General features: G+C 43.1%; 1 protein-coding gene, 1 long non-coding RNA gene and 1 pseudogene across 2 annotated transcripts; 2 read left to right on the top strand and 1 right to left on the bottom strand.

The window, feature by feature from the left end:
- Positions 1–17,028: 17,028 nt before the first annotated feature.
- On the top strand, positions 17,029–17,445 carry LOC118559676 (annotated as a pseudogene).
- A 48,963-nt stretch (positions 17,446–66,408) lies between these two features.
- On the bottom strand, positions 66,409–129,704 carry LOC105921853 (zona pellucida like domain containing 1). Its single transcript, XM_012857699.3, has 11 exons — positions 129,346–129,704; positions 128,796–128,909; positions 128,293–128,513; positions 127,837–128,018; positions 125,147–125,219; positions 124,556–124,653; positions 79,129–79,209; positions 78,870–79,041; positions 73,764–73,866; positions 70,334–70,363; positions 66,409–66,857 (listed from the first exon to the last, which is right to left on the bottom strand). The coding sequence occupies exons 2-11, from the start codon at positions 128,899–128,901 to the stop codon at positions 66,682–66,684; spliced, it is 1,242 nt and encodes a 413-aa protein (XP_012713153.1). The 5' UTR covers positions 128,902–128,909; positions 129,346–129,704; the 3' UTR covers positions 66,409–66,681.
- Positions 129,705–136,085: 6,381 nt separating this feature from the next.
- Positions 136,086–137,527, top strand: LOC118559677. The gene is made up of 2 exons (XR_004928959.1): positions 136,086–136,459; positions 136,532–137,527. It is a non-coding gene; the product is annotated as an uncharacterized LOC118559677 (long non-coding RNA).
- Positions 137,528–141,625: the final 4,098 nt, after the last annotated feature.

Here is a 141,625-nt window from a genome sequence, read left to right as displayed (position 1 = left end):
GGCTAACCGTAGCATGTTGCTAACGGAAATAGCTTTAGAAGGTCCTACCAACTGCTGCTTAGCCAGAGTTCTTCTGCCCGTTTACAGACAGGAGAGGGATGCCTGCAGCTGTCAGTGAGTCTCCATGACAACGCCCTAGCAAGAGGCTCCTAGGAGGTCATTGACAAACATGGCACCTTTCAACGGCCGTGCGCGGGGCTGTGAAGACCGTAGGAAGCTGAAATTCGCAGTGTGGCTTCCTGTTGCTATTTTGACGTACGGTTCGACCAGTGGCAGGCGCCTTGCTAAATTTCTTCAGAATTTTTTAGTTTATTCTTTATTTTTATTCCTTCACGATTAATGGGCCCGAACCTTAGCGTGCACCCCACAATATAGGATCAAACCTGTGGCTCGATCACGAGATGTGTGCTACTACTTTATTGGGATTTCGAGTTTCCCCGGGCGCAACAAAATTAGCGAAAAACCAACCCCAAAAAACCCATAATAATCAATGGAGTCGGGTAGAAAGAGAAAGCCTCAAAAACGGCCTCAAAATTACCATTTTCAATGCTGTACTGGTCGCACATGCTTTCACCTATGCAAACACCGTGTAACTTCCAGTTTGTAGTATATATCTGTGAACTACTCAGAAGTGAAAACGGGATGTGGACACTTTTATCGTCTCTCACACTTACTACTCAAAGCTCATGTCCAAAAAATCAGCGAAATCATCGTTACAATGAAAGTCATGAGGAAGGAATCTCCAACCGCTAGAGTGGCCCACTCTAGCTTTTTAAAGATTTCAAAAACCCGAACAACTTGACCTACTCGCTCAATTTTCACTCTACGTAGACGAATTATACATCAAAACGTAGGTATTTTTGTCAGGATTCCGGAAATGTAACCCTCATTGGTGTGGCATTTATAGATTTTTCGCAAATCACCTCAGAGCGACACAAACCCGAAACCTCCCCCATTCATTTCCTATGGAGCGGTTTTGAAAAATGACGTCTAAAAATCCAAAACATCACATGTTTTCGCATCGTCGCTACTTCTAAACCGTTTTATGTACAGACATGAGACTTTCACACATGAATGTCCCAACCCTTTCTGGCACTCAAGAAAAATGAATTTTGTGGATAACTGTTACGGTTTTTCCACAGAACAATTTGTTCGGGGAGTAGCGGAATGTGCAAAATCCTGAAATCGCTTTGGAGCTGCATTTTCCCACATCATCCACTTTGTTTACATCGTCGCTGTGCCTACTACACCGATTTTTGTAAAAATATGAAATGAGCTACATGGTCATCAAACGCCTGCTGATACTCACAGTGAAAGAATTATTTTGATATCTCTTATACTTTTTTAGCCAGAGCGATTTGTTCGGGATCATTTTCAGAGGATTTCTGAAATTTCATAAAAATGTCCTTTAGATCATAATTTTTTACGCCTTTATTAAACTTTTTCCAGCAAAAACCGATAGCAAGTCTTCTTCCCCTATCCTTTACGAAATAAACACAGAAAAAATTACGTCTCTACCATTTACGGTTCCGGAGAAATCGTGCGTTGTTCGAGGCAAAGTTCTCCATTATAATCCAATAGGCAGACTTGGACACCAAGTGTCTGCACTTTTTTAGACTGGCCCGCTGCAGCTGTGTCAGTGAGTTTCCATGACGACGGAACTCTGAGGGCCAGAGGAAAAAGCTCCATTGAGATACAATGGCAACTTTCATCGCTCACTGCAGCGGCTGTGATTAATGTAGAAATCTGAAATTCGCACAGTCACTTCCTCTTAACATTTTAAAATTTTCATGTGACTTTCAGTCATGTGTCAGTTTTCTGTGCCATTTTGGATTTCACATGCTTTCCTATTGGGCCTTTGCTTCTAACAGGACCTGGCATGATGCCCAGACACGACCCAATTGGCCAATACAGCACCACCCACATGTGAGAAATGGTGCTACACGTCATTTTGGTCAAATGTTGAGTTCTGGGCCCAGATGTGGTTAGGCTGAGTTGCTAAAGTTGGCCAATATGACCCATGAACTTTGGTCACGTTTGGTGACATTAAGTATTGGCACCCCTATTTGAGGCACTTCCCAGTACAGGATTTGGACCAAACTGACAGAGTACAATCACCCGGTGATACTGAACACAACCATGTTAGCGGCTAACAGTTAGCATGTTGCTAACCGGAAGTAGCTCTAGGAAGGTCTCACCAACTTTTGCTTCACAGAGTCTGTTCTTACTTTAGAGAGAAAGCTCCACAAGAAATTTGGGCTACGTGGCATAAAGCATCTCCAAGCTATGAGGTGTCAAACATCCAATGTTTTTCAATGGGGAACCAAAGCCCTTTTATGGTCCCAATACTGCATGCCCATATATGGCGCTACAGTATAGCTCAGATGGAAAGTGCAGGCCTTGCATGCAAGAGGTCGTGGGTTCGAAACCCGGCGTAGGTGACTAAGATTTTTGTGTTATAATCCTCACAGTGTGTATATAAAAACATGTGTGCTGATCCCATGAAGTATTTTTTTGTACCACCCGCCATTTTGAGTTACCATGGCAACATTATAAATGACGTATTTTCTCCCTATTTGAGGCTCATCCCAGTACAGGATTTGGACCAAACTAACAGAGTACACTAACCCAGTGATACCAAACACAACCATGTTAGCGGCTAACGGTTAGCATGTTGCTAACCGGAAGTAGCTCTAGGAAGCCTGTACAAACTTCTGCTTGACAGATTTGGTGAATTTTAGCATTTTCTCCCTTTTTAGGCACTTCTCAGTACAGGATTTCAACCAAACTAACAGAGTAACATCACCCGGTGATACTGAACACAGCCATGCTAGCGGCTAACCGTTAGCATGTTGCTAACGGAAATAGCTTTAGGAAGGTCCTACCAACTGCTGCTTAGCCAGAGTTCTTCTGCCTTTACAGACAGAGAGAGGGCTGCAGCTGTCAGTGAGTCTCCATGACAACGCTGCTAGCAAGAGGCTCCTAGGAGGTCCATTGACTTAACATGGCACCTTTCAACGGCCGTTGCGGGGGCTGTGAAGACCGTAGGAAGCTGAAATTCGCAGTGTGGCTTCCTGTTGCTATTTCTGACGGTACGGTACGCACCAAGTGGCAGGCGCCTTGCTAAATTTCTTCAGAAATTTTTCTTGTATTCTTTATTTTTCTTCCTTCACGATTAATACGGCCCAAAACTTAGCGTGCACCCCCACAATATAGGCATCAAAACCTGTGGCTCGATCTCGAGATGTGTGCTACTACTTTGATTGGGATTTCGAGTTACCATGGCAACAAAATTAGCGAAAAACCAACCCCCAAAAAACCCATGATAATCAATGGAGTCGGGTAGAAAGAAAGCCTCAAAAAAGCCTCAAAATGATCATTTTCAAAGCTGTACTGTGTCGCCATGCTTTCACCTACTAACACCGTTTAACTTCCAGTTTGTAGATATATCTGTGACCTACTCAGAAGTGAAAACGGGATGTGGATATCTTTTATCGTCTCTTCACAGTTACTCCTCAAAGCTCATGTCCAAAAATCAGCGAAATCATCGTTTACAATGAAAGTCAATGACGGAATTCTCCAACTGCTAGAGTGGGCCACTCTAGCTTTTTTAAACATTTCAAAACTCCGAACAACTTGACCTTACTCGCTCAATTTTCACTCTATGTAGACAAATTATACATCAAAACGTAGGATATTTTTGTCAGGATTCGGGAAATGTAACCCTCATTGGTGTGGCATTTATAGATTTTTCGCAAATCACCTCAGAGCGACACAAACCCGAAACCTCCCCCATTCATTTCCTATGGAGCGGTTTTGAAAAATGACGTCTAAAAATCCAAAACATCACATGTTTTCGCATCAGTCGCTACTCCTAAACCGTTTTATGTACAGACATTGAGACTTTCACACAGTGAATGTCCCAACCCTTCTGGCACTCACAAAAAAGGAATTTTGTGGATAACTGTTACGGTTTTTCCACAGGAACAATTTGTTCGGGAGTAGCAAATGTGCAAAATCCTGAAATCGCTTTGGAGCTGCATTTTCCCACATCATCCACTTTTTTACATCGTCGCTGTGCCTACACCGATTTTATTAAAAATATGAAAATGAGCTACAAGTTCATCAAAAGCCTGCTGATACTCACAGTGAAAGAATTATTTTGATATCTCTTATGCTTTTTTAGCCAGAGCGATTTGTTCGGGATCATTTTCAGAGGATTTCTGAAATTTCATAAAAATGTCCTTTAGATCATAATTTTTTACGCCTTTATTAAACTTTTTCCAGCAAAAACCGATAGCAAGTCTTCTTCCCCTATCCTTTACGAAATAAACACAGAAAAAATTACGTCTCTACCATTTACGGTTCCGGAGAAAATCGTGCGTTGTTCGAGGCAAAGTTCTCCATTATAATCCAATAGGCAGACTTGGTCACCAAGTGTCTGCACTTTTTTAGACTGGCCCGCTGCAGCTGTGTCAGTGAGTTTCCATGACGACGGAACTCTGAGGGCCAGAGGGAGACGTTCACCATTGAGATAGAATGGCAACTTTCGACGCTCCGCTGCAGCGGCTGTGATTAATGTAGGAAATCTGAAATTCGCACACTCACTTCCTCTTAGCATTTTACAATTTTCATGTGACTTTCAGCCATGTGTCAGTTTTCTGTCCCATTTGGGTTTCACATGCTTTCCTATTGGGCCTTTGCTTCCAACAGGACCTGGCATGATAACCAGACACGACCCAGTTGGCCAATACAGCACCACCCACATGTGGGAAATGGCAGCTACTGACACCATTTTGGTCAAATGTTGAGTTCTAGGCCCAGATGTGGTGAGGCTGAGTTGCTAAAGGAGGCCAATCTGACCAATGAACTTTGGTCACGTTTGGTGACATTAAGTATTGGCACCCTATCTGAGGCTCATTCCCAGTACAGGATTTGGACCAAACTGACAGAGTACAATCACCTGGTGATACTGAACACACATGTTTAGCGGCTAACAGTTAGCATGTTGCTAACTGGAAGTAGCTCTAGGAAGGTCTCACCAACTTCTGCTTCACAGAGTCTGTTCTTCCTTTAGAGAGAAAGCTCCACAAGAAATTTGGGCTACGTCGCATAAAGCATCTCCAAGCTATGAGGTGTCAAACATCCAATGTTTTTCAATGGGGGACCAAACCCCTTATGGTCCCAATACTTCATGCCCATATATGGCGCTACAATATAGCTCAGATGGAAAGTGCAGGCTTTGCATGCAAGAGGTTGTGGGTTCGAAACCCGGCATAGGTGACAAAGATTTTTGTGTTATAATCCTGACAGTGTGTATATTAAAACATGTGTGCTGATCCCATGAAGTATTTTTTGTACCACCCGCCATTTTGAGTTACCATGGCAACATTATAAATGACGTATTTTCTCCCTATTTGAGGCTCATCCCAGTACAGGATTTGGACCAAACTAACAGAGTACACTAACCCAGTGATACCAAACACAACCATGTTAGCGGCTAACGGTTAGCATGTTGCTAACCGGAAGTAGCTCTAGGAAGCCTGTACAAACTTCTGCTTGACAGATTTGGTGAATTTTAGGATTTTCTCCCTTTTTAGGCACTTCTCAGTACAGGATTTCAACCAAACTAACAGAGTAACATCACCCGGTGATACTGAACACAGCCATGCTAGCGGCTAACCGTTAGCATGTTGCTAACCGGAAATAGCTTTAGGAAGGTCCTACCAACAGCTGCTTAGCCAGAGTTCTTCTGCCTTTACAGACAGAGAGGGCTGCAGCTGTCAGGGAGTCTCCATGACAACGCTGCTAGCAAGAGGCTCCTAGGAGGTCCATTGACTTAACATGGCACCTTTCAACGGCCGCTGCGAGGGCTGTAAAGACCGTAGGAACCTGAAATTCGCAGTGTTACTTCCATTTGCTATTTCTGACGGTACGGTACGCACCAAGTGGCAGGCGCCTTGCTAAATTTCTTCAGAAATTTTTCTAGTTAGGCGCCTGCCATAGCATTTGCAATGAGGAGGCAGTGCTGTGCGAAGCACAGCACTGCCTCCAATGCAAATGCATGGAGGCACCTATTACTATGCACCTCTAAACGGACTCTTTATTAGGCGCCTGCCATAGCATTTGCAATGAGGAGGCAGTGCTGTGCGAAGCACAGCACTGCCTCCCATGCAAATGCATGGAGGCACCTATTACTATTCACCTCTAAACGGCTTATTTATTATTCTTTATTATTATTCCGTCACGGCTAATGCGGCCCGAACTGTAGCGTGCACCCCCACAATGTAGGTATCAAAACATGCGGCTCGATTACGAAATGTGTGCTACTACTTTTATTGGGGTTTCGAGTTACCATGGCGACAAAATTAGCGAAAACCCCCCCAAAAAAACCCCATAGGAATGAATGGAGTCGGGTAGAAAGAAAGCCTCAAAAAGGCCTCCAAATGACCAATTTCAACGCTGTACTGTGTCGCCATGCTTTCACCTACGAACACCGTTTAACTTCCAGTTTGTAGATATATCTGTGACCTACTCAGAAGTGAAAACGGGATGTGGATATCTTTTATCGTCTCTTCACAGTTACTCCTCAAAGCTCATGTCCAAAAATCAGCAAAATCATCGTTTACAATGAAAGTCAATGACGGAATTCTCCAACCGCTAGAGTGGCCCACTCTAGCTTTTTTAAAGATTTCAAAACTCCGAACAACTTGACCTTACTCGCTCAATTTTCCCTCTATGTAGACAAATTATACATTAAAACGTAGGTATTTTTGTCAGGATTCGGGAAATGTAACCCTCATTTGTGTGGCATTTATAGATTTTTCGCAAATCACCTCAGACCGACACAAACCCGAAACCTCCTCCATTCATTTCCTATGGAGCGGTTTTGAAAAATGACGTCTAAAAATCCAAAACATCCCATGTTTTCGCATCGTCGCTACTCCTAAACCGTTTTATGTACAGACATGAGACTTTCACACATGAATGTCCCGACCCTTCTGGCACTCACAAAAAAGGAATTTTATGGATAACTGTTACGGTTTTTCCGCAGGAACAATTTGTTCGGGAGTAGCGAATGTGCAAATTCCTAAAAACGCTTTGGAGCTGCATTTTCCCACATCATCCACCTTTTTACATCGTCGCTGTGCCTACACCGATTCTTGTACAAACATAAGAATGAGCTTAATGGTCCTCAAAAGCCTGCTGATACTCATGGTGAAAGAATTATTTTGATATCTCTTATACTTTTTGAGTTACAGCGATTTGTTCGGGACCCTTTTCAGAGGATTTCTGAAAATCCATAAAAACCGCCTTTAGATCATTATTTTTTACGCCTTTATTAAACTTTTTCCAGCAAAAAACGATAGCTTTTCTTCTTCCCCTATCCGTTACGAACTAAACACAGAAAAAATTACGTCTCTACCATTTATAGATCAGGAGATATGAAGCGTTGTTTGGGGCAAAGTTCTCCATTATAATCCAATGGGACTTACTGTGACCAAAGTGTCTGCCGTGTGTAGACAAGCCGCTGCAGGTGTGTCAGTGAGTTTCCATGACGACGGAACTCTGAGGGCCAGAGGGGGACGCTCCATTGAGATACAATGGCAACTTTCATCGCTCACTGCAGTGGCTGTGATTAATGTAGAAATCTGAAATTCGCACAGTCACTTCCTCTTAACATTTTAAAATTTTCATGTGACCTTCAGTCATGTGTCAGTTTTTTGTCCCATTTTGGATTTTACATGCTTTCCTACTGGGCCTTTGCTTCCAACAGGACCTGGCATGATAACCAGACACGACTCAATTGGCCAATACAGCACCACCCACATGTGGGAAATGGCACTACACACCATTTTGGTCAAATGTTGTGTTCTGGGCCCAGATGTGGTGAGGCTGAGTTTCTAAAGGAGGCCAACCTGTCCCATGAACTTTTGTCATGTTTGGTGACATTAAGTATTGGCACCCCTATTTGAGGCACTTCCCAGTACAGGATTTGGACCAAACTGAGAGAGTACAATCACCTGGTGATACTGAACACAATGTTGTTAGCGGCTAACAGTTAGCATGTTGCTAACCGGAAGTAGCTCTAGGACGGTCTCACCAACTTCTGCTTCACAGAAACTGTTCTTACTTTAGAGAGAAAGCTCCACAAGAAATTTGGGCTACGTCGCATAAAGCATCTCCAAGCTATGAGGTGTCAAACATCCAATGCTTTTCAATGGGGGACCAAACCCCTTATTGTCTCAATAATGCATGCCCATATATGGTGCTCCAGTATAGCTCAGATGGAAAGTGCAGGCTTTGCATGCAAGAGGTCGTGGGATCGAAACCCGGCGTGGGAGACTAAGAGTTTTGCATTATAATCCCCACAGTGTGTATATTAAAACATGTGTGCTGATCCCATGAAGTATTTTTTTGTACCACCCGCCATTTTGAGTTACCATGGCAACGTTATAAAAAACGTTTTTTTTCTCCCTATTTGAGGCTCATCCCAGTACAGGATTTGAATCAAACTAACAGAGTACACTCACCCAGTGATACCAAACACAGCCATGTTAGCGGCTAACGTTTAGCATGTTGCTAACCGGAAGTAGCTCTAGGAAGCCTGTACAAACTTCTGCTTGACAGATTTGGTGAATTTTAGGATTTTCTCCCTTTTTAGGCACTTCTCAGTACAGGATTTCAACCAAACTAACAGAGTAACATCACCCGCTGATACTGAACACAGCCATGCTAGCGGCTAACCGTTAGCATGTTGCTAACCGGAAATAGCTTTAGGAAGGTCCTACCAACTGCTGCTTAGCCAGGGTTCTTCTGCCTTTACAGACAGAGAGGGCTGCAGCTGTCAGTGAGTCTCCATGACAACGCTGCTAGCAAGAGGCTCCTAGGAGGTCCATTGACTTAACATGGCACCTTTCAACGGCTGCTGCGAGGGCTGTGAAGACCGTAGGAAGCTGAAATTCGCAGTGTTACTTCCTGTTAGTATTTTTGATGGTACGGTACGCACCAAGAGGCAGGCGCCTTGCTAAATTTCTTCAGAAATTTTTCTAGTTATTCTTTATTTTTCTTCCTTCACGATTAATGCGGCCCAAAACATAGCGTGCACCCCCACAATATAGGCATCAAAACCTGTGGCTCGATCTCGAGATGTGTGCTACTACTTTTATTGGGATTTCGAGTTACCATGGCAACAAAATTAGCGAAAAACCAACCCCCAAAAAACCCATAATAATCAATGGAGTCGGGTAGAAAGAAAGCCTCAAAAAAGCCTCAAAATTACCATTTTCAAAGCTGTACTGTGTCGCCATGCTTTCACCTATGAACACCATTTAACTTCCAGTTTGTAGATATATCTGTGACCTACTCAGAAGTGAAAACGGGATGTGGATATCTTTTATCGTCTCTTCACAGTTACTCCTCAAATCTCATGTCCAAAAATCAGGGAAATCATCGTTTATAATGAAAGTCAATGACGGAATTCTCCAACCGCTAGAGTGGCCCACTCTAGCTTTTTTAAAGATTTCAAAACTCCGAACAACTTGACCTTACTCGCTCAATTTTCACTCTACGTAGACAAATTATACATCAAAACGTAGGTATTTTTGTCAGGATTCGGGAAATGTAACCCTCATTGGTGTGGCATTTATAGATTTTTCGCAAATCACCTCAGACCGACACAAACCCGAAACCTCCCCCATTCATTTCCTATGGAGCGGTTTTGAAAAATGACGTCTAAAAATCCAAAACATCACATGTTTTCGCATCGTCGCTACTCCTAAACCGTTTTATGTACAGACATGAGACTTTCACACATGAATGTCCCAACCCTTCTGGCACTCAAGAAAAATGAATTTTGTGGATAACTGTTACGGTTTTTCCACAGGAACAATTTGTTCGGGAGTAGCGAATGTGCAAAATCCTGGAATTGCTTTGGAGCTGCATTTTCCCACATCATCCACTTTTTTACATCGTCGCTGTGCCTACACCGATTTTTGTAAAAATATGAAAATGAGCTACATGGTCATCAAAAGCCTGCTGATACTCACAGTGAAAGAATTATTTTGATATCTCTTATACTTTTTTAGCCAGAGCGATTTGTTCGGGATCATTTTCAGAGGATTTCTGAAATTTCATAAAAATGTCCTTTAGATCATAATTTTTCACGCCTTTATTAAACTTTTTCCAGCAAAAACCGATAGCAAGTCTTCTTCCCCTATCCTTTACGAAATAAACACAGAAAAAATTACGTCTCTACCATTTACGGTTCCGGAGAAATCGTGCGTTGTTCGAGGCAAAGTTCTCCATTATAATCCAATAGGCAGACTTGGTCACCAAGTGTCTGCACTTTTTTAGACTGGCCCGCTGCAGCTGTGTCAGTGAGTTTCCATGACGACGGAACTCTGAGGGCCAGTGGGAGACGTTCCATTGAGATAGAATGGCAACTTTCGACGCCAGCTGCAGCGGCTGTGATTAATGTAGAAATCTGAAATTCGCACAGTCACTTCCTCTTAACATTTTAAAATTTTCATGTGACTTTCAGTCATGTGTCAGTTTACTGTCCCATTTTGGATTTTACATGCTTTCCTATTGGGTCTTTGCTTCTAACAGGACCTGGCATGATGCCTAGACACGACCCACTTGGCCAATACAGCACCACCCACCTGTGGGAAATGGCACTACACACCATTTTGGTCAAATGTTGAGTTCTGGGCCCAGATGTGGTGAGGCTGAGTTGCTAAAGGAGGCCAATCTGACCAATGAACTTTGGTCACGTTTGGTGACATTAAGTATTGGCACCCCTATTTGAGGCACTTCCCAGTACAGGATTTGGACCAAACTGACAGAGTACAATCACCCGGTGATACTGAACACAACCATGTTAGCGGCTAACTGTTAGCATGTTGCTAACCGGAAGTAGCTCTAGGAAGCCTGTACAAACTTCTGCTTGACAGATTTGGTGAATTTTAGCATTTTCTCCCTTTTTAGGCACTTCTCAGTACAGGATTTCAACCAAACTAACAGAGTAACATCACCCGGTGATACTGAACACAGCCATGCTAGCGGCTAACCGTTAGCATGTTGCTAACCAGAAGTAGCTTTAGGAAGGTCCTATCAACTTCTGCTTAGCCAGAGTTCTTCTGCCTTTACAGACATTGAGGGCTGCAGCTGTCAGTGAGTCTCCATGACAACGCTGCTAGCAAGAGGCTCCTAGGGGGTCCATTGACTTAACATGGCACATTTCAATGGCCGCTGCGAGGGCCGTGAAGACCGTAGGAAGCTGAAATTCGCAGTGTTATTCCTGTTGCTATTTCTGACGGTACGGTACGCACCAAGTGGCAGGCGCCTTGCTAAATTTCTTCAGAAATTTTTCTAGTTAGGCGCCTGCCATAGCATTTGCAATGAGGAGGCAGTGCTGTGCGAAGCACAGCACTGCCTCCAATGCAAATGCATGGAGGCACCTATTACTATGCACCTCTAAACGGCTTATTTATTATTAGGCGCCTGCCATAGCATTTGCAATGAGGAGGCAGTGCTGTGCGAAGCACAGCACTGCCTCCCATGCAAATGCATGGAGGCACCTATTACTATTCACCTCTAAACGGACTCTTTATTATTCTTTATTTTTCTTCCTTCACGATTAATACGGCCCAAAACTTAGCGTGCACCCCCAAAATATAGGCATCAAAACCTGTGGCTCGATCTCGAGATGTGTGCTACTACTTTGATTGGGATTTCGAGTTACCATGGCAACAAAATTAGCGAAAAACCAACCCCCAAAAAACCCATGATAATCAATGGAGTCGGGTAGAAAGAAAGCCTCAAAAAAGCCTCAAAATGACCATTTTCAAAGCTGTACTGTGTCGCCATGCTTTCACCTATGAACACCGTTTAACTTCCAGTTTGTAGATATATCTGTGACCTACTCAGAAGTGAAAACGGGATGTGGATATCTTTTATCGTCTCTTCACAGTTACTCCTCAAAGCTCATGTCCAAAAATCAGCGAAATCATCGTTTACAATGAAAGTCAATGACGGAATTCTCCAACTGCTAGAGTGGGCCCACTCTAGCTTTTTTAAAGATTTCAAAACTCCGAACAACTTGAGCCTTACTCGCTCAATTTTCACTCTACGTAGACAAATTATACATCAAAACGTAGGTATTTTTGTCAGGATTCGGGAAATGTAACCCTCATTGGTGTGGCATTTATAGATTTTTCGCAAATCACCTCAGAGCGACACAAACCCGAAACCTCCCCCATTCATTTCCTATGGAGCGGTTTTGAAAAATGACGTCTAAAAATCCTAAAACATCACATGTTTTCGCATCGTCGCTACTCCTAAACCGTTTTATGTACAGACATGAGACTTTCACACATGAATGTCCCAACCCTTCTGGCACTCACAAAAAAGGAATTTTGTGGATAACTGTTACGGTTTTTCCACAGGAACAATTTGTTCGGGAGTAGCGAATGTGCAAAATCCTGAAATCGCTTTGGAGCTGCATTTTCCCAAATCATCCACTTTTTTACATCGTCGCTGTGCCTACACCGATTTTTGTAAAAATATGAAAATGAGCTACATGGTCATCAAAAGCCTGCTGATACTCACAGTGAAAGAATTATTTTGATATCTCTTATACTTTTTTAGCCAGAGCGATTTGTTCGGGATCATTTTCAGAGGATTTCTGAAATTTCATAAAAATGTCCTTTAGATCATAATTTTTTACGCCTTTATTAAACTTTTTCCAGCAAAAACCGATAGCAAGTCTTCTTCCCCTATCCTTTACGAAATAAACACAGAAAAAATTACGTCTCTACCATTTACTGGTTCCGGAGAAATCGTGCGTTGTTCGAGGCAAAGTTCTCCATTATAATCCAATAGGCAGACTATGTGACACCAAGTGTCTGCACTTTTAGACTGGCCCGCTGCAGCTGTGTGAGTGAGTTTCCATGACGAACGGAACTCTGAGGGCCAGTGGGAGACGCTTCCATTGAGATAGAATGGCAACTTTCGACGCCAGCTGCAGCGGCTGTGATTAATGTAGAAATCTGAAATTCGCACAGTCACTTCCTCTTAACATTTTAAAATTTTCATGTGACTTTCAGCCATGTGTCAGTTTACTGTCCCATTTTGGATTTTACATGCTTTCCTATTGGGTCTTTGCTTCCAACAGGACCTGGCATGATGCCTAGACACGACCCACTTGGCCAATACAGCACCACCCACCTGTGGGAAATGGCACTACACACCATTTTGGTCAAATGTTGAGTTCTGGGCCCAGATGTGGTGAGGCTGAGTTGCTAAAGGAGGCCAATCTGACCAATGAACTTTGGTCACGTTTGGTGACATTAAGTATTGGCACCCCTATTTGAGGCACTTCCCAGTACAGGATTTGGACCAAACTGACAGAGTACAATCACCTGGTGATACTGAACACAACCATGTTAGCGGCTAACTGTTAGCATGTTGCTAACCGGAAGTAGCTCTAGAAAGGTCTCACCAACTTTTGCTTCACAGAGTCTGTTCTTACTTTAGAGAGAAAGCTCCACAACAAATTTGGGCTACGTGGCATAAAGCATCTCCAAGCTATCAGGTGTCAAACATCCAATGCTTTTCAATGGGGGACCAAACCCCTTATGGTCCCAATACTGCATGCCCATATATGGCGCTACAGTATAGCTCAGATGGAAAGTGCAGGCTTTGCATGCAAGAGGTCGTGGGATCGAAACCCGGCGTGGCAGACTAAGATTTTTGTATTATAATCCCCACAGTGTGTATATTAAAACATATGTGCTGATCCCATGAAGTTTTTTTTTGTACCACCCGCCATTTTGAGTTACCATGGCAACGTTACAAACAACGTTTTTTCTCCCTATTTGAGGCTCATCCCAGTACAGGATTTGGACCAAACTAACAGAGTACACTCACCCAGTGATACCAAATACAACCATGTTAGCGGCTAACGGTTAGCATGTTGCTAACCGGAAGTAGCTTTAGGAAGGTCCTACCAACTGCTGCTTAGCCAGAGTTCTTCTGCCTTTACAGACAGAGAGAGGGCTGCAGCTGTCAGTGAGTCTCCATGACAACGCTGCTAGCAAGAGGCTCCTAGGAGGTCCATTGACTTAACATGGCACCTTTCAACGGCCGTTTCGGGGGCTGTGAAGACCGTAGGAAGCTGAAATTCGCAGTGTGGCTTCCTGTTGCTATTTCTGACGGTACGGTACGCACCAAGTGGCAGGCGCCTTGCTAAATTTCTTCAGAAATTTTTCTAGTTATTATTAATATTCTTTATTTTTCTTCCTTCACGATTAATGCGGCCCGAACCGTAGCGTGCACCCCAACAATATATACATCAAAACGTCCGGCTCGGTCTCGAGATGTGTGCTACTACGTTTATTGTGGTTTTGAGTTACCATGGCAACAAAATTAGCGAAAAACCACCCCCAAAACAACCCCATAGGAATGAATGGAGTCGGGGAGAAAGAAAGCCTCAAAAAACCCTCAAATGACCAGTTTTCAACGCTGTACTGTAGTCGTCATGCTTTCACCTACGAAACACCGTTTAACTTCCAGTTTGTAGATATATCTGTGACCTACTCAGAAGTGAAAACTGGATGTGGATATCTTTTATCGTCTCTTCACAGTTACTCCTCAAAGCTCATGTCCGAAAATCAGCGAAATCATCGTTTACAATGAAAGTCAATGACGGAATTCTCCAACCGCTAGAGTGGCCCACTCTAGCTTTTTTAAAGATTTCAAAACTCTGAACAACTTGACCTTTCTCGCTCAAATTTCACTCTACGTAGACAAATTATACATCAAAACGTAGATATTTTTGTCAGGATTCGGGAAATGTAACCCTCATTGGTGTGGCATTTATAGATTTTTCGCAAATCACCTCAGAGCGACACAAACCCGAATCCTCCCCCATTCATTTCCTATGGAGCGCCTTTGAAAAATGACGTCTAAAAATCCAAAACATCACATGTTTTCGCATCGTCGCTACTCCTAAACCGTTTTATGTACAGGCATGAGACTTTTACACATGAATGTCCCAACCCTTCTGGCACTCACAAAAAAGGAATTTTGTGGATAACTGTTACGGTTTTTCCGCAGGAACAATTTGTTCGGGAGTAGCGAATGTGCAAAATCCTAAAAACGCTTTGGAGCTGCATTTTCCCACATCAACCACTTTTTTACATCGTCGCTGTGTCTACACCGATTTTTGTACAAACATAAAAATTACCTTCAGGGTCCTCAAAAGCCTGCTGATACTCATGGTGAAAGAATTATTTTGATATCTCTTATACTTTTTGAGTTACAGCGATTTGTTCGGGACCCTTTTTAGAGGATTTCTGAAAATCCATAAAAATCCAATTTAGATCATAATTTTTTACGCCTTTATTAAAATTTTTCCAGCAAGAAACGATAACTTTTCTTCTTCCCCTATCCGTTACGATTTAAATGCAGAAAAAAATTACGTCTCTACCATTTATGGATCAGGAGATATGAAGCGTTGTTCGGGGCAAAGTTCTCCATTATAATCCAATGGGACTTTTTGTGACCAAAGTGCCTGCACTTCTGTAGACGGCCGCTGCAGCTGTGTCAGTGAGTTTCCATGACGACGGAACTCTGAGGGCCAGAGGGAGACGCTCCATTGAGATACAATGGCAACTTTCATCGCTCACTGCAGTGGCTGTGATTAATGTAGAAATCTGAAATTCGCACAGTCACTTCCTCTTAACATTTTAAAATTTTCATGTGACTTTCAGCCATGTGTCAGTTTTCTGTCCCATTTGGGATTTCACATGCTTTCCTATTGGGCCTTTGCGTCCAACAGGACCTGGTATGATGCCCAGACACGACCCAATTGGCCAATACAGCACCACCCACATGGGGATTCGGGAAATGTAATCCTCATTGGTGTGGCATTTATAGTTTTTTCGCAAATCACCTCAGACCGACACAAACCCGAAACCTCCAAATGACGTCTAAAAATCCAAAACATCACATGTTTTCACATCGTCGCTACTCCTAAACCGTTTTATGTACAGACATGAGACTTTCACACATGAATGTCCCAACCCTTCTGGCACTCACAAAAAAGGAATTTTGTGGATAACTGTTACGGTTTTACCGTCTCTACGTCTCTTTACGTCTCTACCATTTACGGATCAGGAGATATGAAGCGTTGTTCGAGGCAAAGTTCTCCATTATAATCCAATAAGCAGTCTCTGACACAAAGTGTCTGCACTTCTGTAGACAGGCCCGCTGCAGGTGTGTCAGTGAGTTTTCATGACGACGGAACTCTGAGGGCCAGAGGGAGAGGCTCCATTGAGATAGAATGGCAACTTTCGACGCTCACTGCAGTTGCTGTGATCAATGTAGAAATCTGAAATTCACACAGTGACTTTCATTCATGAAAGTGACTGAACACAACCATGTTAGCGGCTAAGGGTTAGCATTTTGCTAACTCGAAGTAGCTCTAGGAAGGTCTCACCAACTTCTGCTTCACAGAGTTTGTACTTCCTTTAGACAAAAAGCTCCACAAAAAAATCGGGCTATACAGCACCACCCACCCGTGGGAAATGGTGCTACACACCATTTTGGTCAAATGTTGAGTTCTGGGCCCAGATTTGGTCAGGCTTAGTTGCTAAAGGAGGCCAATCTGACCCATGGCCTTTGGTGAGCTTTGGTGACATTAAGTATTTTCCATGCTGCTTGGATGCAGACCTTCTCCTGTCGGCTAGTTTTGACGAAGACAAATCCTTTTCACACTCAGAAGATTTGATTTAAAATCCCCAAGTGATAAAAGCCTATGACCTAGGAACTCGGAAGCTTTGGCTTTGAAGGTTACGCGCACAACCAGGCAGGCGCCTTCTTCAACTTCTTCAGAAGTTTAACGATTCTAGTTACAGGATAAAATGCCTTCTAGGTGCGTAGTTGGTGGCTGTAGTGTCGCCTATAGGCCTAGTGCATCTAGATTGTTTTTTTTCTTCTGTTAAAGGCTTGAAGTTACCTAACATGTCTGGGCGCGGAAAGACTGGAGGCAAAGCCAGAGCTAAGGCCAAGACTCGCTCTTCCAGAGCAGGTCTGCAGTTCCCAATGGGCCGTGTGCACAGGCTGCTGAGGTAAGGCAACTATGCTGAACGCAAAAAAAACCCCAAAAAACTATGCTGGACGCGTCGGTCCTGGAGCCCCAGTCTACCTGGCCGCTATGCTGGAGTACCTGACCGCTGAGATCCTGGAACTGGCTGGAAATGCTGCCCACAACAACAAGAAGACCAGGATCATCCCCCGTCACCTGCAGCTGGCTATCCGCAACGACGAGGAGCTCAACAAGCTGCTCAGAGAGTCACTATCGCTCAGGAAGGCGTTCTGCCCAACATCCAGGCTGTGCTGCTGCCCAAGAAGACAGAGATGCCCGCCAAGGCCAAGTAAACCTTCTTGGAAGCCACAAACCCTAACTCTAATTGGTCGTTAGCGAGAAAGTCGTAGTGTTAGCAGTGCTATTGCCGGATGCACGGTACTCGTTCTGTGTGTGACGTCACCTACCGGATCAGCCAATTGAGGAATGTTTGGGCTCTTTTGCATATACAGCGAAATTACTTCCAAATGGCGCACATAATTCACATATAATATACAGTTCTGTACTCTGGTGAGTATTTGAATGGATCTGCGTTAAAATACATTTTACGTGAGACTTAGACTTTAATATTAAGAACCAGAACTAGAACTCCCAGGAACAGATGATTTTAAACAAATTCTGTTTTTTCAGGAAGCAAGTTTCAAGCTCAAAGACTCTACCCCAACAATCACTCAATTCCCAATACACTAAAGTAACACATATCTTCATTGTCAAGTAAGTCCGTGACTTAAAAGAAAACCCAATACAACCACTCATAGTCAAGGATTAGATTGGCTACAAATCATTTTGATAATTAAAACATGACAATTAAATGAATTAATTGATTCTCTTACTAAACACGAGTTTGATTAAAACTGAAGGAGGGCGGCCATTTTTTAATTTCTTTTTCTTTGTTACATTGCTTGTAACTGGAGGGAGGCTGAGGCCCAGGGGAACTTATAAATATGTATATAGTTTGAGCTAGATGAGCACAATAAACCACCATCACCTCGAACACGACTGAGCCTGGCTTTTTGAAGAAAAAAGAACCCCATCACAAGTGGTGTCAGGAGTGGGATGGCCAGTCGTGGAAAGAAAGTGGTTCGGGGCCCAGGGTGGCCTGGATTGCGGTCTCAAACTAAGACTTTCCCAGTGCAGGTAGCAGCAGCAACAGGGGCGTAGGAAACTGAATGGGATACAGAGATGTCATCTGAAGAGGAAGAGGTGAAAGTGCAAATGGAGTCTTCCCCTGGTCCATCAGGGGTGTCGGCAGACCTGGTTACAATGATGAAGGCCTTTCTAGATGGCCAGCAGAGGAGAGAACAGGGCTTACTGCAGGAGCTACAGAACCTGAGGGTGTCACTGCATCCTGGAGCTCCTCGGCAGCATCCATATCAAACTTCACCTCCTGCGCCTGGGGCTTCAACTCCCCGCACAGGTACAGCTAGTAGCCCAAGACTGGTTCTGCCAACTCTTGTACCCCATCAGTGTGGGGTGGTTACCACACCATTGGTAGGGTCACTACCACTGACCCTCAGGGGGAGGGTGGAAACAATTAGAATGAATGTCGTGCCAAGACTACTGTTTGCATTCCAATCACTCCCAGTTTCCATTCCCAACTCCTTTATTAAAGAGATGGATAAAGGAATATCAAGGTTTGTATGGCAAAATCAAAGGGCAAGAATTAAACTCAAAACACTTCAGTCCTCAAAGAGTAATGCAGGGTTAGGCTTACCTGAATTAAAGGATTATTATTGGGCTGCTCAATTGAGAGTCATAGTATTATAGTTAGCAAAACATCAAGAGACAATATTGGTAGATATGGAGCAAAGGGCCTGTCCAAACTGTCCCTGGATACACTACCCTTTACAACAAAGATAGTTCAAAGAAATCTCAAAATTCAAAATTACTGGATTAAAGAAACAATTAATATTTGGTCAAGAATTAAAAAAAAATATTTCCCTGACTCTATATCAAAAATTGTAAAGATAGCTAAAATTCTACATTTTATCCCAGTTACTATGGATAAGGCTATCCATAGTATAATGTGGCTATAGTGTACAGCGCATTGGGTGGAAAAATGCTATATAAGTTCAGTCCATTTACCATTTGACAGCGCTGGAACTCAGGAACTTGACAGCACTAGAACTCCCAGGAACAGATGATTTTAAACAAATTCTGTTTTTTCAGGAAGCAAGTTTCAAGCTCAAAGACTCTACCCCAACAATCACTCAATTCCCAATACACTAAAGTAACACATATCTTCATTGTCAAGTAAGTCCGTGACATAAAAGAAAACCCAATACAACCACTCATGGTCAAGGATTAGATTGGCTACAAATCATTTTGATAATTAAAACATGACAATTAAATGAATTAATTGATTCTCCTCTTACTAAACACGAGTTTGATTAAAACTGAAGGAGGGCGGCCATTTTTTTATTTCTTTTTCTTTGTTACATTGCTTGTAACTGGAGGGAGGCTGAGGCCCAGGGGAACTTATAAATATGTATATAGTTTGAGCTAGATGAGCACAATAAACCACCATCACCTCGAACACGACTGAGCCTGGCTTTTTGAAGAAAAAAGAACCCCATCACAAGTGGTGTCAGGAGTGGGATGGCCAGTCGTGGAAAGAAAGTGGTTCGGGGCCCAGGGCGGCCTGGATTGCGGTCTCAAACTAAGACTTTCCCAGTGCAGGTAGCAGCAGCAACAGGGGCGTAGGAAACTGAATGGGATACAGAGATGTCATCTGAAGAGGAAGAGGTGAAAGTGCAAATGGAGTCTGCCCCTGGTCCATCAGGGGTGTCGGCAGACCTGGTTACAATGATGAAGGCCTTTCTAGATGGCCAGCAGAGGAGAGAACAGGGCTTACTGCAGGAGCTACAGAACCTGAGGGTGTCACTGCATCCTGGAGCTCCTCGGCAGCATCCATATCAAATTTCACCTCCTGCGCCTGGGGCTTCAACTCCCCGCACAGGTACAGCTAGTAGCCCAAGACTGGTTCTGCCAACTCTTGTACCCCATCAGTGTGGGGTGGTTACCACACCATTGGTAGGGTCACTACCACTGACCCTCAGGGAGAGGGTGGAAACAATTAGAATGAATGTCGTGCCAAGACTACTGTTTGCATTCCAATCACTCCCAGTTTCCATTCCCAACTCCTTTATTAAAGAGATGGATAAAAGAATATCAAGGTTTGTATGGCAAAATCAAAGGGCAAGAATTAAACTCAAAACACTTCAGTCCTCAAAGAGTAATGCAGGGTTAGGCTTACCTGAATTAAAGTACTATTATTGGGCTGCTCAATTGAGAGTCATAGTATTATAGTTAGCAAAACATCAAGAGACAATATTGGTAGATATGGAGCAAAGGGCCTGTCCAAACTGTCCCTGGGTACACTACCCTTTACAACAAAGATAGTTCAAAGAAATCTCAAAATTCAAAATTACTGGATTAAAGAAACAGTTAATATTTGGTCAAGAATTAAAAAAAAAATATTTCCCTGACTCTATATCAAAAATTGTAAAGATAGCTAAAATTCTACATTTTATCCCAGTTACTATGAATAAGGCTATCCATAGTATAATGTGGCTATAGTGTACAGCGCATTGGGTGGAAAAATGCTATATAAGTTCAGTCCATTTACCATTTGACAGCGCTAGAACTCAGGAACTTTGACAGCGCTGGAACTCAGGAACTTGACAGCGCTGGAACTCGGGAACTTGAGAGCCCCAGAGGGCACAGGCGGCGACTTGGGTGTACCGGAGGGCTCTGGCGGTGACTCGGGTGTGCTGGCAGCGCGGGCTCGGGTGCCAGAGGGCACAGACGGTGACTTGGGTGCACCGGAAGGCTCTGGCAACGACTTGAGAGCGCCGGCAGCAAAGCCCCGGGTGCGCCAGAGGGCACAGACAGCGACTTGGGTGCACTGGAGGGCTCTGGCGACGGCTTGTGAGCGCTGACAGCGAGGGCTTGGGTGCGCCAGAGGGCACAGACGGCGATTTGGTTGTGCCGGATGGCTCTGGCGACGGCTTGCTGCTTGGCTGATGACCAGATGAGCTGGTGGAGGACGGCCCGGACGCGGGAGGCGGCAGAGCAGCAAGGTCTCTGGTGGCGGAATTTGCGGAGGACGACCTCGGCGGGGCGCAGTCATCCGGTGACGGAACAGCAGGGTCTGTGGTGGCGGTCGTCACAGAGGGCGGCCCCGCCGTGGCAGAATCGGAGGCGGGTGGTGACCCCAGTGAGGTAGAGCCAGCCAGCAGCGAGGCAGCAGGATCTCAGGCGGCGGTCGTCGTGGAGGAGCAGAGTCTGTGGTGGTCGTCGTGACTGGCGACCTCGGCAGAGCAGAGTCTGAGGCAGAGCAGGCCCTTCATTGGCCGCTAAAGCAGGTCGACCCCCAATGGACTCTGGAGCCTTGACCAGAGGTGGGTTCCCCTGGACCCCTTCACAGGACTCGGGAACATTGAGAGAAGGCGGGTCCTCCTGGCCTGCCTCACAGGACTCGGGAATGTAGAGGGGAGGTGGGTCCTCTTGGACCCCCTTGCGCGACTCAGAAGCAGAGCAGCACCCTCGAAGGCCTCGGGCTGAGGCAGAGCAGCACCATCTGGACTCGGGCTATTCACTTTTCTCGTCGGCGGGCGGGTCTTTTCTTTCGGCGGCCGGCGGGTCTTTTTTCTCGGTGGCCAGCGTGGAAGAGGCGGGACCCTCAGGTGCTGGGGGTGCAGGAACGTACACACCCATGCAGGCTTGGGCCGTGGCGTGTGCCGCAGGAACCCTTGAGACGGCCGACTGCGCAGGTTGAGGGCTTTCGTCGGCCGGCGGGTTCTTTCTGTTGTCGGCCGGCAGGACGTCAACGAAGGCCGGCGGCGGCGGGACGTCAGCGAAGGCCGGCGGGACGTGCGCACCCACGCAGGCTTTAGCCGTGGCGTTCACAGCAGGAACTACCGGTGTGACTAGCGAAGCGGGAGCAGGACTTTGGCTGGCCGGCGGAGCAGGACTTTGGCTGGCCGGCGGAGCAGGATGGGGTCTTTCGACGGCCGGCGAACCAGGATGTGGTCTTTTGTTGGCCGACGGACCAGTATGGGGTCTTTTGTCGGCCGGGGGAGCAGGAATCTCTAATGAGGCCGGTGGCGAAGGGGCAGAAACTGTGGTGTGCGACGAACCTCCACGGATGGGAACAGTCCAGCTGGGGAACGGGTCGTCCCTGTCCCCATAGAAGAAGTCCCACAGATTGGGGCTCTGGCTGGTGGTGGCACCCTGGGGTAGCGAGGTGCAGATGCTGGAGGTGGTGCTTGGGAGTAATGGGTAGGAATTAATGGAGGCAGGTCGTCCCATCCATCCGTAATTAATTGTCTGGACGGGGGCTGCTGCAGGGGCCTGGACACCCTCCTCTGACTTCTAAGATATGCCCCTGCATCCTCTGGGGACCGAGGCTGCAGCACAGAGGGAGAAGGAGGCCGCCCAACTACCTTCACGCTGGTGAAGGTAGTTGGGTGGCAGTAAACAGAAACAAGGAGGTGAGGAGTTGGCGACGGTGGCTGACCCTCGCGGGAGGCATGCGGGGTGTCAGCCAGGAACGATGTGGGATTTCCTCTTCTTCGACCTTCGCGCCTGATCCGCACTGGTGGCTGACCCTGGCGGGGAACTTGCGAGGCGTCAACCCTGATCACCGCAGTCTCTCTGTGTCCAGAACTGATTAAACAGCTCAATGATCTGCAGTCCCGTTGGCTGGCTGGCTCCGGTAGGGGGTAAAGGGTATTTTAGGCATTCATTTAGATATGGATACATCTGTATATATTTTAGGAATAATCCCCACTGACATGATTGACAAAGACAATAATTATTTGATCAGAGTTATGCTTCTGACTGCGAAGAAGTGTATAACATATGCTTGGTTAAAACCACAACCTCCTAACATTACACAGTGGAGAGATAGAATTAGAAAAGTCTATATCATGGAAAAACAACATCAACACTACAACTTAAGATGGAGACCTATAACTAAATTCATATTGTAACCTTGACACCACTGTTTATGTATTTATTTATTTGCTTTTGTACCTTTTAAATTTATCTTGTATTAGTATTACTATGTTCTCTTATGGCTTTAATCTGTATTTTCATTATGTCTAGTGTTGTCCCTTTCACTGGAAGTATTGTGATTTATATATATCCATGTACTGTATGTGGTTAATGAAAATAGCTTTGTCTTAATGGGACCTGTCAGGATTCTGCAGGCAGTGCCGTGCAGCTCTCTGCCAGCACTTCCTGCTCTCTCTTCTCTCTCTCTGTGACAGGTGAGCAGTTGACAGATGGGCATGGTGCGCACCTGCGGCTCATTGTGGCTGCTCCGGCTGGAGCTTAAAAGGAGTGTTCAGGCAGCTGGAAGACGCCAGAGTGTTACCCCGTTGTGGTATGCCTAGGCCACAGACCTGTCTCCTGTGCTTTGTACCAGTGAGTTTTTGGAAACCCTGTTTTTGGGTTAATCTTGTCTCCTGTCCTCTCCAGTTTGCTGTGTTTTGGATTTACTCACCAGTGTTGGTTGCATGCTCTGAGGCCCAGCTTTCTGAATCCCAGCCTGCTCAGATTTTGCTCTGGCGTCTCCCCTCTTACTCCCTTGGTGATACCAAGCCGGGCGAGAGATACCCCTTTCTGGATTCACCTGGTTCGTTTGGACTATTCTGGTTCCTCCAGCTGCTCCTCCGGCCTGCTGCCGCAGTGGTGCTGTTCGGGCTCCCCGCCTGCGTTCCATCCGCCTGCTTACCTGTCACTCGTTCACCTGGTTACCACATTGAAGAGATCCCTGCCGAGTTCCACTTGCTCCACTTCCCTCAGCCCGGTTTGCATGCTCTGTGGTAAGCTGCCCCTTCTTTCGTGCTTCTGCCGTGCACTGGAGTTATCTAACCACTCTCCTCTCGTCCTAGATCGAGCGAGTCCTGGCATCACGTCTCTCACTGGCGCAGCCCCGTCATGATTTGTCCCTTCGTTCTCCTCTGTTCGTCTGAGTGTCTAAAATAAACATCTTAAAACTGGTTTCTGCCTCCCGATTGTGTCCTGCATGTGGGCCAAACACCTTAAAACCATGACAGAAGAACACTCTGTTCACACAGACCCAAAAGACATTTTCGGGAGGCAGCTTGCTGCCCAACATGAGCAGTTATGGGACCTCGGGCCAGTTGTCCGCGTTATGCTGAATCAGCTGCAGGGGTTGACAGCCCAAGTCAGACAGCTGTCAGACGCAGTGAGCGCCATCCTGCAGGTTCTCTCCTCCGCAGCATCCAGCGCTCCGCCCCCTAGTAATCCGTCAGCTGATTCATCTGATCAGCCCCCCTGTCTGTGAAGGCTCGTCTCCGACCCCTGAGAAATTCTCCGGAGACAGTGGCGATTGTGGGGGTTTTCTTTTTCAATGTGCCCTTGTTCTTAATCGTTCTCCCCGCTCCTTTGCCTTAGATCATACCAAGATTTCTTTGTTTTACAGTTATTAACCGGCAGAGTTCTTGAATGGGCTGAAGCACGCTTCCCAGACTGCCGATCTTTCGACTGCACTTTGGAGGAGTTCATCAATGGATTTAAGACTGTGTTTTCAGCCGAAATAGATCCTGTACAGCAGCCCCGTCAGTTACTGGCGCTTAAGCAACGCGGACGCTGCGTTTCCGACCTTGCGGTTGAGTTTCGCACTTATGCTGCCAACGCTGGCTGGGAAGCTCGGCCGTTAAAGGCTGTCTTTTTTCAGGCTCTGGATGAGACTCTGAAGGATGAACTGGCTCGCTTAGAAGAACCTAGTTCTTTTGAGTAGCTTATTTCTCTTGCCATTCGGCTAGATGACAGATTACGTTGCAGGGGCCGGTGAGAGAGACCTTCGCGCCAGCCAGCTCTGTTTTCTCACGGCTCGTTTCCTTTTCAACCCGTAGTCGCTCCTTCTCCTTCTCTGTTCCCCGAACCTGTTCCGAACTGGTCCGAGCCTACCCCCCTTCCGGAGCCAGAACCCATGGTGATTGGCCAGGTTCGCCTTACCCCGGAGGAGTGACAATACTGCAAAAAGACCAGTTTATGTATTTACTGTGTGTCTCCGGACCATTTTATTTCCATGTGCCCTATGCGGCCAAGAAGACGAGGTCCACCGGCTTTAGCCGGGAGACCGGCTGACCTGAAGGGCTGTATTGAGAGACAGTCGTGTTTAGGGTGAGAGCTTGCCACAGAGAGCGTGGACCAACACTCTGTGGTGTACCTGAACCGGGCCACCCCTGTTTCCCAGCCTAGACCTGAGCCCTGGCTTATCTGGGGGGGGGGGGTCCGTTTTTCTCTGGCGAACTGGCCGCATCCTACTGCGCCAGCCCCTGTGGGTCCACCTTTGTCGCCAGCCCCTGTGGGTCCACCTTTGTCGGCAGCCCCTGTGGGTCCACCTTTGTCGGCAGCCTCTGTGGGTCCACCTTTGTCGGCAGCCTCTGTGGGTCCACCTTTGTTGCCAGCCCCTGTGGGTCCACCTTCGTCGCCAGCCGCTGAGGGGTCTCAAGTCGCCGGCTTCAGCGTCCCCTCCTGGCCTGCAGTCGCCGGCTCCTGTGTTCCCTCCAGGCCTGAAGTCGGCGTCACCTGTGTTCCCTCCTGGCTTCAAGTCACTGGCTCCTGTGTTCCCTCCTGGTCTCAAGTCACTGGCTCCTGTGTTCCCTCCTGGTCTCAAGTCACCGGCTCCTGTGTTCCCTCATGGTCTCCAGTCACTGGTTCCTGCAACCGCCCCTTTGTTGGCTGCTAGAACTTTCCTAGTTTCTCCCTAAGCTTCCCTTAGTTCGCCCTGGTTGGGTAGTTTTTTGTTGCCCCCCGTCCTGAGCGTCCCTCCGCCCACCCTAGTTGGGTTGTTTTGGATTCTGGCCCTCCATCCTGAACCTCCCTCCGCCCACCCTGGGTGGGTCGTTTTTTTGCTTTCTTTTTTGTTTTTTCCGTCTGGAAGCCGGCCTGGGGGGGGGGGGGGTAAGGATTCTGCAGGCAGTGCTGTGTAGCTCTCTGCCAGCGCTTCCTGCTCTCTCTTCTCTCTCTCTATGACAGGTGATTGCAGGTGGTCGTGGTGCGCACCTGCGGCTCGTTGTGGCTGCTCCAGCTGGAGCTTAAAAGGCCCGGTTCGCGTGCTCTGCGGTGAGCTCCCTCTTCTTTCGCGCTTTTCCCGTGCACTGGAGTTATCTAACCGCTCTCCTCTCGTCCTAGATCGAGCGAGTCCTGGCGTCACGTCTCTCACTGGCGCAGCCCCATCGTGATTTGTCCCTTCGTTCTCCTCTGTTCGTCTGCGTGTCTAAAATAAGCATCTTAAAACTTCTCTCTGCCTCCTAATTGTGTCCTGCATGTGGGCCAAACACCTTAAAACCATAACAGGACCAATGTTTATTTGAAAGGAAATCTACCTCTGTTTAACTGTACCCTCTATCAATAATCCCTGGATAACTTGTGGCAGAGCTGGGATTTAACAGCCTGGTTGCTTAGTGTAGTTGAAATGTCTAAAATGTGTAAATAAGATGATAATATGCAAATTGTGAGTTGTAACAAGAGTGGACATATGTATATGTTGATACAAAACATATTATTGAAAAAAAGTAAAAAAAAAAAGTAATATTAGTGATAGCATTATTCTTTGATAGTCCATATTTCATCTGTATACAGGGTTCTACCTGTTCAACCAGTAATGCCAACAATGGTAATAGGTGGAAGGTAGCCATAGTCCACCTTTATAATTACATATAACATTTATTTGCATGCTGCTTATTTTTTATTAGTCCGCATTTCATCTGTATACAGATTTCAATCTGAAAAACTCACACAGAAAGAAAAGGCAATTAGAAGAATTTTATTGATACAATATTTTAAGAGTTTGGCGCTCAGACCTCGGCAGGAAAAATTCACGCTGAATTATACTTCAATATGCATAAGCAGGCGTATGAGAATATGAGGGATATTTCCCCCCAGGTCTGAAACTGGTGGTGGAGTGGAGATAAATAAAGTTTGTTCAGTCCATATGCTGAACTGTTTGAGCTAGATGTCCAACTTGATAAACATAGGTTTGCATGAACTGTCCATGATGAGCAGGCATGAAGCGACTGTGGAGAGGAAAAACTCCCCCTTGGGAAGAAACCTCTGGCAGAACCAGGCTCAGCATGGCGGTCTTCTGCCGGACCGTTTTAAGGAGTGACTGGGAATTCCATAAGAGTGCAGGAGGAATTACACTCTGATTGCTGAATTTAAAATGCACTTCATACTCCAACCAGTAGGTGGCAGCAATGCCAGCACAAGCCCGGTGGCTACCGGCAACACCAGTACTGTTTACAAACAGTAAAATGAAATACGTTCGCCTGAATAGAGGACGAACATGGGTGAATACATATTACCTGAGCTGGCTCCGAACGCATTAGCGAGTGAATGAGAGAGTAGAACCGGCTGAAAAGTTGCGGCCGGGACGAGCGGCAAGGTGGTGCCGCAAAGCCGATGAAAACCAGAAGAGGTCCCGGATGAGTTGGCGGATCCGCGAACCAAGAGCCAGCCCCACGGGACTGCGGGATCAGTTTGAGAAAGACCCCGGCGCGCTATGAAGCGAAGCTGACCGGAACTTAGGCAAAGTTGGGACGCGTCTGCGTCGCTTGCGAGTTCATTGCGCCAGGAATCGGAGCTGACGGAAACAGAGGTCGGAAAGGAAGATGTGCGGCTAGACGGTATTCCTATGGCAGGAGGATTTCAGGATAAGTTATTATCTCTTGAAACCGGTCAACAGAGTCCAAACCCGGACACGGCGCAGCCACTGCTTGCTCGCTGAGCAGAAGGCCGAGACGAGGATGTGGAGTTCTTTTTAAGATGAACCCAGGATGTTGATTGGCTTCGAGGAGGAGCAGTTCAAAGCTGATTGGCTTGCGTCGGAGGCGGATGAGTCTCTGATTGATGGAGGTAGGCAATAGAGTTTCTTCAGTTTGAATTTTCGCTTAAGCTGCATTTCTACCAGATCAACCAGTGATGCCAACAATGGTAATAGGTGGAAGGTAGCCATAGTCCACCTTTATCATTACATCTAACATTTATTTGCATGCTGCTATAATATCCACTATTCTTCATCAAAGTAGTTTCAGACCAAATTGAAGCTCATAGTATAAAGGAAAAATCTTCAAGAATAATTAAACAAAATCAAACTCCCCTTCAGAAATAAATATTTACTTTAGTATCACAAACAAAATTTCAACAAGATATTACAACTATCCAACAAAATATGGAAACTTGTACATGTACACTGCTTGGGAGTTATAGATTGTAACAGTAGGTCTATAAATAAAATGTTTCAACCACCCATTCATCAGTTTATCTACTGCATGTTATCTGGCTGTGAAAAATTAAAGTACAGTATCTATCAACCACACAAACAGATTTGCACACAAAAAGCTCTGTTCAGCTCAGGGTCCTTATCCAGTGAAGGAGGCCACTCCTTACCTTTTGCAGCATCTTTAGAATTGTCTGGTCAACGTTCATCAAACTGAACTCCCATGTAGCACTTTGAAGAACTCTGCCCTGTAGTGATCTACTGCTTTCCTCACCAATTAAGTTAATAGGTAACAGCAGGGGGAGAGTTAAGATCTTGCAAACAGAAAGGCTGATTGGAGGGAGATGAGCGGCTGAGATTTCACGAGAGCTGTGCGTAAGTAAAAATGGCCTTATACAGATAATATAAATGTAATCCACCCAGGTAAGAACAAGCCCATTTAAAATTAAACCAAGTAAGGTTTAAATATTAACAATTGTTTCATATTTCAAAATAAAACACACTGGACGAGGAGACCTTGACCAGCTTCGAGAGCTACCTGGATGGTCTTTTGACAGCTTCGTAATGGGAAAGCCTAAAAGTACCACAACCATAGGCGTAACTTCCTTAAGGACTGGTGTGGACATGTCCCCACCAATCTTGACCGGTTGGGGGACAGTCCCCACCAATATTTTGTACACGTATTTTACTTTCGGTGCTGTTTATATCTGATTAAAACCCCATTCAGGCCACTCCTCAGAAAGAAAATAAAAAAGTTCACCGTCACTGCTCACCGTCCACAAACCCCGACAAAAAAAATAAACTCCGCCGCTCCTCAGGAAAAAAAAAATCTGTTGCCTCTCGCTTTCTCCCCATCACCCCCCTCCGCCCCCCCCCCTGTCGCTTCCTTTCAAAAGCCCCCGCTATTGCTACTCCCACCATTTGATGTGATCGACAGGAGGAGAGATAGCAACACAGCGGTGTTCATTAAATTTAACCGGTAGCTAACTTATTGGACTCAGGGTTGGCAAAAAATGCCACCGAAAAAGCTGCCTGACATCCAGAGCTTTTTCACCAAACAGCAGCAACGTGTAAGTTTTTTTGGGCGAATTAAAATGAGTAACAAAACATGACGGCATTTAATGCAGGTTATTCTTCTTTCTAACAGGGAACAAATATAATTCAGATCGCTTCCTCAGTGGAAGATGCTACGGGTTTTCAGGTAAAATGCAAACAGTGTTGCGAAAATATTCTTGATGAGATGTGAGAGATAAAGAAATAACAGACAGTTTAAGGTTCTATTGTTGTATATGTGTCATTCAGCAGGCCACAAGCATGCTAACCGATTCAGGGATAGCAGTGGACTCAGACTTGGAGGTGAGAGGGACTTGTGGAAATATTAAGACCTAATTTTACTCAGGAGAGACTTAAGGAGGTAAAAGAATAGAGAATAGTGTAAAAATAAGTGAATACCTTACTTAAAATATAACTGAACCGTTGGAAAAAAAACTCAAACCACTTTTTTCCCGCCCTGTTATGTCAGCTACACTACATTCAGTATTGTTACCATAGAAACAGACAACAGCGCCAATATATCAGAATTATACTAAAAGACGCGCAAATAATTTCCCACATAAAAAACAGGACTTTCAGTCCATTACAGTTTTCCGTTTTTAGAGGGTTGTTTATTTTGCGTTTCTTAAGTGATGGCTGTGGTATATTAGCTTTCACTTCTATAAGCTTTCGCAGCAGTGATTGATTAATTTAAACACCTGCTCTACTGATGGTCTATCGGAGATGGTGTTTAGGTTGAACATAAAGAACACCTTTTATTTGAAGCTTCTTGTACTGTCTTAATCCCGGCTTCACTTAATTAAAACTTTTTCCTGACCTTGTTATCTAGTTGTCATAGTGTTGACATTCAGTAGCAAGCACTGCACCCCTTTTTCTTTTATATGTCCACATACATTTAAGATTTAGCGTGTTATGTTGACAACTCATGAGCAAGCTGCTTTTTGCAATCTAGCAGGAAGGTAAGGATAGCATCTTGCAGGTGTGACGTCACGCTGCAGGGGGTCCAAAGATAAAAAATTTAAACAATTTTGGCATTGCAATTTCAGATTTAAGGGAGTTAGAAAGTTCACTTAGTAGAAGTGCAAATAATAAATCTGATTACCGATTACGTTTAAGCTGGTTGAACATACTGCGACAGACTGGTGACCTGTCCAGGGTGATCCCACCTCTCACCCAGAACGTGGCTGGAGACATGCACCAGCACCTCCTGATCCCACTGAGGGATAAGGGTTAAAGAAAATGGATGGTTGAACATAGATTCTATCAAATCAGTATTGATACCCTGCTGGTGGATGTTCTTGACAGAAAGACGGAGTTGCTTAATCATATTCTGCTTAAGGCCCCATCAGATCTTGTCCGAGTCCTGGTTTAAAAGTAAATTAATTTTAAAAAGTGACCTAAAATGGACCATCAATAAATGTTTTACAAAATTAATATATTTATTTGATTTCTTTGATTTGTACTGTCTGGTTCTTGGTGCAGTATTTTAATTATTGTGAATATTTAAGACACTTCTTAAGTTGTTAGGCATGTATATTTTTACAGGGCACAGAAAGGCTTATGCCAGCCAGTTCAGGGACAGATGCAAAGTCAGATGCACAGGTGAGACAGTCAGAAAAATTTAAAATACATTAAACTAAAACCAGCTGGCCTTTTGTCAGAAGATAGTGGAAATTAATTAAAATTCTATTTTCTCAAGAAAATTCATTCATCGCTAGATAACATCAAAGAATCTGAGGATGAAAGCCAGGAGGAAGGGAGCGGCTGCAGTCTTGAAGCAAAGAATATAGACAATTTCTTTGATACATTCACAAAACCAAATCAGCCAAATTCCAAAGTCATTGAGACTAAAAAACTTTCAAATAGAACGTTGCATTTTCAGGACAGGTGGTATAAACAGCATCCATGGCTTCACTACAATGAAAAAGCAGAGGGCATTCTTTGCTTTTATTGTGTTAAAACTTACACAATTGAAAAAAGTACTTTGTCTAAAAAAGCAGATCCAGCATTTTCAGTTAAGGGGTTTACAAACTGGAAGAATGCTACAACAAGATTTAAGCACCATGAGCTTAGTCAAAGCCACCTACATGCAGTTATGGTATATGCACAAAAAGGGAAAGAAGTCGATGCTCTGCTGTCCAGTGCTGTTGCAAAACAACAACAAGAGGCACGATACTGCTTGCCAAATGTAGTGGGGTCTGTAATGTACTTAGCCAGGCAAGGACTAGCAATAAGAGGACATGATACTAAAGATGGCAATTTGATTCAGTTATTAAAATTTAAATCTAAGGGTGATGAATGTCTCTCTTGCTGGCTTTCACAATATCGTGACTACACATCCCCAAAGGTGCAAAATGAGATTTTGCAGTTACTGGGCAATACCATTGTGAGAGAAATTGCTGCATCTATTCACTCTTTACCAGTTTTGCAGTATTCTCTCATCATTGATGGAACACAAGACATTTCAGGTACAGAGCAAGAATCAATCTGTCTTCGGTTTGTAGATCATGACTTAGTACCTCAGGAGGTTTTTGTCGGGTTGTATCAGGTTCCCGGAACCACAGGTGCCGAAATTGCAAAAGCAGCCCTTGATGTACTGCAACGACTAAATATCCCTCTATCTTCATTACGTGGTCAGACGTATGACGGTGCTGCAAATATGCCTGGAAAATATTCAGGAGTACAAGCAGAGCTAAAGAAAATGCAGCCACTGGCATTGTTTGTTCACTGCGGAGCCCACTGCCTCAACCTCATCACTGAAGCTGCTTGTCAGGCCAGTCCAGTTGTACGTGATGCTTTGCAATGGGTTCATGAGTTAGGTACTCTAAGCAAGCAGTGAGGGAAATTTAAGTCGTTTTCTGCCACTGCTTCAAGTGCAGAAGGGTCAAGTATCTCTCTTAGACCACTATGTCCTACCCGGTGGACGATCCGTGGTAAAGCCATTACTGCTGTTCTAAGCCAATATGAGTCTGTCCTCGAAAGCTTGGAACATATGGCATCAAGCAATGTTAAGGCAAATGGTCTCTTTGAGAGATTTGAAAAAGGCAACACTGTTCTGGGACTTCGTTTGGCACTTTTGGTTGTTGACGACATGGAATGTCTTAACAGGTCAATTCAAAAACGCACCAAGATTATTTCTGACTACTTCAGCCTCTCATCAAGGCTGAAGTGTGCCCAAGGCGAATGGCCGGGGACACTGAAACTTTTTTCACAAAAAGAGATGCCATCAAAATTTTCATGCGCTCTCATGAGAATGAACGCATCCGCGGTCCTCGTCAGTTTAACCCTCATATCTACAGAATTCAAGAGGAGTCTTTCACTGAAAAAAATTTCTCCATGAGCAGTCCATTATCCGGCGTCTCAGGAGGGGGAAGCAGTGCAGTACCAACATTGTTTATAGTGGGGCTGGTGTGCTGCTGACCTGGACTCGGGACTTTGTGTGTCAGTGGGCAGAATACTTCAAAGAGCTCCTTAATCCCACCAACACGTCTTCCATTGAAGAAGCAGAGCCTGGGGACTCCGAGTCGGGTCTTCCCATCTCTGGTACCGAGGTGGGTAGAAAGCTCCTCGGTGGCAAGGCCCCTGGGGTGGATGAGATTCGCCCGGAGTACCTTAAGGCTCTGGATGTTGTGGGGCTGTGTTGGTTAACGTGACTCTGCAAAATTGCATGGACATCGGGGCAGTTCCCCTGGATTGGCAGGGGTGGTGGTCCCCCTATTGGTAACTGTTTATGAATTATGATGGATTTCAGCATTTGTAACACATATAAAAACTATAACTCACATTATGCACATTTCATTACATAAAACAAAACATGAATAATTGTCACTGTCTTACCTCTACTTATAAATTAAGTCCATGTGGCGCTCTTTTCGAACAAAAATATTGTGTCATTTTCCGGTAAAAGTTCTCTTTATCTTCAGTTTTAAAAGTCTCTCAGTCTCAATGGAGCTCACTGCCATGGAGCAAAGCCTTCCTTGATCAATCCTGTTCCACTGTATATTTGAGTCTTTTTAGTGCTTTACTTGTTCAGCATAACTGGCTAATAAAACATCCATAACTTGCTGTGACTCTACAGTTTTGGGATCAGGAGTGGTGCTCCTTGAGCGCCCCCTGTCTAGAGGCCAAGGAACTGCCGGCCTCCCCTACAACCAGTTCTTTGCCTTTTATGATCACGCAGCTGCGCACAAAAATATGTTTCCTGCACACATTTTGATGACCGAAACACAATTCGTAATCCACATATATTAAATTGTGGGAAATCAGTTCATAACTGTTTGAACAATTTATGATCTAGAGACAGGAAGATGCATTCACGGAATGGAAGCCAGTGCAGTTAACACGGGATTGCACAATTTCAGTGGAGGCCAGGCTCGCTGCGGCCTCACCGGCTTCGCTATAACCACCACCAAGCATTTACATGAAAAATAGCGAAAAGTCTGCGATTTTAAAGAGAATATGATCGAAAATGAGGAAATTAGATAAAAAAATACTTATTACAAATGACTGAGTGAATCAAAATTTATATTATGTTATTATATATTTTCTTTCTTTCCATGATGACAAGTGAGGCCTGGCCTCACTTGCCTCCCCTGAGTGCACGTCACTGATGTATATGATGATGAACCGGACAAAACACAGACAAAGGAGAAGCTAGAAGTAAAAGAGTACAAAACCCACGATGGTGAAAATTCTCACCCTAAAGTTTATGAAATAAAAACTCAATAAAATTATTAATAATAAAGATACATTTAATGTTTCAACTTATTCATGCATACAGTGTTTTTCTTTTAGGGCAGTACAAGTTTGTAACAATCTTTAAACATTTGTAAAGAACACGTTGCTATGTTATGAAGGTTAGGTTGTTGGTTGGACCCAAATGCAGAGAGACCAAGGCAGGCAGCAGTTAAGAGTGAGTTTAATAACAAAAAATCCAAAAACTTACAAAAGGCACTGGAGAACTCAGGAGCAAAAACCAAAACGTAAACCTGAGGAAGAACACGAGGACGTGATGAGGCAAGATGACAGGCAGCAGTGGGCACAGGAGTGGCACAGGAAGCAGAGCCGAGAGAAGGAACAGTAGAAACCAGCAACGAGTGGAGAAATGAGAGGAGCTTAAATACTGTGAGGAAAAGAGCTGGAAACAAAGGCAGGGGTAGATTGGTTAATTAGAAACAGGTGTGTAAAAGGAGCTGAGAGAGAAACTGAGGAGAGAGAGTGAGATGGTGGCAACAGGAGGTGAAAGGAACAAAAGCAGGCGGAATGTAACTAAACAATGATATACAAAAAAACAAGAACAGTGTAACCTATGACACACGTTCCGTTATTAAATGAGGAAGAGACCCGCTTTTTGATACATTTCTGATATTTTTTTCACAAACTCAGATACCATGGCATCATTTCTATAAACATCATTGTCGTAGGTAGCCATTATTTCATGTATTGATAATCCATTGGCTTTATAACAGATAATAAACACAATGGTGACCACACACGACAGATAGAGTGTTTTGAAGTTGATGATTATGATACAATATTTTTGAGGATCTCTTTTTCAAAGATGATACGATGCTTGATTGATAAAAAAAAATTGAAATCAGGAAGGAATCCATAAGAGTCGAAAAAGGTGGCTTCATCATTGTCTTCCAGAGTCAGAGCCAACCAATGTTCTCCAGGCATGTGTGAGGGGTGAGTGTTCATGGTGAAATAGGCAGGTCTTCTGTATGTGTGTGTAAGTAACAGCAGCTGATTTCATGTCCACACATTGTGAAATATGTCCCCCCAGGAGGTGCTTTTGAGCTCATGGTTATTCATGTTTTTAATAAAAATCGACCAATATCTGTCTTTTTGAGTCAATTTTCAAAATTCTATCGAGAACACATGTACACAATGAAAGTGGTGGTATGAGGGAGCGGGGTCCTAAACCTCATTACCAGCCTCAAATTCCCATTTGACACAGGTGACAGCGCGTCAGCGTCCTCACCCGGATTGAGATTAAAGACAAACAGAGAATACCTGTTGTTAAATTCCTCACGAGTGATGCTCAGAGGAAGATCTTTTAAATGACAACCTGTAGTGGTGAACATGTTGTAATATTCCCTGACTGAAATACCGTTGTTGAATTGGGGTTGAAATGCTTTAGCTGGAACCTGCCTGCCGTCCTTACAGATAGCTAAATATTCCACATCCATATGCCTAAAGTTGAAAAGTGACAGGTCTCTCCTTCATGTGAAGGCCTCGTGATGCACCGTGCCTAAAACAACATATTTCGGCATGGTTCCCAAAAAGAGATTCTCCTGAGTATATATCCTGGAATTTTCAGGGATAGAATACGTTTTCACATTCACACATGAAAGTGGATAGAGCAGGTTTCCTCTCATCAAGGCTGAAGTGTGCCCAAGGCGAATGGCCGGGGACACTGAAACTTTTTTCACAAAAAGAGATGCCATCAAAATTTTCATGCGCTCTCATGAGAATGAACGCATCCGCGGTCCTCGTCAGTTTAACCCTCATAGCTACAGAATTCAAGAGGAGTCTTTCACTGAAAAAAATGTCTCCATGAATCGGGCCCATGAGATGCACCTCTCTCGAATTAGTTGTGAAAGAGGCTCTTTGATTCAGCCCTCTGTTTGGACCATTATTCACAACAATCGAGTCTACAGCTCCTGCTGTGTCTTTGCAAAAGAGACCTGCGCTGAATTGACTCTTTAACGTTTCCTCTGAATAGTTGAGTTTCAATGATAGCTCTATAAGGGTGAGTCGTGCTGGACAGTGAAATTAATCTGTCTGCCAGAATAACGTTGCATTGACTGAACATTGTATTCAGAGGGTAATTTATGAGGCTTACGGCGGCATCCTTTGTTAGGTCACCGCTGTCTGCATTGTGATCTTCAGACTGACGTGCAGCATAGTGTCATTCAAATTCAGGTACTTTTCTCCATCTCCGGGGATGAAAAACTCGATGGGTCCGGTTTCTGTAATTGCTGACACAGGCAATATTTCTGTGTAGACCTTAGGGTCTACATAGCAAGCTGGGTCATGTTGGCTGAAAATAAGTCCAATTCTGCCAAGGTGCATTCTGGTGATTTCTGATGCAAAAGAGCCATGATTGAATTTTAATGAAATATATATATATATATAATTCAGGTAAATATATTCTTGCTTGCTGCGGACTTCCTCCCTCTTGCTTTGCTTCTCCCAATTGATTTCTTCTTTTTACGTGGCACAAGTATTTGTGAACGCCATACACGTTCCCCTGACGGCCTCTTTCTATCTCTTCTTGACAGCACCATAACTCCTGATTATGCGTGGGCCGAGGGTCAAATATTTTCGCCATAGCTTTATCTATGACATCCGAGCCAATGTTTGTGGCTGCCTTCTTCAAATGAGGCTTTGCGATAGCAAACCTGGATCTAACTAGAGGTGAAGCGAAACAAAATAATTTTAAAAATATGGATCCTTTTCCCCGACCGTACATGACTGTGGCGCCATAGAAACCGGGTAGAGCGCCCCCTACCTGGCTCTAGTAATAGTGGATAAAGCGGTGCTGGTCATGTCTCATATTTATCTGAACCATGTTTTCTTGATTCTCGTTGCTTTTTTCTCATGTTTTAGCACGCTGCAGCATTGTTGGCATAACTGGTTGCACAGCAATGAATGATTGCATGCGTAATCATCTGCTTTTTTTATATGCATAATCTGTATCACCTGAACTCTCAGTGTGATGCCGCAGCTCTGAAATGCAGATGCAAAATGCACTTTCCATATGTAAACGCATGTGGTACTGACCCCCTTGCCTGGTAGTGGAGCATGTTAGCGAGCAAAATAATCTGAAAATAAATATCTGAATCTATCTTTCTCAGGTGGGATTCAACCTGTATTCTAAGCTGATTGAGATGACGGTAGTGTCCGTTTACAATGTCTGCGATGCACTTTTTCCTCGCCCGCTTTCCGCCATTCAAAGTAGACCGCCTCTGCCGGTTCATTTTGCCATGTGTGCGGGTAAGAAGTCTCTGTCAAGGCCACTTGCCACTGGCCTTCTAAATTGATATGCTTCGCTAAATCCACACGGAAAGTGGATATGCTATTATGCTTAAAGACGTTGAATGGGTAGAGACAGGTAAAACCCCTGGTCCTCAGTCATACGGTCCATGTTGCAGTGTCAGCTCTGAGTGAGCAACGCTTTCTTTTATACAACAAAACATTCAAACCTTTGATGGATAAAACCGGTATTGAGCATTTTTCCACAGCTAGTGAAATAAAACCATTGGTGGTTGAGAGGTTTAACTGCACATTGAAATCAAGGATGTGGAGATATTTCACCACAAACAACACTCTCCAATATCTAGATGTACTTCAAGATCTAGTCAAAAGTTACAACAATAGTTTTCATTCAAGTATTAAAATAACGCCTATGCAGGTAACCGCAGATAATGCTTGTCAAGCATTTCAGAACCTTTATGGGACGAGCTCCAAGCAGTGCGCAAAACTCAAGACCCCCATCATTAGCCCTCGTCTTTGTAAGGGGAACCCACTCTGCCAACATTTTTGCCAAAGAAATCTCCATAAATTGAAAAGAAATTACAGTAAAACAGTCACAAACAAACATTTTAACCACTCTAAAAAAAGTTAATATAAAAAATAAGCAAGGCGACCTTGTCAGAATCTCCAAGGTGCGAGGAATGTTTGACAAGAAATATCAACAGAGTTTCACGGATGAAATTTTTACAGTGGCAGAAACGATACAACGATCTCCTCCCGTATTCAAACTGAAAGATATAGACGGAGAGTCGGTCCAAGGTTCTTTTTACGCAGAGGAGCTTCAAAAAGTAAAAATGTCAAAAAAACAAAATGTATCAAGTGGGTGAGATATTAAACAAACGCATCGTCCAAGGGGTTAATCAGGTCGTAGTATGTTGGAAAAATTGGCCGGGGAAATTCAACAGCTGGGTGAAAGCGGATGACCTGCAAGTATATGCGTCTTGTTGTGATAAAAAGTCTGGCACCTTTTCAACCGTATGCTCTTACCAGTTTCACTTTACAGACCTCTCTGAAACCTATTTACTCCCTGGGTGCAAAGGCGTGTAATATACCCTCTTCATTAAGTTTTTTCCTGCCATACCTTCCCATACACCTTCTGATGATAAAATTAATGACGCCTGAATGGACGATCGCAATCGGGTTTTGTCTGTTTTTTATTAACATATATAATCAAGAAAATTAATAAATAACAGAGTAGAAACAAAATATATGCATTTAATATGTCACAAACTAATTGTAAAAACAGTCATTTAATATGAAAGACGGTGAAAAACATGCATGCTTTGGTGTCAACCCCCCCGCCAGTACTGCGTGATGGCTTCAAGTAAATTTTTTATGTCCGAGTCGTGGCCAACCAACTGGTCGTACATGTCATTAATAGGATTATGTACCGGTCTTGTTAGGGTTAATTCGTACAAGTAAGCTTCTACTTACTTTTTTTTCTGTCTCTGTCTCTCTCCGAGGTCGGTCGTGTCTTTTCTCTCCTCTGCAGTTTTCACCCCTCCCCCACCCCTCTCCTGCTTTGCTATGTCTTGTCTTTCTAAGCACTTTCTTCATATAAACCGAACTCTGAAAAACCTGGTAACCTGGTCTCTCAATACTATTGATAAATTCTTTTGGACGGGTAGGCAACGAAAGGGGGACCCGTCCGGTCCTGATTTGACTCATTTTGTGAGATACACCCTAAATTCCTGAAAGGAAAACGGTGTGTCTTTTGACCTTGTCATTCCTGGACGTTTCAAACTTTCACATTTGGATTAAGGATACTTGGAGCTCTACTTATTGTTTTTTGTGGATTTTTTAAGTATCGGCAAAGGTGAATGGAGCAGAGCCGAAAGCTGGCTGTGCTGGAACGCAGACTGGCTTTGGTGGTTGAACTCGAGGGTAGATGGGATAAAATCTGGAAGTGAAGCGCGTAAAAGCCCCAACAATTTGGAAAATTGGATTTACCATTTGGAGCCAGCAAAAGACTTAAAAGCTGACAGGAAAGACAGTGCAGCTTGTCTCATAACAAATAACATATTTGGATTATGCCCTCCCTAACTCCTGGATTGTTATGGCGGAGATTGCTCAGAAAATCCCCCGGCTACCCCCTTCCCTGCGGACACCCGTGGATGCTTTTTCTGAACTGTGGGCCGGCTGATAACATCAAGGACAATGGCCTCTGGAGAATGTTCTCAGAGATATAACACTTTTACCCAAACACACACGCATAATTGATACTCATAAAACTGATGAATTACATACACGCGACAGGTCTCAAATGTTTACCTTCTGCATATATGTTGTCTTGTGTTATTTGTGCTTTTCGTGCTATGAGGTTTTTTTGTGTCGGTTGTTTGACTCTTTATTGGTGAGAACATAAATTGGCAAGCATCTATCTCTTCCCCCCCCTTTTCCCCCATGTTGTTGTTCTTCCTTCGACAGATTCAAGGGCAGCGTCTCGTGGACTCCGTGTAGGCGGGGTTCGGGGCTGTTTAGGGAATGCGCCTAACGGCTGCGCTGATAGCAGCGGCCGACTGGCTGCGTTCCTTGGCAACGCAAGGCCTCAGTCAATCGTTCCCCCAAATGTTTGTTTGTTTAAGTGTATGTGATGGACAGTTGTACTGGAACTGATTTTTCAATTGCAATGCAAATTGTCATTGACAGTAAAATTTGATTGATTGATTGATTGATACTACAGCAATCACCATGCTACTGTCTTGACGGATTTTGCGAGCAGCTAAAAGCTGCTTAATGGAATCAATGAACCGTGCATTATAAAGTACTCGCATTACACGATAATAGTTGCTTTCAAAGAAGTCGTCCTTAAGCACATCGGTGCACTGATGCTCTCTCAAACTAGGACGGTTCATCGAGCATCCGTAGCATGAATCTTGCACGTACTTGTTGATCACAGCGTTTAGAAGAAGGTACACTGCAGTTTTTACAGCTTTGATGAACCCGAAGCGTATCCAGCCATCGTATTCATCCGCCCCGCTCTCATCCTCTCCTTGGCTTGATGAAAGTTGCGAATCCTCCATCTCCGTTTGGGAAGGCCCCGGGGAGGGAGGATCTCCTTGGCACAATGGAAGCTGCGAATCCTCCATCTCTGGTTGGGAAGGCCCCGAGAAGGGTGGAAGTTGTGAGTCCTCGGGCTGGGAAGGGTCAAGGGCGGCTGGAAGCTGTAACAACATGTCAACTCAAAGTTGTGAATCCTCGTCCTGGGTCTCTGGTTGAGACGGGTAGGCAGGAAGCTTGGCATTCTTATCCCATAAACCGAAGTACTCTGTACCGTGCTTCATGCCCGGGGAGGGCCTGGACCAGTTGGGAAAGCGTCTGTGCATCACTATAAGGAGACTGTCACTCCCGCTGTCGCTTTGGGAAGAAGCAGGATTTGCCAAGAATGTAAGTGAAGGAGACAGCGGTAGAGTGGGAGCACTAACCACCCCGCAGCACGCCATTCGGTTGCCTGTGTCCTTGCTCATGGTTTCAGATGTTAGAAGTCTGGTCAGTGAAGTTGCTTGGAGCCTCGATCAGCCTGCCTTCTTTTCTTATGCTCAAAAGTGCGTAGTAAACGTTAAAGGCGGTACTAGCTGTTGTGAAGGGTGGGTCTAAAAAGAGAGTGCTTTCTTGCTTGTCAACATGTCCTTCCAGTTGTGAGAATCGCAAAACATCCTCAAGTGCGGTTTGCTATTTCAGTCATCTTGTCACGAGATGCATTAAACGGAATTGGCTAGCAATGTCCTGAACACCCGGCAGTCAAGATTATAATACTCGAGCACAAAAATATCCGAGGGTGTTTTATCTTGAGCTTTTCTGAGACTTGCACGGAAAGATCATCGACCCGTAACCCCCGTCTTTGACAGCCAGATAACTGAGAAGATCCTATTTCTTGAATCCGTCAGTTTCATTCAGGAGAGGCAGTTCCTGCTTGCTGCGCTTAGCAGTGGGAAAATCCAGGATTCCATCCTAGGTTCCTTGTTTCATAGCGGAGCCTGCTGCATTCAACTTTTCCGAGTCTAGTGTGCAGAGCATGACGAGTTTCAGAACAGCCCAATCGTTTGACGTCAACATGCCAAAGGAGTGCGCAGTTTGCAGCTTGTCAATTCCTTCATCCAGCTGATAGAGACACATATCGGCGATTTCGTACTTGAAAACATACCCCCATTTTTTGCAGGTTCTATATGGTTCCAAAGACCATTCTTCCTGCAGAGCTTGGGTTGGAAGCATCTGAATTCTGCACAATAACACTACAGCCTTGCGAGGGGTCTGCTGAGCTTCCCGAACGCCTGTCTGATCGTGGTAGATCGTGACTGGTATCTCAGAAATTATAGACTGAAGCCTGCTTCTTACTTAGGCCATGTTGAACAGGATTTGATCACTCTGGAGATGTCTTAAACACGGCAAAATTTGAAAAGGCAGCAGATTTCCTGACACAAGGATGTCTTGTGCATACCAATAATTATCTGTGTTCAGGTCACTAACATAGCGTGAAAGAAGTCACAAAGGAGATACACATAACACCAATGACCTAGCGGGTGTGGGGTCACAGGGGTCACAGAGGCCATCAAATGACGTCAGCAGATTTTGACAGAAGAGAGGTCATATGTTTTTTTGTGTTCTTAATACCCAAACAGTAAACCTCTAAGTTTGTAAAAAGGCTACTCTGCACCACTCTGTAGATTTCCAGAATTTCATTGCAATTTTAATCAGAAGCATTCCTACACATCTTGCATCGTATTTTGAAAGACTCAGCTGGGAAAAAGGAAGTGTTTGCATGCCCAAGAGCACACCAAGTCATAATTGTTTGATATCCAGGAAGCAGGCATATCCGAGGGAGGAGATAGGAAGGAGTTCTGTGAATCAGCTTCAGATTGACTGTGCATTAAACCAAAATGACTTCTAATTAAAAGCCGACTAGATTCAGCTTCTTATTCTAAATGTGTATAGCAACTCTAACCCCTTCAATAGATTATTTTAATAATCCCTATTGGCTTTTAGGGCTTTTAGGGACAGTTTATCTACTCACCCCTGGTTGTATTCTATATCCCTTTTAATTCTCTGATTAGCCTTAGTAGCTACATTTTAGTCTGTGGATTAAGGAAATTCTTGGATGAATGCGCCTCTGTGTCTGTATTTGTCTAGACCTCAGTAATTGGATCTTTGTGTTTTGAGCGTGGACATGGTCAGGACAAAGACAGTCTCCTCTGATGCTACCTCTTTTGATGCTACCTCTTTTGGCAACTCCAAAAAACCAAAAACCCTTTACAGTCAGTGTTAGGTTTCAGGTAATCCCTGTGGGACCACCTCGTCGTCTCCTGTGTCCAACCTGGTTCCAAGTGCATCGGCCATAAAAACACTTTCACCACCTGTGACAAATTCATAATAGTTTCAAACCACAGCAGCTTATCCTGGGTGTCTCCACACCCCCTGTGTGTGAAATGTCTCTCTACATCTTACTCCTGGAGCAATTATTTTCATGCCTTTTCATAGGCTGAATCACAACGCATCGTTGTAAGCCAAGGATATCTTTGATGTATTGCAACTTTGATGTTCCTCAGAATCAACCTTCATTCATTGATATCATCTTCAAGCTGTTATCCTTCTATCTTCACAGCCATACCGCTGTCTTGACCAGATCCAAAATGTCCAACTAATCTAATTGGCCTTATTTATTTTCATTAATGTATATACCAAAAAAAGTAAAAAAAAAAACAAAGCAACTGGACCGGTTTTCCGTAGTTGAAGACGTTTTGCTTCCTCTCCAGGAAGCTTTCTCACTTCAAAAAGTCTGGACTAATGTGGAGTAACAAGCTTTATACTACTGCCAAACAAATGCCTTGTAATGGCTTAGATAACATGCAAATTCAACCGAAACAGGTCCACCCCTTAGTAATGGGCGGTCGTTAAAGTCATTAATCCAGCAGATTGGACCGAAACTGGGCCACTCCTCCTCTGTAACGAGGAGTTGTTAGGGTTGTTATTGGCTTGGCTTAAAGGAGCGATGTTTTGATCACTCGTATAAAGATGAGAATTGAGGTGATGATTGGCCGGAGTTAATTCTATAGCTTTGAGAATTGGAACCTATGGCCTCCTTCTCTGTTTAAGGTTGTTTTTTCTTTCTTAACGTAGATGGCTTCCTTCACACCCCTTTCAAACCATCTGTCTTCTTTGTCCAAAATGTGAACATTTTGGTCAAGACTTTTTGAATTGAGAAAGCTTCCTGGAGAGGAAGTAAAACGTCTTGAACTAAGGAAAACAAGTCCAGTTGCTTTGTTTTTTACTTTTTTTTTTTTTTTTGGAATGACCATGACCTGGATGACTGAGAATCTTCACCAGCATTAATGTATATAAGAGAAAAAAATCTTTAATTATCCTGGCCTAAAGGAGCCCTAGGCAAATAGTTAGCTAAAACTCACTGTCTGTCACTGACTCTCCTCGAGATCGGTCGTGTTTTTCAGCTCTCTGCAGAGCTCCTTATCTGCTTGCCCTGCCCCCACGTCTCTCCTGCTATTTGCTTCGTTCTGTGTCTTTGTGCAATTTCTTCACAGCAACCGAAAAGCTCGGAAAAACAGAAGCTAAGAATTATGGATCTCGTCAGCTGGTCTCTAAATGCCATTGATCAAATTTTTTCAACTGGAAAGCAAAGGAACGGGGAGCATTCCTGTCCCGATGGAACTTTTTTTGCGGGATACTCGGTGGATCGGTGGAATAGGTGGTCCATGGTGAGCCTCTCAATGATTTTCGTGGAGGACGCCTGAAGACGTATATATATTTGGATTTATGATTCTAGGATTTCTTCTGATTGGATGTGGGGGATTTCTGATGTATCAACAACTTCAACGACTGCTGGTGGCGAATTCGGCTTTTATCAGACCACCAGCGGGATTTGACGCAATCACAAAAGCGATGAATGAACAGAACATCAGGCTGGAGAAGCTAACGGCGGTGGTTGGGAGAGGCAAGATGGGATAACTGTCTCCCTCCTGGAACATGACCGGATAACGTGACCGGATAACATCTGGATGTGAAGATGCGAAAAAGAGCCCTCTAATTTGGAAAATTGGACCCCGGAGCCAGTGATGAAAAGACTTTTAAAGCTGAAGTAAAAGTGTCTCAGCTTGTTATCATAACAAATTGTGTATTAAATCAGACTCCCTTTAACCTAAATTCTCCCCTGCGTTGTTATGGCGAAATCGCACAGAACTATTCCCCCCCTGCTAGGCCTCAGTCAATCGTTCCCCCCAAAATGTTTGTTTGTTAAGTGTATGTGATGGACGGTTGTACTGGAACTGACTTTTCGATTGCAATGCAAATTGTAATTGACAAATAAAATTTGATTGATTGATTGAATAATATGTGTATTCATCCCCTCAGGATGTTTTAACATGCTGGTTAAAAGGAGAACTATTGGGTTATTTCCGTCCTGGCGGAGGGATATTAAATCTCCATAAATCTTGTAGGTAACTGCGTGTAATTCCAAAACAATTGTTCACTGGTGCTTTAATCCTCAATTTACCCTTGTTAGTTAACAATCCAGTCATTATACTAATTTTGCAGTTTTATCCATTTTAGCCTGTAACCTTTGTGGCGCTCCATTGATGTCTGCCAGAGTGGCAGATTTTAGCGGCATCCTAATTATTTGCGTCTTATTTGTGCCTCCACTTACTTCAAGATGTCTAGTAAATGCAGGGTTCGCAATATCTCCTTCGCATCGGCAGGTAGGTAAATTTCAGGTCACTTAGCCTCCATTGAAGAATTAATTAATTAATTAATTAATATTATTAACATTTGATGTAATGCCCACTTCATTTATTTAGTTGCTCCATGATTCCATTACGTAAATGAATATTTTGGTGCAAAATAATTTTCTTAACGGTCTTCCCTATTTATAATCCCATAGGGAAATTATTTATTTCATGGCCGCCAAGTCTGAATTCTGGTCAGCCGCACACCATCCTTCCAGCAATAGCACTCACCTACGAACCCCCATCATTTATCCTTTGTCTTTGTAAGCAGAACCCACTCTGCCAACATTTTTGCCAAGTTGAAACGAAATTACAGTAAAACAGCCACAAACAAACATTTTAACCACAGTGTTCCCTCTAAAAAAGTGAATATAAAAATAAAAAAATTAAACAAAATTTTCCTCTTAAAACCTTGTAGCATCAAATTTCCACGATAAACCTTTATGCAGCCTTGGCAAACATCCTTAATATTTGTCCAAAGTTTTAATCAAAAACTAAATTAGGCAGAAAGTCAATCACCTTTTCTCTTTGTCCCCAGGATCAGCCTCTGATGTCATTGCTGCACAGTTTGGTACTCCACTCAGCATCTGAGAATGTCTAAAATGAGACTAAAATATCTGTTAGCACATTCCAATTATATTGACCAGGTTTATTTGCAAAGAAAAGAGCAGAAAGCAGTGTTAATAATGGTCAGAAGAAAGGTAAATAAACAAAAGATTATAAAGCCACTACCTTTCTCTGCTGGAAGATTTCAATATTTCCTGGCATAAGTTGGTTAAAACTTAGCATAATTTAGTCATATTCGCTTATCCCTGCATCTCCAATATTGATTATGATTTATTACCGTACACCTGCAAAAGGTCACTTCTCAGAGTCTTCTGTTGGAAGAAAGGTGGCATTTCAGGATCTCTGTCCAGCTTCTGGAAAGCAAACAGCTCAGAAAAAAAACATTTATGTTAGTATTTAGATAAGGCATGCAGTTAAAACCAGATCCTCTTAGTGTCAGTTTAATGTGATGTTTCTAAGATCTGGCTGATCATGGGGGGTATAGCAAACAGCATCTTTTCTTTCCTTGTCTTTTTAGAAATTTTGTTTTAAAACATCTCCTTCTTTTAAATTATCTGCATAACAACCTTGAATGAAGTTACTTTATGTCATTGAAGATGCCAAAAATAAAATAAAATAAATAACAAATAAATAACCAAAATACAAGATAACTGTCAGGATGCAGCCTTGTGGCTGCATGCTGAACCTCCCTTCCTCCCTCTCTCCCTGCGCAGCATTGATTGGGCTCAGCTCTTAGGCACAATTAACGCTGATTCTCTGACACCTGGTTACACCCCTATTTATACTCGCTGCAGTCTGTTCTTGTTGCCGTTCCAAAGTGTTCTCCACTTTCAGTCTGCCAGACCTTTTCACGTCAATTTCTTTGTTGTTCTTTGTTGCTTGAGACTTAATTTTTTATCCGGATTCTGTTCAGTTTACAAGGAACTTTTTCCTACCCGGTTTGCTCAGTCATTCAGAGACTTTTATTCGGTTAGGTTTTTTGTTCTGCTTCAGTCTTCCACCCAGACCTCAGTCTCGTCACTCCACCTTGCCGTTCAAGTCTCCATCACCAGCCGTCTGTGACTGTCGCCTCCTACTCCAGCGCTCCGCTCGGTTGTCAAGTCCTCGTCTCCATATCTTCTGTCTCCAGCCTCAGCGCTCCGCTCGGCTGTCAAGTCCTCGTCTCCAGATCCCCTGTCTTTGGCTGCAGTGCTCCGCTCTGCTATCAAGTCCTCGTCTCCAGATCTTCTGTCTCCAGCCTCGACGCTCCGCTCGGCTGTCAAGTCTTCATCTTCGTCACCCGTCGTCCCCTCTGTCGCCGGCTCCGAACCACCTTGTCATGGTCAGGTTCTCCACTCTGCTCTGCACCTGTCAGCCAGCTTCTGCACCCAACTACTCCGCCTGGAAATAGACTCTGGTTATGATTTGTTTGTCATTATCTACATATTCCGTCATTAAACTTTATTATCATTTTACCACTCTGTGTGCGCGCTATGTCCGGGTTCATCCCCAACTAATATCATGACAATAACAAACAAAGGAAAATGCACAATTATGCCTGTTCCAGTATGACATAGATCAGGGGTTTTCAAATTCATTGAATGTGAGCCTCCCCTTGGAATAGGTAAAGATAAACCCCCCCCCTCCTACGGTGGCCCACTACAACATTAACAAAAACATTACAACATTTACTACAACATTAACAAAAACATTACAACATTTACTACAACATTAACAAAAACATTACAACATTTAGGAAAGCGCAACAACATTTATAAAAGCGCTACAAAATTAAGGAACGCGCTACAACATTTAGGAAAGCGCTACAACATTTTCGAAAGCGCTACAACATTTAGGAAAGCGCTACAACATTTACAAACCGGAAGAGGTACGTCCCAGTGGGAGACCTAAGAAATCGCTGATTGGACTACAGCTCGTTTTTACTTTTGAAGTGGAAGTTATTCTGACTTTAATGTGTTTAAAAAAAAAAAATAATGTTCTCGGTGATCCAAACCGTAAGATGCAGTCTAAAACGCCACTTAGTCTTTTTATAAGTTTCGTTTTTATTAATTCTGCTTTTTTACAGTCTTTATTTATGCATTTTGCCCACAGTTTATCCCTAGAGCTGCAGTCTCCCAACACAAATAAACATTTTTGAATCCATGATATTTATAATTTAAAACTGAATTACTTAACACAGATAAACAGAGATTTGGTCGCATGCAAACAAGACATTTAGTCGATACCTAAAACGTGTCCCCCGTGCAACACTGCCTGTTTTAGTTCCATTTCTGTTTCTGCTTTTTTAATTTTTTCAACTTTTCCCGTTTTTCTGTCTTTTTTTGTACTGCAATATTAAATGAACCCCCTTGTGGGAAACTGCATGTTTAATCCAAGCATTATGCATTGTCATGCTTTCAGCCCATACTTTTCAGCATGAAATCAAACTTTCCACTCTGGGAAAACATTGGCCCTGGAAACTTTGCCTTTGACCCACGATTCGGATTTCTCTCCTTCCAGACGCTTTTTTCCAATTTTCTTTATTATTTTAATGTCACGTTTTGAGTTTTTGCCTCAGTGTAAGTTTTTGTCATAGGTTTAGGTTCTGTTTTAGTTTGGGTTTGTCCTGAAACAGTTTTAGTTTATCTGTTTTTCACCTGACAGTCATTCAGATCACATCTCACTAAAAATTCTGTCTGTTTGCCTGTCACTCCCCTTTACCATCCAATCATCTTCAGTTTACTTCCAGCCAATTTCCTCCCCCTGATCAGCTCCACCCATTCTGGTAATTAGTTTCACTCCGTTCACCTGCTCACTCCCCTACTTATACCTGCCTCCGTCCCTTGCACTCTGTCAGATCATTGTTTTGTTTTTTTTGCATGCCTATGGGTGAGTCTTGTCCAGCATTTCCTGTTCCCTGTTATATGTTTCTCCTGCCTGATCTGACTGTGTGCCTTTTTTGCCTTGGACTGCTTGTTTTTGTCCTGCCCTTCATTTTTGCCTGCCTGTTTTTTTGGTTCCTGCTCACACCTATGTTTTTTTGGAAATAAACCTTCTGAAACGTACCTCTTGTCCGGCTGAATATTGGGTCCATCTGTCCCTGTTCTTGACAGAAACACAAGCAAATAATTAAAAACCAGAGCTAATACTAGTGATGGTGAGATGAAGCCTCATGAGGCATTGAACCACTTGAGCCAACTGGTTCGAGAAAGGGTTCATTTCTTGATGCTTCATGTGCACACGACACCACCTACTGGCCAGGTGTAAAATCACAGCCAGCTGTATCTTAACACGTGTGATGCGTTGAATTTTTGTCTATTATGGCTCTTGGGAATGACTTCACAAAAGGTGTAGGAAATAATTTGTCTACATAAATTTTGTATACACATGTGTATAATAAAATATTGTTTGAATGTATTCTCTGTGTGTAATTATTCCCAAAATAGTAGTGACATGTGATATGGCATGTTGTGTAATAATGTTTTTCTGTGACTCTAGAAAAATGGCATGGGCTTAATCAAGCAGAGGACAATGAAAGTGCTTGTGGAACTAGGGAAGGGGTAGTGAATAGGCTAATGCTTGTGTAACTTAGATGATTTCATGCATTTGTATTAAGAAACAACAAATTTTCCACAGTTTTAGGTTTCAAATGATTTCTCTTTTTTGATAATACTTCTCCAGCCTTTGAAAAGACACGCTCACATGGCACAGATGATGCCGGGGTGCATAAATAAATAAGTGCAAGTATGTACAGATTGGGGTACTGTGACCAATGATTAGCCCAGTACTATACGGTCCCACATTTTCCCCTCAGCAGCAACACTGAAGCACACAGAGGTTCCCGCTGCGTCTTTACGCACGATCCAGCTGCTGATGTCTCCTCTCTTTTCAGCTCAATGCAATTCTAGACAGTAACAGTTTATAACCTATATCACCTTTCACAGCAACAGGTTTCTCATCTCAGTCGACCAGACAAATCTCTATTGCTCTCCTCAGTGCGCTCTGGGCGGTGAGGTGGGAGGATTTTACCCGATGGTGCGCTGCGTGCGAGTGATAAACAGGGTGGAAATGCATAAATAAAAACTGTAAAGGGCTCCTATACAGTGATCATAGGAGCTGACCGGTCTGAGATCAGCCTCCTGATGTTACAAGTTCTTTAAAATGAAAGCGCGCACCCAAATTACAAGTAACGTAATTTTGCGCACCTGAAAAAAGCACACGGCAGAAGCGCATCGAAGCGCTGAGGCACAGAAATACGGTGCATGTAGTTAAAAAATGCAGAATTAATAAAAACAACTTATAACCAGACGTAGCGTTTTAAACTGCATCTGGTGAGCAGAACTGTTTTATGATCCAGAGTGCAGCCATCACTGGTTCTGAATGAAGGCAATATCTGGCAGCAGCTCTCTTCCCCCGCCCCCTCCCCTCCTGCGTACGTAGTACAGGACCTTACCGGCACACTTTCAACCGCTGGTTAAGACTAAAATTATTCATAACTCTGATCGCTCTTCCTGCAGCAGGAATTACTGATGGCCACAAGCTGTGAAAGAAGCTGAAACATCTCAGCAGAAGGCGGAGTTTTTATCGTCCGCTGCCCAGATGGGCGTTGGGATTTTTATGCGTGAAAAATGCCATGTTTGCGTGTGACCGTGTGAAGTCAGTGACGGTCAATGCGTGATAGTTGAGAGCACTGATCTCCTATCTATCTATCTCTCTCCTAAACTCTCCAAACACCAAACTAACTGTCTCAAACTAAATAACCACTATCCAAACTCTGCTATCCAAACTATCAAAACTCTATCCACTCTCTCAACTGACCGCAACTCGCCTACAACAACCCACATTTTGAATGGAGCCTGTGGGGTTTCTAAAAGCTGTCGAAGCCGCGCCAACATCTGAACCACTTCCCGAAGCAGTCACGTGGTACAGTCAGCCAGCGAGGCTTCGGACGTCATCGTTTTCGGCTCCTCCCCTAAATGAAGCAAGCCTCGATACGCGCTTCACGGAAACGCCCCCTCCATTACTCGACACACGTCTCGAAGCCTCGGCACATAACGTAACATCACTAGTAAAGAGTCAACGCAAGGCCTCTTGTCTGTGTGGTCATTTTGGAGAGGAGTTTATCTGAATGTTGACTCTAGCAAGGCGCTGGAGATTGAGGACATGACACTTTTATTTTTAGTCAAATTGATTACTGCAACTGTGTTTCACAGGTCTGCCTAAAAAGTGGATCAGACAGCTGCAGCTGATCCAGAATGCTGCTGCCCGCGTCCTCACTAAGACCAAGAAAGTAGAGCACATAACCCCAGTTCTAAAGTCCTTACACTGGCTCCCTGTATCTCAGAGGATAGACTTTAAAATCCTTCTGTTAGTTTATAAATCCCTGAATGGCTCAGCACCTAAATACATCACAGACTTGTTATCAGTGTATCAACCATCCAGACCACTCAGGTCTTCTGGCTCCAGCCTACTCTGCATACCTAGAACCAGAACTAAACACGGAGAAGCAGCATTTAGTTCCTATGATCCACTTATCTGGAACAAATTCCCAGAAATCTGTAAAAATGCTGAAAGCCTAAGTTCCTTTAAATAAAGAGTAAAAACACATTTGTTTAGGACTGCATTCGACTGCACTAGTTAAATAGTCGAATGCAATTTTTATATATATATATATATATATATATATATATATATATATATATAATCCAACTGCTTTTTCCTACTTGCTTTTTTCCTGCTTTATTTCCTGTATTTTAATCATGTAAAGCACTTTGCATTGTCTGTGTATATAAATAAATTTGCCTTGCCTTGTCATTCGTCCTGTCAATTGTCCTGTCGTTCAGGCATCCTGTCTATTGTCCTGTCATATTTCCCGTCATTCAAGCGTCCTGTCATCCCTGTTCATTCCTTTATGGTCATTCATGCATGTGCATCATCCCTAATCATCATCCCTGAGACTGACCATCTCATCTATCTTCATTCACCTCACCAATCACCTCACCATTCACTTCACCTCCCCATTCATGTCACTTAACTTTTGGTAAGCCTTTGCGGCAACGGCCCTGTTTTGGTAGGCCTTTGCGGCAAATGGCACTGTTTTGGTAGGCCTTTGCGGCAAATGGCACTGTTTTGGTAGGCCTTTGTGGCAACCGGCCCTGTTTGGTAGGCCTTCGCGGCAACCGGCCCTGTTTGGTAGACCGTTGCGGCAACTGGCCCTGTTTTGGTAGGCCTTTGCGGCAACGGCCCTGTTTGGTAAGCCTTCGCGGCAACGGCCCTATTTGCAAGCCTTCGCGGCACCTTCCTTGCCTTCCCTGCACTTTCCATCTCCAATCATCATCCTTGAGACTGACCATCTCATCTATCTTCATTCACCTCACCATTCACCTCACTATTCATCTCACTCAACTTTTGGTAGGCTTCGCGGCAACGGCCCTGTTTGGTAAGCCTTCGTGGCAATGGCCCTCTTTGCAGGCCTCCCTGCTTTCGCGGCACTTTCCTTGCCTTCGCGGAACTTTCCTTGCCCTCGCGGCACTTTTCCTCTATTACTCATCCTGCTTTTCTCTGTTCTTAGTTTTAATTCAAGTCTCTTTGCCTTTAGACCATGCAGACGCACTGGCCTCGACCTCGGCAATTTTTGGGGGGAAACATCCCTATTCTCATACACCTGCTTATGCATATTGAAGTATAATTCAGCATGAATGTTTCCTGCCGAGGTCTGAGCGCCAAAGTCTTAAAATTTTGTATCAATAATATTCTTCTAATTGCCTTTTCTTTCCGTGTGAGTTTTTCAGATTGAAGTTCAATTCAATTCAATTTATTTATATAGCGCCAAATCATGAAACATGTCATCTCAAGGCACTTTACAAAATCAAGTTCAATCATATTATACAGATTGGGTCAGATTATACAGATTGGTCAAAAATGTCCTATATAAGGAAACCAGTTGATTGCATCAAAGTCCCGACAAGCAGCATTCACTCCTGGGGAACCGTAGAGCCACAGGGAGAGTCGTCTGCATTGTACATGGCTTTGCTGCAATCCCTCATACTGAGCAAGCATGAAGCGACAGTGGGAAGAAAAACTCCCCATTAACGGGAAGGAAAACCTCCGGCAGAACCGGGCTCAGTATGAACGGTCATCTGCCTCGACCGACTGGGGTTACAGAAGACAGAGCAGATACACAACAAGAGAGACAAAAAAAGCACAGAAGCACACATTGATCTAGTAATCTGTTCTACATTAGATGGTAGTAGCGGGTGAGCCGTCTTCTCTGGATGATGTCACAGTTAACAGAACGCCAGACCAGGTGTACCTACTATGAAGAAAAAGAGAGAGAGCAAAAAGTTAAAAGCTGAAATGACGACAGTCATTTCAATGTAATACAATGCAAAACTGGAGAACAGTAGACTGAAGAACAGTAGAAATCAGTAGAGTGAGAAAATTAGACCCTGATGTCCTCCAGCAGCCTAGGCCTATCACAGCACAACTATAGAGATAGCTCAGGGTAACATGAGCCACTCTAACTATAAGCTTTGTCAAAAAGGAAAGTTTTAAGATTAGTCTTAAAAATAGATAGGGTGTCTGCCTCACGGACCAAAACTGGGAGTTGGTTCCACAGGAGAGGAGCCTGATAGCTAAAGGATCTGCCTCCCATTCTACTTTTAGAGACTCTAGGAATCACCAGCAGACCTGCAGTCTGAGAGCGAAGTGCTCTGTTAGGAACATACGGGGTAATCAGAGCTCTGATATATGATGGAGCTTGATTATTAAGGGCTTTATACGTTAGAAGGAGAATTTTAAATTCTACTCTTGATTTAACAGGAAGCCAATGAAGGGAAGCTAAAATTGGAGAAATATGATCCCTCTTGTTGATTTTCATCAGAACTCTTGCTGCAGCATTTTGGATCAGCTGAAGACTTTGAACTGCATTTTGTGGACTTCCTGATAGTAAAGAATTACAATAGTCCAGCCTTGAAGTAACAAATGCATGGACTAGTTTTTCAGCATCACCCCTGGACAGAATGTTTCTAATTTTGGCGATATTCCGGAGATGAAAAAAGGAAACTCTGGAAACCTGTTTAATATGAGATTTAAATGACATGTCTTGGTCGAAAACAACACCAAGATTTTTAACTTTATTACCAGAGGCCAAGTTAATGCCATCCAGATTAAGTGATTGATTAAGAACTTTATTTTTTGAAGTGGAGCTTAAGCGGGATTTCCATCTGAAGAAACTCTATTGCCTACCTGGTTCTCCTCGAAACCAATCAGCATCCTGGGTTCATCTTAAAAGAACTCCACATCCTCATCTCGGCCTTCTGCTCAGCGGGCAAGCGGTGGCTGCGCCATGTCTGGTTTGGACTCTGATGACTGGATTCAACCCACCTCCATCCCCTTCTCCATCATCGTAGCAAGCTCCGCCTGGCTTTCCTATGGTCCTCCTTCAACCTCGTCCCTATCAGAGTGTAATTCCTCCCGGACTCTTTCGGAATTCCCCGTCAGTCCTTAAAACGGTCTGGCAGAAGACTGCCATGTCGAGCCTGGTTCTGCCAGAGGTTTCTTCCCAAAGGGGAGTTTTTCCTCTCCACAGTCGCTTCATGCTTGCTCATCATGGATAGTTCATGCAAACCTGTGTTTATCAAGTTGGACATCTAGCTCAAACAGATCATCATATGGACTGAACAAACTTTGTTTATCTCCACTCCACCACCAGTTTCAGGCCTGGGGGGGAAACATCCCTATTCTCATACACCTGCTTATGCATATTGAAGTATAATTCAGTGTAAATGTTTCCTGCCGAGGTCTGAGCGCCAAAATTATTCTAATTGCCTTTTCTATCCGTGTGAGTTTTTCAGATTGAAACACAGTTGGCTCTGTCAGGGTTCTCTGTTTGCCGGTGCTCTAACTCTGCTTCACAGGTGGTTCTAGTTTGCTGGGGGGCGTGGCCCACACCTGCGGCTTATTTGGAGCGCTGTTTACTGGCATCTTAAAGAAGGCACAGACAGATGGAAGACGCCAGAGCCTTACCCAGTCGTGGTACGACGTGGCCTCTGACCTGATCCTGCAAACCTGAACTTGTGAGTTTTTCGTATCTTCGTAACCTGACTAATTTTGGATCTCCTGCCTTTCTTGTAGTTTTGTGTTTGGATAACTCACCCGCCTTGACGTCTCGCTCGATGAACCAGCTTCCAAGAATCCCCGAAGCTCAGATGTTGCTCTGACATTCCCCCTCGTACTCTCCGGATGTTACCCAGCTGGGCTCGAGGTTCCCTTCCCTGGATTCTGCTGGTTCCCTCTGATCTCTGGTCAAGCCGTCTGTCTCCCCTGTCTGTCGTGGCTCGCTCCGGATCCCTCGCCGCCTTGCCATCAGTCCGCCCTCCAGCTGCTAACCACCGCTATCCTGGTGAGCACTTGGCCTCAGAGTTTCCCTCACCTTCCCCTCCCCGGTTAGATTCGCTCAACTAAATGGTAAGCAGCTTGGCTTCTGGGAATTTCTATCTGGTTTAGTCTTTCGTAAAAACACTCTCCTCCAGATCTCCACACCCGCGCGATCCCTGTACCTGAACCATTTAATAAACATCTTTAAACTGCACTCTGTCTTCCGTATTGTGTCTGCATGTGGGCAAAACATATAAAAACCATGACAGAAGGCGGCTCTGGCCAGCAAAGCCCAGCAGAGACAATTGGTCGGCAGTTAGCCGTGCAGCAAGACCAACTAAACAGGTTAGGTTTAGCACTAAATTCTACACAAGAACAGCTTCAACAAGTCACCGCTCAGCTTAGTCAGCTGATGGCTGCGAACTCTTCAGCGTCCGCTCAGCCTGTTGCCCGGGCACCTGGCACTCCTCCCCCTGCAGCATCAGCTGTTGAAAACACCGATCAAACCCCTCTCTCTGAGAGTTCTTCTCCCGCTCCTGAGAAGTTCTCGGGGGAGAGCGGCGACCGCGGGGGTTTCCTTTTTCAATGTAATCTCGTGTTCAACCGTTACCCTCGTACATTTTCCACTGACCAGTCTAAGATTTCATTCGTCCTTTGGCTCTCGACAGGTAGAGCTCTGCGATGGGCTGAAGCCCGGTTCTCGGACTGTCAGGCGTTCGGGTGTACTTTTATTGAATTCGTCACCGAGTTTAAAACGGTTTCCTCTTCCGAGCTAGACCCGGTCCAGTTATCGCGTTCTCTGCTCTCTTTAAACCAGCGGGGACGGCGTGTTTATGATTTCTCTGTGGAGTTTCGTACATTCGCCGCAGCCGCGGGTTGGGAGTCTAAGCCATTAAAGGCAGTCTTTTTTCAGGCGTTAGATGAAAGCCTTGAGGATGAATTGGCCCGACTCGAAGAACCCAGCACTTTTGAGGGCCTGGTTGCCTTGGCTATTCGATTGGATACCCGGTTACGTAGTCGTAACCGAGGGCGTACCACCGCCGAGAGACCCTTACGGTCAACCGGTTCATCAGTTCAGGGGTCCGACTCCCAGCGTCCATTAGCCCCACCTCCTTCACCTCCAGATAGGTCGTGTCCATTTGACCAATGAGGAGCGACAACAACGCTATTTGGGTAAACAGTGCCTTTATTGTGGAGGTGAGGGCCATTTTGTTAAGAGTTGCCCTGTTCGGCCAAAAGAACAGGTCCGTCACCTGTAATGGGGGAGGCGGCGGACCAAAATAGATGTTCGTTCCCTAAAAACCGTTCTGGTTTGTCTCCGTCACGCCTTTGTCTGCCGGTTACAATTTTTTTTTGGGCAAGACAGTTTTGACACGTCTGCTCTTATTGATTCCGGTTCCGATTTCAACTTGATTGACTCAGTTTTGGTTAGTCATCTCGGCATCAGAAGTGTGCCGCTTCCCACACTCCTCCAGGTGTCTGCGTTAGACGGAGAGAGACTTACTCTTATTACTCACCAGACTGAACCCCTGGAAATTATAGTGTCTGGCAATCACCGAGAACAACTATCGTTTTTTATTTTTCCTGTTAATCGTTCACCGGTGGTTCTAGGGTTGGCTTGGTTAAACATTCATAACCCACAGTTTAATTGGGCCGAATCCCGGCTTGAATCTTTGTCTGTTGTCACTCTTGGTGTTTGCTCTCAGCTCAACCCTTTTCTCGTTCTCCTGCGTCTGCCCCCGAACATGAGAATGAGATAGACTAGTCTCGTGTATCGAAGCAATATCATGACCTCTGTCAGGTTTTTAGTAAGAGTCGGGCGTGCTCTCTTCCTCCGCATCGCCCATATGACTGCGCCATAGACCTGCTACCTGGTGCTCCTTTGCCATCCAGCCGACTGTACAACATCTCGAGGTCTGAACGTCAGGCGCTCGAAAAGTATATTGGTGAGTCTCTAACGGCGGGATTAATTCGGCCATTTTCCTCCCCTTTAGGTGTGGGTTTTTTCTTTGTGGGGAAGAAAGACGGGTCCCTCCGACCATGTATCGATTACCGGGGGTTAAACCAGATTAACGTTGAAAATAATTACTCGCTTCCTCCTTTGTCCTCTGCATTAGAACCAGTCCAGAATGCCACCATTTTCACTAAACTTGATCTACGCAATGCTTACCATTTAGTTTGAATTAGTCAAGGGGATGAGTGGAAGACCGCTTTTAAGACCCCTTTGGGGCATTTTGAGTACCTTCTTATGCCGTTTGGCCCCTGCAACGCCCGGTCAGTTTTCCAAGCCCTAGTTAACGATGTCCTATGGGACTTTTTGAATGACTTTGTTTTTGTATACTTAGATGACATTCTCATTTACTCTAGCAACCCTGATCAGCATCAGCAACATGTCCGTCTCGTTCTCCAACGCCTCTTAGAGAACCGCCAGTTCGTTAAGGCTGAGAAGTGTGAATTCCATCAAAGCACAGTCTTGTTTCTTGGTCTTATTTTAGAGGGCGGTCGGGTGAGATCTGACCCGGATAAGATTAGGGCTGTAGTTGAATGGCCTACTCCTGATTCTAGAAAGTAGTTGCAGAGAGTTCTTGGTTTTGCCAACTTTTTTAGGGGATTTATCAGAAACTACAGTCAAATAGCTTCTCCCCTGCATGCACTCACCTCCACTAAGGTTCTGTTTCTTTGGAGTCCTGAAGCCGAAACAGCTTTTCAGGATCTCAAGCATAGGTTTTCTCAGGCACCCATACTTGTGCATCCTGATCCCAACAAACAGTTCACCCTAGAAATAGACGCGTCAGACACTAGCGTCGGTGCAGTCTTATCACAACACTCAGACACTGACAATAAACTTCACCCCTGTGCTTTTTTTTCTCGCCGGCTGTCTCCGGCCGATCATCATTATGACGTAGGGGATAGGGAACTGCTTGTCATTAAGATGGCATTAGAGGAGTGGCGGCACTGGTTAGAGGGATCCGAGCAGCACGTAATCGTTTGGACCGACCACAAGAACCTCGCTTACCTGCAGTCAGCCTGACGTCTTAATCCCCGTCAAGCCCGCTGATCTCTGTTTATCTCAGGTTTAACTTAACCATAACTTACCGTCCAGGCTCCAGAAACATCAAGCCTGATGCGTTGTCAAGACAGTTTGCCCCCCAAGAACAGGAGAAGGAACCAGCACCCATCTTACCCCCCACTTGCACTGTGGGAGCCTTACGGTGGGAGTTAGAGGACCGGATTACTCAAGCACAGAGACTCAATCCTGACCCGGGCACCGGCCCCACGGGTCTTATCTACGTCCCCAGATCTGTTCGGCACGATGTTCTGTGTTGGAGTATTTCCGCCCATCAGTCTCAGGTTTCTCGTCGTTTTTGGTGGCCATCATGAACTAAAGATGTGCGGGAGTATGTTTTAGCTTGTCCTATCTGCGCACAAAATAAACCGTCCAATCAGCCCCCCTCTGGACTATTAAATCCCCTGCCAGTTCCTAGACGCCCATGGTCTCACATTGCATTGGATTTTGTTACTGATCTCCCACTGTCCCAAGGCATGTCCACCGTCCTTACGGTGGTGGACAGATTCTCCAAGACTTGTCATCTGATACCCCTCCACAAGCTTCCTAACGCCTTCCAAACAGCCCAGTTACCAATCCGCCACGTCTTTAAGTTGCATGGAATCCTCTCTGACATCCTCTCTGACCGGGGTCCTCAGTTCGTCTCCCAGGTCTGGCGGCACTTCTGTTCTGCTCTCGGTGCCCGCTATACTCTCATGTCCGGTTACCACCCACAGACTAACGGTCAAACTGAGAGGATGAACCAGCAATTGTAAACGACCCTCCGCTGTCGTACTTCATCATTTCCCTAAGAGTGGAACAAGTTTTTGCCCTGGGATGAGTACGCTCTGAATTCTCACGTCTCATCAGCCACTGGACATTCACCATTTGAAGTTTCATTAGGATATCAACCACCACCACTACCTACAGATGAACTACAAATACCCTATTCATCCATCAACGACTACATCCGCCGCTGCCAAGATACCTGAAGGACAACTGTCACTTCTCTCACCCACACCGCAAAACAGAATAAGAGGTTTGCCGACCAGCACCGGTCACAAGCCCCTCAGTTTCGAGTGTGGCTATCCTCCAGGGACGTTCTCACCAATCCATCGGCCAAGAAGCTTGCTCCACGTTTCACCAGTCCGTACGAGATAGAGTTAGTCATCAGCCCCACCTCCGTGCGCCTACGCCTGCCTCCTCACTCCAGAGTCCCACACCTGCGGCTCATTTAGAGCGCTGTATACTGGCGTCTTAAGGAAGGCACAGACAGATGGAAGACGCCAGAGCCTTACCCAGTCGTGGTATGACGTGGCCTCTGACCTGATCCTGCAAACCTGAACTTGTGAGTTTTTCGTATCTTTGGAACCTGACTAATTTTGGATCTCCTGCCTTTCTTGTAGTTTTGTGTTTGGATAACTCACCCGCCTTGACGTCTCGCTTGACGAACCAGCTTCCAAGAATCCCCGAAGCTCAGATGGCATTCCCCGTCGTACTCTCTGGATGTTACCCAGCTGGGCTCGAGGTTCCCTTCCCAGGATTCTACTGGTTCCCTCTGACCTCTGGTCAAACCGTCTGTCTCCCCTGTCTGTGGTACCTCGCTCCGGATCCCTCGCCGCCTCCCTATCAGTCCGCCCTCCAGCTGCTAACCACCTGGTGAGCACTTGGCCTCAGAGTTTCCCTCACCTTCCCCTAGTTAAGGTTCACTCAACTAAATGGTAAGCGGCTCAGCTTCTTGGAATTTCTATCTGGTTTAGTCTTTCGTAAACACTCTCCTCCTCTTCCCACAGTTCCTCAGGCATTGACGTTCAGACCTCGACGGATCTCCACACCCGTGCGATCCCTGTACCTGAACCATTTAATAAACATCTTTAAACTGCACTCTGTCTTCCGTATTATGTCTGCATGTGGGCAAAACATATAAAAACCATGACAGGCTCTAGTGTGAGAAGGTTGTTCATAGCTCCCTACAATCCGTGTGCATTGCAGTGCTGTGGCACAATGCAGCTGCCTTCGATAATGACAGACTAATAATGAACGCAGTTATTTGCAGTTTTTGTGAATAACACTGTGTGTGCTATTTAAGCATAACACGGTACTGCATCGTTGAGGCAAATGTGTTAACTGGACAAGGGTGCTATTTTGCGTTTCTTACCACGTTATGCATGTCAATAAATTGCCCTGCGTGTGTTTTTGCAGATGCTGTCCGGTTTCAAAACACGCAAACATTTGGTTTGTGTCTTGTGTCTGTTTCTAGACAGCAGGAGCACAACCTAAAGAAGAGACAGGGAGCGAGAGAGATCCATCACAGCCAGTGACACTGACCCTTGCTACTAGATTGCCTGTTGTTCTGGTGCTACTAGAACTCTCACAGTAGCACTTAATGTGGTGGACTAGCTGTGACTTATTTCTAACTTGAACAATTATGGGGGTATTTATGGGGTCATCCTGAATTGATATAGGTTGCATTTAGCAAGCAGGGATTTATCTGTTTAATGATACTTATGCTTAATGGTTGCTACTGTTAAGTTCCCTATATACAATGTTGTGTCAATTAAACTCTGCTGAACTGCCTATGTGAGATAAAACCAGGAATGCACTGAATAATAAAGATTGAATGTAATCTATTTTCCACCCCATTCTTCCTCAGAATTAAATCGTCTAATTTCAAACAATTGTGACCTGAAAAAGGCTGTTCTTTAATCAATTTTTCCAATGTCTTTTAGGTATGTGTGTTAAGCTCTCCCTTGCTCACCTTCAGCTATTCTAAAACACTTCAGCTTGTCTTTTAATCAACACATTCTTGCATAACCAGGATGTCTTGTCCACGCTTCTGTCTCCTCCAGGCTGGACTACTGCAATGCGCTCCTCATCGGGATCCCTGAGAAAAGCCTTCAGAAGCTGCAGTACATACAAAATAGCTCTGCTTGGATCCTGATGAGGGTGCGCAAACATGACCACATCACCCCCATACTCAAATCACTTCACTGGCTTCCTGTCCCACTCAGAATTGAGTACAAGGTCTCCCTCCTTACCCACGAGTGCATCAATAGTGATGCCCCACCATACCTCATGGAACTTCTCACCCTACAGACCTCAACACGCACCCTCTGATCTACCTCAACATATCTGCTGAAACCACCAAGGACGAAGCAATGGGAGATCTGGCTTTCTGCTCAGCTGCTCCCAGGCTGTAGAATGTTCTCCTGGACCACATGAGGACCCCACAGACTGTGGAAGCTTTTAAATGTGGGCTTAAAACCCACCTTTTTAGGAGAGCTTTTAATTGAACTCTTAGCCCTTTTACTTATTGTCTGTGAGTTTCCCTCTTTTTTTAATTTTTTATTTTTCATGCTCTCCATGTGTTTTTATTTAGCACTTACCTGTTTTATTAGGTAGCACTTTGGGATTTGTATAAATATAAAGTGCATTACAAATCCAGTGTATTATTATTATTATTATTATTATTATTATTATTATTATTATTATTATTATTATTATAACCACATCAACCTAGAGGTTTCAGCTCTTCATTGACTTTCAGCTAATTTTAGAATTCAGTTTACGATTTCAATATTTGTTTTTAACACTATGAACAGCCTTACCCCATTTAGTAATAGTAATATCATCTTTATTGTCATTGAAACATACATTGAACCATACATTACCATGAAATTTGTTCTCTGCTTTTAACCCATCACCCTTGTGGAGCAGTGGGTTGCCATGTGCGGCGGCCGGGGAGCAATCTGGTGTTAAGGGTCTTGCTCAGGGACCCAGAGTGCAGGCGCTGGGGATTGAACTGGGTACTTGTATCCTTCTCTGAGTGCAAGCGCACTGCTTTAACCACTAGGCCAACACTCCCTCTGGATTTCTCTGCATTTAGCCCATCCCCGGTTAAATCAATCCTCCTTAGAGTACAAAGCGTTAGGTGAGTTTAAAAAAAACTGTTGTGGAACAAGCTATCCCACATTTTACACACTATTGTAGACCTAGTACTTTTTAAGTCCAAACTTTTCTTTTCAGTTAGCATTGTCAAGGTCTGACATTTGGAAATATTTATGTGCTGTTTGTTTCTTCCATGTTCTCAGATGTTAATTGTTATTATATTTTACTTCTTCCATGAGTCTGTGTGTGTGTGTGTGTGTGTGTGTGTGTGCGTGTGTGTGTGTGTGTGTGTGTTCGTGCGTGCGTAAGTGCGCGTGTGTGTGTGTGTGTGTGTGTGTGTGTGTGTGTGTGTGTGTGTGTGTGTGTGTGTGTGTGTGTGAGCGACTTTGCTCACCTTTTGGCTGTTGTATGGTAATGTATAAATTATTGTCGTCTGTTTATCAAATATTTCATTAATGGAATATCATGGTAAACTGGAATTAAATTCTGCTTCTGTTTGGATTTGATTTACCTACATTAAACAGCTATCATATATTTTATCATTTCTGATGATGCAAATTTGTTTGCGCTTTTTATCTTTATATACCTTCAACCACCTTAGTTATATTATTACCCTATTTTACAGATTATAAGGCGCACTGTGAATTAACGTGTCTATGTCCATATATAAAATGCACTGGATTATATGATATTATATTCTTCCCACGTGTGTAATGACATTCCGCCCCTCCCCCATATATAGCTACCCGTCTCTGTCAGGGACAGTGACAGAGTAGTTGGACTATACTGCCCTGTTTGTAGCATAAGGCCAAAATAAACATAACTTTTATATTGAATTAACTTACTTGGTTTATTGTTGCTAGTGCGTACTCAGTGTGCTTGCGTTACATGAATGCACTTCTAGTTTAGACATTACAGTCAGGCAGTCTTGTAGACTGCTCAGGTGTCTGATGAGGTAGTGACACAGTGTACCGTAATGCTCCAAATATCCACTGAGTAGAGCGGCTTCGTTGCCAACTAAAGTCGTACTTACACATTTTAACCAATTTTTGAATGCATTGTACCACATAAAATTGGTCATTAAGTACAATGATAGTCATATAACAGGTGCACCAGATTATAAGGTGCACCATCAATTTTTGAGAAAATGTAAAGATTTTTAGAGCACCTTTTAGTCCGAAAATTACGGTAGCTATGTTGTTAAACATGACTAGAGGAGCATATCCCATGATGTATTTTGTCCATTAGCCCAGAATGTTTTTTCATCAAAAGCACATTTGAACTGTAGGAACCTTATCCAGGAAGCAATCACCATGTTACCTTCAATTCACTTCTGAAAAAGGCTCTGGTAAGGAGAAATGATATGTTCATTTACCAGAACTTTTTAGATAGTTATGTCTCTGGAGACTTCAAAGCATTTTGAATTGAAAATAGTAGTGCAATTAATGTGTTTCAGTTCAAATCCAGTGCAAACTTCTGTTAACTTTAGCATCTTTTCATTTACAGCCATCTGTGGGGATAGGACCAAAATTCTGTTTCTGGAATATATTGATCAGAGGCACAAGTACAAACAACACTTCAAAATCCTTTTCTATCAACTGCAAAGTAAATTTTATGATTTTACATTACATCTCTGTGTAGGTGCTTAAAGTTTTTGTTTCTATGTTTTTAGGTATTAACAGTGTTGTCGATCTAATCCAGTTTTTCTGATTTAATATCTTAACACTTGGCAATTTGAATTAGTCAGTGCGACATAAGCAATATGCGCAATAGCATTATAAGCATAAGCCATCAATGATCAACCTGCCAAGGACAATGATGGTGCAGTTCTACTCCTCCATCATTGAGTCCTTCCTCCTCCATCACTATCTGGTATGCTGGTGCCACCGCCAAGGACCAGGGCAGACTGCAGTGTGTCATCCGGTCTGCTTAGAAAGTGATTGGCTGCAATATTCCATCTCTCCAGGACCTGTACGCCTCCAGGACTCTGAGGCGTGCAGGGAAGATTGTGGCTGATCCCTCACACCCCAGTCACAAACTATTTCAGACACTTCCCTCTGGCAGGAGGCTGCGGTCCATCAGGACCAAAACCTCACGCCACAACAACAGTTTCTTCCCATCCACTACCAGCCTTATCAACAAGGCCCAGAAACACTTGACACTACCGCTCTCCCTTCCCCGTTCAGGACCTGCAAGCTACAGCAACGTAGCATCTCAAGACCTTCTGCGTTACATTAACGCACAGTCTACTGTGTACATAGCTATAGATTCTGTATATATATCTATTTTGTCTGCACCATCAACACCACGTAAAATTCCTTTTAAGTGGAAACCTACTTGGCAATAAACTTGATTCTGATTCTGATCTATGAACAATTTTAGGAATGACATACGCAATCAAGGGGGAACTGAAAATAGACTGCATTAACTTTTTAAAGGAACACAAACATTGCACATTTTAAAAGAAATTATTGAATTATTAAAATAAAAAGAATGCTCCTATAAAATGTAATAGTGAATGCTGCTTGTCGGGACTTTGATGCAATCAACTGGTTTCCTTATATAGGACATTTCAATCTGAAAAACTCACAGAGAAAAAGGGAATCAATTAGAAGAGTTTTATTGATACAAATTCAGTTTGGCGCTCAGACCTCGGCAGGAAACATGAATGTTGATTTATATTTTAATATACATAACAGATGTATGAGAGTAGGGATATTTCCCCCGGGTCTGAAACTGGTGGTGGAGTGGAGATAGATAAAGTAGGTAGTCCAAGAGTTGGTTGAGAGGCGATAGCTTTAGCTGGTCCCGCTAGGATAACTTAGATTGAGAGCTGTCCATGCTGAGCAAGCATGAAGCGACTGTGGAGAGGAAAAACTCCCCTTTGGGAAGAAACCTCTGGCAGAACCGGGCTCAACATGGCGGTCTCTGCCGGACCGAGGGAGTTGGTGAAAAACTCCGGAGAGTCCAGGAGGAACAGCAGTCTGTTAGGAACGAGGATGAAGGTGCATTGACGAAGCCTGGTAGAGCTTGCTACTATGGTGGAGAAGGGGATGGAGGTGGGTTGAGGGTCATCCGAATCGAAGTCCGACATGATCAGTCTTCTCGCAATTGCTGAGAAGCAGGCTGAGGGATGATATGGAGCAGCTTTTAAGTAGAACGCTGGATGCTGATTGGACTTCGTGGAGGTGTGGCCCGGAGCAGATTGGATGTGACAGAAGCGGACCGGCCTCCAATTGGATGGAAGTAAGCAGAGTTTCTTCAGTTGAACTTCCACTTTAGTTCCATTTTTGACCAATCTGTATAATCTGACCCAATCTGTATAATATGATTGAACTTGACTTTGTAAAGTGCCTTGAGATGACATGTTTCATGATTTGGCGCTATATAATTAAAATTGAATTGAATTGAATTAATTTTATGCCAAGGCAAGGCAAGTTTATTTATATTGCATTTCTCTGTAACAACAAGATTCAAAGTGTTGTGTTAGGGTTAATATTTACACCGTAGTCTTTTGTTACATTAACTTAATAATAGGAGGATTACATTTTCAACTTTATCTATTCAAATATTTTGTAAGTTTTATTTTAGCTAGTTTTTATGTGTTGGTAATATTTGACAAATGTTGGAAAGATCTTGCAGACTCACAATTTGAAATTGAATCTGAATCCAATTTTTGTTTTAGGATAGACCGACATATATAGCCTATAATTGGCATAAGGCCTGTAAGCATTCCTGTGCAAATTCACAGTTATCCAGGCCATTGCAAGAGCAAACAGTCATAAAGTGGAGGCAACCGGTCTTTCGTTCAGTTCTTTCTGAAAACGTTTCGAAAACCTATCCAGATTACTGGATCAACGTGTGCTTCTGTGCTTTTTTGTCTGTCTTGTTGTGTCTCTGCTCTGTCTTCTCTGGTCCCCGGTCGGTCGAGGCAGAAGACCGTTCTTACTGAGGCTGGTTCTGCTGGAGGTTTTCCTTCCCGTTGATGGGGAGTTTTTCTTTCCACTGTCGCTTCATGCTTGCTCAGTATGAGGGATTGCTGCAAAGCAATGGACAATGCAGACGGCTCTCCCTGTGGCTCTACGCTTCTTCAGGAGTAATGCTGCTTGTCGAGACTTTGATGCATCAACTGGTTCCCTTATATAGGAATTTTTTGACCAATCTGTGTAATCTGACCCAATCTGTATAATCTGATTGAATTTGATTTTGTAAAGTGCCTTGAGATTATATGTTTAATGAATTGCCGCTATATAAATAAAATTTAATTGAATTTCCCCATATAAGGACAATAAAGGAAATTACTATTCTGTATGTCTTCAAAAGATTGACGTTTAATAGATTATACAATCCATAACTGTCATGCAGAACAGTCATTAATCCCTATCCCCAAAGAATGAAATAATCTGTATATCTGAGGTATCATGATATATACAATGTTGTACAATATTTCTAAATTAATGCTCATTTTCAGCCATGACATCAACATTTGTATTATTCTTTTAAACAACTACATGCAAAAGTATCTTGTCTCTTGTGTCCTCTTGCTCAGCATTGGGAGAAGAACCTGTTGTTTGCTGAGTTCCAGAGCTCAACTGAAAGCCGCGTTTCGGGCATCAGACTCACTAGTGACAGGAGAACCTCTGATTTTCAGGAGCACAAGGGAGAAAAGGAAGAAGCAAATGCTTATAACTCCCACGATGATCACTCCTGAGATGAGTATGGTGGTCACTGTGTTCATTTGAAACTCTGGAGCGTTCAGAAGGGCTGCAGTAGTAGAAAAACAAAATAAGATTTTCTTATTGTATGCATTTTATGTACTTGCTCTTGCTAAAATTACAGTATTGTAATGTTTTATTAAATAGCCTGTTTAATCCAGCAGCAGGTGATATGCAAAACATTCTACACCATCTTAAAACCATTAAACAAGGGAGTAAAAACAACTCAAATACATATTTCCACCTATTAGTGGCTCTTGTTTTAATTCCGTTATTAAAAAAGGGAAAATAATATAAGCAATATTTTTCATTAAATGGTAACACTATACAATAGGGTATACAATATTGTATTAACTACTGGGGAATGAATCATGTACAGTTACTGGGGAACACATAGCCCAGCCTTATTAGAGGATTACTGTTTAGTTCCCTGTGAAACAAAGATGAACTAATCAGGAACTAATGAGTAGTTACCACGGAAATCAACGAGGAACAAATCAGGAGCTAATGAACAGTTAACCAGAACTTATTAGGGAACACACAACCAAACCTTATTGACCAGTACTATATCAGAGAAAGTGTGTAAAACGGCTCAGTTAAGGATACGTTTTATTTGTAAGTGATCAAAAAGGTATTTTAATACTGGATAATAATCCGTACCTGACCATTTCCAATCATTACTTAAACAGTCTTAGTAAAATTGGTTCCTTAGTAATTACTTGGTATGATGTTTCACTTTACTCTAAGGTACACAAAAACGGTAGGCAATTGTCAGGTACTGATATAAACAAAATTTAATTGAATTGATTGAGTAAAGATTGGTTCCCTGGTATGATGTTTCACTACATGAATTTAAGTAATAACCTGTCAATCATTTGTACTCAGTAAGTGATAGTCAGACACAGTTAAGATGACAGCAGTACAATAATATAGAACTGCTTCATCAATAGGTTTACTGAAGAGCGAATTCAATAAAACCGGTAATCACTAGGAAACAGGTTTTTGATAATTACAAGCTATGACATTACTGGTGCAGGGTTATACCCACATGGATAATATCTTTTCTGTTTCTTTAATAACAAACCAGTAGTCCCCTAAGAAGGCTTGGCTGTGTGTTCCCCAGTAAGAACTGAATAAAAAGGCTGTGTGTTCCCAGTCTGTCCTGGTTAACTACCCATTAGTTTTGGATTCATTCCTCTTTAATTTCCTAATAAATAACCAGTAGTCTCCTAATATGGCTGAGCTGTGTGGTCACCAGTAAGTACTGGTCAGCTACCAGTTAGTACATGATTAGTTCACAAGGTGTAACCTAGTAGTCAATTACATTTTGTGTACCGTAACCAAATTTTGGAAATCACTGTGACAACAGCAATACATGGGTGTGACTGTGGGTCAGTGGGTAAAGAAGTTGTCTTGCAAACTGAAGGTTGAGGGTTTGTTGCCTACCAATCTGCATTTCAGTGGGGGGATTGATACGGATTTTTCTAGCTAACAGTTATGATTTTAATGTACAATTTCTTCATTCCTATTATAAATCTTTCCCCTCCTGTGCCGTGCAGCTCCCATACAGTCATGCTTAGACACAGGATGCCATGGGTTAGAGTTAATGGTTTTGTAAAAGTTTATTAACAACTGGCTAGGAATGTCCAGTCTGTTTCAGTTTTCTGAGAAAGAAGAGTCACCATTTGGGCCTTTTTCACCAGGTGGGAGGTGTCCCCAGTCTAGGAGAGGTTAGAGGAAATGTTAATGCCCAAATCTATGCTTTCTACACATTCCACCATGTATGCAGATAGGAGTGTGTTCAGTCTTACTGGATCTCCTCTAGTTCAGTGACTTCCTTGGTCTTGCTACTGTTCATGACGAGGTTACTCATGAAGCACCATATCAGATTGTGGACCTCCTTTCTGTAGTAGGCCTCATCATGGTTGGATATAACACCCACCACAGTGGTGTTGTCTGCATACTTCACAATCATGTTTGTGGCAGAACGGTTTTATGTAAAGACGGTGAAAAGTGCAGGGCTGAGGACCAGTGGTGAATTTAGGCCATTATTAGGGGTGCTCAATCTTAGCTCAGCACCTCTAAAAAATTACTGATTCAGAGTATTACTGCGTGTCGGTTCAGCTCTGCCAGACGTGCGTACATGCACAGGTTCGCCCGGAGCGCCTCCGTTTGAAGCGCTTGGTGTTCCCACGGTGTCATTTCAACACTGCTGTGCGCAGCTCCACTGCCTGCTTTTTCTTTCCTGTCCCTTTAAATCTGCAGCACAGGTGACTGTGCTGTGTGCTGTTTAACTCCACTCTCATTGGTTTTGCTGCCTTAAATTCCGCCTTCCCTCTTTTAATAACAGGCTACGAAACTAGTCCCAGTTAAGAAACTAAATATTAGCTGCACTAAAATAGGTGAAAGCTGCTGAGTGCAGTTCTGAACAAAAGCAGGAGAGACTGTTTTGATTTATTGAACTGGAGAAATGTTAGTAATTAACGTTAGCATCTCAAAATAGCATTTTAATCGCAGATGATGTGTATTCCTCCAGATAAGCATCATCTTTGAACACTTTTCACTCAGTGTGTTCAAAACAATCCTGCATGTCTGAGCAGGCCTCAGTCCAAGCTGAATGATTCTGATGACGTGTCTGGTTCTACAGATCAGGGTTTGTAGGCAGGGATCAGGTCCACCATGGGGAGATGATACAGCCTTATATGCTCCTGGAAAGTTGCTGTATACCTGGCCTAATAATCAGGAGTTCAGCTTGTAATTCTACATGATTCAAGTCCCCAGCCACGATCACAGCTGCCTCTGGATTACTGTTCATTTGACTGCTGATGAAGCAATAGAGCTCTTCCAGAGCTAATTTTGTTTTAGCTCTAGGCTCTGTGTAGGCTGCCCTGTAGTTATAGTTCTGTTGGCTCGGCACAAAGAAGGGGCTTCTAGCTCCATCACAGTGTTGGATATGTTGTTGTCCAGCCACATCTCTGAAGATCGCTACAAAGCTCTCCAGCTTATATATTCTATTTTAGTCATATTGTTCAAGCCATTCAGTTTTCTCTGTAGTCAGTTAATTTTTTTTACCAATTCCATCACAGTATTTGCTTTGGAACTGCTTAACAAGTTCATGGTCTTACTGCTTTCCAATTTCACAAATCCACCAATTTTATGTTTTATATGTTGTAGTCCAAGCTCAAGGATGGCATAGCGTCAGAAGAGTTTGTTTTTTGGGTATATTAACCCAAACCATTCACTACATCATCCCCAAGCATTCTACAAAAATGGTCCAACAGGGTGGAGTGGAATGCTCTGTAACCTGAGTGGGGGTGGGATGTGAAATACCTTGTTTGCATGTAAGGAGACCGCACTAAAATTAATTGTTGTCTCTGGGGCTGTGTGGCAACAATAACGAGGAACTCAAACTGTTCCACTTTACCTAGACCACGACTGAATGATTTAAATTAGGGGAAAAAAGGCATTAAAAGGAATGGTATGTCCCCATTAAGTCAAAGCAATAACACAAATAAGAAAGCTTACCCAGCTGAGAATTATTAGTTGGTATTTCATCTGTGAAAACAAATAAAAGGTAATTACATTCCAGCAGGGAAGCTATATTGAAAACAACTCACAGCAACATATATATCATTGTTAGGAAAGAAGAGAAAATATGAGATATGCTTTGCCTAAACTGCAAATTGTTCCTTTAACATGTTTAACAGTCATATTAATCTATAAAACCAACAATTCAAAGATGCAGTCCAAATCAATAAGACCTATTAGTTAAGTGGCTGCCACTTTGAATTTGCATTCCACCCTAATTAAATTGATCATATTAGAATTAAGTCTTTTGCTTTATATGGGCTGATGATCTGATGATTTTCAGATGTGACCTTTTGATATTCCTTTTCAAAACATTCTGGAGACACCAAGGGTTCAAATTAGCAATGCTGCATCTAGAAGCATGGAGAGAGGGTTAAGCATTAAGGAAGGGTACACTCATAATCTGGAACAGACATTTTCAGTGAGCTCCATTCTATTAAGTTGAAACTACACCAAAAAGAAGTTAATATGCAGTTTAAAGTGGCACTAACTTTGAGTGCTGCTTTCCACAGGGCACCCCACAGCTGCAGCACACTGTCGTCTGAAAGCAGCTGGACAGAGATATGCATGTATGCAGACCGATAGTTTGGCCAATGCAGAGTTTGCACGATTTCTCCTGGACAGGTAAGTTAATTCCATATAACAGTGACATTTATTTTGACATTATGTTAGAAACAGAGCAGTATAGTCAAGCAACTACTCTGTCTTTCCAGCAGAGAAGGCTAGTTTGTCTGAATTTGTCTCCCTTTCCCTCTCGGGGAGTATGTGTGTACCTGGAGGGCAGAGTGATATTTCAGCCAGTTCACAGTGTCTGTATAGCAGCAGCGCAAGCAGGTCTCTTTATAACTTGTGTTTATAATTGCTTATCGCTTATTTTAGAGCCCAAATAAGCGACTTCATGTTCACCCCACTTACTTATAATAAGCAGACTTGGCAACAGTGCTAAAAACCATTTCACACGATGACCAAAGCTATTAGGGTTAGGGTTTTCCTGTCAGGTGTTTTCCCCCAGTCCCTAAAAACAGCAATTATCAAACCACTGCTGAAAAAGAACAATTTAGACAAACTTCTACTCCACAACTACAGGCCCATCTCAAACCTCCCCTTTATCAGTAAGATTATTGAAAAAGTTGTGTTTCAACAATTAAACATGTTCTTAACAACGACCAGCCGCTTTGATGTTTTCCAGCCTGGCTTCCGTGCTCACCACAGTACAGAGACCACCTTTATCAAGATGTTTAATGACACTTGGAAGAACCACCGTGCTGGTTCTGTTGGACCTCAGTGCAGCATTCAATACTGTCGATCACTCCATCCTGTTAGAACGCCTGGAGAACTGGGTCAGCCTCTCTGGTACAGCTCTCAACTGGTTTAAATCATACTTTAAGGACAGGGAATCTTTTGTATCAGTAGGTAACTTTACATCAAAGATGACAGAAATCACATGTGGGGTTCCCCAAGGGTCCATTCTAGGTCCCCTCCTCTTCAATATCTACATGCTCCCTCTTGCTCAGATAATAAAAAACAACAATATCATTTACCATAACTATGCAGACGACACACAGCTTTACATCACCATGTCACCAGGTGACATGGTGATGTATTTACTCAGTTCTGGCACTGAGTAAATACCTAGAAGAAATCAATGCTTAGATGTGCCAACATTTTCTTCAATTGAACAAAAACAAAACTGAAGTAATAATATTTGGACCAATAGAGGAGAGATCAAAAGTTAGCACACAGCTTCAGTCGCTTCAGCTAGAAACCACTGATCAGGCCCAAAACCTGGGTGTAGTGATGGACTCAGACCTGAACCTCCAAAAGCATCTAAAGACAATTACACGGTCAGCTTTCTATCACCTGAGGAACATTTCCAGGATTAAAGGACTAATGTCTCAGAAGGTTCTGGAAAAACTAATTCATGCATTAATTTTTAGTCGAATTGATTACTGCAACGGTGTTTTCACAGGCCTGCCTAAAAAGTGGATCAGACAGCTGCATCTGATCCAGAACGCTGCTGCCCGCGTCCTCACTCTGACTAAGAAAGTAGAGCACATAACCCCAGTTCTAAAGTCCTTACACTGGCTCCCTGTATCTCAGAGAATAGACTTTAAAATACTTCTGTTAGTTTATAAATCCCTGAATGGCTTAGCACCTAAATACATCACAGACTTGTTATCAGTGTATCAACCCTCCAGATCACTAAGGTCGTCTGGCCTCAGCCTGCTCTGCATACCTAGAACCAGAACCAAACACGGAGAAGCAGCATTTAGTTCCTATGCTCCACTTATCTGGAACAAACTTCCAGAAAACTGTAAAAGTGCGGAAAGCCTGAGTTCTTTTAAATCAAGATTAAAAACACATTTGTTTAGGATTGCCTTTGACTGTTCTAGTTAAATTGTTCTACTGAAACATCATTAGTTCAACTTTTTTTTAGTCCAACTGTTTTTAATGTTCTATATTGTTTCTACATTTTATTCCTACTTGCTTTTATTCAGTTTTATTTTCCTATATTTTAATCATGTAAAGCACTTTGCATTGCATGTGGGGGGTGGGGGTGTTGGCCTAGTGGTTAGAGCAGCGCACTTGGACTCTGAGAAGGTTGTAAGTACCTGGTTCGATCCCCACTGCCTGCACTCTGGGTCCACTCTGAGCAAGACCCTTAACCCCCGATTGCTCCCCCGGCACCGTGGGCAGCCCACTGCTCCCCAGAGGGATGGGTAAAGATGCAGAAGTGAATTTCTCCATTGTGAGATCAATAAAGTTCAATTATTATTATTATTATTATTATTATTATTATTATTATTATTGTCTCTGTACTGAATTGTACTATATAAATTAATTTGCCTTAACTTGCCTTGCCTATTGGCAGTAGCTTGAGTACCAAATACACTTGTTGACATCGTCACATTTATGACACTCCTCGGCTTCTGTAATAGTTATAATACACTTAACGGTGAGGTCGTTTGTCATTCTTTTAGCATACCACTAGATTGTGGGCTTTAAGGTAGAAATGTTACTTAATACTGCTTTAAAAAAATGTTTTCATTTGAGAGCTGCTTGTTTGCCAAGAAAAGCAGGTTGTTTGCTGTACACAGGTAGAAGAAGACAACAAACTTTTTATTTGTCATTACAAATGTACATTACAACAAAACTTGTTTTCACCACTTAACCCACCACTGTGGAAGCAGTGGGCAACTTACAGGAACCGGGAGCAATCTTGGGCTAAAGAATTGCTCAAGGACCCATAGTGACAGGGTCCAGGGTTAAAACTGGTTACTTGCAGCCTTCTCAGAAAGCAAGCACTCTGCTTCAACCACTATGCCACCTCTCCCATATTGGTGGAGAAGATTAAAAAGAACAGTACCACTTTGAGTGATGATGGGTCCCGCAGTGAGAACAGCATTTCTTGAGGACTTGCTTGGTTGTTTTCCTTCCGAGACATCTCCCTTTCTCCTGCTATCACAGATCTATGACAAAAAGCACAAAACATTTCCCAAACTAAGCCATTGAGTCATAAAGCATGATAAATGTGGTTAAATATGATTCAGTATTTATGGCTGAATATTCCTCTTGATGATTTTAAAATGTATTCTCTTGAGTTAGTACACCTATTGGATAAACAAGATTTTAATTTAAAATAGTCAGATGTATTTTGTTAAAAGTATTATCCTTAACTAGAAAAAAAATTAAGATTCTATGCCATTGTTAAGAATATTACTTAAATCCAAATGTTATGCCATAATTACGCCATGATTAATAATTGATCTCAGATTGGATCCTGAACAGTAAGGAAGAAGTGACAAAAAGAATTCTGTCCTGCTGCAGACATGGCCGGAAGGACGGCCTCTCTCCCTCTCTCTCTCCTCCTGAGGGCCCTTTTTCCCAGCAGGAGGTCAGCTGTGACCTCTCCTTACAGATAAAAGTCACAGCACAGACAAAGACTCTTTCTTCTTCAGCCTTCTTCACTTCTCAGACTGCACAGATCACCTCCTGCTCAGACCAGGAAAGAGCTGCTTTGGACCATGGGCCCTGCACGAGCCTGACCAATGCACATCCAGCATCTGGAGAGGTCTCTCATCGCCTGGGGAACATGTCTGGGCAAATACAGAGCTAAGTTGCTGTCTTAACCCCATAATCAGATGCAGGAAGAAGGATCCTGCATGCCAAAAATAGTTTTGTTGCATTTCTCCTCAGCACACAGGGAAGAGAACCCCAGATTCTGCACAAAGCCAGCAGCAGAGCCCATGCTGTTTGCTGAGGAAAACCCCTGCTCAAATCGGACTGCATCCCGGTCAAAGAACGTGGCCTCCAAACTATCCAGACCACGCGTCGCCAAGCTGCTGCCCGACCACGCTGTTTGGTTAGCTCTTAGCTACAGAGCTAACACTAGCCTGCCAAGAGGCAAACCAACAACTTCCTCCTTCAACGCTCCTTCCGTGAATGGCCAAAACTGGACAGAACTGACAAAGGACAGAGGTTTGGGCAGCGAGCTGAGGGTGAAGTTAAAAAGGTTTATTGGGAAATGTCTTGTAAGCCGTGTACACCTGGTGTTTTGAAAGAAAAAGGCTAACGATATAGCATTGCTAGCATTTGGTACCATGTCACTGTCGAGTGCGTTTTAAGGTTTAACAGAAAGGTTACCTCCACAAGGGTTTCATACATTGATGGGACATTAATGTTTACGTTATCCAGCCGCTCATTATGACTAAAAATAAAGCAAAAGCTTCATTTGTTAACGCAGAGCGTCCGCAAGCCAACATGCTATTAGCCTTGCTAACATCCGGTTTCGGACCTTTCAAAAGGAGTATGTTTTAAAGCATAAAGCGTAACTGTTCTGCTCCGCCATTCGATGGTGTTATGAACCTTATTCCCGCATCAATGTGGTATATTAATGCCGGTCTTCAAGGCAATTTGGTAAATTTATGTTGTAACCTCTTAGCCACCGAGTTGCTACAGCGACCCAAGCACCCGGAGGTAGAATCGCATAAACAAAGGCAAGCGATTCTGAATTAAATGATTTTACAGGACAAACCGGACCTCAGAATATTATTTCATAAAATAATGTTCTGGTTAACTTAGGCTTTGCATTATGAAAGGGTTGAAACATATGACAAATGTTTTTTCCTAACTCCATTCCATGTTTTTTTTTAATCAGATCTTCAGTGAACAAAGATTCACTGAAGTATTCTGGTTATGATCAACCACTCTTGTTTTGTCTTTTGGTTTTTTTTTTGCATGTAAATAGTTCCTTAGCTTAGCTTCTTTTATCTTCATTTTGCTTGGTAGTTTAGTTAAGTTCCACTAGCCTAGTAGAGAGGATTTATTAATCGAAATATTGTGTTAATTCAGGTAAACAGCATTACATAGTGATGTTCTCTGGATGTTCATTTATTTCTGTTATTAAATTCTTGAACTTGAAAAGAAGTTGTCACTCCTTTATTCTATGTGTGTGCAGGTTTTGCTGTTAAAAAGATCGCTAGTGCTCGAATTCATCCCTTTCAACCATTGTCTTGATATCAGCTTAAGAGCTGATCACCACCAGACAATACTTAACAGACAGAGGGTTATTTAATAAACATTAAATAACTTTAAACAGTGTATAATTGCACAACACAAATGTAAATACAGTGCTTTCCATTAAATATGTTATTTGTCATAAAGTGTACAAGCAGGAAAATATATGTATTTAATGCAGGGTATTGCAGCTTTTTTATAGGAAGGTTATGAATAAATATACAGGTACATCTAAAAAAATGTAATATTGTGAAATAGTTCTAAATTGTTTTGATCACTCATTTCAGAAAGTGATACTGATTATGTGGACTCGAATTACACAGAGTGAAATATTTGAAGCATTCATCTCTTGTAATTTTGATGATTATGGATTACAAATAATGATAACCCAAAATTCAGTGTCAGAATATTTTAATATTGCATAAAATCAATAAAAAATAATTTTTAACAGAAATATAAGGCTTCTGAAAGTATGCTAATTTTAATGCACTCAACATGTAGTTAGGTCTCCTTTTGCATGATTTATTGCATCAATGTGGCATAGAGGCGACCAGCCTGTGGTTCTGCTGAGGAGTAATGGAACTTCAAGTAGTTCATTTGTAGGATTTGTCTGTGTATGGCTTTAAATGGACTGAATCCAGCCTCAGTCTATGTCTTGAAAAGTCCACCTACACTCTTGAATACATTTACCTTAACAATCCTCTCAGGGCTGCGGTTATCCTACCACGTTTTTTTTCACGTTTTTTTCACCACTCAACTATTCTGAATATGCTCCCTGCTCTCTCTGAACAACCAGCTTCTTTGTCAATGAGCTTTTGTGTCTCACCCTCATTGAAGAGGGTATTAATGACTGTCTTCTAGGCATCTGTCCAGTCAGCAATCTTCCCCATGACAGTGTTGCCTATGGACCCAGAATGAGACCATTTAGAGGCTGAGGAAACCTTAGCAGGTGTTTTGGGTTAATAAGCTCATTCGGGTGTGACCCCATGAGATTCCAATATTTAACTTTTTTACAATATTTTAATTTTGAGACATAGAAATTTTAGCTATCATTATCCAAAAGCCATATTCATTAAACTTACAAGAAATACAGGCTCCAAATATTTTACTTTGTGTGTAATAGATGTCTTAAATACAGGGCTTTCACTTTCTTAAATGATTTGGAAAAAAAATTGTGACTTTTTTTAGATGTACCTGTATTATTCTGCATTGTGCATCTGTTTCACAGTCAAGCTCTGCTGAACCCCATAAACTCATAGGTGAAGAGGTTTTTCCTGTCATATAGAAAAATTATTCATGAATGAAAGAGGTGAATTCAGACGCTACATGTTAAAACTGTAAACAGGATTCACAGCAGTCACATATCCTCATTTAAGGTCAAAGCCAGTTCTGCAAAAGACTTAGGGCCTGATCTTCAAAAGATTTGCACAAATTAATACATGTAAACTCATTAACATGTACAAAGCCGATCTTCATACTAGGAGCAAAGCAATTTGTGTGTATTAGATTAGCAGAAGAGTGGGTGCTAATTTTTTTGCACATGTGCCTTCCTCAACATGTAGATCACATTCCAATGACCACACCGTGCAAATTTAAGGGAGGGAGTGTATAATTACACCCCCTCCCCATCCTGCAGTGTCTGTGCATGGGGGGACATGGTATTTAAACACCAAACCTGATTTAAAACATTGTGGCATGCTTGTTAATAAACAAAGCTGAATATTAACCACCTAGATGATCATTGACCCCAAGTCTCTAGGTGACAATTGGCCGCTTTTTATTCATGACCAAAAAACAAGTCAGGTCTGTTCTTATAGATATTTGGGTGTTCACTTAGATAACTTATTCAAGTGGGAAATTAATGTCAGTATGCTATGTTCCCGTCTACAGCAGAGACTACATTTCTTACGTAGTTTCTGGGGTTAAGTCTGTCCTCAGACTTGCTCGGAGGGTACTGTCTGATCCCGCTCACATCCTCAACTCACAATACAAGCAGTTACCGTCTAGAAAACGGTTTAGAATGTCTGCTGGCAGACTTAACAGATTTAAAAACTCATTTGTCCCTTCCTCAATCAGATTGCTAAATAAAGCATCTATCTATCTATCTATCTATCTATCTATCTATCTATCTATCTATCTATCTATCTATCTATCTATCTATCTATCTATCTATCTGGCTGTAAAGATTGTTAAACCCTGGGACAAAACAAATTTACCAGGCTGGTGCCTATCTCCAGCGGTCAATGGGCGAGATGCGGGGTAAATCCTGAACAGATGTATTTTTTTAAATAGTTATCATTATTACTTCCAACTCCTGGAGGGAGGTTTTCAGTCAACGGGGCTGTAGAAGCTCTGCATTTGACATGACCACCATCACTGATACAACAACCAGTAGAATAATAATAAACAGGATCATATCGGACTTGTTAGCTGTAATAATTTGTTATTAAACTGAAATATAAAATAAGTGTTTTTCTTCTGTTTTGCAGAACTTCTGCTGAAAAAACAATATTGTCTCTAAGAAAAAGTTAAATAGCAGTTCTCCATTAAAAAAGGTTTTGTGTGTCCTGGGTGTCTAGAGTGATCATGTGAAGGATATGATCTTCCTCTTTCTTTTAAAGCAGCTCTCAAACAGCCAGTAGCGCACACATTTTACTCCTTTAAATGGGACAGGCCAAATCTGTTTGCATCTACAGTGGATATCTAAGTGCAATCCATGCAATTTAGCAGTCCTTATTTAGAATCTTTAAAGATCTGGCCCTTAATTAGGTATTTAACATTTAACAATGGCAAAGGATTGGAAACTGATACTATCAATTAGATGGACCTGTTAGGTGCTAAGAGGGTGACCGTAAATGCCTTTTTTTTTTTTATAAAAGCACAAACTAGACATTGTTCAAACAGTCTTCTAAAGTCTGTCATGTGTCTGTGCATAGGTGCTCTCAGTTGGTCTCACTGGCATGAGCAAGGGACAGTCATCTGCTCGACATAGCTTGGTAACACAGTGCAGAAACACGGTGGACATCTTCTGGTTCTTGTGCTTGACAAAACGAAATACTTCGAAGGCAAAGCGACCCATTTGGCTCTTCCCATTCTCAAAGACGGTGGTCTGCTGGTCCTTATGACAGCTGACTCAGGAAAGAAAATGTTGACAGTTAAAAAGCAAGTCAAACATCTCAACATAAAATTATTGAGAAACAGATTTTTTTATTTACCTAAAGAAAAGGTCGTAGCGAAGCTCATCATTCGGGTTTCCAGAGGGCGTAGTGTAACAGTAGTCCATTAGAACATTCCATCTGTTTTATATTAAAAAATAATTTATTTTATTGAGAAAATATATGCTGAAATATTGCTTGTTTCCAGTTGGTGAGTGTGGGGTCAGCAGTTCCCCTGCAGGGGAACATCGTGTTCCCCTGCAGGGGGGTGGGCCCAATAACTTTATTGTCCATCACATTTCCTGAGATGGAGCTTCGTCTTTGACATCTGGCAGGGGTTCATACATAAAACACATAATTTGAAAGGCATATTAAAAGAACAGCATTACTAAAAAACAATATTTAACACACACAGACCATATTAAAATAAATGTATAAATAAAATTACGTGAGACCATTGTCCAAAACTGAATGTTTTTCACAGTGGGTCTCACCCTTTTCAACTTCTGCTGATATTTTGGTAAAGAATGAATGATGTTGGCCAAGAGGTGGACAGCACCTGGCCACATAAGCACCTTCAACATTACCAAAACATTTGTCCAGAATCTTATCTTTCCATGTTGAGCAAGTCACATATTGATCCAGATTAAGAAGATAACTAGAAACATCACAGTCATTAAAATCCCCCATTAGCAAAGCTGGGTTCTCTGCGGAGTGACGCTACACCTCACTGTAGCTGTCAACTATGCGCTTGGCACCTAAAGAATAGTCTGGACCAGGTACATAGGCCGGATAAACAGTAATCTGTCCAAACTCCAGAGGAAGATAATGAGGGCAAAATGACACAGTCAGCATGTCATAGTGTTTAGAGCAGTCAGTTTCATGTATTGTTATGTTGGTTGCTCAGCTGCTTGCCACAAACATGCATAATCCACCTCCAATGCTTTTTCTTGTGCGTTCTGTGTCTCTGTCAAAGCGCACTACAGTATAACCCTCCAGGTCTGCCATGTTGTCTTTCTCCGTAAGCCAAGATTCCATGCAGCATATTAGGTTGACTCTTCTCAAGTCTCTGTCATATTTGACAAGACTGGAAAGTTGGATAAGGTGATTGTCGGGAGCGGAAAACGGCATCCTCTTCGCTTAGGCCGGTTCCGTACACCCACTCTGGATCCATGCTTTTCATTTCTCCCAATTCTACACACCGGTCGATCTGTAGAGTGGGTTATATCGGAACAGCTGTAGAGAAGTATCGGTGGAGATGTGTTCACCTGTTGCAGTCTTAACAAACTTTCCCTGGAGTAGGTGATCCATTGTTCCATGTATCCTGGGGACCCACTCTTAGCGTTTGTAAAGTCCAGCACATTCATCAAAGCCCATAACAGGGCAGTAAACTTGACTAACATATAAGCTAATATGCCATTTAATTCCACGTTTTGTAAATAGTCACGATTTAAAGAAAGACAAACAAAACAATTATGATTGTAACTCCCTGTTGCAATCATCCTCATCTGGATTGGACATTGACCTGATTGCCCCACCAATCTGTGAAGAGACCTTCTTATTTATACCCAGCTCTCCCACACAAAAAAGGCAGCTGTGTTTTAGAGCAGCTCGCCTCTTTGCTGGGTGGTTTAGCTTGTTGAGCCTTAAAACATTATTGTTTAGCTGTACACTTTGTAAACCTATCCAATGCTGGTTGTGTTACTAGTTTAGCTGTGACACTTTGTGAACTTGTTAACTGCCGGTTGTGTTACTAGGTCTTGTTCACGGTAGTTGTCTTCTGAAGTGGTATATGCTTTGTTTATATTACTGTTTGCCCTTTTTGTTTTGCTTAAGGACTAGATGTTGTGGCCTTAAGTCATTCTGGGTTTTTCTTTTGTTATTAGATTGTGTTTTGTCCCTTGGGGGTGTATTTAATGTTTCTACGTATTTTGTTCCTAAGCCAAACTGAACAATAAATCATTAAGTTTTGTTTAAACCTTTCCTTGTTTGATTTAAATGTTACTTCCCCTTCCCCCTAAATGAGTTGGGTCGTAACATTTAATGGGGGCTCGTCCGGGAGATGCATTAGGATAATCCTGTGACTACAGTATAAATTGTTTCTGTTTGTGGTTTGAGGTGCACCTGTGAAGCTTGCGCTATTGGTTTAAAATGGCTCAGTTTGACATTGGCCAGTTTTTGGAACACCCCTTTCTTGAGCAACTTACTAGTTGCCGTAAAGCTGACTTAGCCCAGATTGCAATTGTTGTTATATTAATCAGGCAGTTGTATGGAGAATAACAGACAAACAACCCAGGGTTAAGGTATGTCTCTCCTCTGTTGCTGGGTAAGATAACATGCATAGGTTTTATGGCAGGGGATAGATCATTTGGCTTGACCTTTTGCAGAGTAGAAGGGTCTCTTTGTTGTAAGAGCAGATCACACTCCTCCCAAGCATGGGAGGGACGCAGCCTTTAAAAGATGTATTCAGACCAAGGAAAGTTAGACAGAACTTTTTACATCTCCAGGATGTCAGCTGGTAAAGAATACCACAAAATGGTAATGTAAAATTCTGTCTCCATTGGAATTCCTAATGAATTAAATATGCATATTACAATGTTTACCTCTGATCAATGTTTTTTTCTCATTTACTGTCAAATCTTAAACCAGGGTAAAAATGGGCCTTCAGAGCAAAGCAGGATTAGGCCAGTACTATAAAATGAACAATATGGTGCCGTGACCCGGATTTCACAATAAGTGGATTTAACCTGTTAAATTTGGGTATGAAGTAGTAATCGTTTACAGCACCACAGGGTCGACCTGAAAAAAGGAAAGGATATTTTGATTCTCCTATTGGCTGAAGATTAGATGTAGGCTAAATCAAGTGTTGCTGTTGATAAGAAACTCTCTTCTCAAAATATCAGGGGTTGAACACAGCAATTAATATGAGAGGATGGATGGAATTTATGTTGAAACTGAGAAAGGATTGAATGGGATTTATGTTTAAGTCTACGTCAAAAATTTAAATAACATAAAAACGATAAAATATAAATAAAAGACAATAAAAAAGATAAAATACAAAGAATAAAAATAGTCCCAAGATTTGGCTAGCTCAACTTCAAACTGACGAGTTGTGATGATTTTAAAGCTGGGATTGAAAACTTTCCCTGAAAAGGGGGACTTTCTAAATTAGTTTAGCAATAGGATATGGTCAAGATACGTTAATATTGTTAAAAGTTGAGTTGAATTGAGAAATAGAAGAGAAGAATAGAGATTAAAAAAAGGGTTCCCAGGGGGATAATTTAAATTATCTCCTAGCCTCCAAACGGGGTTTGGAGGCACAGCAGTGAGATCAGGCAATTTGTTTAATACAATTTGAAAAGATTCTGCCGAATACGGAAAGGGGCATAGGGGTCTTAATATGTTATTTTTGTTATGTCTTGTTAAACAGTTTGTCTCGGTTAAAATGGGATCTATTGTGTAAGAGAGAATGAGAGAGACTGATTGAGTCCTGCGGCTCTTCAACATGTGGGTGTCTCTATGTGTATTTCTGTGTGTGAGTGGGTGTGTGTCTTCAAGATAGTGTGACTTTCCCCGTGTGTGGGCCTTACAGTGGAGAAGTACTGTGGCCCAGATTACATTTGAGTAAGTAAAAAGTGTTCATCATGGAGAAAGAATCTGGTTAAGATATGGGTGAAAGCGAAGGGAAATTTGGAAATCATTGGGAAAAAAGGTTGATGCATTAATGATGTTTGTTGAAGCCCAGGAGAAGTTTGAATGGAGAAAAGTGATTTGAGGTGTTGGCAGCAGCTGATGGGTGAGTGACATTGCAGAGAGCACGGCTGGCTGGACGGTGAGTTTTGGAGCAAATTTTATTTTAAACTGTAGCCTAAAAGTTAGAAAGAGGTTAGAAGTTTGGAAAAGTTGTTGGAAATTTGGGAGAGCATTAAACATTTGTTTGAGGCATTAAAAAATTGAGAACAAACAAAAAAAGGGAAGATACCTTCCTTAAGAGCATAATTTTAATTAGTGTCATCTATTGCAAAATAGCATATTAAAATGCATTCAGAAATGAAAATATAATTTGCGAATAAATGGTGATTAAATGTTTTCATTGTATGATAGCTCTAGTTATAATACATATATATGAATATAATACATCAGACTTAAATCTAGCTGATTAACAGAGAGCAGGAATAGCACACTATCAGCTTCTGCTCATTGCAGGTCTGGGAAAACACGAGTGAGCAAAACTAAAACTTAAAATTTAATGTTAAAATGGAGCTCAATTGTGTTGGCAAAAGGATATTGCTGCTGATTTGATAGATTTTGTTAACCCTGCATTTAGTCATGAGTCAGTTTTGGGGTAATCCTCAAATGAAGCAGCTAATATTGAGGAATCTATGACAAATGAGAATGGCTTGCATCATTTTATTATAGATACTGATATTGTAGAGCGGCAGAAATTAGTAGAAACGGAAAGTATTAAGGGAAAATCACAGGACGGTCCCCAAAGTATTCATTATATGTAACCACATTCTTATAGTCCCACCAAAATGTAGATGCCCTTGTTACAAAGTACTTTAGGAGCTGAGGAATCTTTTCTTTGTTCATTTGGTGATATGCAATTTCTGGTGAATAAATTTTCCAGCAGCTGCTGGTGGTCGATCGTGGCTGGCTGGCAAAAAAAATAATTTCAGATAGGCACAAAACAAATTTTAGAGCCAGTTTAGGATGTAACTTTAGTGTTTTTAATAATTTCTTCTTGGGCAGATGCAGTTACACAGCATTTTCCCTTAACCCCCCTAGGGCCAAAACCAAAATTTCCAGGGCGGGCGGGCGAAACGAGACCCTCCATTTCCGTACAGCCCCGTACAGCCCCAATGCCCAGGTATGCGCGGCGGCGTTCCGAAGCTCGCCGCGGCCGGGCCGGCCCCCTTAAAAATCGGCGGGTGGGCCGGGCAGGTGCAGAGCGGATCCCCGCCCGCCACGCCGCCGCCGCCGCCGTCCCGCCGCCGCGCACGGCGGCCGTGCGGCGGCCCCCCAAAGAAGGCCCTTCTCCGCTCGCAGCGCGGGCTCCATCCACAGTGTGGCGCCCGGGGGTAGGGTCGCGAACCGTACGCAGGCGGAGGGGGGGGGGCCGTACAGCCCCGCATTGGCCGAGCCCGCGCGTCCGTCGAAGTGGCGCGATTTTGGGAGGGGCCAGGCGGCCGAAACGTGGACCGGCCGTACAGGACCCACAGATTCCCTTTGCTGCTGGCGTCGGGCCTTCGGCGCCACCAACCTGTCGGAGCGGGGATGGCGCCAGCGTGGCAGGGGGCAGGAAGGGAAAAACGGGAAAGGTTCACGCATTGGCCGAGCCCGCACGTCCGTCAAAGTGGCGCATTTTTGGGAGGGCCAAGCGTCCGAAATGTGGACCGGCCGTACAGGACCCATAGATTCCCTTTGCCGCTGCCGTCGGGCCAGAACTAAAAAAAAATACGCCACTTATTTTAATATAATGTTAAAATTATTATTTAACCCGTTTGCAAATATAGCTTCCAGACCCCTAATGTGAAATAAAAAATTAATCTCCCACTTCCAGGCTGGGGGGGTCTTAGTCACAGACCTCTCCACAGGAAGAGGGCCTCTTGCTGGGTAAGAGTGCTGGAACGATGACCCCCCCTGCTGGAGCTCTGACATGCATAAGGCAACATCTCTAAATGTTTGGTAGGACAGGTTACAGTTTGTAACAGTGGTAGCCACATGCTGAACTTCATAAGACAATGTTATATTTATTAAAAATAACCTACCGCGATATGTACACTTTAGATGTACGTACGCTACCGCGTTATGTACACTTTATATGTACGTACGCTACCGCGTTATGTACACTTTATATGTACGTACGCTACCGCGTTATGTACACTTTATATGTACGCTACTGCGTTATGTACACTTTATATGTACGTACGCTAATGCGTTATGTACACTTTATATGTACGTACGCTACCGCGTTATGTACACTTTATATGTACGTACGCTACCGCGTTATGTACGCTTTAGATGTACGGCAGCTACCGCGTTATGTACACTTTATATGTACGTACGCTACCGCGTTATGTACAATTTATATGTACGTACGCTACCGCGTTATGTACACTTTATATGTACGTACGCTACCGCGTTATGTACACTTTATATGTACGTACGTTACCGCGTTATGTACATTTTATATGTACGTACGCTACCGCGTTATGTACATTTTAGATGTAGGGCAGCTACCGCGTTATGTACGCTTTAGATGTACGTCAGCTACCGCGTTATGTACGCTTTAGATATTACGGCAGCTACCGCGTTATGTACGCTTTAGATGTACGTACGCTACCGCGTTATGTACGCTTTAGATGTACGCCAGCTACCGCGTTATGTACACTTTATATGTACATACGCTACCGCGTTATGTACAATTTATATGTACGTACGCTACCGCGTTATGTACACTTTATATGTACGTACGCTACCGCGTTATGTACACTTTATATGTACGTACGCTACCGCGTTATGTACATTTTATATGTACGTACGCTACCGCGTTATGTACATTTTAGATGTAGGGCAGCTACCGCGTTATGTACACTTTATATGTACGTACGCTACCGCGTTATGTACACTTTATATGTACGTACGCTACCGCGTTATGTACAATTTAGATGTACGTACGCTACCGCGTTATGTACACTTTAGATGTATGTACGCTACCGCGTTATGTACAATTTAGATGGAGGGCAGCTACCGCGTTATGTACACTTTATATGTACGTACGCTACCGCGTTATGTACATTTAGGACCTAAAAAAAACGCCACTTTTTAAAAGATAATGTTCAAATTATTATTAAATCTGTTTGCAAATATAGCTTCCAGACCCCTAATGTGAAATTTTAAAAAAAATTTATCTCCCACTTCCAGGCTGGGGGGGTCTCAGTCAGAGACCTCTCCCAAGGAAGAGTGCCTCTCGCTGGGCTAGAGTGCTTGACTGGACCCCCCCTTCTGGAAGTCTGCCTTACCATAGGCATAATTTGAGCTACTCCTGTTAAATTCGTATCCACGCCATGCTGGAGACAGAACTCAAAAAAAATACGCCACTTATTTTAATATAATGTTAAAATTATTATTTAACCCGTTTGCAAATATAGCTTCCAGACCCCTAATGTGAAATAAAAAAAAAAAAAATTAATCTCCCACTTCCAGGCTGGGGGGGTCTCAGTCAGAGACCTCTCCCCAGGAAGAGTGCCTCTCGCTGGGCTAGAGTGCTTGACTGGACCCCCCCTTCTGGAAGTCTGCCTTACCATAGGCATAATTTGAGCTACTCCTGTTAAATTCGTATCCACGCCATGCTGGAGACAGAACTCAAAAAAAATACGCCACTTTTTTTAATATAATGTTAAAATTATTATTTAACCCGTTTGCAAATATAGCTTCCAGACCCCTAATGTGAAGTTTAAAAAAAAAAAAATTAATCTCCCACTTCCAGGCTGGGGGGGTCTCAGTCAGAGACCTCTCCCCAGGAAGAGTGCCTCTCGCTGGGCTAGAGTGCTTGACTGGACCCCCCTTCTGGAAGTCTGCCTTACCATAGGCATAATTTGAGCTACTCCTGTTAAATTCGTATCCACGCCATGCTGGAGACAGAACTCAAAAAAAATACGCCACTTTTTTTAATATAATGTTAAAATTATTATTTAACCCGTTTGCAAATATAGCTTCCAGACCCCTAATGTGAAATTTAAAAAAAAAAAAATTAATCTCCCACTTCCAGGCTGGGGGGGGTCTCAGTCAGAGACCTCTCCCCAGGAAGAGTGCCTCTCGCTGGGCTAGAGTGCTTGACTGGACCCCCCTTCTGGAAGTCTGCCTTACCATAGGCATAATTTGAGCTACTCCTGTTAAATTCGTATCCACGCCATGCTGGAGACAGAACTAAAAAAAAATACGCCACTTTTTTAATATAATGTTAAAATTATTATTTAACCCGTTTGCAAATATAGCTTCCAGACCCCTAATGTGAAATTTAAAAAAAAAAATTAATCTCCCACTTCCAGGCTGGGGGGGTCTCAGTCAGAGACCTCTTCCCAGGAAGAGTGCCTCTCGCTGGGCTAGAGTGCTTGACTGGACCCCTCTTCTGGAAGTCTGCCTTACCATAGGCATAATTTGAGCTACTCCTGTTAAATTCGTATCCACGCCATGCTGGAGACAGAACTCAAAAAAAATACGCCACTTTTTTTAATATAATGTTAAAATTATTATTTAACCCGTTTGCAAATATAGCTTCCAGACCCCTAATGTGAAATTTAAAAAAAAAAAAATTAATCTCCCACTTCCAGGCTGGGGGGGGTCTCAGTCAGAGACCTCTCCCCAGGAAGAGTGCCTCTCGCTGGGCTAGAGTGCTGGAACGATGACCCCCCCTGCTGGAGCTCATTCCAGTGAGATGCTGACCGGTCATTGCCCCGGGGCCAGGTTTTGGCAGCATCTCATCCACAAAACCTGCGCTGTTTTGAGAAAACTGTAGGAAATAAATGAGTGATAAGCTAAGTTAAGCTCTTACCACTACTCACAGACATTTTGACACATATTTAAAAATTCCACCTCCAGGCTTGGGGGGTCTCAGTCACACACCTCTCCCCAGGAAGAGTGCCTCTCGCTGGGCTAGAGTGCTGGAACGATGACCCCCCCTGCTGGAGCTCATTCCAGTGAGATGCTGACCGATCGTTGCCCCGGGGACAGGTTTTGGCAGCATCTCATCCACAAAACCTGCGCTGTTTTGAGAAAACTGTAGGAAATAAATGAGTGATAAGCTAAGTTAAGCTCTTACCACTACTCACAGACATTTTGACACATATTTAAAAATTCCACCTCCAGGCTTGGGGGGGGTCTCAGTCACACACCTCTCCCCAGGAAGAGTGCATCTCTCTGGGCTAGAGTGCTGGAACGATGACCCCCCCTGCTGGAGCTCTGACATACATCAGGCAACATCTCTAAATGTTTGGTAGAGCAGGTTACAGTTTATATTTATTATATTTATTAAAAATAACCTACCGCGTTATGTACACTTTATATGTACGGCAGCTACTGCGTTATGTACATCTAGAACCGAAAAAAAAACGCCACTTTTTAAAAGATAATGTTCAAATTATTATTAAATCTGTTTCCAAATATCCCTTCCAGAGTCCTATTAAGAAATTAGAAAAATATTTCAAAGTACAAGATGTTTATTTGCTTTAATGTAAATGAAAATATGATGGCTGAGGTGAGATTCGAACCCTGCTCCTCTGGGTGGAAGGCAATGTTGTTATCCACTCTGCTACACCCCTTAGCCCCTATATATAGGGGGCAGAGAGCCGTTTTGTACTTCCATGTTGCCTGTACAGCCTCCCTACTTCCGTACATCTTGACCCCTCCTTAACCCACATAATTACATAGGCCACGCTCTCAGCCAATAGCAAAAGCTGTTCCCCTCCCCCGGTAGTTGTGGTCGTGTAGTGCAGTTTCAGACACAACAGTGGAGCTTGATTTCCAATGAGTCCCACCTTCAGCCCGTAACCTACCGTGTTATGTACAATTTATATGTACGTCTGCTACCGTGTTATGTACATCTAGGATCGAAAAAAAAAATGCCACTTTTTAAAAGATAATGTTCAAATTATTATTAAATCTGTTTCCAAATCTCCCTTCCAGAGCCCTATTAAGAAATTAGAAAAATATTTCAAGTCTAAATTGTTTATTTACTTTAATGTTCTAAATGAGAATATGATGGCTGAGGTGGAATTTGAACCCTGCTCCTCTGGGTGGAAGGCAGTGTTGGTATCCACTCTGCTACACCCCTTAGCCCCTATATATACGGGGCAGAGAACCGTTTTGTACTTCCATGTTGCCTGTACAGCCTCCCTCCTTCTGTACACCTTGGCCCTCTGTGTTGTCCTGCTCTAACTCTACTCCTCAGGTGTGCCTAGTTGGCTGAGGGGGTGTGGCCCACACCTGCAGCTCGTTGCAGGCGGCTTCCTCTGGCTTCTTAAGCAGAGCGCTGACAGATGGAAGACGCCAGAGCCTTAAGCAGTGGTGGTACGACGTGGCCTCTGACCCAACTCCTGAAAACCTGCTGGTGAGTTTTTTTCATCTTTGAACTTTGACTAATTTTGGATCTCCCTGTTTTTGTCACAGTTTTTGGTGCTTCTGGATCCTGCTGGTTCTTCCCTCACTCTGGTCAATCCATCTGTCACCCACTTCTGCCCAGCTTTATGGTAAGCAGTGCAGCTTCTAGTAGTTCTCCTGGTTCACCTTTCAGAGTCACTTACTCTTCTTCTCTTTGCAGTCTCTCCAGCCGTGACGTTCTGACCCTGCCGAATTGTCCGTAGTCCTGTCCGTTATATCTGCCTGTTTCCTAAATAAACATTTTAAAACTGTGCTTTGCTTCCCGATCGTATCTGCATGTGGGCTCGTCATCTGAAAACCATGACAGTACCAAGTTTGGTACACTTCTTTTTAGGAGGCCCTGATTAAGGCCTCATTAAGGTCAAAAACCAGCTGCTGGCAGACAAAATATAGAGCTAGATGGGCTCAAGTGGGCTTGTTTCGATCGTCTCTATTTACTGTTTCGTTTGGTACCAAGTTTGTGAGGCTACGATGCTCCTCTGCTAAACAGTGGCACATAACACTGCTTTCTAGGAGGCCCCATTGAGGCCTCCTAAGCAAGGTGAAAAAACAAGCTGGTGGGAGACAAAGGAAAAAGCTACATGGGCTCAAGTGGGCTTGTTTCGATCGTCTCTATGTACTCTTTCGTTTGGTACCAAGTTTGTGAGGCTACGATGCTGCTTTGCTAAACAGTGGCACAGAACACTGGTTTCTAGGAGGCCCTATTGAGCCTCCTAAGCAAGGTGAAAAATCCAGCTGCTGTGAGACAAAGGAAAAAGCTACATGGCCTCAAGTGGGCTTGTTTCGATCGTCTCTATTTACTCTTTCGTTTGGTACCAAGTTTGTGAGGCTACGATGCTGCTTTGCTAAACAGTGGCACAGAACACTGGTTTCTAGGAGGCCCTATTGAGCCTCCTAAGCAAGGTGAAAAATCCAGCTGCTGTGAGACAAAGGAAAAAGCTACATGGCCTCAAGTGGGCTTGTTTCGATCGTCTCTATTTACTCTTTCGTTTGGTACCAAGTTTGTGAGGCTACGATGCTGCTTTGCTAAACAGTGGCACAGAACACTGGTTTCTAGGAGGCCCCATTGAGGCCTTCTAAGCAAGGTGAAAAATAAAATCCAGCTGCTGTGAGACAAAGGAAAAAGCTACATGGGCTCAAGTGGGCTTGTTTCGATCGTCTCTATGTACTCTTTCGTTTGGTACCAAGTTTGTGAGGCTACGATGCTGCTTTGCTAAACAGTGGCACAGAACACTGGTTTCTAGGAGGCCCTATTGAGCCTCCTAAGCAAGGTGAAAAATCCAGCTGCTGTGAGACAAAGGAAAAAGCTACATGGCCTCAAGTGGGCTTGTTTCGATCGTCTCTATTTACTCTTTCGTTTGGTACCAAGTTTGTGAGGCTACGATGCTGCTTTGCTAAACAGTGGCACAGAACACTGGTTTCTAGGAGGCCCCATTGAGGCCTTCTAAGCAAGGTGAAAAATCCAGCTGCTGTGAGACAAAGGAAAAAGCTACATGGGCTCAAGTGGGCTTGTTTCGATCGTCTCTATGTACTCTTTCGTTTGGTACCAAGTTTGTGAGGCTACGATGCTGCTTTGCTAAACAGTGGCACAGAACACTGGTTTCTAGGAGGCCCTATTGAGCCTCCTAAGCAAGGTGAAAAATCCAGCTGCTGTGAGACAAAGGAAAAAGCTACATGGCCTCAAGTGGGCTTGTTTCGATCGTCTCTATTTACTCTTTCGTTTGGTACCAAGTTTGTGAGGCTACGATGCTGCTTTGCTAAACAGTGGCACAGAACACTGGTTTCTAGGAGGCCCCATTGAGGCCTTCTAAGCAAGGTGAAAAAACAAGCTGGTGGGAGACAAAGGAAAAAGCTACATGGGCTCAAGTGGGCTTGTTTTGATCGTCTCCATTTACTGTTTCGTTTGGTACCAAGTTTGTGAGGCTACGATGCTCCTTTGCTAAACAGTGGCACATAACACTGGTTTCTAGGAGGCCCTATTGAGCCTCCTAAACAAGGTGAAAAACCCAGGTGCTGAGAGACAAAGGAAAAAGCTACATGGGCTCAAGTGGGCTTGTTTCGATCGTCTCCATTTACTGTTTCGTTTGGTACCAAGTTTGTGAGGCTACGATGCTCCTCTGCTAAACAGTGGCACATAACACTGCTTTCTAGGAGGCCCCATTGAGGCCTCCTAAGCAAGGTGAAAAAACAAGCTGGTGGGAGACAAAGGAAAAAGCTACATGGGCTCAAGTGGGCTTGTTTCGATCGTCTCTATTTACTCTTTCATTTGGTACCAAGTTTGTGAGGCTACGATGCTGCTTTGCTAAACAGTGGCACAGAACACTGGTTTATAGGAGGCCCCATTGACGCCTCCTAAGCAAGGTGAAAAACCCAGCTGCTGGGAGACAAAGGAAAAAGCTACATGGGCTCCAGTGGGCTTGTTTCGATCGTCTCTATTTACTCTTTCGTTTGGTACCAAGTTTGTGAGGCTACGATGCTGCTTTGCTAAACAGTGGCACAGAACACTGGTTTCTAGGAGGCCCCATTGAGCCTCCTAAGCAAGGTGAAAAACCCAGCTGCTGGGAGACAAAGGAAAAAGCTACATGGGCTCAAGTGGGCTTGTTTCGATCGTCTCCATTGACTCTTTTGTTTGGTACCAAGTTTGTGACCCTTTGTTGCTCCTATGCTGAACAGTGGCACAAAACACACTGCTTCTCTGTGTTTTGTGCATCTCTTTTTCATACTTCAAACGGTTGCCATTCTTAGACGCAAGCACCCAGAGGCACAAAAATCACAGACGGCGGTTGAGGGGTGAGCTAGAACTCATATCTAAAGTTTGGTATCACTGCGCATAAATAAACCTTTCTTCCTCAGCTTTTGAGACTCAAATACTGTCTTGAACCCTTAGGAAGTTGGCTGAATTTTTTGGGACAAACAGCTTTTGTTGTTTTTTTCAGAGGAGGCTGATTTTAACATATTTTGTAGGTGACCTTATGAGGAGCAGAACCTGTGATTTTGAACTCCCTGGGTGGTTCCACGTGGACACAGTGGGGGTCAAAAGGTGAAAATTTGCAACCTTTGATGGCACACAGCTCACACACGGTTTGTCTGTTCCAGCTCAAACTCGGCATACAGGAGCCCCTTTGAGGCATCTACCAACGGGTAAGAGCTCATACCTGTATCCCCTTCCTATAGCTACTTCCTTTTAGCAATGAGATAAGAAGATGTGGTTAGTGGCATGTTGTAGAGCACTTCCAGGAAATGAGCATTTATAAGTTTGGTCCAAATCCATGAGCTGCAAAGGCCTCAATTATCAAAAATCAAATATTGCTTGGCTGGTGGCATAGCTCCAGAAACAAAACGGGCCCAGATTTCCACTCTTGGCCATATGCTGCAGTACCTTTTCCCACCACCATTGGTGCTATTGATATTTGGACAGGCCTGTACACCATCCCTCCTTCTGTACACCTTCCATTGTAAAGCAATGGAACCAGTTCTGTACAGCCTCCCTCCTTATGTACGCCTTGGCCCCTAAAAAACACGCATAATTAAATAAGCCACGGTCTCGGCCAATAGCAGAAGCTTCCCCACTTTTCCCTTCCCGCCCGTAGTTGGTTCGTGCAGTGCTCTTTCCGACACGTTGGTGGCGCTATGCTGGGTGGGCTAATAAGCCATTGTAAAGCAATGGAACCAGTTCCGGACAGCCTCCCTCCTTCTGTACACCTTCCATTGTAAAGCAATGGAACCAGTTCTGTACAGCCTCCCTCCTTATGTACGCCTTGGCCCCTAAAAAACACGCATAATTAATTAAGCCACGGTCTCGGCCAATAGCAGAAGCTTCCCCACTTTTCCCTTCCCGCCCGTAGTTGGTTCGTGCAGTGCTCTTTCCGACACGTTGGTGGCGCTATGCTGGGTGGGCTAATAAGCCATTGTAAAGCAATGGAACCAGTTCCGGACAGCCTCCCTCCTTCTGTACACCTTCCATTGTAAAGCAATGGAAATAGATCTGTACAGCCTCCCTCCTTATGTACGCCTTGGCCCCTAAAAAACGCCCCTAATTAAATAAGCCACGGTCTCGGCCAATAGCAGAAGCTTCCCCACCCCTCCGTAGTTGTGTTCGTGCAGTGCACTTTCCGACACGTTGGTGGCGCTATCCTGGGCGGTCTAATCCGTTGTAACGTACAGCTATCCTTCCTTTCGTACGCGCCCCCCCCTCCGACACCCCCCGATACGCTAAATCTAGAAGAGAGCGCCATCACATGGTGCACGGAAGGCGGCACGCCCGTACGAAACGCCGACTTGGACCAAGCGGGCGAAATGCTGGAGCTTTTATTGCGCGCGTACGTACACTACCTCGTAACGAACACATACATACAGATTGTATGTGTAAATCCGTACGTACGGTATTCAAAATCATTGCGGCTGTACGGCCGAAGGCGTCGTTTCGTACGATTTTCCCTTGTCCACTTCAGCAGAGCTTCCTAAGTTTGACTGGGATTCACAATATCAACCAAAAAAAATCAGAAGGATGGATCAAGCACACAGGTGTGGATCCTAAAACAAATCAGTCCAATTTGGGTGAATTTGAGTGTTAAAAAGTGTGTCCTCTTCAGTATCTGAGCTGATGAACTTAAATCCTGATACGCTCGTTGGGAAAAACATTTGATACACTGTTTGCATGTGGCTCAAAGGGAGGAGAGAAAGATATAGCTTGAGTTTGATAATTACTAAAACTAGTAAAATTACAGTTAGTGGAAGCAAAACAGACAGTGAGTATGAGAAAGTAAATGTTTGAACACAGGTCTGTCTCAGCAGTTACTTCTCGTATTGATCCAACCCTGACAGTCCCACCTCAGTCTCATTTAATTCAAGGAGGGGGGCTGCCTCCTCCTGGTTTTCTGTCCTTCATGTCATTACAGGTCTGTTGGTTCTGAAACATGGAGGCAGATGACAATGTGATAATCAGTGCCAATTCGAGTTTGGGGCAACATGCTGAGTATTTAGAGCTGATATGGTGAATCTGTTAGAGCACCCATCGCCAGCTGCTCACACTGGGCACTGGGCAAGAGGCTGTTCCACACCACCAGCAGGTCAGCCTGGCATGGAGTCCTAATATGACCTCACCTCCAGAAGGTCATTACCCCAGCAAGGGGATTACGTTCCCATGAACAATGTTTACACACCCCAAGAAGGATGGCCACTGCATGAACAGCGCAGATCCCAAGCTGTCAAGGGAAGTGACTGCATGAAGTTTCTGCACACACTGGAGCCACATATTTCATCAGATTCTGAGTTGTGGACTGAGACTTTGTCACTGAGGTGCTTTGCAGAGACATTACAGCGGTCTGCCGTTGCAACACGTGGGGGAAGGGATGCCAAGCATCTGTTGCTCTTTCAGAGTTCCACACATGGAAGCTTTAAATACGAAGTCTAAGCTCATATCTCATTTCTGCCTGATATGCTGCATGTCAATCTGTATCTATGACAGGAACCACACAGACTTGTAACAAGAATCTTAAGGTAAAACACAGGTAGTTATTTCTAGCCATATACTCCTGAACAAATTTAATGGGATGTGATCTGGATGGCATGTGTTCTCATATTTGTCTTTCTCTCCATCTTTGAGCAACTAGGCAAATCGATCAGGAAATGGTTAAACACTTCCTTCAGGCAACCGATTGAGCATCTACCAGCGTACAGGTTTGCTGTTTTGAAAATATACTAATATCTATTCACTTTTCTGTTATGTAACTGATATGTTCCTTTTAAACATGAGTTTTGATCCTATTACGTCCAGGACCGTATTGTTCATACTTAAACAGCAGAAGGTGTACTTTACCATTACAATTATGAGCAGAAAACCCATTTGGGTGAGAATACTTTCACGTGCTCCAGTTACATTTAGGGTCACAGTTGAGTTGTCTCTCTGGGTTAACTAGTGCATGTCATAAATTTAGCACAGGGGGATTACTATCAGTTCCGACTTCCTGGGGTGACGGATTTATTATACTGGGCCTCGCTCTGGAATGCACAGATGTGGTCCGGGTTCAACATCCTGTTTTTAAACGAAACACTATTCCTTACCAGTGGGACACGTCTTAGGTTAGACAAATCTGTTAGGTTATTTCTCAATAGCTGAAAAGTATTGAGATTTTTATATTTTACATATAACAGTTGCCAGCTACGATATACCAGACATTCACCAAGATTTGTTATATTACCAGGTATTTTTAATCAGGTTATAACAGATATTTTACAGACATGTCCTTTGCCTAGAACCACCATCCTGATTCAGTATGTTTTTAAGCTCAGTACAGATAAATTGTAAATTGCCAGAAAATTTATTTTTCCTGGGCTGTGTTAATTACGCAGGAATATCTGGTATTTACTCTGGTCACGAATATAGCATCCTCACAATGTCAAACTGTTGCGTGTGACAGAGACTATCAGGCTGCAGTTGTCATTGTACTATGCTTATATTGATCTTCTGCAACCTTTGAAGGACCTCTTGCAGATACATGGTATGATAAAATTTAATAATATTTTGATTTGGATTCAGGATACAAGGAAGATAGGCATTTGCAGTTTAGTTTTTGTAACAAAATAAATTTTGTTTCAAGGAGAGATGTTAGATAAAAAAAAGAACAGAGGTTGTCAGAATGCAGAAAAGTTTGATTCTAAGCTAGTTCTATTAAAGGCCCTGTTAAAGTAGTACAGTCATGGCCAAAAGTATTGAGAATGATTCAAATGTTAATATTTACAAAGTCTACTGCTTCAGTTTTTATAACGGCAATTTGCATATACTCCAGAATGTTATAAAGAGTGATCAGCGTAACAGCAATTAATTGCAAAGTCAATATTTGCCTAGAAAATGAACTTTATCCCCCAAAACACATTTCAACGTCATTGCAGCCCTGCCTTAAAAGGACCAGCTAACATTGTTTCAGTGATTGCTCCATTAACATAGGTGTGGGAGGTGATGAGGACAGAGCTGGAGATCAATCTGTCATGATTAAGTAAGAATGACACCACTGGACACTTTAAAAAGAGGCTGGTGCTTGGCATCATTGTTTCTCTTCTGTGAACCATGGTTATCTCTAAAGAAACACGTGCAGTCATCATTGCACTGCACAAAAATGGCCTAACAGGAAAGAGAATCGCAGCTAGAAAGATTGCACCTCAGTCAACATTCTATCGCATCATCAAGAACTTTAAGGAGAGAGGTTCCATTGTTGCCAAAAAGGCTTCCAGACACCCAAGAAAGACCAGCAAGTGCCAGGACCGTCTCTTAAAAGTGTTTCATCTGCGGAATCGGGCTACCAGCAGTGCAGAGCTTGCTCAGGAATGGCAGCGGCCAGGTGTGAGTGCATCTGCACGCACTGTGAGGCGGAGACTCTTGGAGCAAGGTCTAGTCTCAAAAGGGCAGCAAAGAAGCCACTTCTCTCCAGGAAAAACATCAGGAACAGACTGATATTCTGCAAAAGGTACAGGGAGTGGACTGCTGAGGATCATTTTCTCTGATGAATCCCCTTTCCGATTGTTTGGGACATCTGGAAAACAGCTTATCCGGAGAAGACAAGGTGAGCGCTACCACCAGTCTTGTCTCATGCCAACTGTAAAGAATCCTGAAACCATTTATGTGTGGGGTTGCTTCTCAGCCAAGGGAGTCGGCGCTCTCACAGTCTTACCTAAAAACACAGCCATGAATAAAGAATGGTACCAGAATGTCCTCCGAGAGCAACTTCTTCCAACCATCCAAGAGCAGTTTGGTGATGAACAATGCCTTTTCCAGCATGATGGAGCACCTTGCTATAAAGCAAAGGTGATATCTAACTGGCTTAGGGAACAAAACATAGAGATTTTGGGTCCATGGCCTGGAAACTCCCCTGATCTTAATCCCATTGAAAACGTGTGGTCAATCAAGAGACGGGTGGAAAAATGAAAACCTAGGAATTCTGACAAAATGCAAGCATTGATTGTGCAAGAATGGACTGCTATCAGTCAGGATTTGGTCCAGAAGTTGATTGAGAGCATGTCAGGGAGAATTGCAGAGGTCCTGAAGAAGAGGGGTCAACACTGCAAATATTGACTTGCTGCATTAACTCATTCTGTCATTAAAAGCTTTTGTTACTCTTAATATGATTGCAATTTTATTTCTGTACGTATGTGTAACCGGGTGGTTTATTGGTCATGAACAGTGGTTACATGGAGTGGTTGTAAATTCCTACCCATTTTCATATCCCTGAATGCATCTGTGCCCTATTTCTCCACCTTCCTCTGGTTTGCAGCATTGTTGGGCTCATTAGTGGGTGTATATGGGCACCAGGTGTGCCTGCCAAGCTAGGAGTGGATTTGGATCTCACTTGACTGACCACTGGAGCTGTTAGTCTGCTGTACCAGGAATTGGTATCATGGAAATTTGTGTTGCTGGGATCATTTCAGTGACTTCTCACTGCAGCATCTGAAGGTACCAGTTTTTCCATTGTTTTCTTATGTTTTATTGTTAGCAGATGCTTTATTGTCATCTTTTTGGGTATTTCAGGTTGCTGCTGCTGCATATTATGCTCTCACCCAGGTGCATGGTTTATGCTCTGGATAAATTAGGAAAAGGGGTTGTTGTTTAGAGCTGGAGTTTTAGCACCACCAATACTGAACCAGACAATAGTGCAGGGTTCTTTTTAATTTTTATTAATTAGCTGATTGGGAACAGCTTTACAGGACTGGATTGATGCAGTTTGAGATTTGTTTTGTTTTTTTGGTTATCTAACATTATTTTGTGTCTCTGGTTGCTACTAATTTGGGTTGCAGTTGTTTGAGTTTAATTCTCAGATTGTTTCTAGTATTGTCCTGTGTTCCTGTGCTTTATTGGGTTTTAGACTGGAATAATAAAGTCTATTTTTAATATTGTAAAAGACTGTATAAATAAAATATATATTTTGAATACTATTTCTGTTTCATAATTCTTAAGCCAGACCAACCTGGGTACTTTTAATTGGGAGACCCTAGGCCACTTGATATTTAAGGTCTACCAGTTGGCTTTAGGGCCACATCCTCTGTCACAGTCCGGGCTCCATCTCCCCGTGTTACATATGTGATAACATCTAACATACACACATGAAAACCAGAGGGCAGCAGATCATGTGAAAATATATTTGTGTCATTCTCAATACTTTTGGCCATGACTGTAGTTTAAAAGATGGTTGTTGTCATGCAGGATAGTTGAGGATTGAAAGCTGCATATATTGTGTTGGAGTTAACTGGATCAGGATTTGTAACAAGTTGATAGGAAGATAAGTGAATAGTATGGGGGTTCAGTATGTGTTGGAAAAACAGTGCATGTCAAATGATGCTAAAGGGTGGATGCAGGAATTTTTTTGACATGAGGATGGTATCTATTGAAGGTAAACAGAGAGAGGAATTCATTGCAGAAGGACTAAAGGTGCTGTAAAATGACCGGATGTAGGTTTGCATTTCCTCTAGGATTCCTCTAGTGGTGACATACAGTTTGATCCGGCGTGCTGAAAGGTTTTGTGTGAAGTGTTGCGATGTATGGTCATTTTTGAATCCAAAGAAGATGCTGACATTATTACAGGAGAAATGTACTTTGATTTCAAAACAGAATTAACTAATTTTTGATTCCACAGACACGGGGGTCCCCATCAGAGGTTTAAATTATTTGTGTGTGCGTGGATTCTTTTACAGGACGACCAGAGGCCTGCGACAACAGAGGACAGAGAAACTGTGATAAATTGTCTCATTAAATATTACATTTCTAGGCATAGGTTTCCTGACAGGATGAAGATGGACAATGGAAGGTGGTAAGGATTAATGGGAATCTAAAAAAAACAATTGGCTAACATCTGTGCACAGACTAAATTAACATGGGGTAATGCTTTGATGTTTGTTTCTTGTTGTGATGTCAAATTGGAGTGTTCAGTTAATTTCATTACAGGATACATTCCATATCACTGAAAGGAGTTTTTCGGGGTGTGCCGTCAACCTCCAGGATTTACTGGTTGCACACAAAAATTTGACATATAAAGATTGTCGTGTAGTTTCAGATTGTATTGGAGACATGAATCAGGAGATTCCAGGAATGCGAAGGAGGGTGCACCGACCTCTAGATATCGACTAAGTGCGCGCTAAGGTCATGGGAAGACAGATGTGGGGGCCAAGGATCAGGAGGCCCATCAGATTGTGGAGCTGTGCGTGCCAGCCACAGAGGGTTCACGGACACATCAGGGAGCGACTTGAAGCGCCGAGCCACTCGCGGATGAGGCAGCAGGATTCTTATTTTGTTTTCGTTTTTTATTTTTAATAAAAGATTAACATACAGCTGTGTGGAGATCGCGTTGGGACAAATGACTCTATAACCCATTATCTTTAAGGGCAAGAAGAAGCCATCTCTGAGACGCAAGACATTATGACGATTGAATGCATTGTGTAAAAAAAAAAAAAAAAAAAAAAGGAAAAATAATAATTTTGTAATCACTGAATTTGTCTTATAAATTCCATATTCCTAAGATGTTAAATCCTAGTACTGTTAGGATCTTGGTTATGCATTGCATGATAATTTGGTCTGTATGGAGAATAACAGACAAACCCCCCAGGCTTAAGGTATGTCTCTCCTCTGTTGCTGGGTAAGATAACATGCATGGGTTTTATGGAAGGGAATAGGTCATTTGGCTTGACCCTTTGCAGAGTAGAAGGTTCTCTTTGTTGTAAGAGCTGATCACACTCCTCCCAAGCATGGGAGGGATGTAGCCTTTAAAAGATGTATTCAGACTAGGGAAAGTTAGACAGAACTTTTTACATCTCCAGGATGTCAGCTGGTAAAGAATACAACAAAATGTTAATGTAAAATTCTGTCTCCATTGGAATTCCATCCATCCATTTTTTTTCCCATCCATTTTCTGACTCGCTTAATTCCTCATGGGGTCACGGGGGTTGCTGGTACCTATCTCCAGCATTCACTGGGCGAGAGGCGGGGTACACCCTGTACAGGTCGCCAGTCTATCGCAGGGAAACACAGAGACAAACAGGACAAACAACCATTCACACAAACACTCACACCTAAGGACAATTTAGAGAAGAAAATTAACAGTCATGTTTTTGGACTGTGGGAGGAAACCGGAGTACCCGGAGAGAACCCACGCATGCACAGGGAGAACATGCAAACTCCATGCAGAAATACCCAGGGTTGGATTTGCACCTTCTTGCTGCAAGGCAAAAGTGCTACCCACTGCTCCACTGTGCATTGGAATTCCTAATGAATTAAATATGCATATTACAATGTTTACCTCTGATCAATGTTTTTTCTCATTTACTTTCAAATCTTAAACCGGTGTAAAAATGGGCCTTCAGAGCGAAGAAGGTTTGGCCAGTACTATAAAATTAACACTAGTCACTTTTCAATTTCCTACTGAAAGCAGATTGTCAAGAAGGAGTCGAGGAATCTGATTGTGCATAAATTGGTTTAGTTTAATCTTTGGAAAAGCTACTGTTACTTACCTCGGTAGAGAGGTTGGTAATGGCCAGATTTGTCCAGTAGATGTTAAGATATCAGTCATCTTTGAGTTCCCGGTACCTGCCACCCGAAAAGCCCTTCAACGTTTCCTTGGCATGGCTAGTTATTACAAAAACTTCTGTAGAAACTTCTCCACTGTACTTCATCCTCTCACTACACTGCTAAGCCCAAATGTGGATTTTGTGTGGACTCCAGAGTGTCAGGTCGCATTTGAGAATGTAAAATCACTGTTATCACATGCTCCTGTGCTCTCTTCTCCAGACCTGTCTAGAGCCTTCAAACTTGAGGTAGATGCTAGTGCTGTGGGAGCTGGAGCAGTTCTATTACAGGAAGGTGAAGATGGAGCTGATCATCCCGTCTGTTACTTTTCCCATAAATTTAACAAATTCAACTAAACTACTCCGTCATTGAAAAATAAACTCTGGCTCTGCTTCTGGCACTTCAGCACTTTGAGGTATACTTGGGATCTAGCCCTGTGCAAATTACAGTGTACACTGACCATAACCCACTTGTTTTCCTTTCTCGGATGTACAATCACAACGAAAAACTCATGCGTTGGGCCTTAATGGCACAAGATTACAAACTTGACATGAAACACAAACGGGTTGCATCCTACTTGTTAGCAGACCCTTTGTTCAGAATTTAGCTTGTTTGAATAATATGCTGTAAGGCCGCCATCCGCAACCAACGGACCTCGGTCCGGATACGGACCCATATGCCATCCCATCCGGACCCGGAATATATTGTTAAAATATTTGTTAATTTTGACGGGAGAATTAATTTTAAACCGGAGCATTTATTTTTTTCCCTATCTGACACAAGTGCTTTTGCCAGCACTGCACTGAGCAAGGATTGGAAGCTACAAACCAATCGCGTGCGAGTCATACTAACCACGTGGTTCAACTAGCGAATCAAATCGTCAGCTTGAACTCAGAGCGAGTTGTATGAGCAAACCGAAGCAGAGGCACAGGCATCCACGCAGTGTGATATAAGGAAGAGGAGGTGAAAGGTGAGCGAAAAGCGATTGAAGCGAGAAACGCAGGGTGATGCAGGAAGACAGGGCGTGAATTACAGTCAGAAGAGGTGCAAACACTATGGCGCTTTCTAAAAAGAGAAAAGTAGATGCCGAAAATCGAGCGTTCAACACGGAATGGACTGATGCGTACATGTTCATTCTTCCACCCGCGAGCACGAAACCAGTGTGCCTCTTATGCTCCGAAACCGTGGCACTTATTAAAAGTGCCAATGTCAAGCGTCACTATGAGATTAAGCACAAAGCATTTGACCAATCATACCCCCCTAAGTCCGAACTCCGGACGCAGAAAATTCGAAGTCTCACTGCCCAATATGATCAGTCCACCAGGGTATTAAGCCGTGCTTTCAGCGCACAACAGCGTGCTAATGAATGTTCCCTCCGTGTTGCTTGGGTTTTAGGGAAACACAAAAAGCCCTTTACAGATGCAAGTATTGTCAAAGAGTGCATGACTGAAATAGCAGAGGCGTTACTTGATGGTAAAGAAAAAGATGAGCTCTGTGACAAAATAGAGAAAATACCCCTGTCAGCCTGCACAGCCACAAGGAGAAGTGAGATACTAGCTCAAGATTCACTGTCCCAGCTGGAAGAAGCTATTTGTAAGGCACCGTGTGTTGGCCTGGCTGTGGATGAATCTACTGATGTGTCTGACAATGCTCAGCTATTGGTTTACATAAGATTCTTAAACAGGGAGAAAAATCAGTTCTGTGAAGACCTCTTAGGTGTGACTCCCCTGCAGACCACTACCAAAGGAGAAGACATCTACCTGGCCATTAAGGAAATGCTAGCACAGCGAGGAATAGAGCCAAAACAAGTGATATCAATAACCACTGATGGAGCCCCTGCCATGATAGGGAGAGAAAAGGGAGCTGTGGCAAGGTTGAAAGAAGACAACGCTGACCTGATCGCTTACCACTGCATTATTCATCAGGCTGTCCTTTGCTCCACCCTGTCAGATGAGTATGCTGAGGTGATGAAGACAATGATGAAAATCATAAACTTTCTCAGGGCATCTTCTTCTTGTCAGCATCGCATGCTCAGGGAATTTCTCAAAGAGGTTGATGCAAACTCTGATGATCTTTTGCTACACAACAATGTTAGATGGCTCAGCAAAGGCAGGGTGCTAGAGCGATTTTGGTCAATTAGACATGAAGTAACAGCTTTCTTGGAACAACTGGAAAGTCAGAAAGCAGCCAACTTTTCTGTCTTTCTAAATGACGAGAAAAACATGGGTATCGTAGCTTTTTTGGCTGATATCATGTCACACCTAAATGGGCTTAATTTGCAGCTGCAGGGAAAGATCAATTCCATTTGTGATCTGATGACAGCTGTCCGCTCATTTCAACGAAAACTTCAGGTGTATAAAGAAGATCTGCAAGGAGACTACACACACTTCCCAAAAGTGAAAGAACAGGTGCAGGGCCATAGAGATGTCTCCTCTTTTGTTGACTTTGTTGACAAGTTGATTGAAAACTTCAGCAAACGCTTTGATAGCTTCAGCATTGGAGAGGAGCTCACCCTCTTCATACAGAATCCATTTCTCATCACTGATGTCAGAGCATTCACAAATGATGTCACACATCACTTCAAGTGGGCAAACACTGGGGCTCTCCAGATGCAAATGATTGACCTCCAGGCAGATGTGGCCCTGAAAGAGCAGTTTGCAAGAACAGAATCTACCACATTCTGGCTCCTGATGGTTTCTGAGACAGCTTTCCCAGATCTGAAAAAAGTGGCCCTGTTTATCTTGACCATGTTCGGCTCCACATACAGCTGTGAGGCAGCGTTCTCTACAATGAACATAATAAAAACAAAATATCGTTCCAAGCTCACCAATGAGCATCTGCATATGTGCATGAGAATGGCCCTGACCTCCTTCAAGCCCAGATTTAGAATGTTGGCAGGGCAAGTCAAAGCTCAATTCTCACACTGAGCAAGGGAAATTGGGGGAAGACAGATGTAAGAGAAATCTGTAAGAGAAATAGTTCAGGTGTTTAGAGAGTTGTTTTGTTGAGCAGAAATATTGAGATTGTTCAATCAAAAGGAAACTGAAGCTGCTATTTTTTCTTAAGCACTTTATTTTTGAATTCATAATTTAGTTATTTCTAATTTAAACTGCAGCCACACAATGTTATCCTGTGTTTCAGTGCTAATAAACTTCTTTGAAATTATTTTAACCTGTATTATTATTTTTTTAACACCATGTATTCCGATATTGTCATACTGCAAACAGACGATATTGCGGACCTCTGCTTGAGAAAATTTCTTTGAACTGGACCTCCTCACAGTTTTCTTGAATACCCCTGCTGTAAAGTATTGTACCCTAATCTTTTGGTTTGGATTTTAGGAGGGGAGGTGTTACGGCCAGTGAACTTTGTCTGTTTTGTTTTTCTTTCTTAGTATATGTTTGCAGGTGTAGTTGCATCTTCCTGCCAGCTGGTGCCACTGTGGGAACTTCCAGCGCTCCTGTGTCTCTTCCTGGTTTGCCTTCTCCCACTCCCTGTTGCAATCGTCCTCATTTGAATTGGACATTGACCTGATTGCCCCACCAATCTGTGGAGAGACCTTCTAATTTAAACCCAGCTCTCCCACACAGATAGGGCAGCTGTGTTTTAGAGTAGCTCGCCTCTTTGCTGGGTGGTTTAGCTTGTTGAGCCTTAAAACATTATTGTTTAGCTGTGACACTTTGTAAACCTGTCCAATGCTGATTGTGTTACTAGTTTAGCTGTGACACTTTGTGAACTTGTTAACTGCTGATTGTGTTACTAGGTCTTGTTCAAGGTAGTTACCTTCTGAAGTGGTGTATGCTTTGTTTATTTTGCTGTTTGCCCTTTTTGTTGTGCTCAAGGACTAGGTTTTGTGGCCTTAAGTAATTCTGGGTTTTTCTTTGGTTATTAGATTGTGTTTTGTCCCTTGGGGGTGTATTTAATGTTTCTACGTATTTTGTTCCTAAGCCAAACTGAACAATAAATCATTAAGTTTTGTTTAAACCTTCCCTTGTTTGATTTAAATGTTACTTCCCCTTCCCTCTACATGAGTTGGGTCGTAACACAATGAACAAGCTAGACGCCCAGGGTCAGCACTTGCGCATGTGCCCCTTTGGCATAGCACTTCATAAAAGCCATGACTGTCTACCTCCAACACCCCCTTCTCACCCATCATTTGCATGGACATATTTGCAAGAATAAATACACAGCAAAACAGCATAACATTTCAGAGGAACATGTCTAGTGAAGAAGTAACTAATAACTTTATAATGCTGTTAGCAAGAGAACGTTTCGATCTGGTGGACGTGCTCTCCATTTTGTTCCTACACAACACTCCACATGATATTTTTTTTATGGCTAAGCCCTTAGACCTATTCACATGGACATACATGCACGCACATGCTTTGTAAACGTGGCTGGAAAATACTGTGAATTGAACTCTGTTGCACTAAGCAACAGTACTATCTGCACCATCATTTTGCCTGTTCATTGTTGGATTACATCCCGCTGCTACACATACTTGAACTATTTATATTGTCTTACACAACATTTCTATACATATAAAATGCCTTTTTTGGTTGCTGCTAGATTCCCGATGAATGTCACAATATTTTTTTATTATATTAGTTTCTGTTTCTTTATGTACTATCTATCTGCACCATCATATGGTACGTTCATTGTTTTATGTACTATCTGCTCCATCATACTCACGGTTCCTAGGGCTGGGCAATTAATCGGCTATTGATCTTGATTACGATTTGGGTTTTCAATTATCATAAAAACATAATGATTGATATTTGTTCCTTCTTAGTTGACTCTGTTATGTGTTGTTGATATGCTGTTATCTGTTGTGAATCCAGTGCCGCTGCCTGTGTGCCACTTTGTTGTAGACTCCCGTCGCTGCCTCTCCATTCATTTCCTATGGTGCGATGAGGCGACACTCGTGTGCCCTCCTCCAGCAAAGCCACCGGCGAAACTTGAGCATGTGAAATTTCAAGCTTGTACATATTGAAGTGCACACACGAGCTAGCAATGCGACACAAGAAAGTTTAACAATGTTAAACTGTTGTCACTGTCACATGGCACTACAGCCATTTATCTGATCAGCTGTGAGGTGCGCCCTTAAAATGATGACATTCTCTATGTTGATTCCTCATCTCTGTAATATAGGATGAACCTGGGGGTATTTTTCTTTTGTAGAGTAGACATAAAAGTAAGATTTATGTTAATTCCACTTTTTCTGACTCTTGATCCTTGTCGGTCACGGACTGCTTTGAAAATACCAAAACCCCTCCAATTTCTCCAATGTTAAGAAAATATCTTAGTCAGGCAGAAGAGGTGTCTCCCCTCTGTTGCTGGGTAGAAGTACAGGGCGTTTTATTGCCCCCGGGGGGGTGGGGGGTGGTCAGAAGGAGACGGGGTCAATCATCCTCCCCCTGAGCTTTGTAGGAGGAGCTCTAAAGTTGATAAAAAGAATGTTTTTCCAAAACTTACTTTAGACAGACTTCTCCATCGCGCGGTGAAATCATCTTGATTGCTAATGTAAACTCTGTCTCCATATTTAATTGCTATGAATTAAATATGCATATTACAATGTTTTACCTCTGATCAATGCTTTCCTCATTTATTGTAATGTTCTGTTCTGGTTTATGTTTGTTTGGTTAAGTTAAGCTCTTTCCTGTTTAGTTTGTTCTGTTTAGGCTTATTTTTATCTTTAGACTTGTCCTGTTTGCTCCCTTAATCATTTCCACCTGGTTTTGGTTAATTAGTCCCTCCCTGCTGCCTTGTCTGCCAGCCTATTTAAACCTCTCTTAGTTCTCTGTTTGTTGCCGGGACTTCACATTCGTTTCGTTGGTAAGAGCCCTCCAGTATTTTGTATTATCTGACCTGTTTTTGTTTTTTGAGCCTGCCCCAGTTTGATGTTTGTACCATTATCAGCCTGGATCCTGTCTGTTTGCCTGTCTGATTCCCTCACCTTCCCTTCAATAAACACCGCAAAAGATTTACTACCATGTCTGGCTGAACACTGGGTTCATCTCCACACAAATCATTACAGTAAGTCCCGGCCAATCCATGATGAACCTGTCGCCAAGACGCTTTCTTCGCTCAGGAGCTGCTATGCTGCGCAAGCCCGGTAATCCTTCTAGCATGCCGGTCCTCGCTGCTCACTCACCTCAAGCCCCCCGTCTGTCCTCCTCGGAGCGTGCCTGTCCAGACTCAGATTTTTTTCTTGAGGTTCACGCGGATGTGGTGCAGGACATCTGTCCGGACCTTTTCGCGGAACTGGTTCTGTTATGATTTGGGTTTTGTTTTGGTTTATGTTTATTATTTGATTAGCTATTCCTGTCTTCCACCTCAGGTTTTGTTTCTGTTCTGTCTGGTTTTGGATTCTTCAGCTTTTGTACTGTTTTAATTTATCTGGTCTTTGTATTTAGCTCTAATCTCCCTTCGGTGCTCTGTGTAGTCTTAGTTTCTGTCAGCTTGTTTCCTCCTGCAGCCTCTCCCCCCCCCCCTGATTACATCCACCTGTTTCTGGTTAACTGGCTCACTCTCTCTTCTTTGTTCTCCTGCCTTTTTAAGCCTCCCTCCTCTGCCACTTCCCTGCCAGTTCATCGTCAATTCTAGTCATGTCAATTGTGACTTTCCATGTCAAGTCTCCGGTGAGTTTAAGTTCCACATTTTTTCCTGTAATGTCTACTTCTGGATCATTTACGTTTGCCACCTCCCGGTATGAGTTTTTGGACTGCCATTGTTTGTATCATTTTTGGATTAGGATTTTGACCTCTGTTTTGCCTTTATCTAATCATTAAATCCTGCTTGATCTCAAACCTCTTTGTCTGGTCGAATTCTGGGTCTTCCTGTCTCTGAGCTTCATGACAGAATGAACTGGCCATACCAGACCCTTTCCCAGACAACCCAGTAGAGGGTTTTTTTTGTCTCTCTCCTCCTTTTTCTTTTTTTTTTTCCCACCATGAACCCGACAGAGTTTGCTGTCTGGACTCAAAATTATGATGGACACTTGGGCTTTGTTTGGGACAGAGGAGGATGTCAGGCGCTTACCTGAGGTCGTCTTGGGAGCCTCGCTTAAGGGATCACGGCTGGCATTCTGCCCTCCCGGTATTGGTCCCAGATGCAACCACCTCTGCAGCAGTACAGCGCCGCAGCAGCCCCGCCGCCAGAGACGCAGGCGAGCAGCCGGTCTGGTTATCGCCTCCGTTCCTGGTCCTGCCTCTGTGAGCTTGGTCTCAAGCTCTTCTGGCCGGCGATCAGTCGAGTCAGCTCAGCAACGACCGGCCCCTATCCCCGAGGGGGCCCTGGAGGGTCCACCTTTCCCCAAGTCTCCAGAGGGGGCCCTGGAGGGTCCGCCTCTACCCAAGTCTCCAGAGGGGGCCCTGGAGGGTCCGCCTCTACCCAAATCTCTAGAGGGGGCCCTGGAGGGTCCACCTCTGCCCAAGTCTCCAGAGGGGGCCCTGGAGGGTGCACCTCTGCCCAAGTCTCCCGAGGAGACCCAGGGGGGTCCGCCGCCAGCGGGCGATGTGGAGACCCAGGAGGGTCTGCCGCCAGCGAACGACGAGGAGACCCAGGAGGGTCCGCCGCCAACAGGCGACGAGGGGGTCCAGGAGGAACCGCTTCCACCCAAGCCCCAAGAAGGGGCCCTGGAGGACCCGCCCTCGATTTCAGCCCCGGTGCCGGCTCCCCGCAGCTTTAAAGCGCAGTCTCCAGTGCCGGCTCCCCGCAGCTTTAAAGCAGAGCATCCTGTGCCGGCTCCCTGCAGCTTTAAAGCAGAGCATCCAGTGCCGGCTCCCCGCAGCTTTAAAGCAGAGCATCCAGTGCCGGTTCCCCGCAGCTTTAAAGCGCAGTCTCCAGTGCCGGCTCCCCGCAGCTTTAAAGCAGAGCATCCAGTGCCGGCTCCCTGCAGCTTTAAAGCAGAGCATCCAGTGCTGGCTCCCCGCAGCTTTAAAGCACAGCATCCAGTACCTGTTCCCTGCAGCTTTAAAGCACAGCATCCAGTACCTGTTCCCTGCAGCTTAAAGACTCAGTCTCCTGTGACTGGTCCCCGTAGCATAAAGACTCAGTCTCCTGTGCCTGCTCCCCGCAGCTTAAAGACTCAGTCTCCTGTGCCTGCTCCCCGCAGCTTAAAGACTCAGTCTCCTGTGCCTGCTCCCCGCAGCTTTAACGCACCATCTCCAGTGTCAGCTCCTCGTAGCTTTAACGCACAGTCTCCAGTGCCAGCTCCGCGTAGCTTTAAAGCACTGTCTCCAGTGCCAGCTCCCTGTAGCTTTAACGCACTGTCTCCAGTGCCAGCTCCCCGTAGCTTTACCGCACTGTCTCCAGTGCCAGCTCCTCGCAGCTTTAAAGCACTCGTGCCCGAAGCCTGTAGTCAGGCATTGCCCGAAGCCTGTAGTCAGGCACTACCCGAAGCCTGTAGTCAGGCACTACCCGAAGCCATTAGCCAGGCGCCGCCGCCCGTAGCCATTAGTCAGGCGCCGCCACCCGTAGCCATTAACCAGGCACCGCCACCTGTAGCTAGTAGCCAGGCCTTCTTTCCACTCGCCTGTAGCCAGGCTCTCTCCTTAGTCGCCTGCAGCCAGACTCTCTCCTTAGTCGCCTGTAGCCAGGCTCTCTCCTCAGTCGCCTGTAGTCAGGCTCTCTTCTCAGTCGCCTGCAGCCAGGCTCTCTCCTCAGTCGCCTGCAGCCAGGCTCTCTCCTCAGTCGCCTGCAGCCAGGCTCTCTCCTCAGTCGCCTGTAGCCAGGCTCTCTCCTTAGTCGCCTGTAGCCAGGCGCCCCCCTTAGCCTATAATTCGGTGCCTCCTGTAGCCGTTAGTCCGGCGCCAGTTTCTGTTCTCTCTCTCTCTAGACGTTGGCCTCCGAGGGTCTCATTCCGCCGCCGATCGTCTGGAGTCCGCCGCCACCACCGGTCTCCTGTCTGCCTGTCCCGCCTGGGTTGTCCTCCGGGACGCCCGCCGGAGAACCTGACACGCCGGGGCCGTCGCCCGGGACGTCCGCCAGAGAACCTGACACGCCGGGGCCGTCGCCCGGGATGTCCGCCGGAGATCCTGTCTCACCTGGACGGCCACCGTGACGACCGCCGGAGATCCTGTCTCGCCTGGGCCGTCCTCCGGGACGTCCGCCGGACCTTTTGACTCGTCTGGGTCATCCTTCAGGATGCCCACCAGACTCTTGTTTGTTTTTTGTTTTTCGACTTTCACCCGGCTTGGGTTGTTTTTGTTTTGACTCTGAGTCCTGTGCTCCCCAGAACTTATCAGCCCACAGCTCCTCCTGGTGGCACCCCAGACAGCATAACTTGTTGGAGGACAAGTTAAGTGCTTATGCCCCCATAATTAAAGGTCTCAGGGAGGCTCTACTCATCCAGTATTCCAAGGAGTTGGAAATTAAATTGAAAGAGGTAGAGGGACACTATAGGTAAGCCCTCCAGGCTTTCTATAGCCGACCCAAACCTATCCCCGAGGGTCCTGCCGACGCCTCGACTCCCAAATCTGTTTCCGAGGGTCCGGCCGACGCCTCGGCTACTGTCAAGTGCAACGAGGGGGTCCAGGAGGACCTGCCTCTGCTCAAGCCCAATGAGGGGGTCCAGAAGGACCTGCCTCTGCTCAAGCCCAATGAGGGGATCCAGGAGGACCTGCCTTCGTTCAGGCTCCGAGGGGGGGCCTAGAAGGACACGTCTCTGTCCGAGCCCCAAGAAGGGGTCCAGGAGGGCCCGTCGCCGACTTGTGATGCGGAGACCCAGGAGGGTCCGTTTCACTAAGGGTCTGGCTTCCACTCCAGCCTGGAGCCAGGCTCCCTCCATAGTCATCTGGAGCCAGGCTCCCTCCACAGTCATCTGGAGCCAGGCTCCCTCTCCAGCCACCTGTAGCCAGGCTTCCTCTTCAGCCGCCTGTAGCCAGGCTTCCTCTTCAGCCGCCTGTAGCCAGGTTTGTTCTGTTTAGGCTTATTTTTATCTTTAGACTTGTCCTGTTTGCTCCCTTAATTATTTCCACCTGGTTTTGGTTAATTAGTCCCTCCCTGCTACCTTGTCTGCCAGCCTATTTAAACCTCTCTTAGTTCTCTGTTTGTTGCCGGGACTTCACGTTTGTTTTGTTGGTAAGAGCCCTCCAGTATTTTGTTTTTTGAGCCTGCCCCAGTTTGATGTCTGGACCATTATCAGCCTGGATCCTGTCTGTTTGCCTGTCTGATTTCCTCACATTCCCTTCAATAAATACAGCAAAAGATTTACTACCGTGTCTGGCTGAACACTGGGTTCATCTCCACACAAATCATTACATTTATTGTCAAATCTAGAACCGGGGTAAGATGGGTTTTCAATAGATACGTAGGAGCAGGCCGGTGTACCCATTCTTTAACATGGTGCCGTGACCCGGATTTGGCAGTAAGCAAAGGAACTGTTTGAATATTGGACACGAAGGGAGTCTTGTCAATAGTATCACAGGGTCAACCCAAAACAGGTAAGGAGACCTTTATTCTCCATTGGCGAAAAGTTAGATGTTTAGGCTAAATTGAAAGTGGTTCTGTGGATGAGACGTTCTCTTCTCAAAATATCAGAGGTTGAACAGAGATATTAATATGATAGGATTATATGGAATTTATGTTGAAACCGAGAAAGGACTGAATGGGATTTATGTGTCTGCATCAGAAAAACGTAAAATAATATAGAAACCTAAAAGAGAATAAAAGCCAAGAAGCCTTAAGTGGTGAGGCTGTCGAAAAACAAAATAAAAAGATAAAAAACAAAGACAAAAAATATGTCCGGGGGATTGGCCACACGGGAACCAAACTGACAAACTGGTGATGTTAGGGCTGAGGGGCTGCGCTACCTCTTGAGAATTAGGGACGCTCATAAAGAAGCAGGGAATAGGTGAGCTGTAATAGAAGAAAATAGAGAAGAAAATAGAGAATTAAAAGGGGCCCCAGGAGAATAATAGGATTGTTTTCTAGCTCCAGAATGGGATTCTGGAGCACGACAGTTAGGGTTACAAGGAACCCTCTTTGCGCGCCAGGCTGTCTGTGTTCATATGTTCTATTTGTTACATTTTGAATGTCTTGGTTGTGAATGGGATCCATGCTGTGTGAGTCAGCTAAAGAGAAACTGGTGGGGCCTGCGGATCTGCAAAGTGTGGGTGTCTCTGTGTGTATTTTTGCTTTGGTGTATGTGTGTGTGTCTTCATGAGAGTGTCAACTTCCCCACGTGCGTGGGCCCCAAAGATAAGAGAAGTGCTGTCGAGCAGAGTGCATTTGGTTAAGTAAGTAAAAAGTGATGTGTAAAAATATGGGTAAAAAACTAAGGGGAATTTGGAAATCATTGGAAAAAAGGTTGATGCATTAATGATGTTTGTTGAAGTGCAGGAGAAGTTTCAATGCAGAAAAGCGATTTGAGGTATTGGCCACAAGCTGATTGGGTGAGTTGCATTGGGAAACGCACGGCCGGCTGGATCTTGGTGAGTTTTGGAGAAAATTTTTATTTTTAAACTATAGCCTAAAAGTTAGAAAGAGGTTAGAAGTTTGGAAAAGTTGTTGAAAATTTGGGAGAACATTAAACATTTGTTTGAGGCATTAAAAATTGGGAAAAAACAAAAAAGAGAAGATACCTTCTGTAAGAGTGCAATTTTAATTAGCATTATCTATTGCAAAATAGCATTTTAAAATGCCTAATGAACATATACACTTTCAGAAAAAAATATAATTTGCGATTAAATAGTGATTAAAAGGTTTTCATTGTTTGATAGCCCTAGTTATAATAGATAAATAAAATAGATATAATCCGTCAGACTTAAATCTAACTGATTAATAGAGAGTAGAAAACCCTATCAGCTTCTGCTCATTTGCATGCCTGGGACAACACAAGTAAGCAAAACTAAAAAAGTTGAAAGTTAAGGTTAAAATGTACCTTTATGGTGTGGACAAAATGACATTGCAGTTGATTTGACAGATTTTGTTAACCCTGCATTTAGTCATGAGTCAGTTTTGAAGTCATCCTCAAATGAAGCAGCTAAAATTGAGGAATCTATGACAAATGTTCATGGCTTGCATCATTTTATTATAGATACTGATATTACAGAACGGTAGAAAGTAGTAGAAACGGGAAATATTACGGGATAATCACAGGACGGTCCCCATATTATTCAGTATATGTATCCACATTTTCAAAGTCCTATCAAAATGCAGATGCCCTTGTTACAAAGTCATTTAGGGGCCGAGGAATCTTTTCTATTTGTTCATTTGGTAATGTGCAATTTCTGGTGAATAAACTTTTCAACATCAGTTGCTGGTGATCGATCGTGGCTGGCAGAATTTGACTTAAACATTTTCTGAACAAAGGCACAAAACTGATTTTAGAGCCATTTTAAAATGTAACTTTAGTGTTTTTTATACTTTCTTCCTTGATAGATGTAATTACATAGCATTTTCTTTATTCACTTTAGCAGAGCTTCCTAAGTTTGACTGGGACTCACAAAATTTAACGGAAAAAATCAGTAGGATGGATCAAACACACAGGTGTGGATCCTGAAACAACTCTGTTCATTATGGGTAAATTATTTGGAGTAATAATGTTAGACAGTGTGTCCTCTTCAGTGTCTCAGCTGATGAACTTAACTCCTGATACGCTCACTGGGACAATATTTGATACACCATTTGCCTGTGACTCAAAGGAGGGGAGAAACACAACGCTTGAGTTAGTTAATTACTAAAAGTTAGTAAAAGTACAGTTATTGGAAAACAACGTAGGAAGGGAGTAACAGTAAACGGCAGATTGCACCAAACAATGTCTCTAATTTAATTAAAGGAGGGGGTGCACCTCCTCTGCTTTTCTGTTCTTCATTTGATTCAAGATTTGTTGTTCCTGTGCATGGACGCGGATCGCATTGTGACGGATCAGTGCAGACATGGGGGAAGGAGCAAAGGACCGAAAAGATGAGGTGGACATGTCAGAACTTTTCAAACACCTACAGCTGCTTACACTGGGCCCTGGGCATGTGGCTGTTTCACATCATCAGCCAGTCAGCCTGGCATCGAGTCACCGAATCCTGGCATGAAGTCCCAATACGACCTCACATCCAGAAGGTCAGTACCCCAGCAAGGGGATAATGCTCCCATGAACAATGTTTCCGCACCCTGGAAAAGTGGCCAACGCTCATGAACAGCGCAGATCCCATGCTGTCAAGGGAAGTGACTGTATGAACTTTTTTGCACATATTGGAGCCACTTGATTCATCAGCAGCTGAGTTGTGAAAAGGGGACTTTGTCACTGAGGTGCATCGCAGAGACATTACAGTGATCTGCTACTACATCACTGGGGGAAGAAATGTGGAGTTCCATACATGAAAGAGTTGAATATGAAGTTTTAACTCTGATCTCATGTTTGCCTGATCTGTTGCATGTCAATCCGAGTCCATCTCAGGAGCCACAGACTGATATCAAACATCTTTAAGGTAAAACACAGACAGTTATTTTTAGCCATATACTACTGAACGAATTTAATGGGATGTGATCTGGATGGCCTGTGTTCTCATATTTTTTTCTTTCTCTCCACCTTTTGAGTTCCTGGGCAGATGGATCGGAGCTGGTTAATAATTTCCTAAGGCAGCCAATTGAGCGTATCCCAGTGCACAGGTTTGCGGTTTTGACAATATATTCATGTTTATTCATTTTTGTTATGTACACAATTAAACAGCAGCAGGTGTACTTTACCATCACAATTATGGGCAGAAAATCCACTGGGGTGGGAATACTTTCACGTGCTCCACTTACATTTAGGGTCACAGTTGAGTTGCCTCTCTGGGTTTACTAGTGCATGCCATAAATTTACAAACTGGGAGTTGTTATCAGCTTTGGATTTCCTGGGGAGAGAGGTTTTTTACACAGGCCTCTCTGGTGTGCACAAGTGGTGCTCTGGGTGAGACGTCTTGTTTCTTAACCAAATATTATTCCTTAACGAACACACTTTTTAGGTTAAACAATCTTTTAGGTTATTCCTTATCAGCTCACAAGTATTGAGATCTTTCTATTTTACGTGTAACAGTTCCCAGCAGTGATAAACGGATATTCACCAGCATTTTGCTATATTACCAGGTGTTTTATTCAAGTTAAACACAATGTTTTATATGTATTTTGCCCATATACACTATCCTGTCTCAGTATGTAAATAACTTGGAACATCCAGCATTCTCACAACACCGACTTGTTGTGTGAAACTGAGGCCATCAGTCTGAAGTCATTTGGGTACACTGATCTTACACAACCTTTGAAGGACCTCTGCAGATACATGGTATGATGAAATTGAATTATATTCTGATTTGGATTCAGGATAAAGGGAAGGGTTTTCCTACTTTAAGAAAGACAAGTGTTTGCAGTTAAATTGTCTCCACTTGACGACCATATACTGTTCTCGGTTGATGTTTTTGTAACAAAATTATTTTTGTTCCAAGGAGGGAAAATAGGATAAAATACAAAAAACTACACAAAATGTAAAAGGGATACCGTTAATTAACCTGGATGAAGGGTTCTTTTGCAGGAACCCATGGGAGGTTAGTACTCTGCATTGTAAATTAGATGACGGTTGTTTAAAAAAACCCCGAAAGAATTCTCCCATGGCTCTGAATGTTGATTTAGTCGACTCCTAAGAAACAGGCCGGGACCATAAATTTGATTTAATGGGTAAAGTGTCAGAAAGCGCGTATCTGCTGGAGAAAGACTCTATAGAAGGGGTTAGCTCAACCCCCTCGGGGGTCCTTGAAGGGTTAAACAGATGGGTTATAGAAACGGGCCCACAGTTTTAGCAGTACAATAAGTAAATGTTAAATAACATAGAAAAACTGAGAAAAACAGAGGGTAACTTAATGTATATCTAACCTACTTCTATTGAAGACCCTGTTTAAATAGGATTCAAAGCCGCATATCTCGTGTTGGAGTTAACTGGATCAGGGTTTGAACACTTGATAGAACGATAGGTGAACAACATGGGGGTTTGCTTTTTCTCTCAGATTAAAAATAGGAACTTTTTCACAGCACACGGAGTGGACATCTGAAATTGGAGCAGAGGTTACAGAGTTTAATGGATTGGTGACATACAGCGTGCTGAGAAGTTTTGTGTGCAATGTCTGGTAATTTTTTAAATCCAAAAGAGCATGCTGACATTCTTACAGGATAAATGTACTTTGATTTCAAAACCGCATTAACTAATTTTTGATTTTACAGACATGGCGATCCCCACCAGAGGTCAAAGTATTTGTGCTTCAGTGCATTCTCTTACAGGACAATCAGGCCCACGGAAGAAGAGGACAGTGAAACTGTGATAAAGTGTCTCATTAACTATTACATTTCTAAAATAGGTTTCCCATAGGGTAAAGATGGAACAATGGAAGGTGGTAAGAATTAATTGGGATTCTAAACACAATTGGCTAAAATCTGTGTACAGTCCAAATTGAAAATGGGGTAAAAAGCTTTGAAGTTTGTTTCTTGTGGGAGTGTTCAGTTAATTTAATTACAGGATACAATTCCATATGACTGAAAGGAGTTTTTCGGGACCGAAGTCAACCTCCGGAATTACAGGTAGCACACGACATTTGATATCTAAAAGATTGTCGTGTAAGTTTCAGGTTGTATTGGAGACATAAAATTAGGAGGGTCCAGGAATATGAAGGAGGGTCCACCTATCCCAGACCTCGAAGGAGTGCGCGCTAAGGTCATCGGAAGACGGATGTGGGGGCCAAGGATCAGGGGCCCATCAGATGGTGGAGCTGAGTGTGCCAAACACAGAGGGTTCAAGGAAAGATCACTGGAGCCATTTGAAGTGCCGATTGCCACTCATGGATGAGGCAGCTTAATTTTTATTTTGTTTCTGTTTTTTTATTTTTAATAAAATTATTCACATACAGCTGTGTGGAGATCGCGGTTGGAACAATGACTCTATAAACCATTATCTTTAAGGGCGAGGAGAAGACATCTCTGAGACGCAAGACATCATGACAACAATTGAATGCATTGTGTACAAAAAAGAGAATTTTGTAATCACTGTATTTGTCTTATAAGTTACATATTCCTAAGATGTCACATATTAGTACTGTTAGAATCTTGATTTTGCATTGCATGATAATCTGGTCTTTATTCTGTGGTTTGATCTGAGTGTAGTGCTTTCACAGGTTATATTAATTTCTAAAAAGACATCTTGCTAATCTAGGTTAGTACTCTTAAAGTCATATTTAGTTCATATAACAGCTTCTTGGTAGTTGCACAGTTATCTTAGCCTTGCACCTCCCTGATAAAGGTGCTTACTTTTCTTAATTCTAGAATTCTTGAGATTCAGATAGGTTTAGTAGCTTATTAGCTTATACTTGGGTTATATTACATTTAAGGGGTAAATTTGAACTTAATTTGATTTCATAAGTCGCCAACAGTGACAGTGGGGGACAGTGGGTTACAATATTGCATCTTCTCATTTACACTTTGTTTAATGGTTTCAAGACATGGACTTAGTTTAGCCTAGTTATTAGTTTGATCTGTTAGGATCAAAACAGAGGGAGATTGTTAAGAAAATATCTTAGTCAGGTAGAAGGGGTGTCTCCCCTCTGTTGCTGGGTAGAATAACAGGGCGTTTTATTGCCCCCCGGGGGAGGCAGAAGGAGAGGGGGTCAATCATCCTCCCGCTAAGCTTTGCAGGAGGGGCTCTAAAGTTGATAAAAAGAATGTTTTTCCAAAACTTACTTTAGACAGACTTCTCTATCGCGCGGTGAAATCATCTTGATTGGTAATGTAAACTCTGTCTCCATGTTTAATTTCTATGAATTAAATATGCATATTACAATGTTTTACCTCTGATCAATGCTTTCCTCATTTATTGTCAAATCTGGAACTGGGATAAGATGGGTTTTCAATAGATATGTAGGAGCAGGCCGGTGTACCCATTCTTTAACAGAAGCAAGCGATCCACCAGCTCGATTTGAAATGCTGCTGTTTCTGATGTGTCCCGTGAGTTGGGTCTTCTCCACAGTGGCAATAAAAGCCATTAGTCAGTGTCTTCGGTCACTCCCAGGAGTGACGGGCAATTTTGTTTTTGTCCAATTATTGTCTAATTTTTTTTTAAATATTTGAAATTCTAAGGAAAACATTGTCTAACAACCACACTTAAACTTCTACTCTGTGTGCCGAACGAGCGTACCAGTACAGGGTAATCAGCTACTCCAGCCGCAAGATCGAGAGTGGCCACCACACAACTGCTGCATTGGATGCGTTGAACCCTCCACTTTTCATCAGAAAAGTCACATTAAGAAGTAGTGACTCTGGGCAGAAATAAGCGATTGAAATATTGTTTATTAGGCGCCCGCCTATGCATTGAAAATGCATGGCGGAGGCCTTATGCTATGCACCTAATAAGGTTTTCTTTAATATTACTATTAGGCGCCTGCCATAGCATTTGCAATGAGGAGGCAGTGCTGTGCGAAGCACAGCACTGCCTCCCAATGCAAATGCATGGAGGCACCTATTACTATTCACCTCTAAACGGACTCTTTATTATTATTCTTTATTATTCCACGATTAATGCGGCCCGAACCGTAGCGTGCACCCCCACGATATAGGTACCAAAACGTGCGGCTCGGTCGGGAATAGTGTGCTACTACTTTTATCAGGGTTTCGAGTTACCATGGCAACAAAATTAGCGAAAAACCACCCCCCAAAAAACCCATATTAATCAATGGAGTCGGGTAGAAAGAAAACCTCAAAAAAGCCTCCAAATGACCATTTTCAACGCTGTACTGTGTCGTCATGCTTTCACCTACGAACACCGTTTAACTTCCAGTTTGTAGATATATCTGTGACCTACTCAGAAGTGAAAACGGGATGTGGATATCTTATATCGTCTCCTCACAGTTACTCCTCAAAGCTCATGTCCAAAAATCAGCAAAATCATCGTTTACAATGAAAGTCAATGACGGAATTCTCCAACCGCTAGAGTGGGCCACTCTAGCTTTTTTAAAGATTTCAAAACTCTGAACAACTTGACCTTACTCACTCAATTTTCACTCTATGTAGACAAATTATACATCAAAACGTAGGTATTTTTGTCAGGATTCGGGAAATGTAACCCTCATTGGTGTGGCATTTATAGATTTTTCGCAAATCACCTCAGACCGACACAAACCCGAAACCTCCCCCATTCATTTCCTATGGAGCGGTTTTGAAAAATGACGTCTGAAAATCCAAAACATCACATGTTTTCGCATCGTCGCTACTCCTAAACCGTTTTATTTACAGGCATGAGACTTTCACACATGAATGTCCCAACCCTTCTGGCACTCACAAAAAAGGAATTTTGTGGATAACTCTTACGGTTTTTCCGCAGGAACAATTTGTTCGGGAGTAGCGAATGTGCAAAATCCTAAAAACGCTTTGGAGCTGCATTTTCCCACATCAACCACTTATTTACATCGTCGCTGTGTCTACACCGATTTTTGTACAAACATAAAAATGAGCTTCATGGTCCTCAAAAGCGTGCTGATACTCATGGTGAAAGAATTATTTTGATATCTCTTATACTTTTTGAGCTACAGCGATTTGTTCGGGACCATTTTCAGAGGATTTCTGAAATTTCATAAAAATGTCCTTTAGATCATAATTTTTTACGCCTTTATTAAACTTTTTCCAGCAAAAACCGATAGCAAGTCTTCTTCCCCTATCCGTTACGAAATAAACACAGAAAAAATTACGTCTCTACCATTTACGGTTCCGGAGAAATCGTGCGTTGTTCGAGGCAAAGTTCTCCATTATAATCCAATGGGACTTATTGTGACCAAAGTGTCTGCACTTCGGCCGCTGCAGGTGTGTGAGTGAGTTTCCATGACGACGGAACTCTGAGGGCCAGAGGAAAAAGCTCCATTGAGATACAATGGCAACTTTCATCGCTCACTGCAGTGGCTGTGATTAATGTAGAAATCTGAAATTCGCACAGTCACTTCCTCTTAACATTTTAAAATTTTCACGTGACTTTCAGCCATGTGTCAGTTTACTGTCCCATTTTGGATTTTACATGCTTTTCTATTGGGTCTTTGCTTCCAACAGGACCTGGCATGATGCCCAGACACGACCCAATTGGCCAATAGAGCACCACCCACATGTGGGAAATGGCACTACACACCATTTTGGTCAAATGTTGAGTTCTGGGCCCAGATGTGGTGAGGCTGAGTTTCTAAAGGAGGCCAATCTGTCCCATGAACTTTTGTCACGTTTGGTGACATTAAGTATTGGCACCCCTATTTGAGGCACTTCCCAGTACAGGATTTGGACCAAACTGACAGAGTACAATCACCTGGTGATACTGAACACAATGTTGTTAGCGGCTAACAGTTAGCCTGTTGCTAACCGGAAGTAGCTCTAGGAAGGTCTCACCAACTTCTGCTTAACAGAGTATGTTCTTCCTTTAGAGCGAAAGCTCCACAAGAAATTTGGGCTACGTGGCATAAAGCATCTCCAAGCTATGAGGTGTCAAACATCCAATGTTTTTCAATGGGGGACCAAACCCCTTATGGTCCCAATACTGCATGCCCTTATATGGCGCTACAGTATAGCTCAGAGGGAGAGTGCAGGCTTAGCATGCAAGAGATCGTGGGATCGATTCCCGGTGTGGGGGACTTAGAGTTTTGTATTATAATCCCCACAGTGTGTATATTAAAACATGTGTGCTGATCCCATGAAGTATTTTTTTGTACCACCCGCCATTTTGAGTTACCATGGCAACGTTATAAATGACGTTTTTTCTCCCTATTTGAGGCTCATCCCAGTACAGGATTTGGACCAAACTAACAGAGTACACTCACCCAGTGATACCAAACACAACCATGTTAGCGGCTAACGGTTAGCATATTGCTAACCGGAAGTAGCTCTAGGAAGCCTGTACAATCTTCTGCTTGACAGATTTCGTGAATTTTAGGATTTTCTCCCTTTTTAGGCACTTCTCAGTACAGGATTTCAACCAAACTAACAGAGTAACATCACCCGCTGATACTGAACACAGCCATGCTAGCGGCTAACAGTTAGCATGTTGCTAACCGGAAATAGCTTTAGGAAGGTCCTACCAACTGCTGCTTAGCCAGAGTTCTTCTGCCTTTACAGACAGAGAGGGCTGCAGCTCTCACTGAGTCTCCATGACAACGCTGCTTGCAAGAGGCTCCTAGGAGGTCCATTGACTTAACATGGCACCTTTCAACGGCCGCTGCGAGGGCTGTGAAGACCGTAGGCAGCTGAAATTCGCAGTGTTACTTCCTGTTGCTATTTCTGACGGTATGGTACGCACCAAGTGGCAGGCGCCTTGCTAAATTTCTTCAGAAATTTTTCTAGTTATTGCTTTTTATTCTTCCGTCACCGTCAATACAGCCCGAACCGTAGGCTGTACCCCCACAAACTATATACCAAAACGTGCGTCTCGACGCCGCGAAGTGTGCTATTTGTACTTGACGCCATTTAAAGTTACCGTGGTGACAAAATTAACCAAAAACCACTTCTCAAAACCACTTCCTAGACACAGTCGACCTCTCAATAATACAGAGCTTAGCATGGCACATTTTTTTGGTACAGGGGTTTAGGTGTTGGGCTGGTGCACCAAAGGTCGCAGGTTCGCAACCCGCTTGGGGTACCGAATACTTTTTTTCTTTTTTACAAGTAACAAATAAATAATTTGAACAACTGATATAAATAAATGAATGATGAAAAAATTGCAACAGCAAGAACTACCCCCCGGCCAATACAGCACCACTCACCTGTGGGAAATGGCACTACACACCATTTTTGTCAAATGTTGAGTTCTGGGCCCAGATTTGGTGAGGCTTAGTTGCTAAAGGAGGCCGATCTGACACATGGCCTTTAGTGAGCTTTGGTGACATTAAGTATTGGCACCCTTTTTGAGGAACTTCCCAGTACAGGATTTGGACCAAACTAACAGAGTACAATCACACGGTCATACTGGACACAACCATGTTAGCGGCTAATGCTTAGCATGTTGCTAACCGGAAGTAGCTCTAGGAAGATCTCACCAACTTCTGCTTCACAGTTTGTACTTCCTTTAGTAGTTTGTAATGCCTTTAACATTGGTGAGGCTTAGTTGCTAAAGGAGGCTGATCTGACACATGGCCTTTGGTGAGCTTTGGTGACATTAAGTATTGGCACCCTTTTTGAGGAACTTCCCAGTACAGGATTTGGACCAAACTAACAGAGTACAATCACCCGGTGATACTGGACACAACCATGTTAGCGGCTAATGCTTAGCATGTTGCTAACCGGAAGTAGCTCTAGGAAGGTCTCACCAACTTCTGCTTCACAGAGTTTGTACTTCCTTTAGTAGTCTGTAATGCCTTTAACATTTTTATTCACATATTTCATTTTTTCATGCTACATTGAAGTATTTAATCATGTTTTAATAACACCAATTTTCCATGCTGCTTGGATGCAGACTTTCTCCTGTCGGCTGGTTTTGACGAAGACAAATCCTTTTCACACTCAGAAGATTTGATTTAAAATCCCCAAGTGATAAAAGCCTATGACCACGGAACTCGGAAGCTTTGCCTTTGACGGTTACGCGCACCACCAGGCGGGCGCCTTCTTCAACTTCTTCAGAAGTTGAACGATTCTAGTTTCATTATGTTTTGCTTTGTTGTGATGCCCAAGGGCCTGAGTGCTAACAGCCCTGCACACTGTGGCTCCTTCCTGTGCTTTAGTGGCAGCTCTCCCATCCGGCTGAACTTTCTAAGAATGTGTACTTTGACCACTAAATTTACATGGACACTTGGAACTCTTTTTCACACTATTGTTGCTATACATCCTGCTGATACATATACTTTCACTCGTCATGGTGTTACACATAACTTTTCTGTACATATTCAACATCATTTTTGGTTTGTACATTCCAGAGAAATTACAAATACATTTATAATGTTCATATAATGTTTTGTATAATGTCAATGAAAATTTGCTTAAATTTACATTGTGAATGTGCAGTTGTCTTTATAGGTCTAAGACTAAGGCCATTGTGCCTAATGCTACATATTTGTTTTGCAAAGTTAATGACTGGTAAAGAGTAAATTTATTCCTTGGACATGATCTCAATCTGTTTTTAATCTGTTTTCCCTTCATCTCCTCTCACTAACCTGCATATAATATGTCCTCATAATCCTTATAAACATGCTCAATTGTGTCTCCATTATCTCAGGTGCTAGTACTTAAAGCTAAAGGTCTGCTGCTGTCAAGATGGTAGCCAACATTAGTTCTGCTATATATTTACAAAACAGCTCGTGCTGTTTGTGCTGTAATTGGCTATAGCACATCGTTTGTGCTCATACACACATTAATGTTTGTATCAGTGGTTTATGAAGTTACTTTGGGGGATTGCTATATATACCCCCATGGCTAGTTAACGCAACAATAAAAATCAGTTGTCTAAAAAGTAATTGATTATTAGTTATAAGCAATATTAGTCAGTTATTATCTAATTCAGCAAATTATCTTTTCAAGCATTACTGAATTGTAGCAGGTCTGCTGCTCAACCTGGATATGTCTTAGTAAAGTTGCTGGAAGCAGAAAATATTCCAAAAGCAAACAAAAGATTTCACTTTTTAATGTGAGCTTTTGGTCAGAAACACCGTATGCTCTGTTGAACATTGTTCTGACTGAAAGTTTTTTTTCATGGTTTCATTACTTTTCCTTGTTCTTTTAATTGTTAAGTTTAATGTTACTACACTTATTAAATGGTATGTTGACTGAAGTATTTCAAGTGGAAGTTAGGTACTGGGTTAGGTAGAAGTTGTTGATGTTTATTCTGTATATGTGTGTGGGGCTTTCTGTTTGACAACGTCAAAGCACAAATATACTCCATATACTGTTCTATAATGACAAACTTCAACATGCAGGTATTCCTGATAACGAGGTGGTTCCTTGACTTAGTAATTTTGCTTAAAATGACTAACTTTGTAAATAATTTCCATTGGCACAATTAATAGTTACTCATAGCCAAACCAAACCCGTTGTGCAACATTTATTTATAGACAGAGATGACTTTTTCTGATTAATAATATCACAACTTACATATTTATTTCTTCAAAGACCAGTTATGAGTAATTTTTATACAAATTTAAAAGCAAGTGCTCAGGTAAAAAGTTTGTATTTATTTGTTTGAATTAGGCAAAAACTAAAATAAATAAAATTGCACACGATAATGATGAAAGAAATTCAATATGTGAGTTTTGTAGCCACTTTTTATATCATTTAAATATATACTTCTTGTCAACCTCTTGTTAAATTTTTATTAAAAATTTTTTTATAGATAAGGATGATCATTGTATCCACACCTCGTATAACGGTGCATACAGTGTGGGCCACACCCTGTATGGCCCACACTGGTTTCCAAAGTTTCCAAAGTTTCCAACTTTGGAAACCACTTTTTTCAGAATGGCTGTGGAAATGGATCCACTTCATGGTCATAGGGGGCTGATCCTCTCCAAATTATCTTTGGTTTCAGATTGGGATTGTCACTTGGGATGTTGCTGATCAAAGACCAAACTACTTCAGAGGCACAGACAACCGTGAAACCATGACATGAGGGCTAATCTGATAATTTTCATGTTGGTTGACTGGTTGGAGAGAATCTTTATTTCTAAAACATTGCAATAAAGTTAATTACATTTAAATGAGACTGTTTAAATAGTTTGGCAAAAGAAATTCCCACAAATAGTAGTTGGCATGTTGAAAACTCCCTGTAGGTTCCATGTTAGCATCAGGTTGAAACAAAGCATGCTGTACGAATACCTCCTGTCCAGATTAGTGGCTTTGACAGCTGCAAACACCCTGGTCTTCAGGGTCAGTCCTGCCACAGGAACGGACAGCTGCTGAATGTACGATGAGTCCTATAAACATGAACAATCACATTCAGCCATGTTTGCAATATTATTTTCTGAATTTAAGTGTTCATTTCAAATTGACAGCTTGGTTTTGGCAATGTTAGTCAAAGTCAAATTTTGTATAATTTTCTCCAATTAAAGAATTAAATGTATCATACAACCATCTCCTAATGCATACAATGATTATGAAACTTGTCTTTTCATGAATGAATGTGCACTCCCCACAAAAAATCTACAACAAAAGAAAAAAGTTGAACATAATAAACTTACCTGGGCAGTAACAACAACAACAACAACAGATTTATTAAGATAAGATAGGCTTTATTGATCTCACATTGGAGAAATTCACTTGTCACACATCGGCTGAATAAACAAAGAAAGTGCCAAAAGGAGGAAAAGGTGCATAAGGTTTATAGAGTGTGTCCACATATATACAGTGTATCAAAAAATAAAAAATAAATATAAAAATACAAAGGAAATAAAATTATTGTGACCTTACATTGTAAAGCAGCAGATTCAGCGTGCTGATGAAAGTACCATTGCTTTCTTTCACTGAGATTGCAGCAGCTGACCTTTGGTAAAAGAACACAGAGAACTTTATTTTATTCAACTACCGTCAACTGTATTGATGTACACATAAGTCTTATTTTTTCCATGTTATTTAATAGCTACTTTTGACTTAAAAGTCAAAAGTACATGCATAATCATTGTTGGTCTCGATATCTCTGGCCACTTTAGATTTAAAGTTATTCCATCATTTAATTTGATCTCTCTCATATAAAAACAGCTCTGTTCATCTTCAAATATATAGACATGTGTTGGTGTGTGCCTTGTTTGTCAAATTTTAAAAAAGCAGGTTATGGTCTGATTTAATACTTTATTCTTCTAAGAAGTGTATTCTTTGTTCATTAACTGCAACATCATAAACAAATAAAGACAACTAGCAAGACACCCCCAATTATAAAGGAGTAGTTCTGCAGGGGGTGGCCACAGATCGATTCTTAGTTCATATGCTTTCTGGCTGATATTTTGGTCACTTGTGAATGCTGGCAGTGCTTTCCCTGTAGCGGTAGCATGGGATGGAGTCTACAACCCACACAAATGGCTCAAGTAGTGCAGTTCATCCATGATGGCACATCAGTGTGAGCCGTGGCAAGAAGGTTTGCTGTGTCTATCAGCATAAAGTCCAGAGCATGGAGGTGCTGCCAAGAGACAGGCCAGTACATCAACAGATGTGGAGGAGGCCGTAGGCGGGGGACCAACCCTGCAGCAGGACCGCTACCTCTGCCTCTGTGCAAAGAGGAACAGGAGGAGCACTGAAAGAGCCCTGGGCTGGAGTTATCCAGCAAAGGTTGAAAAGAGGAACAAGGTTGTTATTCACCAGAAATCGGCCTGAGGAAAAGAGGAAGTAGCCTGCCCGTTGCCAAGGATCAGATCAAAAAAGAGGAAACGAAACGGTTTGACCCAACTAACCTACTCCCTGTTGTCAAGGTAAAGGGGAGATGTTCTGCTGTTACCACAGTAAAGGTAGCTTTTGCAACCCCCTAACAGTTCACAAAGCATTTAAAAGGGACATGTTTTAGGTATTCGGTGCTCAGTTCTCATATCAGAAGACACGCAACACAGAGCAGAAGAAAAAGACCCGAGAGCGAAAGATCAACTGGCCAAAAGATGAACACGGTGCACTTTGTCTCTGAGAACCATCAAGTCTAAACCAGATGATCCATTTTTTCGAGTTGCCTCCACAATTTGGGGCCAATGATCAATAAAGTCTGTCAAGAAGAATCACTGTGGTTTTGAACTGGTCGATGAAAACAATCTGAATGTTCCAGAGATGGGAGTCGCACCCATTGGTGTTAGAAGAGATGAACTTCAGTCAATGGTATTAAAACAGAGGCTCAAAACATGAGTCTTTGTGAGTGGGACATCTATTGGACGTCAGTGTTGCCATTGAAAGGAGGAAAGTTTTTCGGCTGGACAACTTCTTCACCCAGAAATCAAAATCACCTTGGGATTTCATCTGCGGTATGGGTCAGTCTGCTCCTCTAAATTAAAAAAAGTCTCTCCTGAACATGTGAGTAAGCAGCCTTAGATAAGAGTTAGGATGTTGGTTAAATTTAAATTTGTGATTTGTTAAGTTGATTAATGATGCTGTTACTAAATCCCTGCTAAAGCATACTAATTACAGAAGCATATAAAATTGTATTAGAAGTTGTGGACATTCAATTATTGAGTCAACAGTTATTGAGTTCTTTAATGGTTGTAAATCAGACATGGTGAATTTTTCTAAGATTACTTAGGAGGTCTTAAAAGGTTGCCTGTAGCAAAAAGGTAATAAAAAAACCCCTTAGGGACTTTTGAGTCACTAAAAAAATAACCAGTCGATTTACATTAACAGGTGTCGTTGTATAAAAGTAGGAGCCACAGTTAACTAGGGCGGTGGTCGGGAAATAGGTGGCCTCAGGCTACTAGGTGCCTAACCTGTCCACTGAAAAAGGTTGTGGTCCTAGTAGGGAGATTGGTCGTGTCCTACTTATCTAGCTAAAAAGGTCTGACAGGAACTCTAAACAGGGTAATACCCGTTAGATTCAGAGGTCTTTAGAACCCTAACCAGTCTGAGCATTAACCCAAAATAGAGAAGGATGTAGGAGGGGGTTTAGTTCAAATCTGACAATATCTATCCATCTATCTAGATAGATAGATAGATAGATAGATAGATAGATAGATAGATAGATAGATAGATAGATAGATGGATAGTTAGTGTGTGTGTGTGTGTGTGTGTGTGTGTGTGTGTGTGTGTGTGTGTGTGTGTGTGTGTGTGTGTGTGTGTGTGTGTGTGTGTGTGTGTGTGTGTGTGTGTGTGAGTGTGTGTGTGTGTGCGTGTACCTGAGTGAGAACATCCTTTGTTAATTTGGTCCCCACTTTATTCTGGGCTGGGGGCTAGCTTTAGGTCTACGGTGTCAACTACGTTTAGGTTAGGGTTAAGTATATACTGGTAAAGGTTAGATTTAGGGTTAGGCCATAGAAGGGGTTAAAAAAAGACTGAAAGTCAAGGCCCAGTCCTCACTTTGTCTTTATAAAAAGAACTTGTTTGTGTTCACATGAATGTAAATATGCTTATCTGTAAGCATGATGTAAAGCTTTTGAAGATGGCACAGATTAATGCAGATCACAGATCATAAAACTTACGAGGCCAGCTGTGTGTTGTTGACCAGATATTCCAGGGGATAATTGCAACTGTACTTGTAAAGCAACCCTGGCAGATAGCTGATGATGGTAGGAGGGTCAGGGGTGTCAATATACCCTGATATGTTTCCAAGTTGCACCAGAGACAGATTCCCATATGCATTTTGTCCCTGAGCTGTGGACACCTATAGAGTGTGGAGGGAACAATCAACACTTTGCAAACCAACAATACCTTGTAATCAGAATAACATATCTTTACAACATGCTTTCGGTGATTTTAAAGAAAACACAGAATCAGAAAGATTTTCCTTTGCACACAGTTGTTTGTGTCACTTAAAAGTCATTTAATGTAATAATCTTTACTTTATATTAGTTTAGACTTTTTGTGAAAGCATGTGCTTGCATTCAAAATAACAGAATGTATAGCACAAGGAGGTAACTTAACTACTTTCTGCTTACCACCAAGGCATTTCCACAAGACTCCAGTGTTGCCAGGCTGATACTAAAGATCACAACAGTAGGAAATGTGTTGTTATTAATAAATCCTCTACAGTGGGCATCTCCATGTCGACCATTTAGAGCCAAGTCTGAATCAGTGTAGCCGGAGAAAAGAACTGGGCAAAAGTTGACCTTGAGCGTGATGGTCTGAACCCCACAGTACACACTGATATCCCTCTCAGCTGAAAGGGACACACATAGACACACACAGCTTCTTAACCCTAACGCAATCAAAAATACTCAGCAGTTTGTTTGCACATTAAATATTTACAGATTTTAAACATACAACTAGCTTTTATGCTATTTCATGACATTAGGTTGTGAGATATGAGAATAAATATATTGTATTTTACTTTCTGGAACATGTACCTTCAGATAATTATCTAAAAAAGTATATCCATAAGTACACACAGTAATCTCCCTTCAGTACTTTGGAATTTTAAACTGTCCTTCCAGCTTCTCACCAGGAAATCGACTATGAAAGTTGGCATCACAATTGTATCCATTGAACTGAGCTCCCGCTGAGAAGATCTGACTGAAAATTAAAGGGATCCAAAATGTATGCTCCATTTCAGCACCTGTAACACAAGAGTAAAATATTATTAAACTTAATTTATCACCTTAGTCTAACAGAGGGGAAAACACATAGGTCAGTGGTAAATTTTCTTGTTTGTTTTAGCTCGCAATAGAGTAGAACATTTTTTGTTACATGGTCAAAAATGTACCTTAACTTTCTGAAAGAGTACAGATCAAAGCACTCAAATGTCATTTTGAATGACCTTCCTAACTGTAACTTACATCAGCTCATGTAAGGCTTTTCTTTAAACTGATAATCATAGTAATTTCATGAAATATTTAAGTGTAGCTTTTCTCAGTAAATATTACTGCACCATATAAATCTCCATATCTCACCCCTATTCACAACTCAGGTAGAGCTAAATGAAAGTCATGATACTCAATCTAAAGCAGAAATTGTTGTTCCTCTTAGACTGCTTAAACAGTTGAAGCACTTACCGTGGTTCCTGGAAGCCAGCAAGTCAGTGCTTCTCCATAAGCCTGAGACAGACGAGGGAATGGTTTGCACTGCATCCCTACATGACAACTGAAAACAGAGCTCAGCACCACAAGTGAAAAAGGGACCCTACACATAAGAGCCTCATTATTAGAAAATGTCAACAAAAAACTGTTGTCCACACCAAACATGGGAAAATCCATCAAATCTGAATGTGTTATACAAATCCTTTCACATCCACAGAAATATGAGCAGGTTCTGAAGTTTCCCACTCCTATCCTTTTGGCCCAATCTGGCTCTGTCATTGCTCACAAATGGTTAGTCGCTGCATGAGGTCTGGTGGCAGTAGTGGTTGCGGTGGAGGGGGACGAGAGGGAATTATCTTTTCATCACTCCAGTGGTTTTAGCCTGACAATTGTGAAGGTTCTTTCTGCTGGGACCAGTTGTGGAGTGCAGAGCCAAGAGCCTGCAGGTCAGGAGTCTACACCTGACATGCTTTGTGTACAGTGGTCTTCAGTCAGCACAGCAACAGGCAAACTGCTAGGTGGGGCTGTTAACTGCTGCAGAATTGCTGAACACAACCCCCAGACCCCTAGAACTGATTCTAACTCCTCAAGTTCCCTCCATGTAAGAAGGGCTATTTAAGAGTTTCAGGGGATTAGCTGGGCTGTTTGTTCCCATCTTCCATATGGAAACCAGATCCAATGTGGCAGAAAGAGGTCTCACAGGGTCCCTGTGAATATGGAACATGAGATAGACAGACTGAGGCGTAAATCTCTTATTTAAAGTTCACTGCAAAATACTGGATGTGTTCTCTTTGATCACTTCAAACAAAAGTTACAGGTTATATTATTATATGAAATTTGTTAAAGCTTGTGTATTCTATTTTTGTCCCAACAACCAATAATTACGAAATGTATGAGGCTACAGATAAATGTTTTAGTCTTCCTTTATGTTTAAGTTGAAAAGTATGTCTGTGGTTTGCCTAAGTTCCTCATTTCTGATCTCATTCCTAGCTTATAGTTCAGTTGGTGTCAAACTTTTATAATTCTTTAATCCTTTCAGGTTTATCCTAAAACACAACCCTGCCCAGCTCCAGAATTTCAGAAGAACCTAACGTTGGGTAATGGCTTCTTACAATCTGTAATTAAAATAATTTGGGAAAAATTAATCAGGTTAATTGCCTTTATCAAGAGATGATCATGCAATATGGGTGTATTAAGAAAAAAATTCTTATTATTGACCAAGACATGCCATTTCAATCCCATATTAAACAGGTTTTTCATTGTTTCCTTTTTTCACTTTCGGAATATTGCCAAAATTAGAAATATACTGTTCAGGAGTGAGATGATGAAAACTGCATTTGTTACTTCAAGGCTGGACTATTGTAATTCTTTACTATGAGTAAGTTCACAAACTGCAGTTCAAAGCCTTAAGTTGATTCAAAATGCTGCAGAGAGAGTTCTGATTTAAATTAAAAAGAGAGATAATATTTCTCCTTCATTGGCTTCCTGTTAAATCAAGAATACAATTTAAAATTCACCTCGCCATGTCACCACTGCCACCCCTCCAAAGAAAACTATCTGTGCTCCAAATGAAGTAAGACCAACATGTTATTTTCCTTCTGACACAGTTTCAAGTTCTTGAGGTCAATACGGACTGAGAGGCTCCTTTCCATCTGAAAAAAGTGATTTCCTGTTCCCAGGGGGCATGGCTTTGATGCTGTCGTTACTTGACCAAATAGGGTCGTTGGGTATCTGAGAGGGACCAATAATACCAAATTTGGTTCAATTTGGCCATTCCATATAAAAATTACAGCCATTTGAATTTTCAGGCGAGAAGGTCAAATTTGAGGCCTGGCCCGCCCCTTCAACATGCACAAAACTCAAGATTTTGATAACTTTAATCCCCCATGCCTGGGCTGCATACTGACTAAATTTGAAGCTGACAGCTCGAAATCCCAAGGAGTTTGTTAAGGTTCAAGATAACCAAATTGACACTTTGAACCAAAATGGTTGGTCCTGTTGGCTGTTTTGGGCTTAATACCTCCTAGAGATTTTTTCTTGAATCGGGGAGATCTCTCTATATACCGAATTTCAAATCCGCTAGGACTTACCAGTTTCTCTTTCTCACGTTGTGGAATTGTGTTGCCATGCCCACTTTGAATTTTATTAAAATACTAAAAGTTCATGTGGGGGACAATTTTGGATAAGGTTTTGTGAGTTTTTGAATGTTTTTAGGCCTCCAAACCGGCACTCCTTTTTGGGTGAAAAAAATAATCAACAACAGAATAGGGCTTTGCAGCACTTAGCTGCTCGGGCCTAATAAACAATGGAATTACAATAGGTTTTCACAACGCTTTCGCAGCTAAGGCCTAATGATAATAGCTTTATTTATATTTATACAAATTGGCAGGGCCCATCTAAACCCTGAATAATGGACTCAACGCCGCCAATCCTATTGGTGCATTTATTGTGGCTTGCCGGATCATTTCATTGCCGTGTATCCGGAGCAGCCAAAAGACCGGGTCCTTCAGCTGTAGTGGGGAGGCCGGTGGACAAAGATGAGATTCGATCCCTTATGAATCCCCGTCTCTGCTTACCGGCCACTGTTCTTACAGCCTGCGACAGCATTAATCTGTACGCACTAGTCGACTCCGGTTGCAATTTTAACCTAATCGACCAGTCATGCGTCCGGCAGGCAAGGATTGAGACTGAGCCGTTGTCCACGCCCCTCCAGGTTTCCGAATGGGGGAAGTCTCCCCAGAGTAACCCAATGAACAAAAGCCGTAGATTTAGTGATCTCGAGTAACCATAGAGAGTGGACCACCTTTTACGTGTTTCCCGTAGAAACACCCCCCGTCGCCCTTGGCTTTGCATGGTTACGGCAGCATAACTCGCACCGGAATTGGTCAGAGCTGACGACTGAAGACCAGGAGGTGGCTCGGCTGACGACTGGGGAGCACTGGAAGGTTCGGCCGATGACTGAAGGTCAGGAAGTGGCCAGAAGGACCACCGATGGCGACTTAAGACCAGGAGGAACCACCGGCGGCAAATGAAGACCAGAAGGAGCCACCGGTGGGAGACCCCGACGAAGCAGAGTCTCAGGCGGCCGGCGGTGGGGGAGGACCCTCGGAGGCCGGTGATGGAGGAGGACCCACGAAGGCCGGTGATGGACCTTCACCTGGGTCCTCCTGGTGTGGAGCTCCAGAGCATGACCCTCGGAGGACTCTGGAGCTAAGACTGGAACGGGTCCACCTGGACCCATATTTCAAGAGTCTCTGGAGCGAAGGCTGGAGGCGGGTCCCCCTTGACCACATCACCGGACTCAGGAGCGTGGGAGGAAGGCAGGTACCCCTGGACCCGCTCCTCACAGGACCTCTTGTGCGTTGGAGGAAGGCGGGCCCTCCTGGACCCACTCCTGATGGGACTTGGGTGCGTTGGAGGTGGCGAAGCAGGACCCTCTGATGCCTGTGGCGGAGAAGCAGGACCCTGTGATGCCGGTGCCGGCAAAGCAGGACCCTCTGATGCCGCCGAAGCAGCAGGGCTCTGGGCGGCCAGCGAAGCTGCAGGGCTGTAGGCAAAGCAGCAGCAGGACTCTTGGCGACCGGCAAAGCAGCAACAATGCTCTTGCCGGCCATCTCAGCGGCGTGCACCGCACCCATGCAGGCTTGGGCCGTAGCGTGCGCTGCACCCGCGGGGACAGGGACGGGACCTAAAGCATCAGCCAGACCCTCGGCGACAGGCATGGGAGCAAGCCAGCTGGGGAACAGGTCTTCTCTGTCACCATAGAAAAAGTCCCACAGCTGTGACTCCTTGAGGTGCTCTGGCTGAAGGAGGCATGGTCCTCCGAACCGCAGCTGACGATCCCACTCGAGGAGCCAGCTGGGTGTCGTGGAGGGTGTCCAGGATTTCCTTTTTTCAACTGCAGAATATGGCCATAGTTAGAAAAACTCTGTCCAGGGGTGATGCTGAAAAACTAGTCCATGCATTTGTTACTTCAAGGCTGGACTATTGTAATTCATTGCTATCAGGAAGTCCACAAAATGCAAAGTCTTCACCTGATCCAAAATGCTGCAGCAAGAGTTCTGATGAAATTCAACAAGAGGGATCATATCTCTCCAATTTTAGCTTCCCTTCATAGGCTTCCTGTTCAAATCAAGAATATAATTTAATATTCTCCATCTCACGTATAACACTGTTAATAATCAAGCTCCATCATATATCAGAGTGCTGATTACTCCGTATGTTCCTAACAGAGCACTTCGCTCTCAGACTGCAGGTCTACCGGTGGTTCCTAGAGTCTCTAAAAGTGAAATGGGAGGAGGGTTCTTTAGTTATCAGGCTCCTTTCCTGTGGAACCAACTCCCAGTTTTGGTCCGTGAGGCAGACACCCTGTGGTAAGACTAGGCTTAAACTTTCCTTTGTGACAAAGCTTATTGTTAGAGTGGCTAAGCTTACCCTGAGGTATCTCTATAGTTATGCTGCTTTAGGCTTAGGCTGCTGGAAGACATTGGGGTCTATTTTTCTCACTCTGCTGAGTTCTCCTAATGTTCTCCAATTTCCATTGTTAGTTGTTATTTCATCTTACCTTTTCGTTCTCTGTCAGTTCTATTTCTTCATAGTAGGTACACCTGGTCTGGCATTCTGTTAGCTGTGACATCATCCAAGGAAGACAGATCATTCGCTGTTACCATATGATGTAGAAAGGATTCCTGGATCAATGTGTGCTTTTTGTCTCTTCGTTGTCTCTCTGCTCTGTTTTCCGTTAAAGAACTGACCTGTTTGTGGTCGCCCCTGGTTCTTTTATCTGGCAATGTGTTTTTTCTATTGTAGACTTTTAGTAATAAAAAGACTCTTCAAACCATAACTATATTTTACCATATTTAATCTAAAAGGCAGAGGGATGTTTACAGCTTCAGTACTGGGTTATCATAACAACACAACGCAACCGGGGGCTGGGAACCCCGTTTGTTCTCCCACACAGACATTAAATAGGAAGTATTTGTCTACCCATTCAGGGGCATGAATAGTATGATATCAGCATTCCATTTCCTCACATTGGTGAAGAAGATCATGCTGTAATGCAGACGTGTCCTTGCTGACACATTTTCCCCTAATCAGTCATTTTTTCCCGTCTAAATATGTCAGGCTCTGGCCTCCAGAGTCCGTTTATCTATAATTTCCATGGTAACCAATTTTGCAGCCCAGTCTCTGTAATCTCATAATCTCTAACAATTCCCCCTTTTGATCACCATGACTAACTCATAATTCAGCATATATCAGTCAAGACCACAGTCCCAGCATTTATCTACAATTTAGGGTTCAACTAATTGAGTTAGGCCTGTTTTAGGTTCCTATGTTCACATAGTGCATTCAATGAGGTAAGCTAAGACTGTTCAGTTACCAAGGTCGAATCTGTCTGCTCTTCCCCATACTTGGTCCTCCACTCTCCATTCCATGGACAAGCATCCACCACTTCCATGCCTTAAAAATCCAACAGTACCAGTAGGGGGCATCACAGAGCCAGTTGGGCCTTTCCCCACCAAATAACGCCATCCCCACCGAATAACGCCATCCCCTCTATCAGATGGTAAAAACTGATGAGACCCCCAGGGAACTCTTGATCTCGGCCCATCTGAGCCAGAAAACCCTGCATTAAATCTGAAAATGATCATTACCAAATATTTTAAGGATCTTAGGTGCCAATCAGATCCTGGTTTTCCTTATATCAAAGCAAAAAGATTGCATGAACTGTAGGTCTTGGTGTGTTGGTCCGTAGCAGGCAGTTTAGATTCTTTATCACAAAATCATAATGCAACTTCACAGTATAAATGTCATAACACATAAAATCAAGCAGGATCATGTAAGTCAGTGGAATAGAGCAGTTGGAAAAACAGTAACACAATATGAAAAGAGTCCGTACGTCAAGAACACAAAGTAAAGAAACCCTTCAGGCCCTTCAGAGCACATGGCACATGTGAATCTAATCGCGCATAAGTGGTCTCCTTGTTAAGAAATCATAGTTCTCCGGCTTCTTCTTCCCTGGTATTGTCATTCCTCTTCTTGTTCCTCCGCTTGTAGGCTGCATGGCAATGTGTGTTCAGTTCTGGTTTGGGCAATGAGCATTTTATTTTCCATTTCTCCCCAATAAAACGCTCCGCAAAGATGGTCGGCAGACACGAGCCTTTGTTTTCTGCTCGATAACAGAAACAAAAATGTAATTAGTGTTCCTATCAAAGTCCCATTCATGTGTAATTTATTCAAAACCCTCAAACCACTTTGACATCCAAGATATTTCTGTGGACAATTATTTAGCTCTCAACTTAAAATGCTGCACTGTAATTATTACATCCTGCATGACTTATATTAAATGAGTAATCTTAAAGTTTAAATTTATCTGCAGCAGTTTTTCTCCATAATTCTTAACAGAATTCATCCGATGAGTGTCTCACCTTTCAATGTCTGACAGTTGAAAGTTCTCTGCAACCTACTGTGTCAAGGTTTCACCTTATCTCACTTAACACACAGTCAGTCTCAACAAAGAATTTTATTAAAACCTTTCGGAAACTCCTTGCTGAACCAGCTCTAAAATACTCAACATGTTTTCTTAATACCTAAACAGTAAACCCCTAACTTTGTAACCAATGCACTACTATGTAGATTTACAGAATTTCATTGTATTTTAATCAGAAGCATTCCTACAGATATTTTGTTTTATTTTGAAAAGCTCAGCTGAGAAAAAGGAAGTGTTTGCATGTCCAACAGCACACCTAGTCGTAATTGGTTGATATTCAGGGAGTCGGCATAGCGTAGGGAGGAGACGGGAAGTAGTTCAGAATCCCTGCCGCTCAGATTTTGCTCTGGCATCTCCACTCATACTCTCTTGGTGTTACCAAGTCGGCCTTGAGACCCCCTTCCCTGGATTCTTCTGGTTCACCTGCAAACTCTCTGGTTACTTCGTCTGTTCCTCCCATCTGCTGTGGTGCGCTCCGGATCCCTCGCCAGCCTGCCATCTGTCAGCCCTTCTGTCACTACCACCTATCACCACCTACGAGTTACGGTCACAGGGTTCCCTCGTCATTATTCTCCCCGGATAGGTCAGCCCTGCTAAATGGTAAGCGGCGCAGCTTCTGGTATTTTCCCCTGGTTCGTTCACACGTAACATTATTCCCCTTTCTTTCCGTAGTCGCTCCAGTACTGACGTTCAGACCTCACCCGAGCCACACGCTGTCTCTCTTCCGCAGCCTGAACCTTTCAACAAATATCTTAAAACTGTGCTTGTCTTCCATCTGTATCTGCATGTGGGCTAAACACTTAAAAACCATGACAGTTCTGTGAATCTTTTTCAGATTGACGTGCATCAAACCAATAGGAAATGATATCACACTCCTTTTGCCTAAAATGCACAGCAATTCTAAACCCTTTAATTGATTATTTAAATAATACCTGTTGGTTTTAACGGACAGTGTATCTACACAACCCTGGTTGTATTCTATATCCCCCTGTTTGAATGGTTTTGAAACAAACCTTTAAACTGTAATATCATCCTGTGAACAGTAACCCATTGTCACCCAAACATCTCCCCCTGTTCATTTAACCACTCCATACAGGTCTAGATCAAATTTTTATGAGACTGTTTCATTCATCTAACATTTGTATCATTGATAATACACACAACACTTTTAACCTCATGCCATTCAGTCCTTTATTAAGTATCCTGTTCTCAGTTGTCCTGTGTTAAGTCTAACCTTAAAAAAATAAGCAGACATTACTCACAGTGATTTTCTTACATTTTCATTTATCTATTATTATTACTATTGCATTTCCTACAGTTCTTTGAAATTTAGGCTGCAGTGTTTGGAAATTTCATCACCAAGTGATCCATAATCATATTCTATGTTAATATGAAACCACCAGCTATCTCCCAGTACCAAACACCTCTATTCGTTTGAGCTGTCCTAATTACGGCTGTTCTTCTCCTTCTTTCCCTTCCAGTCCTTGCTGCAGGCATTACAATACTGCTAACTGACCGAAATTTAAACACTACATTCTTCGACCAGGTGGGCGGAGAAGACCCTATTCTTTACTAACATCTCTTTTGATTCTTTGGTCACCCAGAAGTTTGTATTCTAATTTTATCAGGTTTTGGTATAATTTCACATACTGTAGCATACTATTCTGGTAAAATAAAAGAATAAAAGACTTTAAAGTCGACACATCGAGATTAAAGTCGACATGACATTTCAACTTTATTCTCGAAATGTTGAGTTTAATGTCGACATGGCGACTTTAAAGTCGACATGTCGAGATTAATCTCGTCATGGCAAAAATATTTTTTCTCTTCATGTGTGGCCCTAATACTCCGTCGTACCGCTCACTTGTTTCAATCATTACCATATTTAATACTTTAGTTCAGGGCTATGACTGGAAGGGGATGAAGAAGGTTTTGTAAAGATCTGATTAGTCATTGTTGCGTAGTAGACTTCTTGACATCACAGCGCCCCCTAGTGATGGATGATCTTCAAACGCGGTACACGTGTTCAAAATCTTTTTTGGAGTATGGGTTATGAAGGACATGTTAAAATCTGTTATGGTTTTAGAATAATCAGCAATTACATTTAGAGCTAGCTAGCTAACAATCTTTTATTTTAGCATTACTTTTCCAAAAAATAAAAAAATCCGCCCCCATAATTTTTTTAATTTGTCCATTACTCGGGTATATATGGAGTTTTGCGCGGATTGCACAAAAAATGTAGGAGGAGTTTAACACGAAAGGTTAAACCTTTGTAGCCATGTATCGCGAAAACTAGCGAAACGAAGGGTGTGCCAATTCTCTTTTTTTTGCAGAATCATCCAATAAACAAAGTGATGTGAAGTCTTTGAGTGTGGGACCAGTAGTTTGGTGGTTATAGGCCGAAACGCATTGTCCTTTGTTATAGCACCCCCTAGTTGTTGAGGGGTCTGAATTTCTGGGTTTGAGTAGCAGTGCACATTCTGTACTTGGATACCTGATTGAATAGGATTGTTACAAGTCCGCATGGGCCGCACAATGCGTTTTAGCGGAGAAGAATAATTATTTATAATAATAATAAAAAATTTAAAAACAGACGAAAAACAATAGTGTTCTCTGCTCACAGAGCAGACGAACGGCATAGCCGTTTGACTGCGCTGCAGGCTTAAAACCCTAATAATAAATAATTTAAAAACAGACGAAAAACAATAGGGTGCTCTGCTCACAGAGCAGACAAACGGCATTCGCCTGCGCTGCGGGCTTGGAACCCTAATAATTTAAAAACAGACGATAGCCGTTCGTCTGCGCTGCGGGCTTGAAACCCTAATAATAAATAATTTAAAAACAGACGAAAAACAATAGGCTGCTCTGCTCACAGAGCAGACAAACGGCATAGCCGTTCGCCTGCACTGCGGGCTTGGAACCCTAATTATTTAAAAATAGACGATAGCCGTTCGCCTGCGCTGCGGGCTTGGAACCCTAAATAGCTGAATTCCAATATTAGGTTCATAAAAAAATATTACATGAAAAAAAAAGTTATGCCAAATGTGGGAATGTCTGCCTAGCCAACGGCAAGGCGTCCATTCCAAAACAGTCACTGTCCCTCAGAGGATCAATGCTCTGTGGATAGTGAATGTCTTTCCAAAGCCACAGAAAAAAGTTCTAAATGCCGGTTTAGTCTGGGCAGCATTACAAAATGAATGCAGGCAAAATCCAGTTCACTATCAGAATTCAAAGCTGCAGTGTCAGCCAGATACTCCAGTGCATAACGGTAGTTCACAGTGACAACACACCAAACATATCTCCACAGCCTCTCAATTCTTTGGTTATGGACACTGCATCCCGCTATAAAACTTCTTCTTTCTATAAAGAGCAAAGCATAATCAGGTGTAATGTTCTAAAACAACATGATATTGTGTTATATACATAAATAAAACTATGACATGGTGCTAAAGAACATACCTCCTCCTCGTTCGGGATGTTCTAACATATATCAAGCTACTTCAACATTTTCTCCTCCTTTGTCCCTTTGTACTCTAATGGGCAATCCAAACTTCTGTACAGCTCCCAGGAAGACTCGAAGAACTGTGGTAGCTCGGTTGTTACTGCTGGCAGTGAGGAACATTATCTTTCCATCTATGCCACCATGAATCACAATTCGCCACCTTCAGAAAGGAAAACAAAGACTTAAAATTAAACTGTTGTGACAAATCTAGTTGCATTTTCCATAAAGAGGTTATCGTATCAATTTGTGATTGCCATCAATGTGCCACAGTGCACGGGGTGATGGTACAGAGTATTGTTTTATATTAATGCCAATGCCACGACAGATGGTGCCCACTGGATCCATCTCCCTCATTGTTTCCATAACTCTGGATCTCTGGACTCTAGAAGACATTATTTAAATGTTGATTTAATACACCTTTGTAAAACCGGGCTATGTAATCATTCACAGATTTCATGCAACACCCACCTTAGTCCTACACTATTAAGATATCCTATGACTGAATCCAGAATCAGGACACTCCTGGATAAAATTGCACACCAAACTTTGGAGATCACCAAACACTGATGTTGCTGTAATTCATTCTGACAGAGATTGCTGTCAGCCATCCTTCTTCGTACAGTGCTGTAGCTAACACCAAACAGTTCCCCAATTTCACGGACTGTGAAATTGTACTCCAACAGGTACTTTAGTTGATCTTCTGAAATGTCCCATGACGACTGTCCTCAGCCACCAGATGTGATCAACGCAGGTATAAACCCACCAGTGTGGTTATATTTTTCACCTAAGAAGCAAAGTAGCGTCTTTACACTGTCCAAGATGTCATCGATAAGAGTGAATATTCCGGTTTGTTGAGCTTGTAATAAGATGTTGTAGATATCCTTATAGCGTTGGTCAAGGAAATCCAAATCAAATTGTGATGTATTAGCCTCAAAATTTCCTGATAATCGTTGACATTGAGTATAGAGGTACTGCAGCAGTTGACGGCTGCGCTGGTCGTCTTCAGAACTATAAAGAAAAATAAAGGTATTGTTATTGTTTTTGAAAGACGCACCTCCAAAATAAAATCTAATAGTCATAGTGAAACCTAGTAATGTTACGTGATGTGCCGAGGCTTCGAGGCGTGTGTCGAGTAATGGAGGGGGCGTTTCCGTAAAGCGCGTATCGAAGCTTGCTTCATTTAGGGGAGGAGCCGAAAACGATGACGTCCAAAGCCTTGCCGCCTGGCTGTCCCACGTGACTGCTTCAGGAAGTGGCTCAGATTTTGGTGCGGGGTTTGACAGCTTTAGAAACCCCACAGCAGTGTTTCCCGCAGCACTATCTTGGCGAGGCAGCTGCCTCGCTAAACTCACGCTACCGCCTCGCCAACATTCCAAAAAAAAAAAAAAAAAACTAACTCGATATGCTTGCATGTTTGACGTTAACACGCGTTTTTTTGTTGTTGCTTTCTTGCGTGCATATAGTGAATGGCAGGGAAAAAACAGGCAAAAATGCATGGATACTTTGAAGCGAGAAGCGACTTCACCGAGCCCCCCCACCCCCTGCTCCGCCAGTCATCCGCGCGGTTACTATATTACAAACACACTATCACAATTTTTGCATGCTGATGTTTGCTTGTTTTGCAAATAAAGACAGCTAACAGACACTGTATTTATTCCCTTTTAACCAGCCATCAGAAAACAAGAGCTGGATGAAGCTCTAGTCTCCATGATAGTGAAGGATACCCAGCCTTTCACTATTGTGGATGACGTTGGATTCAGGACAGAGGCAAACATAAGCAGGCTGGAGAACCCCCTGGAGTACTGGGCTAATCATCGGTCACTGTACCCCAATCTGTACAAACTTGCACTTTTTTATGCACCCCGGCATCATCTGTGCCATGTGAGCGTGTCTTTCAAAGACTGGAGAAGTAGTGTCAAAAAAGAGAAATCGTTTGAAACCAAAAACTGTGAGGAAATTGTTGTTTCTTACAGTATTTCTGAGTTGCTAAAACACATTTTTTGAAAATTTCTCTCGCTTTCCCAAAATCTTAAACACAAATCAAATTTAAGGTACACTTAAGCTACACTGTCAAAACCTTTGACTTGTCTTGCTATATCAAACAATTGCTTCAGAACTATGTTATCTTTACCCAAAACCAAACACTGTTTTCAGATATCACACACATCCAGCTAATGCATAAACACCACACAGCAGTCATTACACACTACAGAGATAAATGCAAAACACTGCACTCAAAGCAGAGCAGGGGAAAAATTAGATTT

This window comes from Fundulus heteroclitus, unplaced genomic scaffold (assembly GCF_011125445.2).
Source record: "Fundulus heteroclitus isolate FHET01 unplaced genomic scaffold, MU-UCD_Fhet_4.1 scaffold_336, whole genome shotgun sequence".
Classification (NCBI taxonomy): Eukaryota; Metazoa; Chordata; class Actinopteri; order Cyprinodontiformes; family Fundulidae; genus Fundulus; species Fundulus heteroclitus.
The sequence above is the reverse complement of the archived record's forward strand: the minus strand, read 5'-3'. Positions and strand labels throughout refer to the sequence as shown.

Coding starts and splice junctions, on each gene's coding strand:
- LOC105921853 (XM_012857699.3), bottom strand. CDS start 128,901: ATGGAGCATACATTTTGGATCCCTTTAATTTTCAGTCAGATCTTCTCA. Junction 128,019..128,292: donor CTTGTGGAAATGCCTTGGTG/GTAAGCAGAAAG, acceptor CACACTCTATAG/GTGTCCACAGCTCAGGGACA. Junction 73,867..78,869: donor ACTGTCCCTTGCTCATGCCA/GTGAGACCAACT, acceptor TTTTTGTCATAG/ATCTGTGATAGCAGGAGAAA.